The 143,142-nt window shown below is 57.7% G+C and overlaps 1 protein-coding gene across 2 annotated transcripts; it reads right to left on the bottom strand.

The window, feature by feature from the left end:
* Positions 1-42,326: 42,326 nt before the first annotated feature.
* UGT8 (UDP glycosyltransferase 8) lies at positions 42,327-94,885 on the bottom strand. 2 transcript variants are annotated; one of them, XM_079773124.1, is made up of 7 exons: positions 94,842-94,885; positions 70,037-70,065; positions 68,276-69,099; positions 48,194-48,336; positions 47,136-47,212; positions 44,739-44,958; positions 42,327-43,452 (listed from the first exon to the last, which is right to left on the bottom strand). In XM_079773124.1, the coding sequence occupies exons 3-7, from the start codon at positions 69,095-69,097 to the stop codon at positions 43,089-43,091; spliced, it is 1,626 nt and encodes a 541-aa protein (XP_079629250.1). In that variant the 5' UTR covers positions 69,098-69,099; positions 70,037-70,065; positions 94,842-94,885; the 3' UTR covers positions 42,327-43,088. The 2 variants fall into 2 exon arrangements, with proteins under 2 accessions (XP_079629250.1, XP_079629251.1); XM_079773125.1 differs by lacking the exon at positions 94,842-94,885 and adding an exon at positions 94,362-94,471.
* Between the last annotated feature and the right edge of the window lie 48,257 nt (positions 94,886-143,142).

Here is a 143,142-nt window from a genome sequence, read left to right as displayed (position 1 = left end):
TGCTCCCCCTTGCCAGCCTGATCTCCCCAACTGCCCCCCCCACTGGACTGCTCTCCCCCAACTGCCCCTCTGCTGGCCTGACCACCCTCAACTGCCCCCCCATGCTGGCCTTATCACCCACAACTGGCCCCCACTGCCGGCCTGCTCACCCCCAACTGACCCCCCCCTGCCAACCTGCTCACCCCCAACTGCCCCCCTGCTGGCCTGATCACCCCCAACTGCCCTCCCCTCCTGGCCTGATTGCCCCTAACAACCTCTGCCTCGGCCCCACCACCATGGCTTTGTCTGGAAGGATGTCCGGAAGGTCTCCTGATCTAATTAGCATAGTACCCTTTTATTAGTATAGATATATATATTTCTGAGAGAAAGAGAGGGAGAGAGATGGAAGCATCAATGATGAGAGAGAATCATTCATCGGCTGCCTCCTGCACAGCCCACACTGGTTCATAGGTCAGTGCTCAATCACTGAGCCATGCCAGCTGAACTGAATCATTCTAGATTTTTAAAAGTGCCATGTATCTTCTTGTTTGTTTATTCTCCAACACAATTTAATATCATCTTGGCACGTGTATAAACATGCTAATCCTTTTAAGGTTTTAAATGGAATCACACTATACCTAAAATGTAATTTTAAATATCATTAAATTATTCAGGTTTTCCATAAAAATATTGTGTATTTATGTCTTCATTTTTGTATAAAAGTATTGTACATGTAAAGTATGATTTTATGTATGTTTTGATACTGGTCCCTAATTTTCTCCGCACCTTTCATAATTTAGTTCATATTGTGTGTGGGGGGGAATGTGTACTGCAGTGTCATTGTGAAGTGCTAGTTTTCATTGTGGGAAAACTGTTGTTCCCATAGAAAAGCTATGGAAATCTTTGGTTTGGGTACTATAAGATGGTTTTCCCCAAATTTTAATCATTTTGTAGTTGAATTCTTGAGTCACTTGAATGGAAATTTTCAAAATAGAAAAATTATGCCTGGCCAATGTGGCTCAGTGATTGAGCATCAACCTATGAATCAGGGGATCACAGTTTGATTCCCAGTCCAGGCATGTGCCCAGGTTGGGGGCTCGATTCCCAGTAGGGGGCAGCCCATCAGTGATGTTTATCTCTCATGGAAGTTTCTCTCTCTCTCTCTCTCTCTCTCTCTCTCTCTCTCTCTCTCTCTCTCCCCCTCCCTCCTCTCTGAAATCAATAAATATATATATATATATATATATATATATATATATATATATATATATATATATTTTTTTTTTTTAAATAAGAAAAAATTTTTTAAAGTAGAAAAATTATGATAATTTTATCTCTCCCCCTTAGGGTCATATATCATTTTTTTTAATTATATAGTTAAGAACTTCAAAAAGGTTGAGCATAGTATTTTAAATTCCTAAAACACAGTCGATGTAGGTAACTTAAGGTTCTCCTGGGCTCCTCCCTCGGTATCCGCCGGGGGCCTCTGAGCCCATCCCGCACTCTGGGAGGCTCGCTGAGTTCCTTACATGTGCTCAGTTTACAGTAGCTCAGCCTTGTTCAAGGTCTCATCCTATCGAATAAAGAGGTAATATGCAAATTGACCATCACTCCAACACACGAGATGGCCGCCCCCATGTGGACACAAGATGGCCAGCAGGGGAGGGCAGTTGTGGGTGATCAGGCCAGCAGGGGAGGGCAGTTGGGGGGGACGAGGCCTGCAGGGAAGGGCAGTTGGGGGGGACCAGGCCTGCAGGGGAGGGCAGTTGGGGGGGACCCAGGCCTGCAGGGGAGGGCAGTTGGGGGGGACCCAGTCCTGCAGGGGAGGGCAGTTGGGGGGGACCCAGGCCTGCAGGGGAGGGCAGTTAGGGGCAATCAGGCCGGCAGGGAAGCAGTTAGGCATCGATCAGGCTGGCAGGGAAGTGGTTAGGGGGTGATCAGGCTGGCAGGCAGAAATGGTTAGTGGCAATCAGGCAGGCAGGCAGGTGAGCAGTTGGGAGCCAGCAGTCCTGGATTGTGAAAGGGAGGTCTGACTGCCCGTTTAGGACCTAAACTTTTGGGCCCGTTTAGATCCAACTGCCCATTTAGGCCCGATCAGGCCTAAACGGGCAGTCGGACATCCCTCGAGGGGTCCCAGATTGGAGAGAGTGCAGGCTGGGCTAAGGGACACCACCCCCCCCCCCCGTGCATGAATTTCGTGTACCAGGCTTCTAGTCCTATCTAATAAAGAGGGAATATGCTAATTGACTGCCACACCCTCACAAAGATGGTGGTGCCCACAGCCAATAAGGAGGAAATATGCTAATTGACTGCCACACCCTCAAAGTTGGCAGCACCCACATCCACAAGTCCCCTCAGCCCCACCAGGGCAGCAGGCCTGCCTCTGGAGTCCCTCAGCACTCCAGCCGCCCAGGGTCTGCCCAAGGCACAGGCAAGCCTTAAATGTCAGCTGCCCAGCCGCCCAGGACTGCCAGAGGCTCAGGTAACCAGGGCCGGCCGAGGCTTGTGCTGCTGGCAGTGGCAGTAGCAGAGGTGTGATGGGGGCATTGCCTTCTCCTGATTGCCAGGTTGCCTCCCACCCCTGAGGGCTCCCAGACTGTGAGAGGGGGCAGGCCGGGCTGAGGGACCCCCCTCCAGTGCATGAATTTTCATGCCCCGGGCCTCTAGTTGTGTTATAAGCATCAGACTTTATGGAGGCTCAGTCTCTAGGGAGCAAACCTAGGATTGTCACATCTTGAGCATGAATGGAAAAGAGATGGCCAGGTTTGTAGAGTGAGTGAATTCCTGGGACCCTGAGCACACAGCCCACCAGGTCCTGGGACATGCGTGCACTGTCCCACTGCAAGTGCTAGCGTCCTCTGTCTGCACACAAGCATTTATCTCAACTGCAGAAATTAAAGTTTTGCCAGGGCATTGCCTGCAGATCTCCCAGTGATGGGGAGAGAGTTTAGAAAGGCAGGAGCCTGATGCCCGGGTTGCCGGCTCGATCCCCAGTGGGGGGCGAACAGGAGGCAGCTGATCAATGACTCTCTCATCACTGATGTTTCTATCTCTCTCTCCCTCTCCCTTCCTCTCTGAAATCAATAAAAATATATTTTAAAAAAGAAAGAAAGGCAGGAGCCTAGGAAAGAGCCATTCAACAGGACAGTGACGATGATGTGACAGGCTCCATACACATCGACTGAACTAAGTTGCTTCCCGTCGAACTTGATTAAATCACACTCAGAGGAACATGCAAATCTTTTTCTCTCAGAAGGAGAGGCTGGTCGGCATTAGATGAAGCACCGTCAGGTGAAGTGTTGCCCTACCTGGGAAGAAGGGGCACGTGTCACTCCACTTTCGTGCACATGGTTTTAAATAATGAGACCGCAGACGATGAACATGTCCATGGCAATGGCGCTTTATTACTGAACTCTCTCCAACTGCTTTATGACCAGTAGCATATTACCCTAATAATCTATCCTGTTCATCTATTTTCGTATGGATTTGCCATCCAGAATATAAAAATGAACAAAATAAAAATTATCTGCTCTTAAAATATGTCATCATGCTTGGCTCTTCAGAAAAATAAATGAAAGTGATAAAAACCCCACCTAGGCACTTCTTTCCCAAAACTTCTTGTATTTTGGCCAAAATCATAGGAATTAAAATTCTTTATAATGAGGACCTACCAATGCCCACACCTGTACGCATAGGTCTGATTGCTCCTGGGTTCTTAAATATGTAAATGATGCCAAGTATTCTAAATCACCCCTTTTTAATCAATTAAAATATTTCTTGCATAGTGACTCTCCCAGAGTCCAGTCGGAGGGCTTGAGATGGACCCACTCTCAGGATGGACACGGGACCCCACCAGGCCAGGCTTTCACTTGGGAGGTATGTCTAGACCCCTCAGCCCTTCAGGGCTGAGAGGTTAATGAAAAGGATGCCGCTCTGTCTTCAAGAAGTTTAGAATGGCCTGGCCAGCTCAGTGGTTGAGCTTTGACCTATGAACCAGGAGATCACAGTTCGATTCCAGGTCAGGGCACATACCTAGGTTGCAGGCTCAATCCCCAGTAGGGAGCATGCAGGAGGCAGCCTATCAATGATTCTCTCTTGTCATTGATGTTTCTATCTCTCTCTGCCTCTCCCTTCCTCTCTGGGATCAATAACAATCTACACCAGTGGTCGGCAAACTGCGGCTCACATGCAGCTCTTTGGCCCCTTGAGTATGGCTCTTCCACAAAATACCATGTGCGGGCGCACATGTACAGTGCGATTGAAACTTCATGGCCCATGCGCAGAATTAGATTTTCAGCTCTCAAAAGAAATTTCAATCGTTGTACTGTTGATATTTGGCTCTGTTGACTAATGAGTTTGTTGACCACTGATCTACACTAATAAAAGAGAAAGATTCAAATTGATCGTACCTTCACGATGCCCGCCAATCAGGAGTGAGTATGCAAATTAACCCAACAAAGATGGTGGGTTGACTTGCATACACACGTGCCGAGTGGCTGGCAATGGGGCGGGACACTTGCGACGTAGGCGTTCCACACCGCCCCAGCCGCTCCAGGCCTCTGGGCAGCGCGTGGGAAAGCGGAAAGGCGGCTCTGGGCCAGAGTGAAGGTGGTGCCGGCAGCCAGGGGAAGGAAGGCCCATTCTTGCATGAATCTTTGTGCATCGGGCCTCTAGTCTATAATAATAAAAGGGTAATATGCTAATTAGACTGGACATCCTTCCAGATGTCCTAGGCTATGAAGCTGGAGGGAAGCCTGGGTCCCAGGTGCCAGAGGAAATCCAGTGCCGACAGCTGGGGGATTCTTGCATGAATTTCATGCATCGGGCCTCTAGTGTATTATAAAAGAAAAGGAAGTTTCGAGTTAGGCAGGGCTGGAGGCAGAGGACAGTCAATTCTGAGCTGGAGCATCTGACAAAACAATGTGTTGGTTCCGTAGTAGAAGAAAGGAGAGACGAACAGAGAGTCCATTCAGAGCACTTCCCAGAGGAAGGTCCGTGGGGATGGACTTCTGAGCTGAGGACATGGAGGAGGGGGAAGAACCCGTGAATTAGAGGAGGGTGAGGGAGGGCCCCACAGGAAACTCACTGTAATGAAATAGTGGTTATGGAAGTTCAGGGCTTTCTTTCCACAGGAGTGTGCGCCCCACACCTCACGCTGGGAGGAGACTGACTGTTGGGACCCTTCAGGTCCCCAAATGTCTCTGACCTCACGGAGCAGCTGGTCAGTTCAAAGACATGGATTTTCAGGCCAGAGTGATGCAGAGGACAGTGTCAGCGTCACTGCGCCTGGGGCCCACCTTGCTCACGTCTCACCTCCCGGACCACCAGCCCACCAGCCAGCTGCCAGGGGCCGCTGTGCAGGGTCCGAGTCCCTCTGGAATTGGGAAAGGCTGTGAGCAGCGTAGGGCAATGGCTCATGCTTTATTGCCAACGAAGCGGCCATTGCACACATGACAGTCATTGCACACACAGCAGCCAGTCACTGGCCGGTCAGCAGCGCATTTTACACCAACTCAGACCCAAGAGGCTTCTTGCCGAGCAGCGCCCTCAGTGTCACGTGAGATGAAGGCACCGCGCAGCGCGTGCAGTAAGGCAGCTGTGCCATTGTCCTTGCACATGCATGTGGCACAGGGGCCTTTATCCCTGGCGTGCTCTGGACAGGGTCCCCATACACTGCCACAGGAAACCACCTGGGTGCACAGTTTAATTTCAGAAGCCAGACATTCTGTAAGTCTTACCCACGTAAACATCCTAGGTTTTCGACGCGGAAACCACAATGGTTAATATCTTAAGCAATCAAACTTAAGCAGATATATCATTAATTTAATAATATCCTAGCAACAGACCCCAAACACCAGTGAGCCTGAAAAACAAACGTTCTTAAAGAACAATGGTAATAATGCAACGGTAGAGAAGAAGGGTCGCCTGGAAGTTGGTTACGCGATGGAAAACGCGGGGCCTTGATTCTGTGCTTTTAAGGGATAATAAATTATTAAGATGTACACATCACTCCAATCTCACCAAAAGTGCAGAGTTTTAAAAATGTGTATGAAGTCCTGGCCAGTTTGGCTCAGTGGATAGAGCGTCGGCCTGCAGACCAAAGGGTCCCAGGTTCGATTCTGGTCTAAGGCACGTACCTCGGTTGCAGGCTCCTCCCCGGCCCGGGCCCTGGTCGGGGCTCCTGCAGGAGGCAACCAATCGCTGTGTCTCTCTCACATCGATGTTTCTCTCTGTCTTTCCCTCTCTCTAAAAATCAGTGGAAAAATATACTCGGGGAGGATTAACGACAAAAAAAGAAGGAGCCGCTCCTCCAGGGGGCGGTCAGGAGCGCGATGTGCGGTGCGCACTGAGCCCCAGGCAAACGCTGTGCCGGACGACAGAAACCTGGGCTTCCGCATGACAAACACTAAAAAATGAAAGTTGGTGGCAGACTACTCATAAGCGGAGAAGGCACCGGGTGAAGGCCTCGCTCCTGCGCAGGCGGCGTGGGCGCTGGCGCACGGACTGGGGTTTCGGTTCCTGCATCTAAATGCTGGGCAGGCGGGATGAGGCAGTGAGAGCAATGTGCTCCCTAGGTAGCTGATTTGATGAAAAAAGGAATGAAACTGGGGCTGAGAATACTCAATGTTGTTTAGAAAATTCAAAATGTTACTACCGTACCTTTAAACATTTTCCTAACTATGAATAAAAGACTCTTTTGTAGTACAAAACTAGCTTTAAATAAGTATCCCAAACATATATGATATTTGCCAAGGGCTTAAGATTTCAATTTTCAACCCTTTCCTTACTACCAAAAATTATGTATTTTTATAGAACTCGCATATTATTTTTTATGCTTATTTTGAAGTAACTGACACGTCTGACCCTCAGTCTTTGCATCAGTGAAATGGGAATAATAATATCAACCCAAAGATTTTTCTGGGGGTGAAACAGTAACCTACGTGAAAGGTCAGCACATGTCAATAAAAGAATAAGTGCTCCAGCCCTGGCCAGCGGCTCAGTGGTTAGAGCATTGGCCCAAACAGTGAAGGGTCCGGGGCTTGAATCCTGATCACGGGCATGTACCTGGATTGCAGGTTTGACCTCCTGGCCCCGGGCAGGGCACGTTTGAGATGCAACCAATCGATATGTTTCTCTCTCATCAATGTTTCTCTCTCTCTTTCTCCCTTTCTCTCTCTCTCTCTCATCAATGTTTCTCTCTCTCTCTCTCTCTCTCTCTCTCTCTCTCTCTCTCTCTCTCTCTCCCTCTCCCTCCCTTCCATTCTCTCTTAAAAGAAAAATCAATGGACAATATATCCCCTCAGGTGAGGACTCCACAGGTGTTCACTCTCTTACCGCCCTCCTGGTCTGGGTCTCCCACCAGGTCTCTGTGTTTCCGCGAAGCTCTGCCTTCTGGTGTGCAAACGCCCCAGCCAGCCGGGCCCCAGGCCCCCTGGCCGCAGCATCCCTGCTGTTCCGGTGACCTATCCGTGGCCGTGATGGTCTCCACTAGGGCTCAGCAGCACCGCTTCCTGGTTCCCCCGAGAGGAGGCCGGGCCAGGCCATCAGCCACCCAGCTGGGGCGGGACGAGGAAGGAGGAGTGCTGCTGTGGCTCAGTCTCTGGGGCAGATGACAGCCTCTTCCGCGCATCAGGTCCTAGTGCCTCCGAGTCAGTGATCAAACGTGAGGGCGCGAATAGCTCCTGGGATTCGGTCTCCTGGAGGGAAATCCGCAGAAACGGCGGGCAAACCGCCTTCTCCAGCAAACACCCACCCACCTCCAACATCGTGGAGGACTAAAGCAGTACTAGCCCAGGTGACCCTTTAAAACGAAAGCCTTGCCCAACATTATCAGAAGTCTGCTACGTATTTCATTTGTTCCATTCATAATTCGTATCTGTTTACTTGTAAGGAAAGTGTCTTATTTGGATGGAGGTGATCTCAAGAATCTACTTTATTGAAAGGCTCAAAATGTCACCATGGTGCCTGGCTGGCGTGGCTCAGTGGGTGAGCGTCGACCTGTGAACCAGGAGGTCAGGGTTCGATTCCCGGTCAGGACACATGCCCATGTTGCGGGCTCCATCCGCAGTGTGGGCGTGCAGGAGGCAGCCGATCTAAGTCACCGGGCTGGGTGCTGCCCTGGCCTCGCCCACCAGGCAGGGTCCGCTCCTTCCACTCCACAGGGCAGGAGGGGAGCCCCCAGGGATCCAGCAGCCGCTGGTCCGTTACTGCAGACTCCTAGGTCATCCTGCTCTCTGCACAGCGTTTCAGTGGCCCGAGCCTCGCGCCTGTGCACACACTAGCAAACACACCTCCAAGGCAGGCGCCTCTGAGGACACGTCCTGAGCGGGATCAGCAATCACTTCGGTGCCTGAGAGCCTTCCTTGGTGGCCACCCTGTTGCCGTGGCATCTGTGAGTGAGGGAGGGAGACCTGGAGCCTGGAAGGCAGAAGTCCAGATACTGAGGGAAGTGGGAGTATCAATCTGCTGATATGAGATTCTGTCACGAAGGGGCTTAGGGTTCTCAGGTAAGTTTTATTTCTTCAATCATAAAGGGCCCACCTGGGAGAGTGGGGAAGGTACCTGGAGAATGCCAGACAACAGGCGTGCCATGTGCTCAGGGCACTCACACATGCACTTAAAGATCATGAGAAGGTGACGCACCGCCCGGGCCGGGGCACAGGGGTTAGAGCATCATCCCTTGCACAAAAGGTTGCAGGTTTGAGCCCCGGTCGGGGACACATGGGAGACAACCAATCAATGTTTCTCTCTCAAATCAATCTTTTCTCTCTCGCTCTCCCTTCCTCTCTCTAAAATCAATACATATATCCTTGAGTGAGAATTTTAAAAAAAATCAGTAAGAAGGCAATGCACCAATAAGATCAATGTCCTGCCCAGCCAGTGTGGCTCAGTGCCTGAGCATCAACCTAGGAACCGGGAGGTCATGGTTCAATTCCGGGTCAGGGCACATGCCCGGGTTACGGGCTTCATTCCCAGTGTGGGGTGTGCAGGAGGCAGCTGATCCATGATTCTTTCGCATTGATGTTTCTATCTCTCTCTCTCTTTGTCCCTTCCTCTCTAAAATCAATAAAAATATATTGTTTTTTAAAAAGATCAATGTCCTTGCATCTGAAGCTCCTAATGGATGTAGCCTTAAAAAATATTGCTTCGAGCAACAGTGCCCTCCCTTCAGGTTAAACCCGGATCAAGGAAGATGATGAAATGTGCAGGCTTGTCTGCAGGAGCCTGATCTTCTCCCTGCTCCCTGTCTCTCTCCTCCCGGTCAGGTCAGGGGGATGTCAGCGTGGTGAGGGGGAAACAAACCCATACAAAGTGGGACCCGGAGAACTCCCCGGCTGCCGTAAGGGTCACACTCTCACGGTGGGCGGATAATGGCATCTCGGGATGTGGAGGGGCGTGTAATGAGATCAGACTCCTGTTGGGAACTTCAAAGAGTTTGAAGAATACGAATGATGCCAACGGCCTGTGGAGAAGTGAATGCCGCTGCTAATTTACAAAGGGTGGGAATAGGACCCTTCATCTACTTACCACTCACACACTGACCAGAGCTGATGCACGGACTGTGTGCAAGGCTGGGCCCTCGCAGCCCTGGCCACCTTGGCTGCGGCCCTGCCTCCCCGCCCACTGGTCTTCCAGAAGGTCGTTCTGTCATCAGGTCTAATTAGCATATTAGCTCTTTATTATACAGGATGTTTTGGGTCCTACTGATTTCATATAGGCTTTGGGGACTTGGACAGAAGCTCTGTAGGAATAAGAACAGGGATAATTGAAATAGAGGGGAAAACATCGAATGAGGTAGGGGTGGGGCCCTGCCTGCCAAGCCTCCCTGTGTCTTCTGCATGCTGGACGCCTGCCCCTGCCCACAGCTAAGTGGGTCATTGTAGGAAGTGGCTCTGGGCTCCCTCTCCAGCACCCTCGGCTTCTGATGGGATTTGCTGAGTGTCCCCGGGGCAAGCGGACGTGGGGAGCGGGGAGAGGCTGTGAGAACAAAGAGCCGTGCTCGGGCCAGCGTCATGGTGCAAACCCCCAGGCGCCCGCCTCAGCCAGACGGGAGGTGGAGGCAGCTGCAAGGCCTCAGCCATTTTTTAAATGGCCCCTGGGAGACAGCAAGACCTTGGCACACCTGTGCGTGGACACAGGGGACCCCATGCGCTCAGTCAATGAGGCGCCGGAGGAGGGGCTGATCAATGGGCTGTGCTCGCCGCCCCAGGTGCGCCTGCAGCAACAGACACCCGCTCCCCAGAGCTATTCTCAAAAGTCTCCTTGTTGCCGCCCTTCTGTCTCCGAGTCCGTCATTGGGATTCGGACAGGTGAGCATTTCTCTCAGTCATTCAGGTCAGAATTTGCAGGAAACAAATGTTCAGAGGAAGGCCACACGGAGCCACACGGAGCCACGCGGAGCCACGGGAGCTCAGCTAAAGCAGCGGAGCCCGAGTGCAGCTGAGGGACGTGCCTGCTGGGACTGCCACCTCTGGCCTGGATCCTGCTCTTCCCAGACAGGTTATGGAGCACTCTTCCAGAACTTTCCTCTGCAGGCTGCTGTAACCAGGACTCCCAGGCCGCCGTGGCTCCGCGGTGCACAGGTGTATCCCTGCCCACACAGCAGCCTCACCGGGAGGTTTGGTAAGCCGGCTGCCGGGAGGGGTCTTGCATCTGACAGTTTACGGACATAAGCGTCTCCCATCTTGCGACTCAACCTCCTCTAGGTGCTCAGAGCAAGTGCGTAAAGGTGTTTTGTGGTTCCGCCTGGAAGTGTCCGGATCGCTCTCCGCCTCCCACGCTGTCTGCATGCGGCCCAGCGGGTGCAGGAGAGAGAGGGAGCCGCTGGCCCCTGACCCAGTGCCAGCCCTCCAGTCACCACCTGCCGCTCACGTCTCCCCACGGGCAGCACATGCCCCACGGAAACCTGCCCGGAGCCCACCTGGCGGGACCAAGGGGCGTGGCCGCAGCTCCCAGGGCCGTGGGCGTGGACTTCACACGAAGCTGGGGGCGCAGACTACTGCCACCGCCCCAGCTCCTCCCGCCCGTGGCCGTGGAGGCACCCGGAACCCACAGTCACAGGGACCTGCGCTGGCAGCAGACCCGCGGAGGCTGCTCATCAAGACTCTCCGAAAGGGAAGCACGGAGGCGCACACGCAGGAGACAGTCTGGGAGGCAGTGACGGGGGCGGGAGGGGTTGGAGGAAAGGAAAGTTCATCCCCGCCAGACGCCACCGGAGGGCCTTTCCCGGCTGAGGGTAGAGCGAGTCTGTGGGTAGCGGGGCACTCAGAACCTCATCTGCAGACATGTAAAGATCGGAGACACACGCCAGTAACATATTTCTCTGAGCCCTGGACGGTGAGCGACCACGCAGACTTAGTTCCCATGTGGAGACAAAGGGCTTACAGCCAAGACGGTGACCTGGTTCACGGAGCTAAACCACCTGAAGGAAACCCTCGTGTGTGTGGTTAGAACCGGGAGGACTGGGAGAAACCAGACTCTCCTATGTGAGTAGCCTCTTGGCGGTGAGTTGAAGATGTTTGAAGAGAGCATTTAAATGTATAGTTATGACCGGCCGGTGTGGCTCAGTGGTTGAGCATTGACCTATGAACCAGGAGGTCACGGTTCAATTCCCGGTCAGGGCACATGCCTGGGTTGCAGGCTCCATCTCCGATGATGACCTATGATTCTCTCTCATCATTGATGTTTCTATCTCTCTCTCCCTCTCCCTTTTTCTCTGAAATCAATAAAAAAGTATTTTTATTAAAATAAATAAATATGTAGTTATTTATCAAATTACTTCTCTCTGAACAGAAAGGCAGCGCTGTAACAAGGACGTTTCCCATCAGCCTGCCCTGGGCTTCCCTGCGCCCTTGTATCTGCAGCCGGAAACCGGGGGTAACAGGGAAGAGGACGGGCCTGAGTCCGGCATCGATCAGCTGTAAACCAGGTCTCCGGGCGCCTGTGCTCCAGGTACCGCCTCTCTGTGCTTCCACATCAGAGGCCTGTGGACGGATTGACATCGAACCACTGCTGACATGTGCTTGGATTTGACATTGATGAGTCTGGGTTTCCGGCTTGTTTCGAACTAATTGGCCAAATGTGACCAGATGGTTTCTGAAGTGACTTTAAACGTTTCCACTTTACAATCATTTTGTGTGTAACTTTCTGCCTGTCCCTCCCTTTCAAACATCACCGATCCTTTAAAAGCAAACTGATGGCCACCCTTTGGGAAAGCAGTTTCCACTGCAAACAGTGGGCAGCCCTCCTGTCAGGTGTCTCCGGCGGGACTGCAGAGAAAGCTGGTCCGGGGACAGACACCCGATGCAGAAATCAGACACAACACAGGAGGGGCGCCGACAGGTGGGCAGTGCCGCCCGTCCCAGATTCTTTGCTCGGCTTTTAATCATGGTATGCGCTGTGGAGGCTGTACGCGCTTCACGTGTCTGTGCGTGGAAAACCCTTGCAGGTGTTGGGTCAATGGCGATGCGTATCTGCACTAGGTCTCCATGATCAACAGCTGCAGCGCGTCCGCAGAAGCCCAAGGATTTTCCAGGGTGTGTGGGGACATCATGTCCGGGTGTATCTTGTTGATAAAAAATAGTCATTTTACTCAGAAATGAACACTTGCTCGAGTAAAGGTCAACTTGATTTTATTGCCGAATTCAAATGCCTTGTCAACATTGCAGATCAATGATAAAGCAACAGCTTGATTTCAGACGGAATGAATCTAGGGTGAAGACTAGAAAGACCAGTTGGTATGCCCAGCCGGCGTGGCTCAATGGTTGAGCTTAGACCTATGAACCAGGAGGTAAAAGTTAGATTCCCGGTCAGGGCACAGGCCCAGATTACAGGCTCCATCCCCAGTGTGGGGCATGCAGGAGGCAGCCGACCAGTGATTCTCTCTCATCATTGATGTTTCTATCTATCTATCTATCTATCTATCTATCTGTCTGTCTGTCTGTCTGTCTATCTATCTATCTATCTTCCTTCCTCTTTGAAATCAATAAAATATATATTTTAAAAAAAGCCCAGTCGGTATGACAGGGTTTCTGTTCCACCCGCGGAGGTGGATTGGGAGGTTAAAAGAAGGCGGTTCATGCTCTGTGTTCCGAGGGAGGAAGTATATTTCTCACATGATATAAAGTGTCACTTCCTCCTGGAACAGATTAAGTGGGGCCCACGGCACGCAGTGAATCTAAATCACACAGATCTCTAACCACTGAGGCTGTCAGGCAGTAATCCCCTCCTCCCGGCGAGACGCCCAAATCCCTTCTTACGGGGCACAGACACCAAGAAGTCACAGGCGTGGGACTGGTTTAAGCCCACGAAGTGCTCTGTTTTATTTGTCTGAAGGTGGCATTAAAGAGAACACAGTGCGAAGAGCAGAGAACAACTGAAATCAGGTAGTCTGCCTCCTGAAAAGAAATGGCCGCTTTTAAAGAAAAGAACGGCATTTTTAAAGAGAATTGCTTACAGTGCAGACCTGTTAAGCGCATTTTGCTTAAAGTTAACATATCTGTCCCTTAAACAAACACATTGACCTGTTTTCAATGGAACCAAGAGAGAAAGATCCCATCCTATCTAATAAAGAGGGAATATGCTAATTGACCATCACACCCTCACAAAGATGGCGGCACCCACAGCCAATAAGGAGGGAATATGCTAATTAACTGCCACACCCTGAAAGAAGGTGGCGCCCACAGCCACAAGGGCAGCACCCAGTCCCCTCAGCCTGGCTGGGCCTGCCCCCAGGCGAGTCCGGCCACTCCGCCCGCCTGCCTCCAGAGTCCCCCAGTCCCCTTAGCCCCCCAGCTGCCCAGGGCCAGCCCAAGGTGCAGGCAAGCCTCAGATGGCAGCTGCCCAGCCGCTCAGGGCCGCCCGAGGCACAGGTAACCAGGGCCGGCCGAGGTTTGCGCTGCCGGCAGTGGCAGCAGCAGAGGTGTGATGGGGGTGTCACCTTCCCCTGATTGCCAGGTCGCTTCCCACCCCTGAGGACTCCTGGACTGTGAGAGGGGACAGGCTGGGCTGAGGGAACCCCCTCCAGTGCATGAATTTTCATGCACCGGGCCTCTAGTTTGGAAATAACTGTATAGATTTAGGTTGGAAGTGTTGCCTGCTCAGCGTGGCGGGTACTGTGTGCATGTGAGCAAGGGCACCAGGAGACCCACGCCCACCCAGCGAGGTTCCTCCAGCTTCCATTTGTCTGTTGGGTTTGTTCTCTGCTCAGTCACTGGCACCCCAAATGCCCAGCTACTAGGAGGGAGGCTATTTGGGCAACTCAGAGCTAAAATTCCTCAGATTCCAGAGCAGACAGGCACCAACCAGGCTTGCTTTGAACCTGAAAGCCCCAAAGAAAGGAAGCAAAGATGAGAAGGCTGGCAGGAGGCCACAGTGACCCTCTCCAGACGGTCCCCGAGCTTGCTAGGCATCACTATTACAGGTTTCTCCAACTCCATTTCTAAACTCAGAAGCTGTCCTGAGCTGAATGTGTGTAGGAAAGAGCTAGACTGAAGTCGGCTTGGGAAATGCTACATTTTCCCTTCCATCTGCCCTCCTTGTCAAGTTCATGGAGGGTCTCACTCACATTAGCACACACACACCGCCCCCCAGCCTCAGGTACAGCACCCTGCACGAAGCATTTAATTAATTGGTTTTCACAACAACATGATCGGGTAGGTTTCCTTAGTTTGCAGTTGGGAAAGCTGAGGCTAACGATGCCGGCGACCGAGTATTAACACTAAGGAGCCTTGGATGCGACTTTGCCCCCTGCAGGGTGGATACCATGGGTGCCTCCTGGCGATGGCAGGTAGTGGGTTGGGAGTCTCAGGGTTCATCCGGCTCCGAAGACGCTGAGGCAATCTTGGACCCTCGGGTCACTCCTCGGCCTCCATTCAGTGTCTCTGACAGACTCGCCTCGCGCATGTTATTGGATGCTCTTGCAAGGTTCATGCTTTGTGTCCAGCGCAGTCCTCCACAGACTGAAACAGGACAGGCCCCGTGGGTGGGGCCCGTGGGCAGGGCTCAGGTTGTTTGTGGATATCATTGGCTAGAAATCACCCCCACTTGCTGTGACTCCAGGGTCCTTGGGGAGATAAACCTGTGCCCATGGTGACCTCGGACCTCAGCAGGTGAAGTGACACTCAGACACTGTCTCTGGTCGGCTTCAGCCTCTGTGGGCGGGGCCTGCGGGGCAGTGACCCCGTGGAGGAAGGCGCCCCACGGCCACGCGAGGCCCTCTCTACCCGTTACAGGCAGAACAGCTTCCCCTGGCTTCCTGGGCCCACGCGCAGGGCCCAGAGACGCGGTTTCACCAACGTGGCAGGAAGGCTGACTGCTATTTAACCCGGGAGGGGATGCCCGGCCGGCCTGGCTCAGTGATTGAGCATCGACCTAGGAACCAGGAGGTCAGGGTTGATTCCCCGTCAGGGCACAAGCCTGGGTTACAGGATCGATCCCCAGTGTGGGGCGTTAAGCGCATTTTGCAGGAGGCAGCTGATCGCATCATTGATGTTTCTCTCTCTCCCTCTCCCTTCCTCTCTGAAATCAATAAAAACACTTTTTAAAGTAATAGATTACCCATCAAGCTACCCAGGATCACAGAACAATTGGTTGTGATGGAAATTTTAAATGTGAAAAGCAATGAAATTAAACATAATTGGACATTCTCGGAACAGCAAGATGATCCTCAAGGCCATCAGGAATAAATTCAGAATCAGGAAGAAAACACGCAAAAAAGCACCGTGCATAGCCGTATCTTCATGGATGCAGGCAGGCCGTGCGCATACGGCTTTGCGGGAAATTGCTTTCAAGTTCCATGTGGCCCACGCGCGGCCCCTGGCTCACCTGGTCCTGTCTCATGTCACCTGTGCTGCTTACATCTAAGGGGCTTACCCTCGGTTTCACCTGCTCGCTCTGTGTCTTGACACACCTGTGCCCCATTTACCCGCCAGCTCACCACCAGTGCGTTCCCACTGTGTGTGTGCCAGGGGATGGAGATCCATCCTTGCCTCGAACCCACTCTTTAGCTATTTGTGCTGAGTCACTGTGAGAAACACGCTCGCCTGTCCAAACTCAAATAGTGGACACGAAGTACATGAAAGCGAAACTTTTAATGGCGGTCTTGCAAGATCAGATGTCTGCTGGCCAGGCACAGCCAGGGCAGTTACAAGGAGCGATTTATCCCTCCCCCGCTCCTCATTGGCTGAGCACTATGGGGTGTACACGCCCCCCCTCCCCTCCCCCTGTCACCTCAATTTCCTATTGGGCTATTTAAAAGTGGGCTGTGGCTTTTAGTTGTCTCCACGCCCCCCTCCCCCCTTGTCTCTTTGTGGCGGGAAGGCCTCCCTGGGGTATGTGCTTTCTGACACGTGTGCAGTCTTTACTCGCTTCCTCATTTTATTGTAATCTGTCCTATCTACCCCCCCTCCCCCATATCCTGTCTGTTACAGGGACTTGCCAGCTGCTTTAACTAGTTAAGCAAAATGGGCTCTTAGTGTTTTTCCATTTCGGGTGAGATATGTTGAAAATGAACCACTGAGGCTTACTCCTCATTCATCAAACAAGAGTCCCTGCACTTCATAAATGAATGATCTCAGGGGAAATACAGCGTCGTTACACGCACAGATGGCGGTGTTCATGCCTCCACAGCATCCGCCCTGGGGCCCAGCACACGCCCATGGGGAAGGAGGGGCCACTCGCGCTCCCAGGGAACTCTGACTGTCTCCCATGCTGACTACAGAAGTCTATTCCCAGGTCTTCCGGTCTCCGCAGGTGTGAGCATGCTGGAGATCAGCCACTGTCCCAGACTTTTAGAGAAGCAACGCCTTTGTTCAAAGCCAGCCGCCCTGCCCAACCGGCGCTGGGGGTGAGCGGCTCTCTCCCGCTCTGAGCCTGGGGCGTGGGAGTAAGCGTGGAGTCAGGTGTGACGTGATGTTAGACTTCGGGGGGCCGGCCCCGCGTGAGCACGGAGCAGTTCAGTGGCTGTAACAACTCCGATGGCAGCGTGATAGCGTCACACACACAGGTTCACGCAGAAGAGAATCTGATTTTATTTGGGGAGAAAACAAACAAACAAACCCGGTCGGTAAGACACACCAGGTCTCCCCTTCTCACAGCGAGCGTTTGCGTTTGCCTTCGCGTCACCGGCCTCTATCACATCTCATGAGCTCCCACGGAGATGATTACAGAGCGGCCCAGGGCAGTGCCCGCGCCCGCCCGGCGGCGGCCTCCCCTCCCACCGCTCAGCCGCCCTGTGGTGAAGGGCTCAGAGGAATGACAGGTGGCGTCCCCTGAGTGTGACAGACCCACTGCCCGGCATGTCTTTTCTCCGTGTGTTTTCTTTTTTTCTCTCAAATCACATCCACGGCCACCACCTCCTCTTTATAATGTCGCCCTGTTTCTTTTCTATTTGATGTGTTCCCATCACTTATTCCCCATCACGGCCCTGAGTCCTTAGCTACAACCATAGCCTCGCTCCTCAGGACAGCCATCAGCAGGGCCCTGTGGCTCTGTGCTGGGCAGTTAGCCAGACGAGCAGAGCAAGGACGATGGGCAGGCACAGGAGTCGCCAGGGCGGAAGGCCCGGTGCCCAACAAGGGGCAAAGCTGGGAGCACCAGGACTCGCCCCAGGGTGGCCTTTCCCCCCAGCGCATCGCTGGTCGTGCGGTTTGGACCCCTGACCTTGCCTCCCGAAAGATAACATCGGCCTCAGTTGGGTCTCAGCTCCGGCCCAGACAATGGCCATGGCTGCCTCGGGACCAGCTGCCTTGACCAGTGAGCCCGGCGCTGGCGCCGGCGCGTCAGGGGAGACCGGGACCCTGAAAAGACACCTGCCGGAAGTGGAATAAAACTGCAGCCGGCCGCCTCCGGTGGAAATGTCCTTAAGGAATGAAAACCTAATTTTTCTGATCATAAAACCACTCGGGCCAGCCTACTTCTTCCACTGGGAACCTCCCACTGGCCTGCCTATTGTGATTTTTCTGGAAAAATGTCTTCACACCTCTCGAAGCTGTGTTTGCTCTTTCAGATGAAATCGTGTAATAGCTCCCCTGGCGGAGTGTTGTTATAGCAACACGAGAGCCCGCCCACGGAGCGGAGCAAGCACAGCGTCCCGCCACCCGGTTCCCAGAGATTTGGCAAAAGAGACAGGAGATTTGCTGTCTGTGAATTGGTGAAAAAATGTGGCCAAATAAACCCCAGCAGGAGCCCTGCTTTTTATGTATTCTGATTTCTAAGGTGATGATGAATGTTTTTAAAACCACACACAACACAAACAAGTGTGGGCCAGGAGCGTGGCGTCAGGACCTGGCGGCCACCTGGGCGGCGATGCTCAGCCCATCGTCAGCCACAGCCCCGCCGCGTACATGTTGGGTGTGTGCCCTCGACGGTTTTCCCATCCGAAGGGCCATGGTGGTGACGGCCACACTGTCCCAGCGACACCGCTGAGTGCTGACGACCTGTGAGATGCTAGGCGGATTCACGCCCATGGCCTGTGCTCCCGCCAGGGCGATGGGTCAGCATTTACAGGTGGGAACCCCGGGTGACCCACGGCCTCGCAGCTTTGGGGATGAAAGGGCAGATTTTCCCTGAGCGTCTGGCGACAGGGCCTGGGCGTTACCCACCACCCTGTCAGCCACGGCCCCCCCCACCCTGCGCAGCTGCCCACTAATAATGATGACAGTGACCGAATCTGCCTGGTTCAGCCCCTCCAGTCACGTAGGGAACACTCACTGGGCCATCGGAAGGCTGGGACGGGACCTGTCAAAACCAGGATACAGAGCCCAGAGCCGGGCAGGAGGGGCGTGGCCAGCAGGGCGCTTTTTCTTTTTTTTAAGTCCTCACTTGATGATATGTTTCCACTGATTTTTAGGGAGAGTGAAAGAGAGAAGGAAAGACAAAGAGAAACACATCGGTTGTTTGCCTCCTGCACACGCCCAACCAGGGCCCGGGCCAGGGAAGAGCCTGCAACCGAGGTATGTGCCCTTGACAGGAATCGAACCTGGGACCCACAGGCTGACGCTCTATCCACTGAGCCAAACCAGCCAGGGCAGCAGGGTGCTTTTTGTGGGAGTTTGAGTTTAATCCTGTGCCTGAGACTGACCTGTGCAGACATTCAGCACACCTGTCCCGAGGGCTGCTTAGCCCCATGGCCCTGTGCGTGGCCCTGTGGGTGGCCCTGTGCGTGGCCCTGTGCATGGCCCTGTGGGTGGCCCTGTGCGTGGCCCTGTGCATGGCCCTGTGGGGAGCCCTGTGGGTGGCCCTGTGCGTGGCCCTGTGGGTGGCCCTGTGCATGGCCCTGTGGGTGGCCCTGTGCATGGCCCTGTGCGTGGCCCTGTGCATGGCCCTGTGGGTGGCCCTGTGCATGGCCCTGTGGGGGGCCCTGTGCATAGCCCTGTGGGGGGCCCTGTGCGTGGCCCTGTGGGTGGCCCTATGTATGGCATGTGGGTGGCAGTGCGCCTGGCCTTGTGGGTGGCCCTGTGCGTAGCCCTGTGCATAGCCTTGGGCGTGGCCTTGTGGGTGGCCCTATGTATGGCATGTGGGTGGCAGTGCGCGTGGCCTTGTGGGTGGCCCTGTGCATAGCCCTGTGGGTAGCCCTGCATGTGGGCCTGTGCATGGCCCTATGGGTGGCCCTGTGCATGGCCTGTGGGTGGCCCTGTGCATGGCCTGTGGGTGGCCCTGCACGTGGGCCTGTGAATGACCTTGTGGGGGGCCCTGTGCATGGCCTGTGTGTGGGCCTGTGTGTGGCCTGTGGGTGGCCCTGTGCATGGCCCTGTGGGTGGCCCTGTGCATGGCCCTGTGGGGGGCCCTGTGCATGAATGGTGACCGTGGCCCCTGCCAAGTGCCCCAGAAAGCTGGGGTGACAGGGGCATGGGGTGCCAGGGAGGTGCCTGCCACCCTGGGACCCAGTGTCGCCCGCCCCAGGGCAGCAGGAATGGGACCGTCATCGTGGTCCTGGGGCTGCTTGTGACTCGGCAGAGATGGAAGCCAGGCTGGAGCCAGGCTGCGGTGGCACTGGTCAGTGAAGCCATGTGGCGTGGACAGAGGACACTGGTGGAAGAGGACCCTGGGGGCCGGTGATGGTGTAAGCTAGCGCCTGGCGGAGGAGTGGCCCCAGCAAGGAACGTGATTTTCCTCTCCTGGTTCCCTGGCCTGTTACTGTGACATCCTCCCCAGCCCCCCATTGGCTCCACCAGCTGAGACAACACCCACAACCCCAAACCAGGCCGAGCAGCACCGGGCCTCAGAGAGGGGTGCCGACCCCCCAGGTTCCCCGAGCTCTCAGACAATCTCCCATCTCGTTTCCAAGACAGAATATCTTATTAGGTCGTGAAAGATTCACTCACAAGGAGAATTTTCATCTTAAAAACACTCAGGTATTTCCTTTCTCAGGCCGCTGCCTGTTGTGTGTTGTGTGTGTGGCTGTTGTATGAACCCCGGCCCCGCCTGGGGCCCTGTGCTGTCATGTTTCCTCCCTGCACTGGAGGCTCCCAGTGACTTCAACGAGACCATTGTGGGCAGTGCTGGCCGGGAGATGCTAAGCCTCGTCACAGACAAGGCCCGCACGGATGGACGGGGCCACACGGATGGACGGGGCCACAGGGATGGATGGGCCCACACGGATGGACAAGCCCACACGGATGGACGGGCCCACACGGATAGATAGGTCCATAGGGATGGACGGGCCCACACGGATGGACGGGCCCACAGGGATGGACAGGCCCACACGGATGGACGGGGCCACACGGATGGACGGGTCCACAGGGATGGACGGGTCCACAGGGATGGACGGGCCCACACGGATGGACGGGCCCACAGGGATGGACGGGTCCACACGGATGGACGGGCCACAGGGATGGACGGGTCCACAGGGATGGACGGACCCACACGGATGGACGGGCCCACAGGGATGGACGGGCCCACACGGATGGACGGGGCCACACGGATGGACGGGGCCACAGGGATGGACGGGGCCACAGGGATGGATGGGCCCACACGGATGGACGGGCCCACAGGGATGGACGGGCCCACACGGATGGACGGGCCACAGGGATGGACGGGTCCACACGGATGGACGGGCCACAGGGATGGACGGGTCCACAGGGATGGACGGACCCACAGGGATGGACGGGCCCACATCGATGGACGGGGCCACACGGATGGATGGGCCCACAGGGATGGACGGGCCCACACGGATGGACGGGTCCACAGGGATGGACGGGTCCACAGGGATGGACGGGTCCACAGGGATGGACAGGCCCACACGGATGGACGGGCCCACAGGGATGGACGGGTCCACAGGGATGGACAGGCCCACACGGATGGACGGGCCCACAGGGATAGACGGGTCCACAGGGATGGACAGGCCCACACGGATGGACGGGCCCACACGGATGGACGGGTCCACACAGATGGTCGGGCCCACACGGATGGACGGGGCCACACGTATGGACGGGCCCACACGGATGCACGGGGCCCAGAACTGTTAGCCTCACAGCTCCCTGGAAGGCAGAGGGAGGAGCTGAAACACTGTGAGTCCGTGAGGAGCAGAGTCTGAGCTCGATGGCGGCTTCTCTCATGCTGACGAAGCATCGCAGTCCCAACCTTTGCTCAGTTTTCCCCGACGACCCGCCACCCGCCCCTCCCTTCGAGGGAGTCACCACAGTGGCCCTCAGTGCCCTGCAGGAGCCAGGCCACAGTCCTAGACACACGGGCCTCGGGGTCAGGGGCTGCGGCCGCCGTCAGTCCTGCTGCAGGGGAGGCAGCCGCCCCCAGGAGCTGGGCCAAGGGTCGCCGCCCTGAGCAGCTGACCCAAGCGTGCGGCCGGCCGGTGCAGCCGGTCACTCAAATGCCTCCTGGGTGACTCTGAGGCCGCGGGGACACTAAACCCCCCACAAGGCCTGCGGGTGCGAAGTTGGGGAGTCATGCCCCCAAAGAGAAAGGCATGCATGGCTCGATCATGATATTCCAATAACATAACTGTAATTCTTCCTGAACAACTTAGAGGCCAGCCCTCAGCACCTAAAGCATGTTCCTATCCTCTGGGCCTCATGCCCAGCAAGGGAGGGCAAGCGTCGGCCTTTAGCTACAACTGGCAGGTCAGCACGCGGTCCTGGAGACACACGGCATCCGGGCGCGATGTCGGGGCCCTGCGTGCCCAGCCCGGCATGAGGAAGGGCGTGCGAATCACAGGGTTCCATGTTCATCAGGTCCACCACAGAGCCCTGGCCGTGTGGCTCAGTGGACAGAGCGCCCGCCTGCGGGCTGAAGGGTCCTGGGTTCCATTCCAGTCAAGGGCACATGTCCGGGTTGTTGGCTCGATCCCCAGTGTGGGCCGTGCAGGAGGCAGCAGATCAATGATTCTCTCTCATCATTGATGTTTCTCTCTCTCTCTCTCTCTCTCTCTCTCTCTCTCTCCCTCTCTCTACCTCTCTGAAATCAATAAAAATATTATTTTTTAAATGAAAAAGAAAATCAGAAGGAGAGAAATGCCTCTTTTGCCAAATGAGAAACGCCAACAGAAGCCAGCAGATGGAAAGGGCTGGATTCTCAGGCTTCTAAAGGGGGAAATGAGAGCGAAACGTCCAGCAGGTCCCCCTACACAGGGGGAAGCTGTGTGCCCATTGCCAGCTCAGTCACCCCAGCTGCGTGACCCCGACTTTGAAACAAAACCCCTACTCCCGAACCCCCTTTCTCTCCTGCTGCTCCCAACGCGGGTGGGGCTGGGAACAGGGGTCTGCCCTCACCTGGGGGGTCTGTCCCCACCTGTGGGGTCTGCCCTCACCTGGGGGGCCTGTCCTCACCTGCGGGGTCTGCCCTCACCTGGGGGGTCTGCCCTCACCTGGGGGGTCTGCCCCCACCTGCGGAGTCTGCCCTCACCTGCGGGGTCTGCCCTCACCTGGGGGGTCTGCCCCCACCTGCGGGGTCTGTCCCCACCTGCGGGGTCTGTCCCCACCTGCTGGGTCTGTCCTCACCTGCGGGGTCTGTCCTCACCTGTGGGGTCTGTCCTCACCTGGGGGTCTGCCCTCACCTGCGGGGTCTGTCCTCACCTGCGGGGTCTGCCCTCACCTGGGGGGTCTGTCCTCACCTGGGGGTCTGCCCTCACCTGCGGGGTCTGTCCTCACCTGGGGGGTCTGTCCTCACCTGGGGGGGTCTGTCCCCACCTGCAGGGTCTTTCCCCACCTGCGGGGTCTGCCCTCACCTGCGGGGTCTGCCCTCACCTGCGGGGTCTGTCCCCACCTGCAGGGTCTTTCCCCACCTGCGGGGTCTGCCCTCACCTGGGGGGTCTGCCCTCACCTGGGGGGTCTGCCCTCACCTGCGGGGTCTGTCCCCACCTGCAGGGTCTTTCCCCACCTGCGGGGTCTGCCCTCACCTGCGGGGTCTGTCCCCACCTGCGGGGTCTGCCCCCACCTGCGGGGTCTGCCCTCACCTGGGGGGTCCGCCCCCACCTGCGGGGTCTGTCCCCACCTGCGGGGTCTGTCCTCACCTGGGGGTCTGCCCTCACCTGCGGGGTCTGTCCTCACCTGGGGGTCTGTCCTCACCTGCGGGGTCTGTCCTCACCTGGGGGTCTGCCCTCACCTGCGGGGTCTGTCCTCACCTGGGGGTCTGTCCTCACCTGGGGGTCTGCCCTCACCTGCGGGGTCTGTCCTCACCTGGGGGTCTGCCCTCACCTGGGGGGTCTGTCCTCACCTGCGGGGTCTGCCCTCACCTGGGGGGTCTGCCCTCACCTGGGGGATCTGTCCTCACCTGCGGGGTCTGCCCTCACCTGCGGGGTCTGCCCTCACCTGGGGGGTCTGCCCTCACCTGCGGGGTCTGTCCTCACCTGGGGGTCTGTCCTCACCTGGGGGTCTGCCCTCACCTGGGGGGTCTGCCCTCACCTGCGGGGTCTGTCCTCACCTGCGGGGTCTGCCCTCGCCTGGGGGGTCTGTCCTCACCTGCGGGGTCTGCCCTCACCTGGGGGGTCTGTCCTCACCTGGGGGGTCTGTCCTCACCTGCGGGGTCTGCCCTCACCTGCGGGGTCTGCCCTCACCTGCGGGGTCTGCCCTCACCTGGGGGTCTGCCCTCACCTGGGGGGTCTGCCCTCACCTGCGGGGTCTGCCCTCACCTGGGGGTCTGCCCTCACCTGGGGGGTCTGCCCTCACCTGGGGGTCTGCCCTCACCTGGGGGGTCTGCCCTCACCTGGGGGTCTGCCCTCACCTGGGGGGTCTGCCCTCACCTGGGGGTCTGCCCTCACCTGGGGGTCTGCCCTCACCTGCGGGGTCTGTCCTCACCTGGGGGTCTGCCCTCACCTGCGGGGTCTGTCCTCACCTGGGGGGTCTGTCCTCACCTGCGGGGTCTGCCCTCACCTGCGGGGTCTGCCCTCACCTGCGGGGTCTGCCCTCACCTGGGGGTCTGCCCTCACCTGGGGGGTCTGCCCTCACCTGCGGGGTCTGCCCTCACCTGGGGGGTCTGCCCTCACCTGCGGGGTCTGCCCTCACCTGGGGGTCTGCCCTCACCTGGGGGGTCTGCCCTCACCTGGGGGTCTGCCCTCACCTGCAGGGTCTGCCCTCACCTGGGGGTCTGCCCTCACCTGCAGGGTCTGCCCTCACCTGGGGGTCTGCCCTCACCTGCGGGGTCTGCCCTCACCTGGGGGTCTGCCCTCACCTGGGGGTCTGTCCTCACCTGTGGGGTCTGCCCTCACCTGGGGGTCTGTCCCCACCTGCGGGGTCTGTCCCCACCTGCGGGGTCTGTCCCCCCACCTGCGGGGTCTGTCCACACCTGCAGGGTCTTTCCCCACCTGCGGGGTCTGCCCTCACCTGCAGGGTCTTTCCCCACCTGCGGGGTCTGCCCTCACCTGGGGGGTCTGCCCTCACCTGGGGGGTCTGCCCTCACCTGCGGGGTCTGCCCCCACCTGCGGGGTCTGTCCCCACCTGCGGGGTCTGCCCTCACCTGGGGGGTCTGTCCTCACCTGCGGGGTCTGTCCTCACCTGGGGGGTCTGTCCTCACCTGCGGGGTCTGTCCTCACCTGGGGGGTCTGTCCTCACCTGCGGGGTCTGTCCTCACCTGGGGGGTCTGTCCTCACCTGCGGGGTCTGTCCTCACCTGCGGGGTCTGTCCTCACCTGCAGGGTCTGCCCTCACCTGGGGGGTCTGTCCTCACCTGCGGGGTCTGCCCCCACCTGGGGGGTCTGCCCTCACCTGCGGGGTCTGCCCTCACCTGGGGGGTCTGTCCCCACCTGTGGGGTCTGTCCCCACCTGGGGGGTCTGCCCTCACCTGCGGGGTCTTCCCTCACCTGGGGGGTCTGTCCCCACCTGGGGGGTCTGCCCTCACCTGCGGGGTCTGCCCTCACCTGCGGGGTCTGCCCTCACCTGCGGGGTCTGCCCTCACCTGGGGGGTCTGTACCCACCTGGGGGGTCTGACCTCACCTGCAGGGTCTGCCCTCACCTGCGGGGTCTGCCCTCACGTGCGGGGTCTGCCCCCATCTGGGGGGCCTGTCCCCACCTGCGGGGTCTGCCCTCACCTGCGGGGTCTGTCCCCACCTGGGGGGTCTGTCCCCACCTGCGGGGTCTGTCCCCCCACCTGCGGGGTCTGTCCTCACCTACTGGGTCGAGTCTCTGAGTTCAGGCTCCATCTGTTCTTCTTGGTGGTAACTGTTGCACCCATCCGCTCACTGACAACATCAGAAGATGCCATTAGAAGGAAAATACGGACAGTGAGATTACTGTAAAACTGTGTTTCAGAGCGCGAGGACAGGAAAGATGTGCTTTAATAACATGCCTTCTCCTGTAGGTGACTCGAACCTCCAGGATGAGAGGGTCTGAGGCTGGGTCACTCAGCATTAGGTGGGTCCACAGCTATGAAGATGAACACACCTCAGCAAATGCAATCGTCGGCATGGACGTTGGCGATGGAGAACTGCTGCCAAAGGAACCGTTGTTTGTTATGGTCTTTGGGGAAAACCCGTGAGGGGGTTATCCAGACCCAGCCTGTGGCTGTCAGCCACGCACGCAGGGACGCGGGCATCCTGGGAGCTGTCGTGGAGGGCGGTTACCTGGCCTGTGGCTGCGATGCCGAGGGCACCACGGAGGTGCCTCCCACACGCCTGAGCTGAGAGACAGCCCTCCCCGCGGACTTCCCAGGGTGTGTTTTTTCCAACTGATGGTCTACAGAGACGCGGGAGGAACTGCTGCGTGATCACAGTGTGGTTTCCGGGGGCGATAACGCCGGGATCCGCACACTTTATGGTTAGAAAGAACAAAACATCCTGTAACATCCGAAAGTCACACTGCACAGTGAGCACGCTCACACTTATGAGACACGGAAGAAAGCAGGCAGCATTCGCAGTGGCGACCGCATAACATCTGGGTGTTGCCCGGGGTCTGCAAGGCCCGCTCCTCTGCACGCGGAGCTGCACCTGGGCTGGACCAGCACGCTGCCTGCCAGTGTGATGGACACTCACGAACGCCCTGAGCCGTGAAGAGCGCCCAGCTGTGTATGTATGATGCACTGGGGGGGGGGGGGGGGGGGACGGTGGAAAATATTAGAAACGTGGGCTATTCAACTGCATGAGGTTTCTAATGGTCACAGCCTTAACACAATTTTAAATTATAATTTTACATTTATCAGTTCTTAAGACGGTAAGAGAGAGATTTACCCCCATTCTCTGGGGGGGAAACTGAAATAGAGCAGGCGACTTATTCAAAATTACTCCACTTGCCAGCAATGTGTGTGTGTGTGTGAGTGTTTCTGGTTGTATGATTGTGTTTGAGTGTGTGTGTGTCTGTGTGTGAGTGTGTGGTTGTGTGCATGGGTGGGAGTGTGTGTGTGATTGTACATGAGTGTGTCTGTGTGAGTGTTTTTGGAACTGCCCACTGCTGACCTTCGGGGCCTTAATTTTCTTTTGTTTGGATGTACTTTGGATTAAAACAACTGCAAAGCCTTGAGAAAGAAGAACAAAGTTGGAGGAATCACACCACCTGACACCAAACTACACTACACGGTCATAGTAATCAAAGCACACGGTACTGGCATAAAAACAGGGTACAGGCCAATGGAACAGAATAGAGCCCCTGTAACGCATGCTTATATGGTCAATGACTATTTGACAAAGGAGGCAAGTACATACAATGGGGTAAAGACAGTCTATTCAATAAATGGTCTGGGAAAATTGGGCAGAAACATGCGAAAATTGAAACTAGACCACCTTCTTACACCATCTATACAAATAAAGAGGTAATATGCTAATTGCCGTTACGATGTCCCAGTAACAACCAATTTGCATATTGACAGACCAGCAGGAGGATGCACACGCAGAGGGGATGGGCACCTGGAGCCAAGTTCCTGGGGTTCTGAGGAGAGCACCTGACAGGAGCCCGGACTGCAAAGAAGGAAGAGGAAGTGGCCATGGGGAGCTCTTCCAATCCCCCTGCATGGACACCCTACCCCAGCCCCCGCACCCCCGGGGGGACGGACGGACACCCTACCCCAGCCCCCGTACCCCTGGGGGGATGGACGGACACCTTACCCCAGCCCCCGTACCCCCAGGGGGATGGACGGACACCCTACCCCAGCCCCCGCACCCCCGGGGGGACAGGGAGGCTGACCGGATGGGGAGAAGACCCAGCCTCGGGGGTAGCTACAGCCCGCACCTCTGACTCTCGATCTCTTCCCCTGCCACCCCTGCCAGGGGCACCCACAACAATAGCATGCCGGTGACCACCCATCAGCGCCCCCGAGGCACCTGGGGCCCGCCACTGCTGGGCCCCCTCCTTTGGGGCCGGGCACCCCTCTCCTCCCTATAACTCCAGACCCGGTGGAGGCAGCCTGAGCGGCCCCCAGGGTCAGACCCTTCCCCCCAGAGAGCAGCAGCTCCATCTCCGCAGCTGAAGCTCGCTGAACCTCACTGGGGACCAGGCTAAACTGTCCTCCTAGCCTGCCTGGCTCCGCCTTGGCCCAGCCCTCACCCAGTAAGGAGATTGGAGCCCCGCCCCGAGCAAGTACTGCTGCCAAAAAGCCACGTACAATTTAAAGAATGGCGCCAAGCAGAAGTTTTGACAGTTATTCCCCTTCATATTCCCCGCCCCCCCATAGCAAACCTCGAATGCCCTGACCTCCGCCAGCGCCTCCAGGGACGACCATCTTCATTCCCACCCACACCCCCACCAACATCCCTACCTCCATCTCCACCTCCACCTGCACCTCCACCTCCACCTGCACCTCCACCTCCACGTCCAGATCCACCTGCCACCTCCATCTCCACCTCCACCTGCACCTCCACCTCTACCTCCACCTCCACCTGCACCTGTACCTCCACCTCCACCTCCACCACCACCTCCACCTCCACCTGCACCTCCACCTCCACCTCCACCTCCACCTCCACCTCCACCTCCACCTGCACCTGCACCTCCACCTCCACCTCCACCTCCACCTCCACCTCCACCTCCACCTCCCATCTCCACCTCCACCTCCACCTCCACCTCCACCTCCACCTGCACCTGTACCTCCACCTCCACCTCCACCTCCACCTGCACCTGCACCTCCACCTCCACCTCCACCTCCACCTGCACCTCCACCTCCACCTCCACCTCCACCTCCACCTCCACCTCCACCTGCACCTCCACCTGCACCTGCACCTCCACCTCCACCTGCACCTCCACCTCCACCTCCATCTGCACCTGCACCTGCACCTGCACCTCCACCTCCACCTCCATCTCCACCTCCACCTCCACCTCCACCTCCACCTGCCATCTAAACCTCCACCTGCCATCTCAACCTCCACCTCCACCTCCACCTCCACCTCCACCTCCACCTCCACCTCCATCTCCACCTCCACCTCCACCTCCACCTGCCGTCTCCACCTCCACCTGCCATCTCAACCTCCACCTCCACCTCCACCTCCACCTCCACTCCACCTGCACCTCCACCTCCACCTCCACCTCCACCTGCCATCTAAACCTCCACCTGCCATCTCAACCTCCACCTCCACCTCCACCTCCACCTCCACCTGCCATCTCAACCTCCACCTCCACATCCACCTCCACTCCACCTGCACCTCCACCTGCATCTCCACCTCCACCTCCACCTCCACCTGCATCTCCACCTCTACCTCCACCTCCACTTGCACCTGCACCTCCACCTGCACCTCCACCTCCACCTCCACCTGCACCTGCACCTCCACCTCCACCTGCCATCTCCACCTCCACCTCCACCTCCACCTCCACCTGCACCTCCACCTCCACCTCCACCTGCACCTCCACCTCCACCTCCACCTGCCATCTCAACCTCCACCTCCACCTCCACCTCCACCTGCACCTCCACCTCCACCTGCACCTCCACCTGCACCTCCACCTGCACCTCCACCTCCACCTCCACCTCCACCTGCACCTGCACCTCCACCTCCACCTCCACCTCCACCTCCACCTGCACCTGCACCTCCACCTGCACCTGCACCTCCACCTCCACCTGCCATCTCCACCTCCACCTCCACCTCCACCTCCACCTCCACCTCCACTTCCACCTCCACCTCCACTTCCACCTCCACCTCCACCTGCACCTCCCCCTCCACCTGCACCTCCACCTCCACCTCCACCTGCACCTGCACCTCCACCTCCACCTGCCATCTCCACCTCCACCTCCACCTCCACCTCCACCTGCACCTCCACCTCCACCTCCACCTGCACCTCCACCTGCACCTCCACCTCCACCTCCACCTGCACCTGCACCTCCACCTCCACCTCCACCTGCCATCTCCACCTCCACCTCCACCTCCACCTCCACCTGCACCTGCACTTCCACCTCCACCTCCACCTGCCATCTCCACCTCCACCTCTACCTCCACCTCCACCTCCACCTCCACGTCCAGATCCATCTGCCACCTCCACCTCCACCTCCACCACCTCCACCTCCACCTCCACCTCCACCTCCACCTGCCATCTCCACCTCCACCTCCACCTGCCATCTCCACCTGCCAAAAACCACCCAGCGCGCTTGCCTGGAAGGAACCTGGCCCCTGCCCGGGGCTCAGTGTCTGCGGGTATGGTGACCTGCTCCCGGGGTCAGATTATTCCCTGTGGCCTGGCCGGCATCTCTCCTCAAAGGCACACATCTGTTTTCACACTGTGACCACGGTCCCCTTGAGTTTATAGGTCACTGAACAACCATAGTGAAACCTGATGTCTGGAACCCGGATCCTCACATCGACTTCCTGCCCTGACGCATACACACGGCTCACAGGGCAAAGGAAATACGGCATCCATGGCTCCCACACCCTCGAGGCTCCGGACACACGCCCAGGCAGCAGCCTCCAGTCTTCACAGTCCACAGCTTCCAAGGGGCCACAGACTGGTCTCCACATCCCCCTCCCCACTCCCCCTCCCCCCGCGCTGAGAACCGGGACCCATGGAGACTCCAAGCGCTCAGGACACGGGACAGGGCTCGGCTCGGCGACCATCAGGGCTGAATGACCACAGAGGACAGCACAGCGCCCATCAGCTGATTCACTCTGCACAGCCCAAGGCGGTCTGGCTCAGTGGATAGAGCGTCGGCCTGCAGACTAAAGGGTCCCTGGTTAGATTCCAGTCAAGGTCACGGGTAGGAGGCAGCCAATCGAAGATTCTCTCTCACCATTTATATTCCTATTTCTCTCTCCCTCTCCCTTCCTCTCTGAAACCAATAAAAGTATATTTTTTAAAAAAGAAAAAAAACAAAAAATTTTGCACCCCACATGCTCTGGGCACACGTGAGTGGGGTTAGGGAGAGTGAGCACTGTCCTGGGTGGGGCTGGGGAGAGTCTTCAGTTTGCAACTTGCTGTGGGCACCCTGTCGGGTGGCAGAGCCCAGTGCCACCTGAGCCCAGTGCCGGGCTGAGCGGCGTTTCGGGCACAGGGTGACGTGTGGATTGAAGTGGTTGGAGCTCACATGAATTCGCCTTTTGTGAGCCAAGGCGTTTCCCACGGGCCTTCTGGGGTCCAGCCTAAAGGGAAAGAGAGAAGCACCAGCAGTCTCCGTCTCCAGCCACCGCCCGCCCACCGGCCCCCTCTCCCCGGCCCACTTCCCGACACCAAGAGAGGAAGAGAATGAGAAAAGGAAAGGATGAAGAGAGGATAAAAGAGAAGGAAAACGCAAGGGCAGGAAAGCAGGCAGAATCCTGCGTTGAAAGACCGCCTGAGGAAGGAGACCGCCTCGTAGCCCGGGCGCACCTGCCCCGGGACGGGCACCCCAAAGCGAGCCGGCGCTTCTGGGCGGAAGGCAGCCAAGCAGGGCTGTGTCCCCTTCCCTCCCCATTAGCTCCCAGGGGAGGCCAGTGTAGAGAGCTGAGCCCCTCCTCCCCAAGGGAGCAGGGGAGCCCCATCTGCGTCCCTGCCCCCCACCAGGGTCCCCGAACTCTCCGGATCCCACAGCCCCCCCCCCAACCCACCCACCCGGCACTGGGCACCGTGAGCACCCTACCCACTCGCCTTCCCCCCCCCCCTCCTCCTTCTGGACCTTCTGCCTCAGAGTCTTAGACTCGGACACGCACTCACCTGGCCTTTGGGCTCGGACCCCAGACGAGAACTGGTTGCTGAGCTGCTGGCACAGCTGCGGGCTCCAGGCACCACAGGGGCCTCCGCCTGGTCACGGGAGCCTCGTGCGCGGGCTCCGCTCCCATCCATGTGATTCACCGGCTGCGTGCAGGTCCCGCTTGATCACGGTATTCTGCTCTAAAAACCCTCGGGTAACAGGCCTGGATGGAGGGACCTCCGGCCGTCCTTCCTGTGTGCCTGCGTGTGTCCCAGCCATGCGTCCACCCTCCGGAGGGATGGGAGGGGCGGGAGGCGGGCCACACCCTGGGAAGCCTGGCGCACAGAGCTGTCCCCTGGAGGTCAGAGCCCCGCGTGGTCCTGTGGGAAGCGGGTGCCAGCGCCTTGTGAAGGTGAGCCTCCTGGAAGGGGGACCCCGAGCCCGGGGCTGCTCACCTGAGCGCCTGGTGAGCCAGGCAGTGCGGGGGCCGGGCGGCCAGGGTTCTCAGCAGACACACGCCGGGTGCAGCTCCTCCCAGCAGCCACCGGGGTCACGCTGCTGACTGTCTCACTGCCTTTAAGGGAGGGCAGAGCGGGACTAGAGCGAGTTAACTCGAGTGACTCTTCCGCGGGAGAGACTGCTCCTTAGGGAGCGCAGTACAGGTCTCCCTCCCTCAGGGCACAGGGTTTAGAGGTCTCTCGGTGACTTCAGCATCAAGCCAGGAAAGCATCCCAGCACCTTGACCGGCTGCAAAAGAACTCAGATCCAACTCCGGCTGCTGAGGGGAAACCCCCCCCCCCCCCAGCACCTCGCAGGCCTTGCCTCGGGGCCCTCTCTCCCTGGCCCGAATCCCGGGCTGCAGACACGCAGGCACTGGAAAAGGCTCGCAAATGTCCTCATGCCTTGGAATGACCTTCAGAGCCGGGAGGGGGTGCAGCGTGAGGCCGCTCATTTTAAAGCAGTGATTCCGTTTTAAAGGCAGAGCGCCGTGCCCTGAGTGCGAAGGCCTCCGCCCTGTGGGGCCGCAGGAAGCTGCACAGCGGCTTCTGAGAGTGCGGAGCCCAGAGCTCACATCATATATGCACTGAGGACCCGCCCACAGCTCTCATTATATATGCACTGAGGACCCGCCGACAGCTCTCATTATATATGCACTGAGGACCCGCCCAGAGCTCTCATCATATATGAACTGAGGACCCGCCCACAGCTCTCATCATATATGCACTGAGGACCCGCCCACAGCTCTCATCATATATGCACTGAGGACCCGCCCACAGCTCTCATTATATATGCACTGAGGACCCGCCCACAGCTCTCATCATATATGAACTGAGGACCCGCCCACAGCTCTCATCATATATGCACTGAGGACCCGCCCACAGCTCTCATCATATATGCACTGAGGACCCGCCCACAGCTCTCATCATATATGCACTGAGGTCCTGCCCACAGCTCTCATCATATATGCACTGAGGACCCGCCCAGAGCTCTCATCATATATGCACTGAGGACCCGCCCAGAGCTCCGGGCTCCAGGAGGAGGCACGCTCCCAGCCTCGGGCTTATGCGCGTGAAGAGCTGTTTGGTGAGGAGGAGGCGGAATCCCATCCCACCCCAACATTACCCCTGCTGCTGCCCGCGGTGTTCTCAGACTTCAACCTTGAGAGAGGCTGGACAGCCGCGGCTCTATCCCCCTCTCCTCCCCTTTATTTAGTTTGATTCCTTTGTTAATCCTCACCTGAGGATATGTTTTGCATTGATTTTTTTGGGTGTTTTTGAGAGGATGGAAGGGAGGAAGGCAGGGAGTGTGGGGAGAGAGAGAGAGAAACATGGATGTGAGAGACACATCGATTGGTTGCCTCCTGTCCAGGCTCCCACCAGGGCCGCAATGGAACCTGCTGCCCAGGTACATGCCCTTGACAGGAATCGAACCCTTGACCTTCAGTGCGCTGGCTGCTGCTCTAACCACTGAGCACCAGCCAGGGCTTTCCCTTCCCTTTTCAGGTGTTTGGTCATGTTCGGGGCAGAATGGAATATGGGCCCAGTCGCAGTGACCAGCACTGTGGGCCCCCCTCTGTCCCCGGGACGGCTCTGCTCTGAGTAGAAAGCACCTCCTCACCCGCTGGGAGTCGTCCGCCGGGGACAGGGCGCTCACCTGGGAACGCGGCCCATCCTCCTTCCGAGAACTGCCCATCAGATGGAGAGACCGCCCACCTCGGGGCTGAGACCTTCTAGTCCCGGAGGCGCCTGCTCTTTACACCCCCAGCCCCTATGCCTGCGATCTGGTCCCGGGTGCCCTGAGATGCCCCCCCTCTGTGACCCCCCACCCCACCTCCCCCAGCCCCTATTGCTTGTGATCTGGTCCCGGGCGCTCCGAGGTGCCCGCCCTCTGCGACCCCCCCCAGCCCCAAGGCGCCCACCCTCCTCCTGACTGACCAGCCACGGCCACAGCCCTCCTCCTGACTGACCAGCGTGGCCACAGCCCTCCTCCTGACTGACCAGCCACAGCCACAGCCCTCCTCCTGACTGACCAGCCACGGCCACAGCCCTCCTCCTGACTGACCAGCCACGGCCACAGCCCTCCTCCTGACTGACCAGCGTGGCCACAGCCCTCCTCCTGACTGACCAGCCACAGCCACAGCCCTCCTCCTGACTGACCAGCCACGGCCACAGCCCTCCTCTTGACTGACCAGCCACAGCCACAGCCCTCCTCCTGCCTGACCAGCCACGGCCACAGCCCTCCTCCTGACTGACCAGCCACAGCCACAGCCCTCCTCCTGACTGACCAGCCACGGCCACAGCCCTCCTCCTGACTGACCAGCCACAGCCCTCCTCCTGACTGACCAGCGTGGCCACAGCCCTCCTCCTGACTGACCAGCCACGGCCACAGCCCTCCTCCTGACTGACCAGCCACAGCCACAGCCCTCCTCCTGACTGACCAGCCACAGCCACAGCCCTCCTCCTGACTGACCAGCCACAGCCACAGCCCTCCTCCTGACTGACCAGCCACGGCCACAGCCCTCCTCCTGCCTGACCAGCCACGGCCACAGCCCTCCTCCTGACTGACCAGCGTGGCCACAGCCCTCCTCTTGACTGACCAGCCACAGCCACAGCCCTCCTCCTGACTGACCAGCCACAGCCACAGCCCTCCTCCTGACTGACCAGCCACAGCCACAGCCCTCCTCCTGACTGACCAGCCACAGCCCTCCTCCTGACTGACCAGCCACAGCCACAGCCCTCCTCCTGACTGACCAGCCACAGCCCTCCTCCTGACTGACCAGCCACAGCCCTCCGGATAGATCACGCCGCCTCCCTACACACAGTGTGCGACAATCAACACTAGGGAAATGCCTTTGCACGAATTAATAAAAACGATAGCTGATCCTAAAATTCCGACCATGTATTTCAAAGCACTTCCGTAACAGTGAGCGGGAAAGAGACACACGGTGCACACACCATGTCAGCAGACACGCAGTGGCTCAGGCAGCCCTGACAGGGACTCGGAGGGCCAGCGCTGGTGCCGCAGCCGCAGCTGTGTGGAGAGCGTGTGCACTACGTGCCGGTGGGAAAGCGAGACAGACAGGAAACTACATGCGCGCAGTACTGTGAGCTCCATGGATGAAAAAGGGGCCGGCGCTTCAACACGGAGAGAACACGTGCTCTCACCCTAAAGCGTTGTTTTAGTAGCTCTGCGGGACTTGGTTTCCTTTGGTCTTTGTTCTGTTAGCTGTGCGTCCCCAGCTTCCACTCCGGCACCTGCAAGCTTGCGCCGTGGGCACCTGCCTCGCAAGCGCTGTGGGGGCGCACCCACCGCGCGGGCGCCGGGCAGCTTCAAGAAGACAAACAGCCCTGCTGGGGTGGCCCAGTGGATAGAGCGCCGGCCTGCGGACTGAAGGGCCCCGGGTTTGATTCTGGGTCAGGGCACATGACCGGGTTGCGGGCTCGATCCCAGTGCGGGGCGTGCAGGAGGCCCGAGCAATGATTCCCTCTCATCACTGATGTTTCCTTCTCTCTCCCCTCTCCCTCTCCCTTCCTCGCTGACATCAATACAAACATATTTTAAAAAAAAGAGACATGAACTCACCATCTCCTGGCCAAGGGAGAGGCCCAAGAACCACAGAGGACGAGAAGCAGAGAGAAGGGAAGCAGGCGAGAGGAGCCGGAGAGCCGAGGGGGGCGTGGGCGTACATGGCCTCCCGGCCCGACCCTCCCCTGCAGGCCCGCCCCCCCTCAGCCCTCCCCGCAGGGCCGCTGAGGGCCCCAGGGTCTCCGCTCTGCTTCAGGGGAGCTCTCCCCGTCGCTTCCCACAGGGACAGATGGCAAAGCCTTGAAAATTTTGGGAGGCGCCAGGCACAGTGGGTAAAACCACCGTTACACACATTGTAAGCTCCGTGTTGTCACCCTCCCGGGGTCCCCGCACCCCACAGCCTCGCACTGGGCAGGTGCCTGGCTGTGAGCCGCCGCCTCCCTACACACAGTGTGCGACCATCAACACTAGGGAAATGCCTTTGAACGAATTAATAAAAACGATAGCTGATCCAAAAATCCCGACCATGTATTTCAAATAGGTTATTGCTCATTCATGCTAATCTGACATAAACAGACAGCCCTGGCTGGTGTGGCTCTGTGGATAGAGTGCTGCCCTCGGATTAAAGGGTCCTGGGTTCGATTCCAGTCCAGGGCACATGCCTCGGTGGCAGGCTCCATCCCCGGCCCAGGGCCACGTGCGGGAGGCAACCAATCGATGTGTCTCTCTCACATGGATGTTTCTCTGTCTGTCTCTCCTACTCTGTCTCTAAATAAATAAATAAATACATAAGTAAATACATACATTTTTAAATTATGATTATAAAAAAAAGAAAACACATTTCCCTCCCGAGAAACCGAAGTCACCTATCACACCCTCTTTCCCACCCGCGTCAGGCACAGGGAATCCTCAGCCAAGAGCAGGCCTCACCTGGCTCAATCAACACAGACACTCCCATGCTGCAGATGCAGCTGGGAGAGTGGAGTTTGGATTTAAATGCCTGAAGCAATTAAGCTAACTGGACAATTAGCAAAACTCCACTCCCTCTGGTCATACGTGAGCACGCCCTTCAGGAGCATGGCTGCAATGTTCTCCTACTCTTGTAGGATTTTGTTCCAAAGAATCAATAAGGCCTATACATGGTCCTAAAACTCAAAGAAGGCTGGGATTCGGAGGGAGCTTTGAGTTTATCTGAGCCAATATTTTTTAATTTAAATTCTTTATTCTTTAAAGTATTACCTATGTCTCCTTTTTCCCCCATTGACCTCTCCCCAGCCACTCCCACCCCACAGCACAGGCCCTCACCCCCTACTGTCTGTGTCCATGGGTTATGCTCATATGCATGCATCCAAGTCCTTTGGTTGATCTCTTACATCTCCCCCCACACACACACCCTCTCCCCTGCCTTCCATCTGAGGTTTGACAGTCTGTTCGATGCTTCTGTGACTCTGGATCTATTTTTGTTCATTAGATTCCACAAATGAGTGAGATCACCTGGTATTTATCTTTCTCTGACTGGTTTATTTTGCTTAGCATAATGCTCTCCAGGTCCATCCATGCTGTTGGCAGGGCCAATATTTTGTTAAAATATATTTTTGTCGATTTCAGAGAGGAAGGGAGAGGGAGAGATAGAAACGTCCATGATGAGAGAGAGTGACTCTTTGATCGACTGCCTCCTGCACACCCCACACTGGGGATCGAGCCCGCAACTCAGGCATGTGTCCTGGCCAGGAATCGAACCGTGCCCTCCTGGTTCATAGGCTGATGCTCAACCACTGAGCCCCACAGGTCGGGCCAAGTGAATATTTTTATTCTAGGTTGAGGTTCAATGTACTAAACAGCGTACCCCGATTTCTGTTAGACTTACATCTGAGCACAGGCTCTGACGTCTCCAGCATCTGTTTCTGCTACGGACTCGGCCCGCAGCGGGCTCGTGCATTAAAAATGTAGATAATCTTGTCCCTCACAGCTTAGCAGAAACCAAGACTCTGTTAGTTGACAAGATATTTTGCTCAAATAACATAAAATGGAAACCCAGCCGGAGAACATCTGCTGCCCCAATCATGTCTTTAGCCCATCACCCCCGACGGATTGTAATGGCACTAAAATACAATGACTGAGGGAGACTGGAAAACAGGAGACCCTGAGCCCATGTCCGGACCACCTCGGTGCAGAGGGCTGCCCAGACCTGGAGCAGACCCACGCCCCCTGACATCACGGCAGAAAGCACACACTTAGCTGATGAACAAACCACTTTCCCTTTCATTCTCCACACACATTTCTCACAATCTATAATAATAAAAGTGTAATATGCTAATTAGACCAGACGACCTGACCTTCCAGATTAAGCTGGGGCTGTGAGGGAAGCCCAGGTTCCAGGTGCCTGCTGGCAGCCAAAGGGAAGCCTGGGTCCCGGGTGCCAGAGGGAAGCCGGTGCCAGCAGCTGGGAAAGGAAGGCCTACTCTTGCACGAGTTTCGTGCATCGGGCCTCTAGTCCGATATAAAAGGCTAATATGAAAATTGTCCCTCGACTGGGAGTTCGGCCATGGGCGGGATTGGCTGGCCAACAGCCTGAAGCCCCTCCCCCTGGCTGGCCTGGCCTGATTGGCCCCGATCGGGGTGGGCCAGCCAGACCCCACCTGTACACAAATTCATGCACCAGGCCTCTAGTAAAATACAAAAATCTGCAGTAAGAGTTGCTTTTTCCCTTTTCTGCCTTCCCCTTTGTTCTTAGCCAGTTTTAAAGTATTTTATGTTCTGAAGAAAAGCAGTTTACTAAGTTTCTCCATTTTGTCCTAATCTCTAATTTATCTCAGCCTCTGACTTGATTGCCTCCAGTAGTGGCTTCCTAACACTTTGAAAAAAGGAGACAAGCAAATCTCTATGTCACCACCAGATGGCACCAAAGACTCACGCATAACTTCAGCTGCCCAGCCTCAGCCTCAGCCATCCAGCTCCTGGGGGAAAAGTGCTTGTTCTGATTCTCAGCGCAGCCAGGAAGCCATCACTTGAGTGGCGTGTTCCTCACAGAATCAAACCCTCAGTGCTTAAGGGATGTGTTACCATAGGCAACGACACCTTTAAAATATGTACAAATCACTCAAGGTCATACTCATGCCTGTGCCACCTGCACGCCCCCTACTGGGGATTGAGCACACAACCCGGGCATGTGCCCTGGCCGGGAATCGAACTGTGACCTCCTGGTGCACGGGGCAATGCTCAACCACTGAGCCACACAGGCCAGGCAGGATGGAATAAACACATCCTATATAATAAAAGCTTAATATGCTAACTGTTTAGTTGTCCATTCAACCAATCAAAGCGTAATATGCTAATGCTATGCTAAGGCTGCTCAACCACTCGCTATGATGTACACTGACCACCAGGGGGCAGATGCTCCGACTGGTAGGTTAGCTTGCTGCTGGGGTCCGGCTGATTGGGACTGAGCAAGATGGGCTGGACACACCCTGGAGCCCTCCTGCAGTCCCTCCCCGCTGGCCCACCTCCCATGTCCCTCCCTGACCCCAATCGTGCACTGGTGGGGTCCCTCGGCCTGGCTTGCACCCTCTTGCAATCCAGGCTGAGGGACCCCCCCACTCAAGTGCACAAATTTCGTGCACTGGGGCTTCTAGTCAACAAAACCAGATTTTTGTTTTAATCCTCACCCAAGGATATTTCCCATTGATCTTAGAGAAAGTGACATCAATCGGTGGCCTCCCATGTCAGTTATGTACCCAGCAGTGTTGTTCCTGGCACCGTGAGGCCCATGGAAGCCAAAGCTTTGCCTATTCCAGCTCCGATGTGCACGTTGGCTCAGTACCTGGGACAGGGTTGTTCCCCCACCTGGCTTGGCTGCGTGTCCTCAGTGGGTCCACCCCAACCCATCGCTGAATGACTTGGTCGCTCGCTCCTAGGCCTACCCTGCTATCGCGTCTGTGGTGTTCCTACAGCTAAACCCACACCCGAGCTCTGTTGTTTTCCGCCTGCCTCAGCACAGCCAGCCCGGGACGGGTGCTCTCTGCCATGGGGACCAGGGTTTGGGGTGTCCATGGGGCTCCTTTCTCCCTAGCGGGGTTGCGAAAACATCCGTCGACCAGTGTGTGAGGTCTTTTCTGCCCGACCCCGCAGGCACCTTTCTGACTCACCTCCTGCCCCCTGCTGTGCTCACAGTCCTGAGTCTCACCTCTGCGCTAACCTGGATGTCCTCGGTACAGCTGCCTTATTTACACGTGATCAAATGTGTCTTCACTCACAGCATCATCCCTTTGTCCTCTCGTCATGCCCTGGGCCCCTGCCCTAAGCACCACCTGCCTGAAAGCACCACAACACAACCCGAGGTCGTTTCTGTGCTGCAGGGCCGGGTGCTGTGTGTGGGGCCGGGGGAGGGGGAGGCAGGGGAGGGAGGCGGGGGGGGGGCAGGTGGAGAGCCACGCCTACTTCACCCAGGGAGCAGCCAGGGGCGAAGGGTATGAGGCAGGGTGGACAGCGTGCCCTCTGAGCACAGGGCATGAGGGGACCTGTCTCCTGCAGTTGTTTCGCTGAATTACAAGGAGTGGAGGCAGGTGGGTGCAGGGGGTTCTGGGAGGCAAGGTTCGGACACAGACACCCACTGACCAGCGGCTGTGAGCACAGGCCCCAAGGCACAGCCAGGCTCCCAGCACCTGCCGGTGACCACATACATCAAGCATGTCAAACTCAAAGGCTAACACAGGCCAAATAAACGAGGCATGCGGCCCACGGGCCGCGAGTTTGACGTGCTTAACGTACATCGTGGCTCCTCCATGGAGAGACCCCAGCTTCTGGCAAGTTTCTGGCAGGTCACAGGCCACCCTGCTGTCCAGTGGACACCGCCCAGCAGCCCCCGTGGTCCAGGGGATAAATTCCTCTTCAGTTCGCTTCAGATGTGGATGTCAAACAAGGCACCCACCGTTCATAAACGTGAGGCCCACACAAAGGTCTCACAACCCACTTCCTCCCTGTGACCCCGGGCTGTTCTCTGCCCCAGGAGTCTGTCTGACGAGCGGCCGGATGGGCCTGTGGCCACTCAGAGCGGCAGGCGGGCACGGGCAGCCAGACTGTGGGGTCTGCGCACAGCACGGTCTCAGCAGGAGCAGACGAAGGGCCGAGGTGCCCACCTGCCCCCGCCGCCCACCCTGTCTGGGCAGAGGGGCAGGCAGGCGTCTCACCCACACGTGGTCTGAGGCCCAGCACCGAGGGCCGGCCTGCTGGACAGGGCGTCGTGTATCCCCACCTGGCGGAGGTGCCCACACGGGGGATGTGCAGAGCAGATTCCTGGGGTTACACCCAGGCTGAGCTAATGAACACTAGAGACGGTCCCCGAACACGGGCCCCGAGGCCCGGGCATCTGAGGACAGCCCAATCGTAAGGCAGTCCCTCTCCTCCAGAGAGCCTCCAACTTCCCTCACTTCAGGCAGAACCCACTGCGGCCCGGCCGGCCAGCGTGCTCAGGGACTGAGCCTCGACCTAGGAGCCAGGAGGTCCGGGTTCCATTCCAGTCAGGGCACGTGCCCAGATTGCGGGCTCCATCCCCAGTGTGGGGCGTGCAGGAGGCAGCCGATCCATGATTCTCTCTCACCCTTGATGTTTCTCTCTCCCTCTCCCCTCCTCTCTGAAATCAAGAAAAATATATTTAAAAAAACTCCACTGTGGTCCCCGGCCTGGCCCCCCCAGGCCGGACTCCCCGCCCGCCCCGCCCGCCCTCCCCGAGCAGGGAGCCGAGTCTCGCTCTGGACGGCAGGCGTGTTGGCATCTTGGTCTCGTGTGGCGTGACCATGACCAGCCGTGGGATATCCGCACAGGCTCCTTTTAAAAATAAATGAGTAAAAACCTTCTTGAAAACGTTGTTTATTAGAGAATCTAGTGCACGTGTGGGAAATTGAATCCCATCTATTTATCAATACCGGCTCACAACCAGCTGACCAGGCAAACAGCCACCCTTAACAGTTTCGATTCTGGGACAAGGTTAGGATCCTGGCGGGATCTCGGAGGGAAACCGGTCCCCGTGGCAGTAAACATTCCCACGCGTGACAAACACACCGCTTCCACGCACACTCACATAAACCTTGGGACCCGTCTCAGAAACACGCTGGTCACGCACATACTGTGGCGAAATAAAACCTGAATAGAAATTATTGTAAAACGAAACCTGAATAAAATTGTATCCCAACGACATTTCTCCTTGGTAAGTCGCGTTTATTGTTAAGCTCTGTCACAGCCGAGGTTTTGCTTCATCACCGGTGGGCGCTCACTGACAGCTCATCCGATTCCCGAACCGCAGCGTCGGCTCCTCACACACTCGAAGCCCGCCACGCCCGCCGCTCACGGCCTGCACGTCCTCCCGCTCACGGCAGCGCCCCGGGCGACGTGCCGAGGGGCCGTGGGCCTGCGGGCACCACACTGCCGCAAGCACTCAGCGCGGCGCGGGGGTGAGGAAGCCGCGTGCTTCTGCGCGCAGCTCGGCGGCTCCCGGCGGGGCGTGAGGTCCCGTCATGGTGCATGGGGAGGTGACCGCGGTCAGGGTGTCACCGTCTTCCCACGTTCGTGAGCGTCATCAGGTAGCTGGTATGTCTCAACGCTCAGCCGTCAGACCCGGGTGCCAAAGCACCATAAATGAAGCCACACGCCAAGTGCAAATGCGAAGTAAACAGAACGACCTGAAATAACGGGAGTTGCCAAGGGGGTGTCGGGCCTGAGGTCCTGCCGTCACCCCGTTCCGGGTGAGGATGTCACCGTCGCTGTCACTGTCCCGCCGGCCGCAGTGGCCAGAACCCGGTGCTGGGGGCGGGTTCAAGTTAACATTCTGAGAGTCACACCTGAAGAAGGCATCAGGCAGCAGTGCGAGGCGCCAGGGCCGCCGCCCGCCCCCTGACGGCTCCCGGCCTGACCGCTCCAGGCTCGGCCGCTCCATCTACCACCGGCAGCACGCCGCCAGCGGGAAACAGCTGCCAATCCCGCCAGCCAATCCCCGGCCGGGGGAACGGACCTGACGGCCATCTACACGCTGCCCGAACTGTGCGCTTTCCCCAGAAGCGTCCACAGTGCGTGGGAAAAGGAAGACAGAAAAACAAAAAACCTAAAACAAGCAAAAACCACAAAGGAGTACAAAACCCGGCGCTCTCATCTTTCCATTTCTTCCTCGGTGGTCGGCGTGGAGGGAAGTCGTTTGCGCGTGTCCTGAGTTTGCGTATTAAGTTCCGGGAGAGAAACGGCCGAATGCGCTGCGCCCTGAACAAAGTGAGAGCAGCCAGACCACACTCCCCTCGGGGAACACATGCTCACACGCACGCACACGGGTCAGGGGAAGCACACACGTGTCAGGGCTCGGAACTACATCTGACACGGGCACTGGGCGACTTCAATCATTCAGGCTCCTAACAGGTCCGGCGGGCGGCATGGGTGTGGGAACAAAACAGGTTTTGCATGAGAGGTCGGTGCTCCCACAGCCGCCCGATGCGCAGGGTCGCGTTAGTGGATCAGAGAAGGGGTTAGAACTGCTCGCTGACGGCTCTCGGGTTAGACTACGGGCAGCAGCGACACGGGCCCCGGGGGACACAGGCCCCGGGGTACACGGGCCCCAGGGGCCACAGGCTGCGGGCCACGGGCCGCGGCTCAGTTGGACTTCTTGTCATGCAGGACGTGGCCATTCCTCTTGCACCTGCCGTTCACAACCCCGTTGGCGTGATGTCCGTTCACGGCGCCGGGCCTGCGCCGGGCCCAGCAGCGGCGGGCCTGCCTACAGGCGAGCGGCGCGGCCCAGGCCAGCAGGGCGCCCAGCAGGGCGGCGGCGAGCAGCAGCACGGCGGCCACGTCCAGCAGGAAGTACTGCCAGAAGGACAGCTGGTAGACGGCGGCCTGCAGGTGGCGGGCGCCGCGGTGGCGCAGGATGTACTCTATCCAGTACACGGTCCGCTCCACGGGGTGGCCGGGCTGGTCCCGGTGGATCTCAGACAGCTGCCGGGCCCGCCTGCGGAAGCTGCGGGAGGAACACGGAGTCACCAGGTTCGCCCGGGCCACCGTGACCCGAGCGGGAGGGCGACAGCACGCACCCCCGGTCTGCGCCCAGCGCTCCGCCCGTGCTCTGAGCACTCACTCAGGTCAGCACGGCGTGCCCTGGGGCAGCGGAGGAGCGTGGACACCAGGCGCCCGGCTGTGGCCACAGGCTGGTGCGGACGCAGCAGTTCTGACACACCCCGCGTCCCCACGCCCGCCACGCCCCTCCGCAAGCCCTTTTCTTGGTGAGAGGCCCCCGTGACCCACATGGGGTGTCCCGGACAGAAAGTGCCTCCGGGGGGAGTCCGTGCCACAGGCTGGGCCGTGAGGACTCACTCCCCACCTCCGCCCCCCCACTTGCTTCACATAATGAAACCTCCAGATGCAAAAGAACCCCCAGCACAGAGCGCGGCCCTCAGGAACCCCGTCCGGACGGCCGCGAGGAGGAGGTGCCACGACCTCCGTCACGGGGTGAGAAATGGGGGGAACCTCCTTGGCACCGTCGCGGCCCCTTTAACTGGAGCCCCCTGCTCACGGTGTTGCTGACGCCAACCAGGCTCTTCAGCCACAGCCGCGTGTCAGTCCCTCACGGCCACGGACAGGGACCATCAGCAGAAACGGGACGCCCTGGCCAGCGCCTCCTGCGCAGGAGCCTTTAGGTCACTCTGCTCCCCTCCCCTCACACTGTGGGGGCAGGAACTCGCTCACTGCACAAATGCTCTGCCGTCCGGCACCTGGCATGCTGGGAGCCGCCTGGTTTTAACAGTGCAACCTGCCTGGCTAGCGTGGCTCAGTGGTTGAGCACTGACCTATGACCCAGGAGGTCACAGTTCCATGCCCGGGTTTCGGGCTTGATCCCCAGTGCGGGGCATGCAGGAAGCAGCCGATCCATGATTCTCTCTCATCGTTGATGTTTCTCCCTCTCCGTCCTCTCTGAGATCAGTAACCATAGATGTGATGTTGTTTTTTAAAAGGGGGGCTGCTCCGTTATCACCTCTGAGGCCCCTGTGCTTAGGCTCAGTGGGGAGAGCGGCCAGCTCAGCACACATTGGCGGTTCAGCAACACAAAGCGGACTCTGACGACGCCTGGCCTGAGCGGCGTCACTGCGGCCCGCACCGCTCCCCTGCGCGTCCTCCCCGGGAACGTGGGCCCAGGGGCTGTTTTCACTCCCAACTCACGGAGCACCTGCAGGAGGCGACATGCCGGTGCCCACAGCGAGGGCTGCGCCCAGTGGCTGCGTGCGTCTCCCGCGCCAGCGGGCAGCTCACCTGGGGTCGTTGATCACCTGCACCAGGGCCGCGTGCAGCTCGGCCTCCGTCACGGTCTTCCACTCCAGCAGGATGCCCATGCCCTTGGCCTGCACGCGGGTCATCGTGTCGTAGTGGTCGCCGAAGAGCGGGATGCCCACCACCGGGACGCCGTGGTACATGGTCTCGAAGATGCTGTTCAGGCCGCCGTGGCTGAGGAAGGCCTTGGCGTGGGGGTGCCCTGGGGAGCGGCGGCAGAGAGAGCGCCAACGCTGCGTCACGCACGCCAGGCAGACTCAGAAACCTCTGCAGCGCCACCACCACGACCAACAGCGGCCGTCCGTGCCCCGGTGCGCGCCATCACACGCCACCTGGTCCCGCGACTTCCGTTACTTACAACCCTGGGAAGGCCTTCATGCCTACACGGTGGCCACGGGTCTTCTTCTTTACCTTTAGCAACTTCACCGCCAACACACGCTGACGTGGTGGGTACGTTAAAGCCCCTCAGCTATAAAAGCCTTTAAGCAGCCAAGGTCGGCAGCTCTGAGGCTTACCCCAGCGCTCTCCCAAACGCAAACATCCCCGACCGCCGCCACCCACGGAGATGAACTGCGACTCACAGGAAGTCCGTGGGAGCTAGAAACGGCAGCTCGTGCTCCTGAGGGCAGACGCGCGTCCTGGCTGCGCCAGTGCTGCCCACGCTGGAGCCAGCCGTCTGTGAGAACTGCTGTGGGGACTCGGGCTGGGGCCCGGTGCTCGAGCCCATGCTCCCAGGACGCCGACCCACCTGCACACCCCCGCACAGGCCATGTGGGCAACCCCCTCTCCCGCACAGGCCACGTGGGCAACCCCCTCCCCCGCACAGGCCACGTGGGCAACCTCCTCCCCTGCACCGAGCCATGTTGGCACCCCCTCTCCCACACCGGACCATTTGGGCAACCCCCTCCCGCTCCCCTGGCCACATTGGCACCACCTCCCCTGCACCAGCCACGTGGGCTCCCCTCCCCTGCACCAGGCCATATGGGAACCCTCCCCTGCACCAGCCACGTGGGCACCCCTCCCCTGCACCAGCCACGTGGGCACCCCTCCCCTGCACCAGGCCACATGGGAACCCTCCCCTGCACCAGCCACGTGGGCACCCCTCCCCTGCACCAGGCCACATGGGAACCCTCCCCTGCACCAGCCACGTGGGAACCCTCCCCTGCACCAGCCACGTGGGCACCCCTCCCCTGCACCAGGCCACGTGTGCATCTGCATTCACCATTCAGGGTCACTCAGTCAGACACTGATGAAAACCAGTCCCAGCAGATGGGACACTGGGTGACACGGCTGCCATGGGGATCAAAGCGGGAACTGATCAAAGTTAACGAGGTGTTGCAAACCCACAGGTCCCTGAGCACTAGGCTCCCTGAGGAAATGGACAGGCCGGCAGAAGGATAGCAGGCCGAGGCGCAAAGTAGACGTACCCTTGTCTTCTGAAGACAGGAGGCACACGGGCCCGTGGCCTTGGACTCGAGGGGCCCATCCCCGCGCAGCCCCCAGCACCCAGCGGGTGGTCCCACGGGGTCTGTCCCTCGACCACAGGACTTGCCGTCCCAGGGGACCCACACTCTCTCCCTGAAGGGAGCGTCGCCCCAGGCCCAGCCTGGAGAGCAGGTGGCGCTGGGTGCACGGGGGGGGGGGGGGCGTCTCGGGGTCCCCCTGCTTACCCTGAGCACCCTCTGACCACAGCCAGGAACAGTGTTTTGAAGGTGCCTGGTGCTTTAGGAGAAATTTCCGCAGATGATCCAAATAAAGTCAAAATAAATGGACTGTTTCCTTGGCCTCTGCTTGTCTTTGGTTTTCAACTAATGAATAACCTTGAGTGTCTCTGTAATAAAACTATGACACAAATCTACATTTTCACTGTGTCAATTTATGACTCAGGCAATTAGTCTAATTAGGTGTAACTTCACTCCCTGCTGATGTTTTAGTCATATAGGGTATGTGATTGTTTAAGCGTCTTTTCCAGAAAATCAACATCAGTGACTGATCCAGAACTTCACCTACAGGCCCAGTGATCAGCCTCCGCACAGCCTTTTCCAGCAAACAGAAGGTCTGGCTCGCTGTGGCATCTGGGAACTGAGGTACCAGATGACGTCACTGCTGTCTCCTGGAGCAGCCCCAGGCGCACATTAGTGCCCGAAAGCCTGGGTCAAGGTCATGTGCCCACATTAGTGTCTGAGCCTGGGTCAAGGTCACATGTGCACAGCAGCATCTGAGCCTGGGTCAAGGTCATGTGAGCACAGAGTGTCTAAGCCTGGGACAAGGTCGTGTGCGCACAGCAGTGTCTGAGCCTGGCCAAGGTTATGTGTGCACAGCAGCATCCGAGCCCGGTCAAGGTCACTCGAGCACAGAGCATCTGAGCCGGCTACTCACCCAGCAGGTCGTTCTGTGGCAGCCACTCCAGGAGCTTCGTGTTGTTGCCCAGGTTCCTGGGTCTGGTTCCAGAAAACCTGCGGGCGCAGCAGACAGGCTCCTCTCAGACACCACCTCTCTCGCCGACTCCGGCCACAGCGTCGGGTTAACACGGAGCTGCCACATCCGCTGTGGACTCTTGGCAAGGAGCCATCTTTCACAACATTTCACGTTTTCACTGACAAGCAGGAGACGCCGGCTCACACGGCGGCCCGGTCCCCCCCTCCTCGCCTGTGCGCCGAGGGGAAGAGCACCCACAGGAACCTGTGCTGGGAGCCCGACCCCCCAGGACCCAGAGGAAAACCGGGGGCCCAGGGCCAGCAGGGTGACCGCCAGCTCCGCCCTGGCCATGGGCTGGGAGGCCACCAGGGTGTGCGGTCCCCCATCCGCCGGGACAGGGCTGGGGGACGGCCATGTTGGGCTGGCCCTGCCTTGGTCTCTGAAAGGAGAACCTTAAAGGCTTACCGGACGTGAAGTGTCCTACACCAAGCAGAGGGCACTGTCCGCGGAGCCTAACAGGAACCCCACAGGACGGGTCTGAGGGGTCGGCCAGGAGCTGTTAGAGGGCACGCTGCACCCTCCAAGCCAGCTATCGTGGCGCCAGTTCACCATTGGGCCCCCAGGGCCCACGGGGGCGGGGGCGCGGGGCACAGCCCAGAATCACAGCGCAGCACCTGCAGGGCGGGGCCGCCTCTGGGCCTCATCACCAGCATCACGGTCACGGCAGCTGTGCTTTAAGGGCCTGGCCCAGGTGGGAGCCAAAGCCCGTGGAATGTTCTACCCACGTACCACCCACCCACGGTCCCCCTTCCAGCCCTGATCTGAGGCACAGAGAAATGACAATGAAGGAGAATGGGTGAGGGGGCCACCCCCGCACCCCCACATCTCCATGCATTCCCACCTGGACCTCCCACACCAGAAACACACGCGGAGCCCCGCTGGGCCGCTGGGGCCCTGCGCCTGTCTCCGGCCTGCGGCAGGGCGGAGCGGGGAGAAGGGCGGGTCGGGCCGGGCCGTACCTCCAAATCACCTTCTGGGGCAGCCGCCCCAGCGCCCCGGCCAGCTTGTGGGCGATGTCCTCCGACAGGTACTTCACGCCAGCGCCGAAGGACACGAGGACGAAGCCGTGCTCGCTGGCGCCGTCCACCCAGCTCTGCAGGTCCTGGGAAGCAACCGTGGCGGCGAATGTGACACATGACAAGCTCCCCGTCAGTGTCCCGCCCGCCCGCCCGCCCGCCCGGTGAAGTGCCTCCGGGGAGTTTTCAAACCATCGGAGTGAGGACTCCAGGACCAGCATTTCCCTCTGAACACTGTATCTCACGGAGGAGGAGGGAGATGGCAGCAGCTTTGGTAAAATAACAGGCAGTGACACCCGGGCAGGACGGTGGTGGCCAGGCGGCCAGGCCCCGCTCTGTGCATGATGCAGCCGCCCCCCCTCCCCCCCGCACCCCGCCAGGGCAGGTCCGCTCACGGCTCCTTGGTCACGCTCTCAGCATCTGCAGCACATCTCTCCCCTCCCTCCCCCTGGGCGGTCACGGTGCCTGCGCCTTTATGGCAGGGCAGGCTCCCTCCGTGTGCCCAGACGAGCGTGCACACTGCAGAGCACATGCCTCCTGCACATGCATGACGGGAAACCACCCTCTGCCCTGCAGAGCGCTCACGGGCCGGAGCAGGACCTCCGGGCTCCGCAGGCCCCAGCCTCGCCCGCCGACCCCCCACCAACCTGCAGCTCCCCTCAGGCTGTGCCTGTCACCGGCCGGGGAGCCAGTGTCACCATAATGGGTGACATGGGGAGCAGGAGCCAACAGTCACCCCACTCCACTCCGTTGGCCCGGTAGCTGCTCACCTACACTCGGCTCTAAAGTGCTTTCCACACGTGGCTCCTGAGCAGACACGCTCCCCAAGCAGAGGGCCCTCACCTCCCGCAGGGTGAGGCAGGCCAGCTGTCTGAGGTCCGCCGTGGGACACGTGGCTCACACGCGTGGCCCAGCCAAGTGCTGGGGGTGCACAGACCGGCCTGTTTCCACGACGGGGCCCTCACACAGCAACACGCTTCCCGTCCCCCATGATTACACGGATGCCATGGGTCAGTCATGGGGCAGGAGGCGAGAGGGGCCGGAAGGGGGTGCCTTCAGGAGGAGCGGGCAGCCTGGCCCAGGAGACGGAGCCAGAGCGAGCCCGGAGCAGCCACGCCCAATGGCATACCCTCCTCAACACCAGGCAGCATCAGCCAGGAGGGTCCTGAGAGGGGGACCAGGAAGTACTGAGAAGGCATGGCAGCGGAGCGTGAGCTGTGCACGGGAGAGTCCGGGCGTGAGTCTTGCTGATACACTCAGGTCCCCTCCAAAGACAATGGAAACCCCTATAGACTGTGCCGGGAAGCAGCCGGCCCCAGGGCTGCGGGGGCGGAGGGGACAGGGCTCTGAGGTCAGAGGGGACTGGACTGTGGGGAGGAGGGGACTGTGGGGAGGAGGGGAGGGGACTGGGGGGGAGGAGGGGACTGGACTGTGGGGGAGGAGGGGAGGGGACTGCGGGGAGAAGGGGACTGGACTGTGGGGGAGGAGGGGAGGGGACTGTGGGGAGGAGGGGACGGGACTGTGGGGAGGAGGGGAGGGGACTGTGGGGGAGGAGGGGAGGGGACTGTGGGGAGGCAGGAGGGGACTGTGGGGGAGGAGGGGACTGGACTGTGGGGGAGGAGAGAGGGGACTGTGGGGGAGGAGAGAGGGGACTGCGGGGAGGAGGGGAGGGGACTGTGGGGAGGAGGGGAGGGGACTGTGGGGAGGAGGGGAGGGGACTGGGGAGGAGGGGAGGGGACTGCTGGGAGGAGGGGAGGGGACTGCGGGGAGGAAGGGAGGGGACTGTGGGGAGGAGGGGAGGGGACTGGGGAGGAGGGGAGGGGACTGCTGGGAGGAGGGGAGGGGACTGTGGGGAGGAGGGGAGGGGACTGTGAGGAGGAGGGGAGGGGACTGGGGAGGAGGGGAGGGGACTGGGGGAGATGAGCTGCAGGCCCAGTGGAAGAACTAAGAACTTCGGGGCTGAGCCCTAGACACCAGAGCCTGGGGCCCGCGCAGGCCTGGGGACAGCCAGCTGCCGCAACCATCTGTCCGATGGCGCCAGCAACCCCAACCTACACCCCAGGAGCGTGAGGGAGCGTGTCGGGAAGTGGTCCTTGGGCCTGTCGTCCTGGGGAAGGTCCTGCCCGGACCAGAGCGTGTCCTGCCCGAGGGGACTCGGCCTCGTTCCCATTCCGTGTCCCATGTGCAAACTGTCCCACTGAGGCCAGGCGGGCGGCAGCCACTCGCAGTCAGTGGGCGAGGGGGTCATGAAGGCTGTGGTGGAGGAGGCCCTCACCCCCCGCGGGACAGAGGGATCTGTGATGCTGCTGAGCCAACCGGCACTCAGCACACGACAACGCGCCCTGACAAAGCGCCTTCGGGAGCACAGAGCCACCGGTCAGCACGGGACGGCCACCGCTGTCTTGTGGGCGTGACTGGCACAGGCCCTGGTGGAACCCAGCTCAGAGCCGCTGGGTGACACCCCCAGCCCGCCGGGGCCTCCGAACCCCGCTTTCTCCCCTCAGAAGTGCTGACTGCACCTCAGAGGGGCCGCGGGGGTCTGAAACGGCTTTGCCACATGAGGTCACCCATGAGGTCACCCGTTCCCAGGATGACATCTCACTCGCAGCAGGACCGTGGCCAGAGCCGGTGGCCACACAGAGAAAGGAGGAAGCGGTTGTGGGTGCTCTGCACGGGCACTTTAGGTTTCTCAGGGCGGACTGATCACACACACACACACACACACACACACACACGGCGGACTGATCACACACACACACACACACACACACACACGGCGGACTGATCACACACACACACACACACACACACACATGGCGGACTGATCACACACACACACACACACACGGCGGACTGATCACACACACACACACACACACACACACGGCGGACTGATCACACACACACACACACACACACACACACACACACGGCTGACTGATCACACACACACACACACACATGGCGGACTGATCACACACACACACACACACACACATGGCGGACTGATCACGCACACACGGCAAAGGGCGTGCACACAGTGTCAGCGCACCCAGCTGCCGTGTCTCAGGATGCTCCGCAGTTTCTAAGAGCATCCCAGTGGGTTGGCCAAGCGGCCTGCGGAGGCGGCCCAGCCACGGTGAGGGTGGCGGCTGGATCCAGCTCTCGGGGGAGCCGGCCCCCAGCGAGCCTCCGGGAGAAAGGATGCGTCTTCCTTTCCACCGGGTCCTGGCATCTTGGCTCTCTCCCAGTCGGCTCTTTCTCTTTTCGCTGCGACAGTGACTACGGAAGCAAAATTCGAAACCCCGGCCTGAAGGGAGTTCCGTGTCCAAGGCTCCCAAGACCTTCAGGAAACCGCAGGGCCGACATCACCCGGCCGTGACCACAGGCGGAGAGGCACCCAGAGGGCAGTGTGGGGAGGACGCCCGGGTGGGAGGAGCTGAAAATCCCACCCGAAAAGAAAAACCCGCCCAGAGGTGGGGTCAGATCCGACTTCTGCTGCAGGAGAGCCTGGTGCCTGGGGAACGAGAGATCCGAGCTCTGGGCAACATGAGGCTGAGGGCGGGTGGGGTGCGGTGGGGAGGTGGCCACGCTTGCTGCTCGTCGGCGGTCCGTCGGCCGACCGTTCCCGGTTCTGCTGAAAACAGGCCAGCGGACGGGTATCCAGGGGCCCAGCGCTCGGGCGTGTCGGGTCCACTCGCCGACTCGGCAAACACCACCCAGCGCCCACCTGTCTCCCAGGCAGCGGGCGAGTGGAAGAGCAAACGAACGAGAACTCGGCCCTCAGAGAGCGCACCTCTCCAGTGTGGCCGCAGCGCCCCGGGACTGACCTCCCGTCGGGTCTGACCCGTTACCGCTCACTCCCCACAGCCCGCTGCCCCGCGTCCTCCTACAGCCCTCACTTACCATGCCCGCCCGGGACCCTCCCCTGCCCACGCCCGCGGCCCTCCCGCCGGACACGCCTCACGTGAGGTCGCCGTCGCGTGAGACTGGGGGCACTCACTGCCCAGGTCTCTCAATGGCCATCCGTACAAAGACCACACGCACATTTCCTTACTTTCCTTCCGTTCACTAGGTAAACGAGACTGTCTTTTCCCAGAAGCTGAGCTAACAGAGAATCCTGGGCATTTTAACGAAATGCCTCCTTTTTAGACTCCAGTCCAGCTGCGAAACCTCGGGGCCTGCCTGGAGGAAACGCCTCCGTCCCGGGAAACAGCGGACGTTCTCTGTGACCACATGGAGGTCACGGCCGACGGCGAGCAGGCTGTCGAGGTCAGAGAAAGAGGCTCCGGGTCAGTGCGCCCACGGGACACATGAGCTGGGTGTCTGTCCACAGCACTAACGAGAACACGGCCCGCGAGTCAGGATGCTGGGCCGTGGACAGTCGGGGCCCTGCCTGCAGTCCCGGCCCAGGGACCCCATCAAAGGCCCTGGTGGCCTTCGCTCAATCCGCTCCACCGGGGGGACACAGAACCACGCATACAAGTCTCCGAACAACACCACTCTGATGCCGGGCCGCCCCACCTCCTCCGACGGCCTCGGCCCACGGAGCCCCTGCCAGGCCCGGGCCACCCCACGTTCCAGGCGGGAAGGGCTTCACGTCTGAGTCCGACCGTCCAAACTCCGCACAGGCCAGCAGGGCCCACAGCGACCTCCTGACCCCAGGACACGCCCAGCCCGGAAGACCAGCCTGAGGAGGGCCGGCCGGGAGGCCTGGGAGCCTCGGTGCCACGGTTCCTCACCGCGCGGCCGGCTCGCTGCAGGTGTCTGGCCGCCCGTGGAAGACAGGAGGCCAGAGCGAGTTCCGTAGGAGAACGGAAACCGGGACAGGTGGCCGAGAAGCGAGTCTCCCCTCCGCCCGTGCACATGTGGTCATTTCATCCCAGTACCATCTCAGTTTACTGTAAACCCTCGTCATGTGTCCTCCAGAATAGTGTCAACTCAGCCATCTCCTCACCGGGGATACTGACCAAACATTCTAGGAACTCTCTCATTGTCATCCTCAGGGTCAAACCCTCATCAGTTTCAGCACCTGGTAGCACGGTGCCTGCAAGTTGTGTGTGTGTTCTCCACTTGGCAGAGTGGGAGGCCGGGAGCCAGCCGGAGAGGGGTCCGCTGGGGTGCGTGGCCCAGACAATGAGGACCCGGCCCCATCTGCCCCCCATGTCACCCCTGCAGACGGGGATTCCTACAGCCTCTCAGGAAGCCGGGACCCAGAGGGGCCAGGCAGAGGCTCGTCCAGGGGCGAGCGTTTCTGGGTGGAGCCTCGGCCAGTGCCAGCCTTCCAGAACCTTCCGGGCCGAGCCGACAGAAAGATGACACTACAGGGCACCCCCGGCGGGAAGGGAACCTCAGCCCACCGAGGGGACATGGGCTGTCCCACCTCCGTCACCTCTGTGAGCCGACGTGGGTCCCCTCTAGCTCACGTCACAGCAGCCCCAGTGCGTATCCGCACCGCGGCCCCCTAGCTCCTGTCTCGCCAGTGGCTTCTCTCTGGCTCCTGGGCCCTCACACAGTCACCGCCCGATCTGGAGCAGCGAGCACAGCCCTGCTGGACTCGGTCCACTCAAGCCCAGTCCACTCAGGCCCGGTCCACGCAGGTCGCGTCCACTCAGGTACCGTCCACTCAGGCCCCGTCCACTCAGGCCCCGTCCACGCAGGCCCGGTCCACGCAGGTCCCGTCCACTCAGGCCCGGTCCACTCAGGCTCCGTCCACTCAGGCCCGGTCCACGCAGGTCGCGTCCACTCAGGTACCGTCCACTCAGGCTCCGCCCACTCAGGCCCGGTCCACGCAGGCCCGGTCCACGCAGGTCCCGTCCACTCAGGCCCGGTCCACTCAGGTACCGTCCACTCAGGCCCCGTCCACGCAGGCCCCATCCACTCAGGCCCGGTCCACTCAGGCCCCGTCCACTCAGGCCCGGTCCACTCAGGCCCCGTCCACTCAGGCCCGGTCCACTCAGGCCCCGTCCACGCAGGCCCCGTCCACTCAGGCCCGGTCCACTCAGGCCCGGTCCACTCAGGCCCCGTCCACTCAGGCCCGGTCCACGCAGGCCCCGTCCACGCAGGCCCCGTCCACTCAGGCCCCGTCCACACAGGCCCGGTCCACGCAGGCCCCGTCCACGCAGGCCCCGTCCACGCAGGCCCCGTCCACACAGGCCTGGTCCACGCAGGCCCCGTCCACGCAGGCCCCGTCCACACAGGCCCGGTCCACGCAGGCCCCGTCCACGCAGGCCCCGTCCACACAGGCCCCGTCCATGCAGGCCCCGTCCATTCAGTGCTCCAGTTCTCAACACAACTTCCTGACTTTACCCACGAGAATAACTAAACTTCTCACCAGTCCAACCACCTGGCCTATCTGCCCCCCACATGCCCGAGCCACACTCTATCCACTGCCAGCCAGCACCTGCCCACACAGGTGACCTTTCACACTGACCCCCGTGTCCGGGCTCGTCCCTCCCTCTGTCCACACGCAGGGCCCTCAGCAGGGCAGACGCCACCTTCTACCTCAGCCTCTGACCTGGGCCAATTGAAGAATTTACTCTGTAACTTCTCTTCTTGGACAGGACTGTGTAGCGCTCATCAGACTGTTCACGTTAAACTTGTTATAAAGCTCTATGTACCCCGACGTCCTCCCCTCAGCAAACCATCAACGCCTACAGGCCACAGCCCCCAAGCTGCCCACGACTTGTGCCCACTCAGCACCATCACCGGCCTCCTCTCCGTCTGGGCTGACAATGACGTTCACTAGACGAGCGCCATCGAGTTACCATGGGTCTGTCCCAAAGGCGCACGTGTGACTCCTCCTCCTGTGACCTGCATGTGTGTTTCCACCGTGACGTGCATCTGTGGAACCTGCAACAGCTGCAGGTGCGCTGAGCACTGCAGGGACATTATGCCTCCCGCGTAAGTTTACAAGGCAGGTGGGAGCCCGGCCGGCGTGGCTCAGTGGTTGAGCGTCAACCTAGGAACCAGGAGGTCACGGTTCGATTCCCGGTCAGGGCACATGCCTGGGTTGTGGGCTCGATCCATGTGTGGCGTGCAGGAGGCAGCCGATCCATGATTCTCTCTCATCGTTGATGTTTCTGTGTCTCTCGCCCTCTCCCCTCCTCTCTGAAATTAATAATAAAAATATATTTTAAAATAACGGGAAAATAATAAATAAAAAAATGAAAGGCACGTGGCCGATGCCTTGAGGATTTGGCATTTCCCAAATGGCCCGGGTCCACGGAGCCCCACCAGGCCCACCCCTCCCACATTCCAGTGACGTCTGTGGGCATCACTTTGTTCCAGTGGACACGTGGGGATGACAAAGGCACGTCCTCGATCCCGCCCAGGCGCTGCTGACGACAGACCTGGAGGCGTGCTGCCTCTGAGCGGGTCTGGGCGAGGGGACAGGAAGGAACCTGCATCCACAGGAAACCAGCCTTCGAGCTGGACAGTCTGAGCGTCCCACCCAAGAGCTGAGGCGTGCTATGGAGAGAAACGTGGCCGGAGAAAGAGGCTGCAGTAGCATCTCCAAGAAGAGGCGTCAGGGGCGGAGGGGACAGGGCTGTGGTGGCAGAGGGGACGAGAAGAGGCTTCCGGCACTCTCAGTGGCTCACGCTGCCTGGCCCTGGTGACTTAGTGCCTTTGTGGCCCAAGGAAACTGGGGTGCCCACCCCCACGAGAGCGCGAGGTACAGGGGGTCATTCCCTCGGGAACAGCGGCGAGGAGGCTTGCTGGCGAGGGCCTCGGGTCCTGCAGCTCCGAGAGCCTCACCCACAGGGCCCACAGGGAGCTGGCGCTGGCAGTCCGTGAACTTGGCGAGGCCAACCTGGGACCCGTCCTGGGGGACCTGGGTCGAGGGGCAGGTGGGGAAGGTCCTGGCATCAGAGACAGCAGAGGTGGCAGCGTGAGGAGCCCTCGGGGCAGAGAGGCGGGTGCCCAGCAGGACAGCAGAGAACCTGCTGTCCACAAAGAAAACCCACCATGAAGCGAGCGAGGAACACGGTCAGGGAAGGGCAGGGGCCAGGGCCAGCAGGAAAAGTAGAAAAAGACCTTAATTTATGGCAAGTTCATCCTGGGCTCCTGTCACCTGACAGGTGGTTCTCACAGGCTAAGTCCTCAAAGCCAACGGAGACCACGCACCCAGGTCAAGTGCAACAGCAAGGACCAGAGCCTGGACGCCGCCCTGCCTCCCGAGGGCGCAGAGTTCAGAGGGAGAGGGACGGTCCGCAGTGACGCCCACAGTCATGGCGCCTCGCAGAGCCGCTCACACCAGGGGGAGCCTTCACCTGGGACAGTCGTGGGCCCCGGGCGGCCAGTGCCCAGTCAACATGCAACGGCAGCCCCCCGGGAGCAGCCTGAGTCACCCGCAGTCTCGGCAGGAGCCCCGTCCCTGCGCAGAGGGCCCTGCGGCCCTGACAGCCGGTCACCCGGGCTCAGCCGGTCACCCGGGGCCAGTCCGGAGCGGTGACACCCAAGTGACTGTCCCCGCCGTCTGAATCAGTGGCTCTGACTCTCCCTCCGTGACGCCCGTGGCCCTCAGAGCAGAGCCCGAGGCAGAACACACCCCCTGGGGCCGCAGGGAGTCACGCAGCTGTTTTTGTTTTTTGTTCATCCTCACCTTAGGATATTTTTTCCACTGATTCCAGGAGAGAGTTTAAGGGAGGTGGGAGGGGGAGAGAGAGAGGGAGAAAGAGAGAAACAGACGTGAGAGAGACACATCAATTGGTTGCCTCCCACACGTGCCCCAACCGGGGCGGGGAACCTGCAGCCCAGGTATGTGCAGGGAATCAAACCCCAGACACCAATGCTCTAACCACTGAGCCACCGGCCAAGGCACGGCATGGCTTTTTAAATAAACATGTGTTTCTCATGTACCAACAGAAACCGAACAGCAAACTTACATTGGTTTGCTTACAACCTCAAAAAGCCACGAGAGAGGTGACATCAGAGGGAACGTGACGTCTCATTGGTTGAGCTGCACGGCCAGGTCACCGCACCTGCCGCCCTGAAGGCGATGAGCTAGTCACACCGCGGCTCAGCAGGTGGAACTCATGAGAGGAATTCAGGAAGCAACGTACCCTCAGCCTCACCGATCGGTTAAAAAAAGCAAAAAACAAGCTTAGCCAAAGAATCTCGTATTGAAAAAATTGAAAAGACACAATGATCAAGTCCTAACTAAATAAACGATGACAGAACGTCCCCCCCGTGGCCCCGGGTGCCGAGGGCCTGGCCCGTGCGGGCAGCGCGCTCTGCTCGCCCTGTCCGGTGTACCTGCCGACACCGCGCGGGCGGAGACCCCGGCACACGTGAGGCACCGCAGCTCCAGGCCCCGGAAGCTCAGGCACAAATGCAGAACACGTTCCACGGGGTTAATGACGTTGAAGAGGCCGGTCTCCCACCAGCCGCACGTGCACCGGACGTTAGCGTGTCTTCGGCCACGGCGGCGACTCTAACAGGGGACAGGACAGAGCGTGTGGGTAGCTCTGGGCCCGTCTGCTCCCTCCTCTCCCTCAGTGAGGCCTGTCTCTTCCCCTCCAGGGGAATGCCTGGTGCCTCAGAACGACTGACCTTCACCTCGCGACGGCACAAGGACACGCTTACGTGACCTCCTGTGGTAATTGATGCCGTGCACACAGGTGGATGGAGAAATAGACGACTGCTCACTTTTGTTTTTCTGTCCATTTGCAAAGGAAGAGAAGACTAATAATTCAGTAAAGGGAGAAATTTCGACTCTATAATTCCTTCAGGTTTAACTGCATGTGTTTTACAGTCTCAAAAACGAATAAACCCACGCAGGCAAGGTGTTTCATTGCTGATTGAAAAATAAATTAATAAAGTTAATCACAGGCTAAACCCCAACCATCTCACCATCCCATCAATACGCTCAGCAGAAGCGTCTGATGACATCTAACCCCCAATCATGGTGAGAGCTCAGCCAACCAGGAAGAGCCCAGCTCCTGGACGCGGTGAGTTCCACGGACAACACCGGATCGCTGACCTGTGCCGAGTGAGAGGAGCAGGCTCCCCATTCCGATCAGGGACGGGCAGGACGCCCCGTCCCCACTGCGCTCAGCACCACACAGGTCTCACCAACGCAGCAGCACAAGAGAAGGAGATAAAAATGTACCGACTGCGAAGAGAGAGCCGAGAAATGATCCTCTCTGTAGAAAGTGGAAAAGAATCGACCAAAACCTCCCAGTACGAAGAAGCGATGGTGACAAGGTTGCAGGCTGCGAGGGTCAAAGACAAGGCAACCCCTGTCCTGGTGCCAGCTATGGACAGCGGGACCTGGAATTAAACAGTGCCGGCTGAACTGGCACCTCCAAGCGTGAGATGCTCAGGTAGCACCTAACAAAACATGCAGGACCCTGACGCCCGAAGCCGAGGGCGTCACATTTGGGGACAGGCGGGGGCAACACTGTCAGATGTCAGTGCCTCCATCTCCACCTTCAGGTTCAACACCCTGGAATCAACCCCCAGCGAGTCACGCTGTGATCCGACAAACTGAGCCTAACGGTGCTGTGGAGGCAAAGCCCCCGGTCATCTCCACCTACTGACGGGGACCGAGCGGAGGGCTGAGGCTGACCAGCGCCATGGCCAGCTGTGAGGCTACAGGAATCGGGACGGGGTACTGACGGGGACCGAGCGGAGGGCTGAGGCTGACCAGCGCCATGGCCAGCTGTGAGGCTACAGGAATCGGGACGGGGTACTGACGGGGACCGAGCGGAGGGCTGAGGCTGACCAGCTCCATGGCCAGCTGTGAGGCTACAGGAATCGGGACGGGGTACTGACGGGGACAGAGCGGAGGGCTGGCCAGCCTCACTGTGACTGACGCTACAGGAACTGGACAGGGGTACTGATGTGAGAACAGACCGCAGATCAACGGGATGAACAGAGCCCAGAAATAGACCCATAACCACAGCCAACCCACCTCCCACACAGGAGCGAAGACCAGGTGCTCAGCCAACGGTGCTGGAGCCACTGGACAGCCACGTGCAAAACATGAAGCTAGACACAGACCTCACACCTTCAACATTACGTCAAAATGGATCACAGGCTGAAATGTGAAATGCAAAACCATGAAACTGCCAGAAGGTAACCTAAGAGCACGGACCACACCTACGCACGGCACCTGCACCTGGACGGCACCTGCACACAGCATCTGCACGTGGACGGCACCTGCACACGGCACCTGCACCTGGACGGCACCTGCACACAGCATCTGCACGTGGACGGCACCTGCACACAGCATCTGCACGTGGACGGCATCGGCGCACGGCATCGTCCCAGTGTAGGCGGGACCTGCACGTGGCACCTGTCCCAGCATGGGTGGCACCTGTGCGTGGGAGGCACACAGCAAACACTGGTCACTAAGTGAAGGAACCAGCACATGGTACGAGGCCATGGCCAAAGTGATGAAGGAGCTTCGGAGCCCAAACCCAAGTTCAGACCACGTCACGGATGGGTCACGTGATGAGTGGATCACGTGACGGGTGGATCGTGTGACAGGTGGACCCAGGGCAGGAAGTCCTTGTGAAAGACCCATCGGCCGCCTTCCTGGTCACAGCGCGGAGCACAGACGGCCTCAGGCCGCGGCACTAAGTGGCTCTTTCACATAAAGTTGTTCTCCTTTTCCTGTTCTGTGCTCACACGGTCACTCCTCGCGGAGCCAGGACACCAGCCTCGGACACGTGCTTGCTGTTTCCCGTCCGCCTGGCGTGGAGATGCAGTCGGAGGGAGTCAGCGCCGGGAGGCGGCCTCACGGGGTCCACAGTGAGTCAAGGGCACGAGCTAGTCCGACACCTGGGCATGTGCTTTGGCTTCTCAAGTGCCTTTCAACTTGCTCTTTCGCTTCTGGCCGTGGTCCAGAGGAGGGAGAGGCCAGAAAGAGCCCGTCTGGCCTGGCGTTCCGGGAGAAATGGCACCAAAACCCGATCTCCACTCAACATTACCTGACAGCGCAGCGCATCTCAGCCAGGGAGGCACTGCTCACAGTCACTGTTTCACGTGGCGTGTGACTGACCTGCAGCTCTCCACATGCATCCCGTCCTCCATGACTTTACAACATGCTCTAGAGCACAGGTTTCTACATGCTTTACAACATGCTCCAGACGCACAGGTGTCTACATGCCTTACAACATGCTCCAGACGCACAGGTGTCTACATGCTTTACAACATGCTCCAGATACACAGGTGTCTACATGCTTTACAACATGCTCTAGACCAGTGGTCGGCAAACTCATTAGTCAACAAAGCGGCAAACCGCAGCTCACGAACCGCATGTGGCTTGCGAGCCGCAGTTTGCCGACCACTGCTCTAGACACACAGGTGTGATTGCAATCCGCCTTCCAGGAGCCTCTGATGCCAAACACCCTTCTCCCCTCACGTGCACACAGTGCGGCCTGAGACGGGCACCGTGCCGGCAGGAGGGGCACAGGTCTCGGCGTGGGGCTGGCGTGCCTCCACCCACTGTGGTGGGATGTGGGCTTGGTACCCGGGGAGGTGGAGCGAGCAGGTCCCCGAGGCTGGAGCAACACCGATGAGGAGTGTGGCTCACCCAGAGTCGACCAGCACCTCCGAACTCCCCAGTGCTTCCTTCTGAGGGAGGACGCGTTTCCGACAGAACTGCGATGTGAACGTTTCATGTGCACCGCGGTGTCTCCTGCTCCCCCCGCGTCTCAGGCAGCGGGTGCCGCCTACTCCCCCTTGAAGCACAGGGAGGCGCACCCGGCGCAGCAGCCCGCGTGGGGCCACAGTCCCGATCCCTTGCACTCGGCCACTGTCCCTCGGGTGCTGGCTGTGAGCAGTTAAAAGGCCATGTGTCACCGCCTTCCCGGAGAAGGGCGGGCCTTCAGGCACGGTCACTCGTGTGCGTGGGCGGTGAGGCCCGGGGCTGGGGACACACGCGGTGTGCCCGCGCGCCTGGCACTGCACCTCTGCCCTTCACTGAGCAGACCGGCCGCTGGTATTGATTCTTCTGACCCGTGTCTTCCTGCCTCCTGGCCTCCAGTTTCAGTATAAAATATTCAGGACCCGGAAAGTAACCAGGCAGCGGGCGCTGTCAGCACCGAGCACTGAGGCCTCGGGCGCTCTCTGCTCGGTGCCGAGGCTCAGAGAGAGAAAGGACGGGTCCCCAAGGCGAGGCGGCGGGTCCAGGGCAGGGCGTGGGGGGCTCTGGGTTTGGGGGTCGGGTTGGGAGATGAAGGGGAGCAGAATGAGGGAAAGGAGAGATCGTAGAAGGCCATGCGTGCGCCTGGCAGTTGGCTGGGGCGGGTCTCCTTAAAGGGCGGCATTGATAGTCACTCTCTGCAGGTTAAAGGAAAGCACTTCGTTAAAGCACTTCGTTAACGTGCCCCTGACCAGGACCTGCGCCACACTCGGCACAACCGCTATCCCTGGAGCCTCTGCCGTGTGCGGGTCACTGTCTGTCTTCTCACACAAAGCGCACTGTGTCCAGGGCCCTGGGGCTGTGTCCAGCCGGGACACTCATTGCTGAGTCCGGGCACGAGGAGACGCGGGCACAGCTGTGGCCCCAGCTGGCAGCAACCACAAACCTCGGCTCTGAGAACCGGGGCTCGGGCCCTGCCAGCTGAGAGGGCAGAGTTCTCCACGTGAGAGCAACGACACGCGTGTCCCATCCATGTCTCTGTGGGGGAGCAACTGCACCAGAAGGGAAGCAGCCTTGGGAACCAAGTCAGGTGACCTCACACGGCAACTGCTCCAAACCGTTTCCATCCAACATCATAACTAACACCAGTTTTGGCTGTGTCACCACGCACGTCCAGGCAGATACACTACACTCTCTGCATCAGACGTGACTACAGGCAGCCCGTGTCCGTTCTGGGAAATGGACTTGGCCCCGTCGATGGCACAGGTGTGCGTAATCAGCACGCGAATCACTTCCCGAGAACAGCTAGACAGCCTAGTGGCCCAAACCACACCTGTCTGCACAAACGTCTGCCCTTTCCATCGTAAAGCCAGTGAGTGCGTCTTACGTGAGGTTTTACTTACGGGACAAGTTACTTAAGACTTAAATAGCCGTAGGTTGCAAAAAAGAAGTGAAGAGAGCAAGCGCATTGCTGGAGGAATGTGAACGGAGAACAGGTGAGCCGCAGGCGCCTCCAATCATTGCCCCCCCCCCCCCCCCCGAGGAATGTGTGTTTGGAACTGCGCCAAGTTCTGGGCACCTAAGCTTCGTGGCAGAGTGGAAAATTCCTTACTTCCTACTGCTCTCTATACTTTCCAACTAAGCATGAACTTCCCCAAAATGAAACCGAATCTGCAAAGGCTTTAAGCATTTTCCTATTTTAATGTTTGCCTTTAGCGATAACATACTTTACAAAATCTTTTTAAAAATTCCATATAACCAAAAGGGGAAAGACACAACTTTTAAGGTGATGAGAAACCAAATTGTGTATCTGGCTTGGTGTGTTTTGTGTGATTCTCTGTAAGATTCCAATCCAAGGGAAAAACATCCCCCCCATAAAAGTGGCAATTCAATTATCTTCTCTGAAAAACTGCATTTTCTGTATCGTGCAAAATAAAACCAAATGATGGTTTCAATTTTAATCATGCTTTTTAGAAATCAAATACAGCATTTCTGATGACTGTGAACAGCATTTCTGATGACTGTGCAGGGTCTGCTGGAAGTCCAAGCTCGCTGTGTGAGCTGGAACCCCTTCCACCTGCCGATCTGCCCTGCCACCTGCACCCGTGAACATGACTGAGAGGCACCTGCACAGACCGGCTCAGCTGGACTCGCCGACCTGCCTGCCCAGACCCAGTGCTCTAAGTGAAAAAAGGACGTATTTAATGTGTGCCCGGTGCTCACTAGAGGCGGGCAATGGCTTCTCCCCACAGAAGGAAGACAAAATACGCACTCAACCCACAACACCTGTGCGGAACCCCGCGAGCACATTTCGCACGAGCCCGCAGGTGCCGAGCTCAGCCTGCAGGGACCTGGAGGGACTGCGCAGAGGGAGGACCTGGAGGGACCGGCCCAGAATGAGGGCCTGAGGGACCAGCTCAGAGCGTGGGCCGGAGCCCGGGGGCCCGAGCGGAGCCCAGACGAGAGTGAAGGACACAAGAGCACACTCCACAGCAGGGTGTGTGCGGGACGCGACCAGCGAGGAACCAAACAACCACCTGAGGAAGTAACAGCGAGAAAGGAGGAGCTGACCACAGGGACGCAGCCTAGGATTAAATGACGCGCTGAGAAGCCGACACTCCAACCAATGAGCTCCGAGGCAGGTGCTGAGCCGCTGCACACCTGGTGGGGTAGCACAGCCTCTCCACAGCGTGTCCGGAGAAGGCCCACAGGGGCTGCGTTGGGACGAGCGTCTCCGTGGACACACGCCCTGCATCACGGGGAAGCCACAGGCCATGCCACAGCGAGGGACAGAACATACCCTGTGCCCCTGGTTTCACACTTCTCACACCTGATCTGCTCACAGGCGGCAAGTCCAAGAAACCAGCCACTCAGTGTCCCCCCAGCCATCCTGGGGAAGGACAGAATGACAGACGGGCTCCTGACCCCGCCTCGGTCTCTTACCTCTGCCTCTCTCATCTGTGTCTGTCCCTACGACCAAATTCCCCATCTCTAGAGCTGGAGAAGGCGCCCCGGAGCCTGCTGACCTCAGGGTGCAGGGAGGAGGAGGGCGCCCCTGAGCCTGCTGACCTCAGGGTGCAGGGAGGAGGAGGACACCCCTGAGCCGGCTGACCTTGGGGTGCAGGGAGGAGGAGGACACCCCTGAGCCGGCTGACCTTGGGGTGCAGGGAGGAGAAGGACACCCATGAGCCTGCTGACCTCAGGGTGCAGGGAGGAGGAGGGCGCCCCTGAGCCTGCTGACCTTGGGCACAGCATACCAGGGCCAGGGCACCCAGGTCACCTCTGCAGCCACGGCAGCCACAGTCCCCGCTCTGACACATGAGAGACCAGGTCAGTTCACGCAGAGGGAAGTAGACGGGACCTTGTCTCATTGTCAGTGGCATGGCGGCTGCTCTGATTCACTGCGGGACGGACCTGGACGGCTGCTGGGGCTGCAGGTGGGATGCATCCGACACTCGGGGCAGACAGGTGACGCTGTGACACTGACAGGGCTGTGCCGAGGACCTCGCATTTGGCAACAATTCCGTTTGACGCCGGTCATTTAATACGAACCACGTACTGAGAGCTGCCGTGGCCCCGGGAGTGGGCTAGACGGGGACACCACCTGGGCACAGGAGCGAGGCTCCCACGGACTGGTTCAGCAGCACCTCCAGACACCCCACAATTCAGGGGTGATGTGGCCGAGATTGCGACCCACAGGGCCTAAGCCTCTCAGCCAGTGGGAACCCACCTAGGAATCAGCAGTGGAAATGCGTTCATTTTGGGTAAACGCACGATGCCTTCACGCTGCCTTCATCCCCCTGCGAAGCCACCGACAGCTGCGAGGACACCTACTAGGACTACATGTCCTCACTTCCGACTGCTGCGAGAACACCTACTAGGACTACATGTCCTCACTTCCAACTGCTGCCTCCCGGGCCAGGGCGGGGATGGAGCCTGCAACCCAGGTACGTGCCCCTGACCAGAAATCGAACCCATGACCGTTCAGTGCAGGGCCAGCACTCTAACCACTGAGCAACACCGGCTGGGACCTACATTCACATTTAATACCTAAGGGCCCCGGACAGACAGGGACCTGCTCACAGAGGGGACTGGGTTTCATTAAAGCAAAACCACACCCACTCGGCATCCGTTTCCCCGCATCTCCACTCACTAGTCATCTCCCCACTCACTAGCCATCTGCCCAAATCTCCCCACTCACTAGCCGTCTCCCCACATCTCCACTCACTAGCCGTCTCCCCACATCTCCCCACTCACTAGTCATCTCCCCATATCTCCACTCACTAGCCGTCTCCCCACATCTCCACTCACTAGTCGTCTCCCCACATCTCCACTCACTAGTCTCTCCCCACATCTCCACTCACTAGTCTCTCCCCACATCTCCCCACTCACTAGCCGTCTCCCCACATCTCCACTCACTAGCCATCTCCCCACATCTCCACTCACTAGTTATCTCCCCACATCTCCCCACTCACTAGCCGTCTCCCCACATCTCCACTCACTAGTTGTCTCCCCACATCTCCACGCACTGGTCATCTCCCCACATCTCCACTCACTAGTCGTCTCCCCACATCTCCACTCACTAGTCATCTCCCCACATCTCCACTCACTAGCCGTCTCCCCACATCTCCACTCACTAGTTATCTCCCCACATCTCCCCACTCACTAGCCATCTCCCCACATCTCCACTCACTAGTTGTCTCCCCACATCTCCACGCACTAGTCATCTCCCCACATCTCCACTCACTAGTCGTCTCCCCACATCTCCACTCACTAGCCGTCTCCCCACATCTCCACTCACTAGCCGTCTCGCCACATCTCCACTCACTAGTCATCTCCCCACATCTCCACTCACTAGTCGTCTCCCCACATCTCCACTCACTAGCCGTCTCCCCACATCTCCACTCACTAGCCATCTCCCCACTCACTATCCATCTCCCCACATCTCCACTCACTAGTCACCTCCCTACTCACTAGTCATCTCCCCACTCACTAGCCGTCTCCCCACATCTCCACTCACTAGTCGTCTCCCCACATCTCCACTCACTAGCCATCTCCCCACTCACTATCCATCTCCCCACATCTCCACTCACTAGTCACCTCCCTACTCACTAGTTATCTCCCCACTCACTAGCCGTCTCCCCACATCTCCACTCACTAGTCGTCTCCCCACATCTCCACTCACTAGTCGTCTCCCCACATCTCCACTCACTAGCCGTCTCCCCACATCTCCACTCACTAGTCTCTCCCCACATCTCCACTCACTAGTCTCTCCCCACATCTCCACTCACTAGTCATCTCCCCACATCTCCACCCACTAGTCATCTCCCCACATCTCCACTCACTAGTCATCTCCCCACATCTCCACTCACTAGCCATCTCTACTCACTAGCCATCTCCCCACATCTCCCCACTCACTAGCCGTCTCCCCACATCTCCACTCACTAGTCTTCTCCCCACATCTCCACTCACTAGTCATCTCCCCACATCTCCACTCACTAGTCATCTCCCCACTCACTAGCCGTCTCCCCACATCTCCACTCACTAGTCATCTCCCCACTCACTATCCATCTCCCCACATCTCCCCACTCACTAGTCATCTCCCCACTCACTAGCCATCTCCCCACATCTACACTCACTAGTCATCTCCCCACTCACTATCCGTCTCCCCACATCTCCCCACTCAGTCGTCATCTCCCGACTCACTAGCCATCTCCCCACATCTCCACTCACTAGCCGTCTCCCCACATCTCCACTCACTAGTCGTCTCCCCACATCTCCACTCACTAGTCGTCTCCCCACATCTCCACTCACTAGTCGTCTCCCCACATCTCCACTCACAAGCCGTCTCCCCACATCTCCACTCACTAGCCATCTCCCCACTCACTATCCATCTCCCCATATCTCCACTCACTAGTCACCTCCCTACTCACTAGTCATCTCCCCACTCACTAGTCGTCTCCCCACATCTCCACTCACTAGCCGTCTCCCCACATCTCCACTCACTAGCCATCTCCCCACATCTCCACTCACTAGTCTCTCCCCACATCTCCACTCACTAGTCTCTCCCCACATCTCCACTCACTAGTCATCTCCCCACATCTCCACCCACTAGTCATCTCCCCACATCTCCACTCACTAGTCATCTCCTCACATCTCCACTCACTAGCCATCTCTACTCACTAGCCATGTCCCCACATCTCCCCACTCACTAGCCGTCTCCCCACATCTCCACTCACTAGTCTTCTCCCCACATCTCCACTCACTAGTCATCTCCCCACATCTCCACTCACTAGTCATCTCCCCACTCACTAGTCATCTCCCCACATCTCCACTCACTAGTCATCTCCCCACTCACTAGCCGTCTCCCCACATCTCCACTCACTAGTCATCTCCCCACTCACTATCCATCTCCCCACATCTCCCCACTCACTAGTCATCTCCCCACTCACTAGCCGTCTCCCCACATCTCCACTCACTAGTCATCTCCCCACTCACTATCCATCTCCCCACATCTCCCCACTCACTAGTCATCTCCCCACTCACTAGCCATCTCCCCACATCTCCACTCACTAGTCATCTCCCCACTCACTAGCCGTCTCCCCACATCTCCACTCACTAGTCATCTCCCCACTCACTATCTATCTCCCCACATCTCCCCACTCACTAGTCATCTCCCCACTCTCTAACCATCTCCCCACATCTACACTCACTAGTCATCTCCCCACTCACTATCCGTCTCCCCACATCTCCCCACTCAGTCGTCATCTCCCCACTCACTAGCCATCTCCCCACATCTCCACTCACTAGCCATCTCCCCACATCTCCACTCACTAGCCGTCTCCCCACATCTCCACTCACTAGCCGTCTCCCCACATCTCCACTCACTAGCCGTCTCCCCACATCTCGACTCACTAGCCGTCTCCCCACATCTCCACTCACTAGCCGTCTCCCCACATCTCCACTCACTAGTCATCTCCCCACATCTCCCCACTCACTAGCCGTCTCCCCACATCTCCACTCACTAGCCGTCTCCCCACATCTCCCCACTCACTAGCCATCTCCCCACATCTCCCCACTCACTAGTCATCTCCCCACATCTCCCCACTCACTAGCCATCTCCCCACATCTCCCCACTCACTAGCCATCTCCCCACATCTCCCACTCGGCAGCTTCTCCCCTCATTCTGCTCACACTCCACAGCGATGGCTGGGTCAGGAACCCCTCCAGCTCGTGTCCTGTCCACGTTGCCAAGTGACCCCAGGCATCACAGACGGGCTCCCGGGCCCCGACCCTCCCATCAGGGGACAGGTGAGCTCTGTCCTCCCACCTTCAGCAGGGTTTCTGCTCAAATAGCCACCCCTATGCTTCTGAAAACCCAGACTGACGGGGGACCCTTGGACACGGGTCCAGGGACGTGCGGGCCTTACCTGGGGCAGCGGGCCAGCCGGCTTGGTGAGGATGCCGCCCACGTAGACGACGTTGGGCAGCGTGGGCCGAGGGAACTCCAGCGCCACGTCGGTGCACAGCATCCACAGGCTGGAGCCTTGCACCAGGTCATACAGGGAGCGGCCGGACAGCAGCCCGTGTTTCCGCATGACCCGCTCGTACTTGGGGAGCACCAGCAGGTGCACCCCCAGCCGCGACACCAGGTACACACCCACGTTCTTCATCCTCTGCACCAGGCTCATGCGGTCCGTGAGCAGCGAGTTGAACTCGGGCACATAGGCGAGGGGCGCGGGGGCGCCCACCTCGGCCGGGTACCAGAGGCCGGTGGAGAAGACGGCGTACTGCACGCCCAGCAGGTGCGCGATCACGAAGCCGCACATGTCGTTGGGGTCGACGAGCAGCAGGTCGAAGCGCTCCCGCCGCAGCGCCCGCAGCAGTGCGCTGTTGCCCAGCATCATGTCGCAGTTCTGCGTGTAGTGGTCCAGGATGTCAAACAGCTCCACGGCCGTCAGCCGCCCTGCGAAGATGTTGCGCATCTTGGCCTGCAGGAAGGCGTCTGAGGCTGAGCTATTGAAGATGCCCGGGTAGCGCCACAGCCCGTAGTGGGGCGAGGGCGCCATGTCGCGGCCCTCTGACAGCAGGAACACGGTGCGGTGGCCCCGTGTGTGCAGGGCAGCGGCCAGCGTCTTGAAGATGTACATGTGGCTCTCAAACATGATGGGCGGCACTACGATGATCTTGGCGGTGTCGGCGACCCCGAGGGCGCCCCACAGGAGCACCAGGTATGGCAGGCAGGACGTCATCGCTGCAAAGACAGAGCCCGCTGAGCACAGCCTCACCACGGCCACCTGCCCAGCTCCTGCCCCAGGACCCCTCCTCTCTAACCACCTGTGCCCTGCAGGTTCACCTGAGCGAAGAGGACAAGGTTCACCTGAGCGAAGAGGACAGCTCACAGGCACACCGTGCACGGCTGCACGGGTGAGGGAGGCCTGTTCTGCTCACCTCCAGTGTGACCCTGAGACTTCCTGAGTGACATGGGCCCCGGGGACCATCAGTCCGTCGTTTCACTGAGCACCACGTCAGCCGGGGAAGCTGGCGAGAGGCGTGTCTCTCATTTAAATCCTTCCACCTCGGCAGCTACGAGCTTCCCCAGCTACGACCAGGCAAACACTGTTTCACCAACGGCTTCAGGTCGAGTTCTCCAGAACACTGTCCCCAGGAAAGCGACGAACAGTGCTGTCTGCCTTTGGTCCGGACAACCCCGTGTCCCCTGAGACGCACTCGGGACTTATCTGGGCAGGACACGGGACAGGAGGTCGGAGGGTTGCCTGGTCTGTCCGGGCCCTGGAGGGCGGCAGTGAGGACGCCTGTCCCGCACAAGCTGTGGGTGCCCCAGCTCAGGGCTGGCCAACCTCCTGCCCTCCATGGGGACAGACAAGGTGCAACAGTGAATCGTCCGCTGGCACCGTGACAAGCGACGACCCAGCCTGGGGGACAGTTCGGTGCGAACTACCATCCCCCATGCTACCTACCATCACGGGAGCTAACGTAACACAAGCCATCAGCGCCCAAACAGAGAAAAGGTCCCGGCAAGAACTTGGCAAGAAACTGGGCACTTTTACTTCAAGGATCACCTACAACAGACACCTGCCGTCACCCACCAGAACCTGTTCTTCCTCTTATCGCCCATGAACCCGTCTGTACAAAACCCACCACCCACAATGCAGTTTTAACAACGGTACCTTCTCAACATTCAAACACTGCCAGCAACCTAAAAAAAAGAAAGAAGAAGAAAGATGTCAATAGCAGGCAGGGGAGAGGTTAAACATTACATTTCCAGGGCGTTCTCCTCTCCCTCCAAGGACGGCGAGGCACGACGGCACCCTGCCATTCAGCGTGAGCAGAAGTAGCGCGTTATACACGTGAGGAACACCCACGTCAGATGCTGCCCAACTGGCCATGAGGGCTTTAAGCAAATGGAGGTGGAGAGGACGCTGCTCCCGCAGCAATGAAGTGCGTTACGCTGGTCCCAAGGGCTGTGGTGGGAGGGAGGGTGTAGCCAGTGTCAGGGACACGGCCCGAGCCGTGGTCCACGGCGCAGCCTCGCAGGGCGTCGGCTCTTGCCTGGCCACTTCCAGGGAAGAAAACGTTAGGGACCCGAAGTCCACATGTTCTGAATTCCCAAAACGAGATTTACGCAAAAATTTATTTCAGCAGCGTGTCCATGGCCTGTATCCGCGGCCTGTTACCGCCCCAAGTCCACGCGGACACGGGTGGCGGGCCAGTGGTCTGCAGCGCCCACGGGTGTGTGTCAAGGGGGCTGGGGCACCCAGTCCAAGCACCTAGTTTTCAAACTGTCACTCCCTCTGTGTCCCAAACAGCTGGGAAACAAACCCATTTCTCATCACAGAAGGCCGTGGACGGGCCGTCCAGAAGAGAAGCTCTGTGAACCTCATTTTATTCTTTCTTTTCTATTTCACATTGTCTTTCGGTCATGGATACGACGTAAAAACAAGCCACACAACATGGTCTTTTGTTGGAAAGTGATTTCTGAGAGGGAGGAGGACAGACGGATGGGAGTGGTCATGACCTCGCTGTCCCAGGAGGAGGCCGCCATGGCTGCTGAGAAGCCGCCTACACCTGTGGTGCCTGAGGAACTGAAATTTAAATCTTATGTAACGTAGACACCTGCGGCTGGTGGCTGCTGCACTAGAATAAAGTTTAAAAAGGGCATAGAGCCCAGCTGGCATGGCTCAGTGGCTGAGCGTCAACCTATGAACCAGGAGGTCATAGCTCGATTCCTGGTCAGGGTACAAGCCCAGGGTTGTGGGCTCGATCTCCAGTGAAGGGCGTGCAGGAGGCAGCCGATCCATGATTCCCTCTCATGTTGGATGTTTCCGTCTTTCTCTCCCTCTCCCTTCCTCTCTGAAATCAATAAAGATATTTTTTAAAAGAAACTGTGGCCCATCCAGACAGTGGAGTATTACTCAGAGCTAAAAAGAAATGAGCTCCGAAGCCGTGAAAAGACGTGGAGGAACTTCAACGCACATTCCTAATGACAGATGCCAGCGGCCAAGGCCACGCACTGTGTGAATCCAACTACGTGCCACTCGGGAAAGGGAAGGCCACCAGACAGTGCCCAGGAGGCGCACGGGGAGGTTCCGAGCAAGGAAGTGACCTGGCCGTGTGACCGGTGGCGATGGACAGGTGTGTCATGCTCGTCCAACCACAGCACATGCAGCACCAGTGGCCCTGATGCAAGCTGTGGACGCTGGGTGATGAGGACGTGTCCCTGGGGTTCATCAACTGTGGCAAAGGTGGGAGGAGCCCATGTGTGGCAGGAGGTGTATAGGACGTTTCCGTACTTCCGTGAACCTAAAACTGCTCCAAAAAAATAAAAGCAATAAAGCGCATAAAATACCTTTAAATTTAACTAAAAGTATATTTGTTCTCTACTGGGTATGACAAGCCTTTTCCTGAAGACACAGAAGTAATACAAACTGTGCAGAGACACTATATTATGTTGTTGTTAATCCTCACCTGAGGATATTTCCCATTGGTTTTTAGGGAGAGTGGGAGAGAGAGGGAAAGACAGAGAAACATCGACGTAAGAGAAGCACACCAATAGGTTGCCTCCTGCACGTGCCCGAATTAGGGGCCGAGCCAAGGAGTAGCCTGTAGCCAAGGTACGTGCCCTCAACCGGAATTGAACCTGGACCCTTAGGTCCGCTGATCCAAACCAGCGGGGGGGCGAAACACTGCGTTGTGTAATGGAAGACTATATCCCATAAGATGTCTTCCTTCCCAAACCACCCTGAGCAATGTGGGCAGCACATCAGAGCCATCCTGAACCTGAATTGGTTTTGCAAGTACAAAGCTCGTGTCACCCGTCTTACTGAAAGCACCATGAGGGCTTCCCACAGGGGCTGCGTGGTCTGGGCCCCCCGAGTGGCAGCCTCCCTGCACACCCTGCCTGCCCTCTCAGTGGCTCCTAACACAGAAGCTCCGTGCATGCTGTTCCCGCTGCCAGCCATGCTTGTCCTCGCCCTGCAGCTCCACTCAGACCCTGCCTCCAGGACCGCGCTCACAGCCTCCCTCGCGGCCCTTCTGTGCCCTCCACAGGGCTGGGGTCTATGGGTCTTTCTGTGACTCACTGACGAGATCTATTTTCCTCCAAGTTCCCAGCGGGCGGTTCATTTCCACCTGCCAGCGGCTGACCCCGAGGGCATGGCCCTTTCCCACCAGGAGTGCCGTGAGGAGGGTGGAGCTTAGAACGCACCCAAGGACTGCACGCACAGGCGGCCACACGGGGTTTCCTTCATGGAGTTGGCCGGGAGGGGCTTTCATGACAATGCGCGTCCTTGCGAGGGCACAGCGTGGTACGTGAGCCCCTGGGAAACGGTGAATTGGCAGAAATGTTCTGAAACACAAGCGGCAGGTCACCGTATGCTAACGAGAGGACTCAGCCAGAACCACCGCCTGGTGTGCGTGGAGATGTCCTGCCTCCATGCCCAGCAGCAGAGAGCCCGCCCCCCGCAGGAGAGGACCACGCAGGCCCCAGGGAATTTCACGTTCGCCCCAACCGACAGAGCGTCGCCTGTGGTCCAAGGCTCCGAGTTCAGTTCCGGTCAAGGGCACGTACCTCAGTTGCAGGCTCCTCCCTGGCCCGGGCCCTGGTCAGGGCACATGCAGGAGGCAACCCATCAATGTGTTTCTCTCACATCGATCTCTCTCTCTCTTTTTCCCTCTCTCTTCCACTCTCCCTAAAAATCAGTGGAAACTATCCTCAGGTGAGGATTAAAAAAAAAGAAAAAAATTTCCACAATGGAATCTTAATGACGAAATACTCAACACACTAAGAAAGCAGAAATCAAAAATGTGTCTATAAAACCCGTGTTTGCAGAAAATGATGATAAACCTACGTACACACAGGATGATCAGAATGACAACAAAGACATGACGCCCATGTGAGGTGACAAAGCCGCCCGACCGTGACCGGCAGTGGGTCTGGATTGCCAAAGAAGTGACCCGGTTTCCTTCTCCTACCTACGTCCTCCACAGCCCTGAGGTTTTCCACCAAAAACAATTCCTACACACTCGGCTTCCACATAAACATCACCTTCCCCAGCGTGGGCATCCCCCGGCAGGCCCCTGGAGGCAGAGGTCTCGGGAGGGCGGGGACCGCCCCCTCCCACCTCCCGGCGCGGGGCAGCCTGGAGAAGGGCTGCCTGTGGCGTGACCAGGACCCGCAGCCAGGCCACAGCACCTCCACTGGCAGCCTCGTCGTCTTTCATTTTAACCAACGAGCTCGGAATCCCGCCAGCCCCTCACCGGAGGCGTGAGGTCAGTGACGCCCCTGGATTCGGGGGCATCCCCCGGTGGCAGGAAGGAGGGCTGGTCAGGGGGCATCTCGCCTTCCCTGCCCCCACGTCGGGCAGCGAGGTGCACGCCCAGGTCGCAGGGAGGAAGCCGGCCTCTGCTGAGCCACACGCGAAGGCACAAAGGCGTGGGGCATGCACTCTCCGCCCCCTCCCCGGCCCGGGCGCCTGCACGTTCCTGGGCAAACAGCCAAAGTCCCCGAAACCACGTGCCAGCCTCTGGCACCGGGCTTGGCCACACCCGTGAGTGCTGGTCAGTGGCAGGGACGGAAGCCCAGGTGGGGCGTGGGATTCTACCTGTGCCCTGGGAGGTCCCCCACTCCCGCTGGCAAGAATGAGGACGAGGTAATGATTAACACCCACAGGCAGCGGGCACCTCAGGGACAGGCTCTGGACAAAGACAGCGGCCGGCTGGAGCCAGAGTCCCGCCCCCCAGCCCCCACCAGCAGGGTGACTCAGCCACCCACACGGAGACTGCTGCTCTGTCCGCCCTTCAACCCTCCTGGTGCCCAGACGGAGGGCCGGCCGGCCAGCTCGACCAGGCCCTGGGTCCCAGCTCACGAGCCCTGCTCCAGACTGAAGCAGACATCCCCTTACCCGCAGCTGCTGAACGCAGGGACCTCCAGAACCCCACTGGGGAAGGGACACCCGTGCCGGGGAGGGGGCGTGGGGGAGATCATTTGGAGTCAGCAGATGAAGAAGGTGCTCAGACCCCCGCTCCCACCGTCGGCCCCTCACCACACGGTGCCTCTGAACATCCAGAACCCATGGCCTCACACAGACACGTACCCGGGACACGCTCCCGGGACACGTTGGACAAGGCAGACACCGGGTCGCTTCCCAGGCTTCACCAATAAACCACCCAAAGCCACCGCCAGGAGTTCCAGGCACAACTGCTGCCACTTGCCTCTTTAAACACGGGGTTTTTATCCAGTCACTTGAAAGAGACAATGGGAGATGTTCCATGACACTCCAGTCCTGACACTAACCTGTCCCCACGGGCACAGGACTCACACAAGGACCGTCAGCAACACACGCAGCGCAGTTCAACCCAGACGCTGAGGGCGCCTGGGCTCCCTGCCCCTCCGGGCGTAGGTTGTGACCGAGGACCCGAGGCTCCGGATCGTCTGTCCCGCTGCCCTGGATGCTGCCCTGGGGCCGCTGAGCGAGCGCACGGACTATGTCCCGCCTGGACGACCTGCAGAGACACGGGCGCAGGTGCCGAGGCCCAGAGAGAAACACAAGGCTTGTTGTTGGTGCGCTGGCCCAGGCCTCCGACGTCCTCGGGGAGAGGAGATAAAAGCGAGAAGAGAGAGGCGAGCAGGGCCCCCGGGAGCCCAGCGGACAGGCACTCAGTCCGTCACACACAAGGCCCCACGGTGGGATTCACGTCCACGCTTGAACACAGATCACCACTGAACCGGACAGCACTCCAGCGCTCATGCCCTAAAGCCGTGGTCGTCGGCAAACTGCAGCTCTTTGGCCCCTTGAGTGTGGCTCTTCCACAAATACCACGGCCTGGGCGAGTCTATTTTGAATTAGTGGCGTTAGAAGAAGTTTAAGTTTAAAAAATTTGGCTCTCAAAAGAAATTTCAATCATTGTACTGTTGATATTTGCCTCTGCTGACTAATGAGTTTGCCGACCACTGGCTTAACCTGATCGGAACAGCGAGGTGTTTGTAATCTATTATCAACAGCACCTTAGAGCAAGCATGTCAAACTTGGGCGGCATGCGGCCCACAAAAAGTATTTTTACGGCCCAGCCAATGTAACGGTATTTAAGAAACATTTTAATAAAAATTTCGTAACTTAATTTTTACAATATCCTGTTATACATAATTATTAATAATGAACTACAGTGTTCGCTAATGACTGATGACTATCATCATGTTGCAGTCATCTCCCTTACGCGCCCCTTACACGCAGGCGCACCATTTCTCTCCACTAACACCAGCAGCGAATATTTTAGCAGCCGATGGCCACGTCATTAGTCTTGGACTGACTTGTTTGGTGTGCACAACAGGAAATATTTCGCTTTTGGGGAACAAAAAAAATAGGTTTATTTGCATTACGCTTATTAATTTGTGCAGTTATTCAGAGTCCGGTAACTTAATGTTTAAGAAAAAGTATTAATTTTCATTAAAATGTTCTATTTCTTTATGTTAACGATGACTCACTTATTTCAGCCCTTTGTATTCAGCATGTCTCTAGTGAAATAAACCTCTGTTTCTGTAAAAATGGAAGCTTTTTTGCAGCCACACACATTCACACCTTGTTTATTTGGCCCGTGTTAGCCTTTGGGTTTGACTTGCTTGCTTTAGAGATGATGAAAATAAATGTCAAGGTTTTTAAACTGTGGATTTGGGGGTGTGTGTCACATCTGAGTAACTCGAGACTGTCTTTTCAGACAGCTCACACTTCAAGTATTTTCAACTGTGGAGATGGAGTCATTTGCAATGGCCCGGACTAAAGTGCCTACAGTGAGCAGAACAAGGAAAATGTGTACGGCATGCACCTGTGGGACCCCAAATCATTAGCCTCTGCGACTTCCAGTCAACTACCAATACCTGAACACTCCTGAACACCCCGTTAGTAAATAAAACTCAATATCTCAAGTTTATGGTAAAAAACTAGGCAGCCCGGTCAGCATGGCACAGTGTTGAGCATCGACCTATGAACCAGGAGGTCATAGTTCGATTCCCAGTCAGGGCACATGCCTGGGTTGCAGGCTCGATCCCTAGTGGGGGGGCGTACAGGAGGCAGCAGATCCTTGATTCTCTCTCATCACTGATGTTCCTATTTCTCTCTCCCTCTCTGAAATCAATAAAAATTTTCCAAAAAATAAAAAATGAAATCTAGCCAGGAAAGTGCTGACGAGGAAGCACTTTGAAATCTAAACTCCAGCAGGTGCCAGAACGGGGAGAGCTTCTTAAAGCAAAGGTGACTGGGCCTGGCCTCGGAGTTTCATCCTACAGACCTGGGAGGGGGCTGGGGAACCTGATTGCTAATGCGTTCCCACGTGAGGCTGATCTGCTGGTCTGGGGACCGTTTTGAGAATTGCCAACAGCAATAAAGGCATCTAATTCAAACAGTGCAATTTTGCTTTTTGATAAAGAAAATGGTAGTGATCAAACACTCTCCATCTTTATGACGTACCTAGTTTTACATGCATTTAGGATACAGACGGCTAACCAGATGTAGAGAGAGACTTAGAGACACACAGATCCACGGCTAGAACAAGGTGTGGGCTTGTTTCTGCCAGTGGCCCAGACCAGCTGGTACCACGTCTCTCCAGGCATCTGCCTCACGTGACCGGCTGACCTTTGCAAACAATAGGAAAGTCTTTGCCTGGACTCTGATCTCATCCTGACAGAAATGAGAAGTTTCATGAACCACACAACCGGGTGTGTGCGAGTCTCTAAGTTCTGATAGGTATGTGCGCCGGCGTGGCTCAGTGGATAGAGCATTGGCCTACGGTCTGAAGGGTCCCGGGTTCGATTCTGGTCAAGGGCATGTACCTCGGTTGTAGATTCCCTGGCCCTGGTCGGGGTGCATGCAGGAGGCAACCAATCGATGTGTCTCTCTCATATCAATGTTTCTCTCTGTCTCTTCCTCTCCCTTCTGCTGCTCGCCCTAAAAGTTAATGGAAAAATATCCTCAGGTGAGGATTAACCGAAAAAAAAAAAAAAAATGGTGCTTGAACCCGGCCGGCGTGGCTCAGTGATTGAGCGTCAACTTATGAACCAGGAGGTTCAGGTTCAATTCCGGTCAGGGCACAGGCCCGGGTTGCAGGCTCCATCCCCAGTAGGGGGCGTGTAGGAGGCAGCGATCCATGATTCTCTCTCATCATTGATGTTTCTCTCTCTCTCCCTCTTCCTTCCTCTCTGAAATCAATAAAAACACATTTAGAAAAAAAAATGATGTTTTAGAGTTTTGTTAGGGCTCGTCCTATCCTTTGCTGGGACTCCCCTGGCGGGTGTGGGGGACACAGGGAATCCTCCCCTTCCCACGAGGCAAATCCGCACAGAGGAGGAACGGGCCTTTCTGGGCACCATCGCCGAGGAAGGTGCCAGGACCACGCGGCCACCCACTCCTCCTGCTAATGGACAGCAGCTCCCTCACTCCCTGACACGGGCTTTACTTCACCTGCAGCACCGTTAGTGAGAGTCACAGAGCCACTGCCTGTGACCAAAAGGCCTGGCCGAAGAAACCAACAGCAAATTGTACCTATTTCCCTACCCGACGCCTCGAAAGTCCTGGAAGGAGAAAGAGTGACAACCGTCCCGCTGTCGTCTCAGACAGGCCACCCAACTGCCAGCAGAAGGTTCCAACGGGGCATTAGGCAAAACTGCAAGTACACCATTCCCCGGGGAGGGGCCCCGCCGAGGCCCGCTGGCCGGCACCAGCACAGCCCGGCGTCTCCAGGCACCAGGGCTGTACCTGCCGCTGCGGGCGGAGCGGCCCGAGGCCTGCGGGCATCGCAGCCACTGTCCTGAGTCTCACAAACGTAAGGTAAATAAAAACAATGAAACTCGGGCACTTGATGCATTTGTTACAGAAGGATAACGAGATGTTTGCATGTGTATTTTCATTTAGAAAGTAAATCGAGTCCCAGTTTCAAAACTCACCATAACTGAGTTTACGCCCTCTCATCTGGGGAGCAGGGCCGGCGTTTTGAGGGTGAGGGGAGCGCTGTCCGAACCATGCGGTCCCCCTCCCCCAGGGCAGAGTGGGGACCAGCACGCGGGCTCCCGGTGGGATCTGCACCAGCGCCTCCCAGCTGCTCCGTGTAAAGCCCACACCTGAGAACATGTGGACTTTTCAACGTCTGGGACACGCAAGTCCAAGCAGCAGTCTGTGAAAGCCCTTAGTAATGACCTTCCTAACCCTTTGTACGAATGTTGCACTAGATTAGGAAAAAGGGCCTGTATTTAGGCTCCAAGGCCGAGTTCTACCCCGTAACAGCTGCTCGTGAAACCAACGGCTGCGTTCATTCTTTGAGGCCATTAATGAAGGTTCCAGGTGCACACAACACGGGCCAGGCAACCACATATGTGGTTCAAAACCTCCCCCCTCCCTCCACGCCCTTCACCTCTGGGCAGAGCCGTGCGAGACACAAAGCCTGGTGGGAATGGAGCTAAGAAACAGGGAGGATGCAGGGCCCAGGTACAGGCAGGCCAGCCTGAACGCCATGACCAGACCCCATGCTCGTAATGGGCAGCCCCCCAATTTGTAATCACTGGGGCGTCCTCTGAGTCTCCCCCAAAGGCAGTGACGCCCCCTCCAGAGGGCAGGCGGGTGCAGGAGAAAAGGGCGGGCAGAGGCTCGCCGGACGGCTGGGTCCTTGATCCTGTATATTCCACGTGGTTTCAAAATCTGAACAGTAAGCACTGTTGGCCCCACCTGGCGTGGCTCAGAGGATAGAGCACTGGCCTGCGGACTGAAGGGTCCCAGGTTCGATTCCAGTCAAGGGCACATGCCTGGGTTGCAGGCTTGATTCCCATTGTGGGGCGTGCAGGAGGCAGCTGATCAATGATTCTCTCTCATCACTGATGGTTTTTTTTTTTTCTCTCTCTCCCTTCCTCTCTGCAATCAATAAAAATATATCTTTTAAAAAAGAGCACATTTGAAGCGGATGCTGGGTAAGAGAGGCTAAATGATCAGAACAACACGCCACCTCTCATGCCTCGGGAATTACTTAAAACTGGCCCACAGCCTGTCATCACGTCTCAGTAACAGTCTAATGGAGCCTGTTTGTTTCCTTATTTTTCCCCAAGAAGCAATTTGGGAAGTGCATTCTCATTCCTAGTCCTTCTGCCCTGCCAGAAGGAGATGGAAGCGACACAGGAGCCAGAACCGAAGCCGGACAGGGCCGGAACGGGGGAGGGCTCTCCGCCGCTGGGGGACAGGGCTGTGGGGCCCTCAGAAGGTCCCGAGTCCGGCCGCCTCCCCTCTCTCCCAGCAGCAGGCAGACTTACATGCGGGGAAAGTCAAAGAGAAACCCACCGACCAATACCGCTTATAATAACGAGCTTGGGGCCTGCCATGTGGCTGCCTGCAGGCTGCCGGGCGTAGGTTGTGACCCAGGACCCGAGGCCTCACCCACAGAACATTCCATTTAAAACCAAAGGAAACCTCTCAGGTTTAACGATGCAGTTTTAGGACAAAAGCACAATACACAGAGAAAGCGTGGCCGGGCTGCTTCGCTGCCTTGCGGGCACAGACACTCAGCCTGAGCTCACCCCACCCCCAGGAGCTCACACTCTCCTCTGAGGGAGGCTGGCCCAACGTCATGGTATCACCCACAGATACAGAAATGAGAGGCCCAGAGGCAGCCCCGGGGTGACCGCGTGGGGGACGAGCGCTGAGCAGGCACTCCGCTGGGCCACCTGGCAGAGGCCTCCAGGGCTGGACGGGACCTGCGGGGGAGGAATGAGCGAGGGAGGCCAGCCCAGGCAGACGGAAGGAGCCCTGGAGGCCAGGGTTTCCCGTGTGGACTGTGGCACAGCCAGGCGTCACTCAAGGTGGGGGGGGGGGCAAATGGCTGGGCAGTGAGGATGACAGAGGGACAGAGAGCGGAGGGTCCAAGGCCAAGGACAGGAGACGGAGGCACTGCGTGGCCAGGAAGTGCCAGGGACACAGACGGACAGCAGGTGGATGGAAAGTTCCAGCGTGTGGGCGGTCTTCATGACGGGGACGTGGTGCCCTGGGGCCAGGCAGAGGGCCTGGCCTGCTCCAAACACCAGTCAGTCCCCTGAAGGTGATGCCACGGGGGGGCAGGGGGGACAAGGCCCGTTTGGCTGGGAACCAGAGGTCCGGAGAGAGTGTGGAGAAGGCAGAGCTACGTCCCCTTACAACAGCCTGCGTCACCTCGCCGCCGGGCGAGAATGAGGAGAGAAGAGCAGGTTTGGGGACAAAGACACCGGGAAAAGCCGCAAGGCCCAGCCAGAGGGGCCAGTGAGGAGGGGCCCAGAGGGTGAAGGGGAAGAAGGTGAACGGCTGGGAGGGAGACCACTTGGTAATACCACAGGGGTCCGTACAACAGGAGGATATGACCCTGGCAAACACACATGCACCCAATGCAGGAGCGCCCACATGCATGAAAAACTCCTGGAGGACCTCAGGGAGAGGTGGACAGCAATGCAGTCACGGCAGGGACCTCAGCACCCCACTGACACCCCTGCGTGGATCTCCCAGACAAAAACCAGCAAGGAAACAGCCGTCCTAAACGACTCACCAGATCAGATGGAACCGACATCTTCAGAACATTTCACCCCAAAGTTACGGGATACACATTCTTCTCCAGTGCACACGGGACATTTTCAAAGACAGACCGCATGTTGGGGCACAAACCAAGTCTCTACACGCTCAAGACAGTTGAAATCATATCAAGCATCTTCTCAGATCACAATGGCATGAAATGAGAAGTCAGCTACAATAAAAATGCTCAAAACAACTAAAACACCAGAGGGTCGAGGTTTCAGCAGGTGACAGGTGCTGGCCCAGACAGGTGTGAGCACGAGTTCAGTTCTGACACTGGATCCGAACTGTCCTCTGTCCCCGTCACGTGTGTGTGCACTGTGACACCCCCCCGCCGGATAACACTCGGCCAGATGGAGAAGGTGCCAGAGAGAGACCTGCTTGAGGGTGACTTTCCTGCTGCTCAGGGGAACGGGGATTTCCATGGCAACGTGAGAGAGCCCTGGCCGCAGCCCAGTGTCCCAGCAAACCTCCCAGGCCAGCAGCTGGGGTGGCCCCCAAAATGGGTGCTGACGGCCACAGGCCTATGTTTGAATCCAATGCGTTTTGGGGTGAGCTCCAGCCCCCCGAAGCCCACACTGTCCCCCCATTCTCAGGTGAGCCCCGTGAAGGGGGATGTGCAGAACCAGGAGTCAATGGAGCCCTGATTAGCATTAGTCTCCCTTACAGCTTCCCACCCGCCCTGCTCATCCATGAGTCCCAGGCTCCCCTGGGAATGAACAGGCAAACCTGTCTGACCAGCTCTGGCCCCAGCCCGGTCCCCGAGGCTGCAGGGCACCTGAGCTCGGCCCAAAGCAAACCAGGAAACCAGGGAAAGACCCGGGGGCCTGGGCACTGCCAAGTCCGGGGCAGGAGGGCACGGGTCCCTGAAGTGAGAAAACACCCTCCCGTCCAGCTTCCCTTCTGAAGGCCGGACAGCACCACAGGGCGGGGACATCTTTGAGCCTTTGTCTTAGGTGCTGCACGAGTTTCAGAGACTCAGGTAGAGCAGAGGTGACCACGTTCCCCATGGGCGCGGCTGCCCACGTGTGCTGGTGGCTGAGTGTGTGTCTGCTTCCCTAGATGAGGAAAACCTGAATTTGCAAATCCGATTAATCAAAACAGGATGTCCTGGTCACAGAAAGATTCTGTGCTTTAAGCAGCCACGTCTGGTCCATGTGAAATACGGTGTCTATACAATCGCTGTGCACACTTTCTGTCAAATGCTTCAAATCCACAGAAAGCTAAAGATTAGCGTAACAGACTCCGTGTCCTCATACCCTGTGCTATCTTACATTTTTCCCTTTCTTCTTCAGGTTGTTTTGCAAATTTAAAATTTTTAAATAGGATTTCATTGATATACCTTACTTTTTATGCAGTTTTCTAGGGATGAATAACAAAGAATAAACAGCATATTTGAACACTTGATTCTACTTTATTTTCTTTTTTAACTGATGGGAACGTGTTATTTAAAAGAAAACATCACACTTGGAGGAAGATCAGCCCCATGGCTATTATTTATAAAAGGAAATTATTGCCATGTGATGGCTGAACAGTTATGGCTCGGTGTCTTGAAAATATTTCAACTATTAAGTTTCTTCAGAACAGAATGGAAAGTGAAAAGTGATTTTACACACACTTCGTAATAACATCTTCCTGAGTCAGACAGGTGTTCCCTAGGTCAGTTACAATGCAGATCTCGTCAGAAAGTGCCTGTTACCTAAGCCGCGGGGCGGACCGGGTTACACATCCCAAATACACCCAATGCAGTGACTCCTGCAGACACATGGCACAGAGCCAGGAGGAGCCAGCTCGGGACCGCCCTGACTGACAGGCTTCCCAGCCAATCCAAGTGCTAAACACTTGCCCACATTTGCAGCCAGGCCAAGGGGACGAGGCAGCAGAGAAGGGGGGCTAGGTGTCCCACCACCCAATGCCCAGAGGCTGGGGCTGGTCTGCGCTCAGGGTGCTGACCGAGGCGTGGCCCTCGGGGTGGCCCTCATGGCCACATGGGTGCACCTGGGCCTCTGGTCCCTGGAAGGGAGTGCGGCGTAGGCGGCGCGCAGTCTGCACCTGAGCTGGAGGTCCAGCCTGCACCTGTCAGCGCCCACATCAGAGCCTCCCGCACGGACTGCGGGCTCTGCCGAGCGGGACCACCCTCCTCACACAAGAGCCACGGCAGGCACACTGAGCAGAGCGTCCCGCACAGAACGCGGCCAGAGAATTCCAGGGAAGCAGCACCAAAGAGGCAACACTGCACACATGGAGGACCTCAGCTCACCTTAGAAATAGGAACATCCGCCCTGGCCGGTTTGGCTCCGTGGATAGAGCATCGGCCCTCAGACTCGATTTCTGTCAAGGGCACATACTTTGGTTGCAGGCTCCATCCCAGTCCGGGTCGGGGCTGGTACGGGAGGCAACCAATCGATGTGTCTCTGACATCGATGTTTCTCTCTGTCTCTGCCCCTCCTTCCACTCTCTAAAAATCAATGGGAAAATATCCTCAGGTGAGGATTAACAAAAAATCCTATCTAATAAAGAGGGAATATGCTAATTGACTGCCATGCCCTCACAAAGATGGCGGTGCCCACAGCCACAGATGGCAGCGCCCAGTCCCCTCAGCCCTGCCGGAGCGGCAGGCATGCAGCACGGCCGGGCCCACCCCCAGGCAGATCCAGCCACTCCGCATGCCTGCCTCTGGAGTCCCCCAGTCCCCTCAGCCCCCCAGCCACTCAGGGCTGGCCCGAGGTGCAGGCAAGCCTCAGATGGTGGCTGCCCAGCTGCCGAGGGCCGCCAGAGGCTCAGGTAACCAGGGCTGGCTGAGGCTTGTGCTGCCGGCAGTGGCAGCAGCAGAGGTGTGATGGGGGCATCACCTTCCCCTGATCGCCAGGTTGCCTCCTGCCCCTGAGGGCTCCCAGACTGTGAGAGGGGGCAGGTCGGGCTGAGGGGCCCCCCTCAAGTGCATGAATTTTCATGCACCAGACCTCTAGTAATAATAATAAAAATATGGAACATTTAACCTCATTTTACTAAAAAAAACATTTACTGGGTTTCCTAAAGTCTATGTCCTAAGAGCTATGGGAACAAATGATGGTAGGTAACAAAGCAGGCAAACTTATCTCAACTAAAAGGAATAATACATATTATTATAACCAATTAATCACCAATATTCCTAGCTGCCAACTCGTAAACAATATGCACTGTGCTCTCAAACCAGTTCATGTATGTAAACGTTTTCTCAAAAGACCCACTAACCAAAGAGTAAAAAGTTATCCGCAGATTAACACATAACTGACTTATGGCTACTTATCCCTAATGTAAAGCATCGCTCCCACCACAGAGAGAGAACCTTAGGAAGGACGGAGTCCGCTCTGCTGGGCATCACCAGGGTGGCTCGGGCACGAAGCGCGCTGCCTCAGCCTCCGTCACACGGGGCTGGCTTTTCAGACCCCACAGGACCACGAAGTGCCTAGAATCAGCAAATACTAAGTTACATTTGGTCCAGTTTTAATATCTGTCTTGTTTTTTGTGTTTTCACATTATTTTTAAATGAATAAACTGCCCTCATTAGAGTATCTAAAAAACCTGAACTCACGCTACCAAGAATATTTGAAAGACGTTAAAGATGTCCACGATTTGGCTACCAGATGCTTTTCAAAACAACAATGTCCCCAACCCTCGACCTGGGGAAGGTGGCTCCTCCCACCTGTCCTCAGAGCCCACCCCCATGGCTCTCTCCGCCCCTTCAGAACCTCCAATTGCCCTATTCTCCAGCTTCTTCCTCCAAAGCTATAACTATGATCCCATTTTCATCCTAAATGCACCATTCACTCTCCTCCCTGGACCCTGAGCAAGCATGGCTGGAAGCAGCATCCCATGGACATCCCGGTCACCAAGGGCAGCTGCCACTGCCCAGAAGCAGCCGGCACCTCCCGCCACAGACCACGGACCTCCCGGCACGAAGCTGGCAGCCCATGGCCTTGCCAGAGCCCAGCACGTGGGCACTTTGATCCTCAGGGTGCAGATGAGGAAAGGAACCAAGTCCTGAGTTCAAGGTCACGGAGCTCCTCAGGGGCAGAGGGGCAGCCTGAGACCTCGCTCTGTCCTTGACCCCTGGCTCCCGGAGTCTTCCCCCTTCAGGTGCTACGAGTCACTGGCTCACTCTCCCTGCCTCTGGCTCTGTGCCGCTCAGCCCCATGTGGCCCCAGACACTCCTCTCCAGGTGACCTTCTGATGTTCACATCCCAGGTCCAGACCCAAGCCCTGTCCTGAGCTCCTGGGCCAGCCCCTGCCCTCGGCCACTTGACCCAGAGTCCACCACTCTACCCCTGCCCACGCCCTCTCTGCCTCCTCGCTTTGTAAGGGCCTCGCCCCACCCCTTCTGAGCCCCGGGCCTGTCACATCCTGGGGCCCAGCCTCCGGGACTGCGGGAGGCGTCCACCCACACAGAAACGCTCCGTGCTTCTCAGGCCACCTCCTCCTCGGGAGCCTCCCGCCCCGCGTGGGAGCTGCTGAGGGCGCTCTGCGTGTCTGCGTGGCACTCACATCGGCCCCGCTGTCCTGGGCTCACTCAGGCCAGCCTGCGGTCCCCAGCTCCCCCAGAGCCTGGGGGTCTGTGGCCTGCGAACCCCGCAGTAGAGCCCGTGCCCACGCAGGCTGCTTCCAGGGCGCCTGTGCGGAGGAAGGAGGTCTGGGTGAGCTGCTTGGAGGCTGAGCTGAAGCACTCGGTTCACATGGTGGACTGTGCAGCCCTCCCACAGCAGACACTAACCGTGAGGGCCTGCCCCCACCCCCAGCAGGGCCCACAGCAGACACTAACCATGAGGGCCTGCCCACCCCAGGCAGGGCCCACAGCAGACACTAACCGTGAGGGCCTGCCCCCCCCCCCCCCGGCAGGGCCCACAGCAGACACTAACAGTGAGTGCCTGCCCTCCCCCCCGGCAGGGCCCACAGCAGACACTAACAGTGAGTGCCCCCGCCCCCAAGCAGGCCCACAGCAGACACTAACAGTGAGCGCCTCCCCCCCCCACCCGGCAGGGCCCACAGCAGACACTAACAGTGAGCGCCTCCCCCCTCACCCGGCAGGGCCCACAGCAGACACTAACAGTGAGTGCCCCCCCCAGGGAGGGCCCACAGCAGACACTAACCGTGAGTGCCTGCCCCCCCGGCAGGGCCCACAGCAGACACTAACAGTGAGTGCCTGCCCCCCCCAGCAGGCCCACAGCAGACACTAACAGTGAGTGCCTGCCCCCCCACCCGGCAGGGCCCACAGCAGACACTAACAGTGAGTGCCCCCCCCCCCAGGCAGGGCCCACAGCAGACACTAACAGTGAGTGCCCCCCCACCCGGCAGGGCCCACAGCAGACACTAACAGTGAGTGCCCCCCCAGGCAGGGCCCACAGCAGACACTAACAGTGAGTGCCCCCCCACCCGGCAGGGCCCACAGCAGACACTAACAGTGAGTGCCCCCCCCAGGCAGGGCCCACAGCAGACACTAACAGTGAGTGCCCCCCCCCCAGGCAGGGCCCACAGCAGACACTAACAGTGAGTGCCCCCCCACCCGGCAGGGCCCACAGCAGACACTAACAGTGAGTACCCCCCACCCGGCAGGGCCCACAGCAGACTCTAACAGTGAGTGCCCCCCCCCCAGGCAGGGCCCACAGCAGACACTAACAGTGAGTGCCCCCCCAGGCAGGGCCCACAGCAGACACTAACAGTGAGTGCCCCCCCACCCGGCAGGGCCCACAGCAGACACTAACAGTGAGTGCCCCCCCCACCCGGCAGGGCCCACAGCAGACACTAACAGTGAGTGCCCCCCCAGGCAGGGCCCACAGCAGACACTAACAGTGAGTGCCCCCCCAGGCAGGGCCCACAGCAGACACTAACAGTGAGTGCCCCCCCCCCCAGGCAGGGCCCACAGCAGACACTAACAGTGAGTGCCCCCCCCACCCGGCAGGGCCCACAGCAGACACTAACAGTGAGTGCCCCCCCAGGCAGGGCCCACAGCAGACACTAACAGTGAGTGCCCCCCCAGGCAGGGCCCACAGCAGACACTAACAGTGAGTGCCCCCCCCCCCAGGCAGGGCCCACAGCAGACACTAACAGTGAGTGCCCCCCCCACCCGGCAGGGCCCACAGCAGACACTAACAGTGAGTGCCCCCCCAGGCAGGGCCCACAGCAGACACTAACAGTGAGTGCCCCCCCAGGCAGGGCCCACAGCAGACACTAACAGTGAGTGCCCCCCCCCCCAGGCAGGGCCCACAGCAGACACTAACAGTGAGTGCCCCCCCCACCCGGCAGGGCCCACAGCAGACACTAACAGTGAGTGCCCCCCCCACCCGGCAGGGCCCACAGCAGACACTAACAGTGAGTGCCCCCCCAGGCAGGGCCCACAGCAGACACTAACAGTGAGTGCCCCCCCCAGGCAGGGCCCACAGCAGACACTAACAGTGAGTGCCCCCCCACCCGGCAGGGCCCACAGCAGACACTAACAGTGAGTGCCCCCCCACCCGGCAGGGCCCACAGCAGACACTAACAGTGAGTGCCCCCCCACCCGGCAGGGCCCACAGCAGACACTAACAGTGAGTGCCCCCCCCCGGCAGGACCCACAGCAGACACTAACAGTGAGTGCCGCCCCCGGCAGGACCCACAGCAGACACTAACAGTGAGTGCCCCCCCCCCAGGCAGGACCCACAGCAGACACTAACAGTGAGTGCCCCCCCCCGGCAGGACCCACAGCAGACACTAACAGTGAGTGCCCCCCCCCCCCAGGCAGGGCCCACAGCAGACACTAACAGTGAGTGCCCCCCCCCCAGGCAGGGCTCACAGCAGACACTAACAGTGAGTGCCCCCCCACCCGGCAGGGCCCACAGCAGACACTAACAGTGAGTGCCCCCCCAGGCAGGACCCACAGCAGACACTAACAGTGAGTGCTCCCCCCCCCGGCAGGGCCCACAGCAGACACTAACAGTGAGTGCCCCCCCACCCGGCAGGGCCCACAGCAGACACTAACAGTGAGTGCCCCCCCCGGCAGGACCCACAGCAGACACTAACAGTGAGTGCCCCCCCAGGCAGGGCCCACAGCAGACACTAACAGTGAGTGCCCCCCCAGGCAGGGCCCACAGCAGACACTAACAGTGAGTGCCCCCCCACCCGGCAGGGGCCTGCACAGGGACTCACTGCTTCCAGTTCCCCAGCCCGGGGCAAGTGAGCACAGGGGGAGCACGGTGTGAGCACCCAGCGCCAGGCCCAATCCCACACAGCCCCCCACAGTCCACACAGCCCCCCACAGTCCACACAGCCCCACACAGTCCACACAGCCCCCCACAGTCCACACAGCCCCCCACAGTCCACACAGCCCCACACAGTCCACACAGCCCCACACAGTCCACACAGCCCCACGCAGCCCCCCACAGTCCACACAGCCCCACACAGTCCACACAGCCCCACACAGTCCACACAGCCCCCCACAGTCCACACAGCCCCACACAGCCCCACACAGTCCACACAGCCCCACACAGTCCACACAGCCCCACACAGCCCCACACAGCCCCACTCAGCCCCACACAGTCCACACAGCCCCACACAGTCCACACAGCCCCACACAGCCCCACACAGTCCACACAGCCCCACACAGTCCACACAGCCCCACACAGCCCCACACAGCCCCACTCAGCCCCACACAGTCCACACAGCCCCACACAGCCCCACACAGTCCACACAGCCCCCCACAGTCCACACAGCCCCACACAGCCCCACTCAGTCCACACAGCCCCACACAGCCCCACACAGTCCACACAGCCCCCCACAGTCCACACAGCCCCACACAGCCCCACTCAGTCCACACAGCCCCACACAGCCCCACACAGTCCACACAGCCCCCCACAGTCCACACAGCCCCACACAGCCCCACACAGTCCACACAGCCCCACTCAGTCCACACAGCCCCACACAGCCCCACTCAGTCCACACAGCCCCACACAGCCCCACACAGCCCCACACAGTCCACACAGCCCCACACAGTCCACACAGCCCCACACAGTCCACACAGCCCCACACAGCCCCACTCAGTCCACACAGCCCCACACAGCCCCACACAGCCCCACACAGTCCACACAGCCCCACACAGTCCACACAGCCCCACACAGCCCCACTCAGTCCACACAGCCCCACACAGCCCCACACAGCCCCACACAGTCCACACAGCCCCACACAGCCCCACACAGCCCCACACAGCCCCACTCAGTCCACACAGCCCCACACAGCCCCACACAGTCCACACAGCCCCCCACAGTCCACACAGCCCCACACAGACCCACACAGTCCACACAGCCCCACACAGTCCACACAGCCCCACACAGCCCCACACAGCCCCACACAGCCCCACTCAGTCCACACAGCCCCACACAGCCCCACACAGTCCACACACAGTCCACACAGCCCCACACAGTCCACACAGCCCCACACAGCCCCACACAGCCCCACACAGCCCCACTCAGTCCACACAGCCCCACACAGCCCCACACAGCCCCACACAGCCCCACACAGCCCCACTCAGTCCACACAGCCCCACACAGCCCCACACAGTCCACACAGCCCCACACAGCCCCACACAGCCCCTCACAGCCCCACACAGTCCACACAGCCCCACACAGCCCCACACAGCCCCACACAGCCCCACTCAGTCCACACAGCCCCACACAGCCCCACACAGTCCACAGAGCCCCACACAGTCCACACAGCCCCACACAGCCCCACTCAGTCCACACAGCCCCACACAGCCCCTCACAGCCCCACACAGTCCACACAGCCCCACACAGCCCCTCACAGCCCCACACAGTCCACACAGCCCCACACAGTCCACACAGCCCCACACAGCCCCACACAGCCCCACACAGCCCCACTCAGTCCACACAGCCCCACACAGCCCCACACAGTCCACACAGCCCCACACAGTCCACACAGCCCCACACAGTCCACACAGCCCCACACAGCCCCACACAGCCCACACAGCCCCACTCAGCCCCACACAGTCCACACAGCCCCACACAGCCCCACTCAGCCCCACTCAGTCCACACAGCCCCACTCAGCCCCACACAGCCCCACACAGCCCCACTCAGCCCCACTCAGCCCCACACAGTCCACACAGCCCCACACAGCCCCACTCAGCCCCACTCAGTCCACACAGCCCCACACAGCCCCACACAGTCCACACAGCCCCACACAGCCCCACACAGCCCCACTCAGTCCACACAGCCCCACTCAGCCCCACTCAGCCCCACACAGCCCCACACAGCCCCACTCAGCCCCACTCAGTCCACACAGCCCCACTCAGCCCCACACAGCCCCACACAGCCCCACACAGCCCCACACAGTCCACACAGCCCCACTCAGCCCCACTCAGTCCACACAGCCCCACACAGTCCACACAGCCCCACACAGTCCACACAGCCCCACACAGCCCCACACAGCCCCTCACAGCCCCACTCAGCCCCACACAGCCCACACAGCCCCACACAGCCCCACACAGCCCCTCACAGCCCCACTCAGCCCCACACAGTCCACACAGCCCCTCACAGCCCCACACAGCCCCACACAGCCCCACTCAGTCCACACAGTCCACACAGCCCCACTCAGCCCCACTCAGCCCCACACAGCCCCACACAGGCCCACACAGCCCCACTCAGCCCCACTCAGTCCACACAGCCCCACTCAGCCCCACACAGTCCACACAGCCCCACACAGCCCCACTCAGCCCCACTCAGTCCACACAGCCCCACACAGTCCACACAGCCCCACACAGTCCACACAGCCCCACACAGCCCCACACAGCCCCACACAGCCCCTCACAGCCCCACACAGCCCACACAGCCCCACACAGCCCCACACAGCCCCACACAGTCCACACAGCCCCACACAGCCCCACACAGCCCCACACAGCCCCACTCAGCCCCACTCAGTCCACACAGCCCCACACAGTCCACACAGCCCCACACAGCCCACACAGCCCCACACAGCCCCACACAGCCCCACTCAGCCCCACACAGCCCCACACAGCCCCACTCAGTCCACACAGTCCACACAGCCCCACTCAGCCCCACTCAGCCCCACACAGCCCCACACAGCCCCACACAGCCCCACTCAGCCCCACTCAGTCCACACAGCCCCACACAGTCCACACAGCCCCACACAGCCCCACTCAGCCCCACTCAGTCCACACAGCCCCACACAGTCCACACAGCCCCACACAGCCCCACACAGCCCCACACAGCCCCACACAGCCCACACAGCCCCACACAGCCCCACACAGCCCCACACAGTCCACACAGCCCCACACAGCCCCACACAGCCCCACACAGCCCCACTCAGCCCCACTCAGTCCACACAGCCCCACACAGTCCACACAGCCCCACACAGCCCACACAGCCCCACACAGCCCCACACAGCCCCACTCAGCCCCAGTCAGTCCACACAGCCCCACACAGTCCACACAGCCCCACACAGTCCACACAGCCCCACACAGCCCCACACAGCCCCTCACAGCCCCACTCAGCCCCACACAGCCCACACAGCCCCACACAGCCCCTCACAGCCCCACTCAGCCCCACACAGTCCACACAGCCCCACACAGCCCCACACAGCCCCACTCAGTCCACACAGCCCCACACAGCCCCACACAGCCCCACTCAGCCCCTCACCGCCCCACACAGCCCCACTCAGTCCACACAGCCCCACACAGCCCCACACAGCCCCACTCAGCCCCACTCAGCCCCACACAGCCCCACACAGCCCCACACAGCCCCACTCAGCCCCACTCAGTCCACACAGCCCCACACAGTCCACACAGCCCCACACAGCCCCACACAGCCCCACTCAGTCCACTCAGTCCACACAGCCCCACTCAGCCCCATTCAGCCCCACACAGTCCACACAGCCCCTCATAGCCCCACTCAGCCCCACACAGTCCACACACAGCCCCACACAGCCCCACACAGCCCCACTCAGTCCACACAGCCCCACTCAGTCCACACAGCCCCACTCAGCCCCACACAGTCCACACAGCCCCACACAGTCCACACAGCCCCTCACAGCCCCACTCAGCCCCACACAGTCCACACACAGCCCCACACAGCCCCACTCAGTCCACCCAGTCCACACAGCCCCACTCAGCCCCATTCAGCCCCACACAGCCCCACACAGTCCACACAGCCCCACACAGTCCACACAGCCCCACACAGTCCACACAGTCCACACAGCCCCACACAGTCCACACAGCCCCACACAGCCCCACACAGTCCACACAGCCCCACACAGCCCCACACAGCCCCACACAGTCCACTCAGTCCACACAGCCCCACTCAGCCCACACAGCCCCACACAGCCCCACACAGCCCCACACAGCCCCACACAGCCCCACTCAGTCCACACACAGCCCCCCACACAGCCCCATTCAGTCGGGCCACCAGGCTAAGGAAACACTTTGGGCTGCTGAGTCTCAGAAAAGCAGCGATTTTTGAGAATCTGCACTGCCTGAAAGTCAGACCCCCGTCTAGAGATCTCAGACACAACATTTTCTACAAAAAAACAGGGTCACACCACTTATAGACAAAGACCATGCTCTGGACCCCGGCCACCCAGCTCGCGCCCAGCCCAGAGAGGAAGCCTGAGAAGAGCCCGCTGTCCCAGCTGCCCAGGCGGCACAGCCCAGGGTTCCCAGGGGAGACAGGACGCCCAGAGCAGGCCCGTGCGCAACCTGGCAGCCGGGGAAAGTGATAGCCGTGACAGAGGGAGGACCCAGGAGGACGTACAGGGAAGAGCTGCCTCCATTCTAGTGTTTCAGCTGCGGACAAAGCCTTCTCCGGGGAGCCCGGCCACAGGACAGCCCAGGGGCCAGCAGCAGCCGGAGCACCAGGAGCCGCGCAGAAGCGGCTCGCTTGCTTTTTCTTCTTTTTAAGTTTCAGTAATTATTGGGGTGAGCGGTCAGCTATTTAGAAAATGTGCTCATTAAATGACAACAACCCAGACGTGTGGAATGGGTGAGGTATTTTATGAATTGCAAAACAATCCCACATTCGTTCTCCCCCTCCTGGTGGGAATCAAGCAGCGTGGAGCCGCTGGGAGTGAAGAGTGAGCACCTAAGGACCCACAGGGGAGAGAGAATGGAGGGGACAGTCCTTCCCGGCCTCAGTATTCACCCGCCCGGCCGCGGGCTATGGAAGGGGAACCCCGAGACGCTTTAAGTAACTTAAAATCAATGTGAGCCATCAAACTCTACACACACACAAAAAAGATTTTTAAAAATATTTTTGTTGTAAATATCTTGACCCTCGTTGGTTCACCTATTCTAATATGTGCTTTAACGCAGTTCAGATTTAAGAGTTTGACTCTACAGTCTTATCACCCCGGGGAAAGCCCGGGGTGTTTCACCCAGCTGTGCCCAAGCTCCTGGCGCCCTGGGGCCCCTCCCTGACGCCTGGACCCGCTTCCAGGGCAGCACGGAGGTCACCACACGTCCCCTGCCTGCCCGATGGCCTGCAGCTCCCAAGGGAGTATTCCCCCCGGAATTCTCCAGACACGCTCCAAAGATGGAGCTAAGCCCAACCTCAAGCTGCAGGGAGAGGCTCCCAGGAGAAACCCTGGCCCGGCCTCCCGCCCCAGACAGAACCGGGCCGATGCAGGATGGGCTGCCGTTCCCCAGCCTGGGCTCCGTCCTGGTGCGCGGCTCCCAACACTGTGAACTCTCCAGGGAGCAGGGCGACCGCCCCACGCAGGGAAGTTCCCAGGAAGCAGCGCCCTGCACCCCAGCTCCCTGGGCAGGACAGGCAGGCCCCGCGCAGGCGGCTCTGAGGTGGGACTAGGGAATTCAGAGCCGGGCGGCTCTCCTGGGTCCTCATCTAGGAAAGCTCACCTGAGGGTGGCGGCCGCGTTTCCTACCTGCTCTGGGCGGCACCCCTAGAACAAGGCTGCTGTTACTCACACTGCGCACACCGAGGGCCTTCCTGGCCCCGGGGGAGCCGCCCTCGCCTCTCAGAAACCGGAACCCACCCGCTCCCCTCCCTTCACCGCCGGGGGTCCGGAGGTGCGGACCCAGCTGTGCAGGTGCGGGCGCAGGTGCGGAGACGGGACCCGCAGCCCTTCCCGGGATGCGCCGCGGCAAAACGGACACCGCACCGACTCCACAGAGCTCTGCGCACCGCAGCTTCCCGAGCCGTCCACCCGGCGCCCCTGACCTGGCGCCCCAGCCAGACCCGGCCCAGCGGTACACCCCTCCCCGGGCGCGGTCCCCGCCTCCGCGCTCACTCGGGACGCGGGCGCGGTGGGGTTGGGGGAGCCACGGGGTTGGGTGTCTCAGCACACCTGGCCCCGCACGGCCACGCGGTGGGAGGGGGCATGGCCGGAAAGGCCCTGGTCTCCCCTGCCGCCCCCGCCTTCCGTTCTGCACCTGCTCACCTCGGCCTCGCTCCGCGGCTCTGGGATCCCCAGCAGGTGTCGCCGCCTGCAGCCGGCCAGGGCGGGGAGCCCCGCGGCTGGCTCGTCCCGTTGGCGCTGGGCGAATCCGGGCTCACTGTCGACGGCGCGGCCCCTCCGCCTACCCCCACCCCCGCCCCGGCCGCGCGCCCCGCAGGCCCCAGCCACTCTGCTCCGGCCGGGATCTCGGCTCCAGGCGCCCGCGGCTCCGCAGCCCGCCGGGTGGACGCGGCTGGAGCCTGGGCCCTCAGCGCACGTGCCCCGCGCCCCGGCCTCCTCGCCCCCGCACGCGGCGCCGAGTGCGCAGGGCGCCCCCACAGGGAAGTTGAACTTGGGCCTGCGGTGGGGGAGGGGCGCGGGGAGGGGCGGAGGCGCCGCGCGGAGAGTTCGGGGTCCGGGAAAGTGAGTGGGGAGCCCGCCCCGCGGCCGCGCGGAGAGGGCGGTCGCGCGGCGCGGACCCACCTGCGTGCGCGGCAGAGTCTCCCAGGCGCCCCGTCCGCCCCGCCTCGGGCACCGCACTCGGAACTGGGGACGGGCCGGCCGCGCGCTCCTTGGCGACGGGCCCGCTGCGCACGCGCCGCCGCCAGCCGCAGTCACCGCCGCCGTCCGCGGGGACGGGGCAGGTGGGAACTTTCTGCGCGGAGGGGCAAACGGAAACGTCTTACTGTCGCATCGCCACGTGACGACCAGACGGGGGAGACACTCACCTCCCGCGGCTCCCACGTGCTGTCGCTGCCTCATCATAAGGGCAGCGCCCAAGAGCAGGCGTCCTTGGAGACAGCAGGTGAGGAATTGGAAATACTGAGAGAAACAGGGACTACTTGCCAGCCTGGCACCTGACCTAAGGGGTCCCGGTCCTTTGCATTTGGTATGGAAGTGCATTTTAAAAGCCTAAAAGTAATAAACATTAAACGCGCAGATAATCCACAGACGGAACATAAGCATTTACTTTAAATGCTCTGTCCTCTCAAGTGCCAAGCATCAAGCTATTGTTTTGATGATGCGAATGTAAACTCTTGGTAAAATGAGGAGAAGGAGAGGGGGAGGGGGAGGGGGAGGAAACTAAGCAAGAACTTTAAGCAAGAAAGTCTAAAATTTGTGTCACATTCCTTTGCATAATAAAATAACTTTAATTATGCTTTTAACAAATATGATTACATGATGGTAGCATCAGTAATGTGAACGAAAAGAGGGGGGTTCTGTGGGCAGTAGCCTCCCGGGTGATCTGATCATGAATCCCTAACTGGTGGGTCCTGGTGGGCAGCGCCGCCCCAGGCCCACAGCTTCCTCCGGAAAGGTTCTGAGCCAGCCCTGCCCCTTGCCCTTGGCATGCAGGTAGCACCCCTCTGGCACCCCAGAAATAATACCCCGGAAGCAGGAATTACCCTCAGGAGGGCACATGCTCTTGTTAACCAGCCCTTAACCCGATCCCCGCCTTCTTCCTCCCGCCTTCCTGCCCCCTTCCCGCCCTCCTGAGCTTCAAATGCATTAAACAAACTTCGGAATCCGTTTTTCTGTCTTTCCCTCTCTCTCCCACTCCCTCTGAAAATCAATGGAAAATACCCTCAGGTGAGGATCAAAAAGAAAAATAATTTCCAAAGCTTGATGACGAACCCTGTTCAGAGGTGGTTGCAAAACATGTGGAACTAGCCCGTCTGTGCCAGGGCCCTGGGCCTTCCCGCTGGGACGTGTGGGCTCTTTTCCACGCAGTCTGGTGGAGCCTCCGTCAGACACGACGGTAAAGGGCGTGCGGTGCAGGCCGGACATGAGGTCAGAGCCAAGGCCGTGTCCACAGCCCCCTTCCCTCCGTTTCCCAGGTGTTACTCCCACAGATGTTTACGTGCATGTCCGTGAGTGTAGAGATGTGCGGTCAGAGCAAGAGGGAAAGTATAGTGACGCCTCCTGGGGCCAAAGAACCTCATCACCGGCGGCAATGACAGCACCCTTGTTTATCTGACCTAAACCCTCAAACTAGGTCGGAGGGGCCAGCCCAGCGAGGTCACGTGCACGTCAACCTTTATGCTTTTATAGACGGCAACCTTCGCCCCATCTGCGCACTCATCGCTACTACAGAGCTCTGCAGGCGTGCGGTGTCCACTGCCCCGGGCTGGACCAGACTCCGCAGCGGCTGCGGGAGGTGAGGAGACTCGCTTAGAGCAGCCTCCGGGGTCAGCGGGACGAAGCTCGGGGAGGAAAGGGGGCTGACCACTCAGTTCAGCATGCTCTTCAGATCCAGCCCGACCGGCACGCCCCTTGCAGAACCTTCTCTCCACCAGACCAGCCTGGCTGCAGGGCCGGCCGGGGCGGGGGATCACACTGCAATTATAACGCAGAGTTCCTGAGCTCACCCAACCCCGCCCCAGCCCTCCCTTCCTGCCCGGAGGCTCTGGCCAGGTACCTCTCTTGACAGCGTGGCGTGTGCCCAGGTGTTCACATAGGCTCCCCCGAGGGCCTGCGTCACTGTCACACTCGCTGTGCGCTTCACCCTCGTCTCCGTCCCCGGAGCCGGCACACTCACGGACACGCACGTAACATTTGTGGAGAGAACGCTGAAGCTGTGCCCTGAGGTACTTGGGGGCACGGCCTGAAATGTTATAAAAGTGAAGAGGATTCATGAGGCAGCAGGATGGGGTTTAGGGTGATGGTGGGGTGGGCCCAGCACCTGCAGAAATGAACGCCCCACGTCTGCCCTCTCCAGTTATTCAGTCCACACGAGCCCATGGCCGTGTAGACGTGTCTGTTCCACATCCTTTCCCTCTGCAGACAGAGCATTATAAACATCCTCTGTGCTTTCGTAGGAAGTTCCCGTGCACCTGTGAAGGGCTGTTGGCATCATTCTGACCTCCCCCAGAGAACAGCCTTCGAAACCCTTCTCTCGCTCCTCACCTGTGGTGCCTGAGGACAGCTATCGAGGCATTTTATTTTTTCTTTTAAATATTTTCTTGATTTCAGAGAGGAAGGGAGAGGGAGAGATAGAAACATCAGTGATGAGAGAGAATCATGGATCGGCTGCCTCCTGCACGCCCCACACTGGGGATCGAGCCCTCAACCTGCGCCTGTGCCCTGACCGGGAATCGAACCGTGACCACCTGGTTCCTAGGTCGATGCTCAACCACGGAGCCACGCCATCCAGGATCACATGCATTTTATAAAGAAATGATGGTCTAGGACCAAGTGTGACTTCTTAGCTCAGAGGCAGGCCTGGGATTGAGCAAGATCCCGCCTCCTGGCTGGCGATGGCCACACATCAGGTCTGAAAACAAACATCAGGAAGCACATGCCAACCTCAGGAAGACGGCGGCTGCCCAGCCGTCCCTCAGCCAGGAGCTGTGCCAGGAGCTCCCGCAGCTCAGTGCTCTCCGGGCGGCGGACGTGCCGGGGCTGCCAGTCCAGGAGGGAGTCTGCAGGGCTCCACGCACCCCTCGCCCCGTGCCAACTGGCCAGGGCCCAGGGGTCGCACACGGCTTTCTCCCTGCCGCTACCCCAGGGCCCCGCTGCTCTCAGGCCTCACAGGGCCCCGGTGAGTGACACCGTGGACCTGAGCTCCCCAGGGACTGGCACCAGCGGGGGCCATGGCCTTGCCCTCCCAAGCAAGCCTCACCCGGGCGTGCCACCCAAAGATGGCATCTGTACCGTCCTCGGGTGTTCATGTCCCCGTGGTCACTGACAGGCCACACCTGTGCCTGTAAATTCTTCGCTTTTAATTTTACCAAGTAGGGGAGTGCCCTCCTGCCTGCCAGCGGCCTGGGGCTCCTCGCTGTCCAGTGTCCCTTCCTGGGAAAATGGGCTCGGAGCCTGAGGGGGGCTGGACCCTGTTTGCCCTGCCTTCCCCCACCCACCCGCCTCGCACCACCTTCTAGTCACTCTCAGTCCGCTCAGCTCAGTAAGGACAGGGACATGGACACACGGGAGAGAAATGAAGCTAATGAGCGCTGACGCTCTGCCTTCAGAATCTGCTCCTGACCTGTCATCCTACCCCCTCCCCTTCCTAACCCTCCCCGCTCCTAACCCACCCCCTTCTATCCCAGCAGCACCTGCCAATCCTGCCCTGGGACTGCAGACCCCAAGTGGAATGTGACAAGGTCAGAACGCTTTACCTGAAGGAAATGGAGGCCCTCGCTCGCTGTATGATGCAAACGAAAACTGGACCAGCAAATAGCGGTCACGCTCATGTCTGTGTGTGTGCGGCGTCCCCTCGTTTTCTAATTCACTTCTCACAACAGCTTCGCGACATGAACATGTTCCCAGTGCGGGGAGGTGACTCTTCCCCAGCGAAGTAACCAAACACCAGCGTGATCGATGGAGGGGGTTGGGAGCCAAGGCAGACAGCCCACCCGTCCCAGCTGTCCTCCACCAGGCCGTGTGCCCCACAGTGCTTCTCTCTCCCTTCACAATGCCCACACATGTGTGCACATGTATGTGTGCGCACATGTGCACACACGTGCATACACATATTCACATATGCATACATGCACATACATACACATGTGCACATATATGCATATAAATATTTCTCTCTTTTCCTCGTCCAGCGCAGCTAGAGAGCGGTCTGGTTCCTAAGTAGGGGCAGCTGGGGATTGAGAAAATGAAAGAAAGAGACAGACACAGAGATGGAAGGAAAAAGCTGGGGCCGGGTGGGACAGCTGACCTCTGATGGAGAGACAGTGACCCAGAGCCAATGCAGCTCGTTTATTTTATACCCCAAATACCAGGAAGTTTTACTAAAGCCCAAGACAAAGGAGATTATGTGCATTCTTGTGGCTTCTTTGTAATCGTCACTTCTGGGTGGTCCTGGATAATCATGTTTGTTCCTGGTGCTTGGCTGGATTTAGATAATGAAACCCACCCCCTGGCACCTGAGCTGAAGGTCAGGCTGACAACACACCTGCCTCTCGCAAGGTATGTTTCCAGGGCATGGCTCTGCCGGGTACTGCTAGATTCAGATGAAAATCAGCTCAGGGGCCTCTCCCAGGCGCTCTCTACATATGCACATGCACACACACATGCACACATGCACACACACATACAGGCACGAACACGCCCTGTCACTCTGTGTCCCCGTGAGCACATTAGCTCGGCCTCCAGCATGCTCTCTCCTGGCTGCTGCCTGGGCTCCCAGCTCTGGTCCCTGGTCCTCCCCTGTCCTGGGCACTGGCCTCGTGGGTCCTCCCCAAGCTGCAGGAGGGTCCAGCGAGCCCCTGTCTTCAGACCCAGAGCCCCGAGTCCACTGCCCTCCCCCAGGATCTCAGTCTCCGTAACTCACCTCTACTCCCATCACTAGGGATGTGTCAGCAGTTGAAACCTGGCGTTTTGCTTCCTTTACCTGAGCAATGCTGCACTTAGGTATCATTTGGCCACAGGCGCTGTCTCCTACGTGGACCCTGACCTGTGCTGGGCCGTTCAAACACCTGTGGAGGGGCCGGCAGGACCGAGACAGGCCGGCCCTCCAGCAGCCACCATGCAGCCGGCATGAAATGTCACCAACTTGTCAACATTTCCTAAATTACAACAATAGAACAACAGCCAAGAAATAAATGATCAAAACACAAATTAAGGCTCTAGCCAGTTTGGCTCAGTGGACAGAGCATCTATCGGCCTGCAGACTGAAGGTTCCTGGGTTTGATTCCTACTCAGGGCACATGCCTGGGTTGCGGCTTGATCCCCAGTAGCGGGCGTGAAGGAAGCAGCCAATCAACGATTCTCTTTCATCGTTGATGTTTTTCTATCTCTCCCTCTCCCTTCCTCTCTGAAATCAATAAAAATATATTTTTTAAAAACTAAGTTTAAAGCTTAGAAATTGTCAGATGTAAGTCTACGATGGTTCGTGTAGTCGCATGGACCTGAGTGGTCGTGTCACTTCTAAGATGACCGTCAGCCCAACACAGGGCCCTATCCGGAGCCCTCGGTACAGAGTCCGGGGGTTATCCGGCTGCGGACCCTTCTCCCCACCTACAGACACAGACAGACACAGGCTGCCCTATGCAGCTAGCAGCCACTATGCAGCTAACAGGAGGCGGGAACCCCTCCCACTCCTGATTTGGGCTCTGAGATGTGTGGGGAGAGGGCATCAGTCCTCACCCCTAAAGCGCAGGACTGGAACGTCTGTCTCTTCCCACCAGACCCCGGCATGGTGGCCGGCTGAGCTTGTTCACACTTCACAGCTAGAAAGCGTGTGAAGGTGCGAGGTTGGAGCCACTGCTGCCACGGGTGTCCACGCGGCGGCCACGCCCCTGACCGTGACCGGGAGTGAAGTGAAAACGTTAGGAGGATTTTTAACGCGTGGTCCAAGCGGCCTTGGCTGCGCAGCCGGGGTCTCAGTCCCGCCACTGCGGCCAGGGCCCGGGCCGCTGCACAGGCGGGAGCACCTGCTCCCGGACGCCCTCGGACAAGGCAGTTTCAGGCGCAACGTAACCCGCCACTTGTCCGCGCTGAGCCGCGGCCCCACGGAAGGCAGGGCGGCTGCAGGCTTCCCTCGTGACGGGTGCTGTGAGGGTCTGCTCTCTGAGCCGCTTTCACACGCGAGACGGTGCTGTCCCCGGTCACCCTGCTGTGTGGGACCTCCCCGCGGCTTAGCCAGCTTCTACCTGGCTGCACCTCGCCCACCCCATCCTGGTGCCAGCTGACACCCTCCGCCTGCACTCGTGCCTACGGGCCTGTTGCTCGTTTGCTCTGCAGATCCTGCTGTCAGGGACAGCGGCCGCGGTTCTTTCTCTGTATTTCCTGAGGTTTTTGGAGCTCCCCTGTGGTTGGAGGTTTGAGTAAGGGTCCCAGAAGTCAGGGTGCTGACCGGGAACTAGTGTTTTCAGCGAGAGCCTCCGGTGACCCTTATGAACCCCAAGTCTGGACGTTATTAAACGGAGACACAGGGTCTCGTTCACGTTGCTTAAAAGCAGCCACCACGTTTGGCTCGCGTCATGGTGGGCGCGGCGAAGAGGTGGGCAGGTGCCCTTACCTGGGACAGTAGTTCTGACACGTGTGAGCTCACACTGCCCACTTCCTGAGTGCCACTGCCTGGGGTCATCGCAAACCCTCCCAGGGCATCTGGCCCTCCTGTAGCCTCTGCCCTCGCCCACCCCCACCTGCCTCTACCTCCCTAAAAACACACCTGGGTCCCAGGTGACTCTGTGGTCTCTCCCTTCCCCTCCCTCTCCCTCCCCAGCCCTCCCTCTTTCTCCTCCTTCTCCCTCACCCCTCCTTCCCACCCCTCCCTCCCCTGCCCCTCCATTCTTCCTCCATCTGCCCCTCCTTCTGCCTGATCTTCCTGGGTAAAATGGCAAATCCATTTTTTAAAAATATTTTTTTATTGATTTGAGAGAGGGAGGGAGAGGGAGAGAGAGAGAAACATCAATGATGAGAGAGAATCATGGATCAGCTCTCTCCTTCACGCCCCACACGGGGGATTGAGCCCGCAACCCGGGCCTGTGCCCTGACGGGAATCCAACTGTGACCTCCTGGTTCATAGGTCGACATTCAACCACTGAGCCACACCGGCCAGGCAACCCACTTTTATTTTTAAGCTTCTTTAGGAAGGTTTTGTGGGAATGCCCCTCCTCCACTCATAGACTGGCTCCCGTTTCTCCTCTCCTCTACATTATATAGTGCTTGTGCTTTTGTTGTTGGTCCTGACACTGTGGGGTAGGTGGGGGGTCACCCCACATCCCTGCCGGGTGTGCAGTGCTCAGGGGCCTGAGGTCCGTGGATGAGGGAGGCCGGCAGAGGTGCTGGTGCTGGCACCGGGGTGCGGCTACGGCTAACCGCCTGCCCCGCTCTGCTGGTGAAGGGAAGAAGGAGAGGGACCTTGAGATATGGCTTCATGGCCCCTTCCCCTTCCCCTGGCAGAGTCCCCCAGCCCCAGGGTGGTGTGGGGGCCACAGACCGGACAGCCAGCGTGGGAGTCGGTGGGCATTCCGGCGTGTGGGTGGAATGGCTCGGCCAAGTTCGTATCTCAGTGACAACGCGTGGACGGCGTCCCCGCTGGAAGTGGTGACCGGGAGCAGCCTAACTGGTTGCAGGGACCCAGGGCCTGCTGCCATGTGGGTGGTTCCCCTGTCACACCGGCCAACACCGGGCTGAGCAGACCACGTGACTCCCCCAAAGCTGAGGCCTCCCCCCGGCTGTGGCTCAGTGTGGGACTGGGACCGGCTGGAGGCAGCAGCTAGTGTTGGAGAGTGGGAAATGTTGAGCACTCCGGGGAGGCCGTGGACTATGCCCCACATAGAGTTGCCAGTGTTGACACCAGGCCAGGCCTTGAGATATGGCGTCATGGCCCCTTCCCCCTGCACCTCACAAAATAGCCTTGCAAGATAGAACACTGTCAGCTTTCTGAAGAACAGGATGACCCTGTGAGGAACATGGTCGTCATTGGCATAATCTTGATGTTACTTAGGAAAAACTGTTTTGTCTTAGGATTACTTGTTCTGCAAAAACAGGATGTGGTTAATGTGCTTAAAAGTGGTCCTACACAAAGGGTCGCTGCTGCTCTCTGACCTACCTATCTGGAAGGCAGATCAGCCGCCGCCCGGCTAATAAAGGCTCCCTAAATTTTAATTTGGTTTGGACTCCAGAGGTCTTTACTCGCGTTCGCTCCACAACATTTGGAGGCCCCAGCGAGATAACCAGCCTTTGCCTGGTCCTGTGACCAGAGCCCGCCAGGTTCCCCAGACTCTCAGACCCAGGGGGAGATCTCTGAGAGACGTTCCTCAGCCCCGGGACTGGCAGAGGCCGGAGACCCCACCTGCTAAATTTCCTGATTGACTCTGATTGGAGCCACCTGGATCTGGTTCTTACCGGTAAGAAACTTATTTCTGGTTCTGTTCTGTGGGCGCCCATCTGGGGTCTCTGGAAGGCTGGACGCAGCGCTACTTCCAAGACCAGATCCCGGTGCACGACGGTGCCCGGCGATCCTGTTGGCTGTCTTTGTCTTTTGTTGTTCTGTGTTATTGTGATCTAATTGTCTCTTTCGTTAGAATGGGTCAGTTTGCTTCTGTCTGTACTCCCCTGCAATGTTTTTTGAGAAATTTTCAGGAATTCAAGCGGCGAGCGGAGGACTACGGAGTCTCTGTTAATGCTTTTGATTTACAGAAATTTTGTGAGTGGGAATGGCCGACTTTCCCATATTCCAGTGAGTGGCCTCCGGAGGGGTCCACTGATCTAGGGCTGGCATATAACATCCAACGTGCCATTTTTGACAATCCCGGCCACCCAGACCAAATTCCTTATATCCAAATTTGGATAGACATTTTGATTGATAATCCCAAGTGGCTCCGGAACTTCAAAAGACCTCCCCAGAATAAGGAAAAATTGGGACAGAGACAGAGAAGGACTATCCTCCCCACTAAACCTCCTCCCAGAGAGACCCAGGGGAAGCCGGCTGCGCCAGCACTGCGGGGAGAGAGAGAGAAAGCGAGTGAGGGGGCGGAGGCACAGGAAGGGAATAGGGAAGTGCTAACTCAGGAATGCAGCCATGAGCTGTCCTGGAAATCTGAGCCGCTGCCCTGCCCCGAGACTGAGAATCAGCCTCCTGTCCTTCCACCACCCCCGGAGGACCCCCTCTTGACAGAACCTCCCCCGTATCCGTCTGCCCCAATTGTGGGTCCCCCTGAAGGCCCAATGAGTCTGCCCCACACCCGCAGCGGGACTGAGTATAGACCCCATCATTCGGACCCTTCCCCTGATTCCTCAGGGGTCCCGATGCTGCCCCTGCGTCAGGTAACCTCAGTGGCAGAGGGTGGCAGGCCGTTTATGGTTTATGTCCCTTTCACCACTAGCGACCTGTATAACTGGAAGAATCAGAACCCCTCGTTCTCTCAGAATCCCCAGGGACTCATCTCTCTTTTGGAGTCTGTATTTTTTACCCATCAGCCTACTTGGGACGACTGTCAGCAACTCCTCCAGACTCTGTTCACTTCAAAAGAGAGAGAAAGAGTGAAAGCAGAGGGGATAAAACTGGTCCTCAGACCAGATGGCCAGTCAGTGTCGGACCCAGCATGGCTGGAGGCCGTTTTTCTGCTCTCCCGACCCCTGTGGGACCCCAACTCAGACCAAGGTAAGGAGGCTCTCGATTGGTATTGCCAGACTCTGCTGAGGGGAGTCCGAGCAGCTGCGTGGAAGCCCACCAATCTGTCCAAGGTAACTGAAATGGTGCAGGGACCGAATGAATCCCTGGCCGCTTTTCTAGAGCGCTTGTGTGAAGCCTACAGGCTCTACACCCCCATAGATCCAGAGGCTCCAGAAAACAGGCGGGCAGTTAACATTGCTTTCATGTCCCAGTCGGCCTCAGACATAAGAAAAAAGTTACAAAAGTTAGAAGGCTTTGAGGGAAAGATGCTGTCAGAATTGGTAGAGGTAGCACAGAAGACGTTCAACAATAGAGAAGACCCCGGTGAGCTAACCAAAAAGATGGCACAGGTTTTATTAACCATGAACAGGGAAAAGGAGACGGGAGGAAAGGAAACCGGAAAGGAAGAGGAGCACGGCCCGGGGATAAGCGCCCTCGGCGATCGGGGCTGGGGAAGAACCGGTGTGCCTGCTGGAAAGGAGAAGACCCCTGGAAGAATGAAAGCCCCCAGCGCCCTCAGGGGCGCCCGGCCCGCTGTTAGTCGAAGAAGTGGACTGAAGGGGCCGGGGCTCCGTCTTCACTAGCCCCCAGGAGCCCAGGGTCACTTTGCAAGTTGGGGGCAAACCAGTCGATTTCCTTATTGATACCGGAGCTACGTTCTCAGTCCTACAACAAGCAGAAGGTCCGGTGTCTAAGGAGCGAACCCCTATTCAAGGAGCTACTGGGAAGACAAAATCATATCCATGGACTCAGGCCCGAATAACCAATTTAGGGGCTGGGACAGTGACCACTCGTTCCTAGTGATGCCAGAATGTCCTTACCCCTTACTAGGACGGGACCTCCTCACCAAATTACAAGCCACCATCTCATTCCAGGGGCGGGGAGCAAAAATAGTCCTTAATGCCAGACCTGACACTATGCTCCTGACGTGTCCATTAAGCGAGGAATACCTCCTCACTGAGGATCCCGGGGAAACTATGTTGGCCCAAAGCACCTCACTGCTCCAAGAACTGCAGCAAAAGATACCAGGGGTATGGGCTGAAAGCAATCCCCCTGGGTTGGCGACTCACAGGCCCTGATTGTAGTACAGCTCACTAGTACTGCTGTTCCAATACAGGTTAAGCAATACCCAATAAGCCAGAAGGCCAGGAAGGGCGTCGCAGTACATATAAAAAGACTGAAGGAGGCGGGATCTTGGTGCCCTGTCACTCCCCGTGGAATACCCCTTTGCTCCCTGTACGAAAACCTGGGACGGAGGATTTCAGGCCAGTTCAGGATTTAAGAGAAGTCAACAAGAGGGTAGAGACTATACACCCAACAGTACCCAACCCTATACCCGCCTGAGCATGGTACCGCCGACTCATCAAATATATACAGTCCTGGACTTAAAGGATGCCTTTTTCTCCTTGCCACTGGCCCTGTCCAGCCAGCCCATTTTTGCATTTGAGTGGACGGACCTTGAAGAAGGGGAGTCGGGACAGCTGACCTGGACCTGGTTGTCCCAGGGACTTAAAAACTCTCCTACTCTGTTTGATGGGGCTCTCAGCCAGGACTTAGGCACGTTCCGGAAAGAACATCCAGAGGTCACCCTACTCCAATATGTGGATGACCTCCTTGCTGCGGCGACTCAGAGTAAGTGCCGGGAAGCCACTGAGACCCTATTGAGGACTCTAGACAAATTGGGGTACCGGGTGTTCGCTAAGAAAGCCCAACTTTGCACCCCGAAAGCCACTTACCTGGGGTATGAACTCAGCGGGGGAAAGAGAACTTTATCTGCTAGCCGAATACAGGCTATCTTGAAAATCCCGGTCCCCAAAACAAAGAAGCAGGTGCGGGAATTCCTAGGGGCAGTAGGGTATTGCCGCCTTTGGATATTAGGTTTGGCAGAGATGGCAAAACCCCTTTATACCTGCACCGGAGGAAAGATGGAAGAACTAAATTGGACTGAGAATGAGACTAAGGCTTTTCAGGACCTTAAACAAGCCTTAGTCAGCGCCCCAGCACTGGCGCTGCCAGACCGCACTAAGCCATTCCAGCTGCATGTGGCAGAGGCCCGGGGGATCCGAAGGGGGAGTTAACCCAGCTCTTAGGGCCATGGAAAAGGCCTGTGGCATATTTATCTAAGAGACTAGACCCTGTAGCTGCAGGGTGGCCAGGCTGCCTGAGGGCGGTAGCGGCCACAGCCATGCTAGTCAAAGAGCCTCAAAGCTCACCCTTGGGCAGGACTTACAGGTGGTGGCCCCCCATGCCTGGAAACCCTTCTGCGAAGCCCGCCTGAGCGGTGGCTTTCAAATGCCTGTATTACCCGGTACCAAGTGCTCCTGCTCGACCCTCCGCAGGTGAGCTTTCTGAAGACAGCAGCTCTGAACCCTGCAACCTGCTGCCGGATGGTGATCCCGAACAGCCCCTCCACGACTGCGCTGAAACCCTGCCCTCGATGAAAAATCCTCGGGAGGACCTGACTGACCAGCCCCTCCGAGACCCGGATGAGACTTTGTACACGGATGGGAGCAGCTTCGTGGACGGAGGGACCGGGTACGCGGGAGCAGCAGTCATGACAGCTGATAAGGTAATCTGGGCACAGGCATTGGGACACGGGACATCGGCTCAGAAGGCAGAATTAATTGCCCTCACCCAAGAATTGCGGTGGGCAAAAGGAAAAACAGTAAACATATATACTGACAGCCGACACGGGGCCCTATATCAGGAAAGGGGACTCCTGACATGGTGTGTGTGGGGGGGTGGGGGAGGAAATCAAAAACGTCCCGAAGATCCTCGCCCTCCTGGCAGCCCTCTGGCTGCCAAAGGCAGTAGCAGTCATACACTGCAGGGGACACCAATCAGCTGACACTCCGGAGGCGCCAGGAAACGCATTTGCAGATAAAACAGCGAAAGAGGCAGCCCCAAACCAGGCCTCTACATATCCTGCCAGTTCTCCTGACAAAGGTCTTCGAAGAGACCCCCGTCTATTCAGAGATTGGTAACGACCTGGGGAAGAGACTCAGGTTAAGGAGGCATCTGGAGGATGGAGAGAATTGCCGGACACCAGACTGTTCATTCCGGAGGCCCTGGGAAGGGAACTCATTTCTCAGGTCCATCAGAGCACCCATCTAGGGGGAACCAAGCTGGTAGAATTGCTTAAACGAGACTATTATATCCCTAAGCTCTACCAAGTCTGCAGCAGCACAGATAGTGGTTAAGAAATTAGTCTCAGAAATTATCCCCAGGTTTGGCCTACCTGTTGCGATGGGGTCCGACAATGGCCTGGCATTCATTGCCCACATCACTCAACTATTGGCAAAAATGTTAGGCATAAGTTGGAAATTACACTGTATCTATAGACCTCAGAGTTCAGGGCAGGTAGAGAGGATGAATCGGACCCTGAAGGAAACCTTAACAAAACTAAAACTGGAGACTGGCGAGAACTGGGTAAGCCTCCTTCCTTTTGCCCTTCTCCGGGCCCGTTGTACCCCTTATGTAACGGGCCTTACCCCCTTTGAGATTCTGTTTGGCCGACCCCACCTGCTTCCCAAGCTAAGGGAAGAAGTATTGGCATCCCTTTCTAATCACAACCTCCCACAGTCCCTACAGGCCGTACAGTTGAGTTCCAGACTTAACCACCGGCTGGTCCGAGAGGCTCACCGAGACCCATCCCCTGGGACTACACCTGCACCACCTGCATTCCAGTCAGAAGACCTAGTGTGGGTGCGGAAGCACGAGCCATCATCCCTGGAGGCCAGGTGGACTGGACCCTTCACTGTTGTCCTCAGCACCCCATCAGCGGTGAAGGTTGCGGGAAAAAAGCACTGGATACAACGAACCCAAATCAAGAAGGCAGAAGCAGAGGACCAGCCGGAGAGATGGACCATCCTGCGCACCAAGGACCCCCTGAAAATCCGACTCCAAAGGCAGTCCTCCTGATCCTGATGTGCCTGTGGCCCGTCACGGCGAGTAATCCCCACCTGAGGGCTAATTATTCTTGGGAACTGACCCAGACTGTGGATGGGGCTGTTATAGGTCACATCACAACCCAGGGCCCCCCTCCATAGAGACTGACTTATGCCAATTATTTGGGGAAACTTGGAATAAGCCAGAAAGCAATATCCACTACATTTCCCCAGTAGCACATGAGGCATATCATATGGGGACTAGTTATGGGTGTGGCACCCTCATCTTAGAACGAGGACTTTGGCAAACTCAACATTATGTCTGCCCAGCCGAAGGTAGCCCTGAATGTGGAACTGACGGGGACTATTATTGTGCCCAGTGGGGTTGTGAGACTATGGCACTGTGGACTAACAGAGATCCCGCCCTCCGGTTTAAGAGAATAGTCCGCCCGGGGCCCCTTCCAATAACTGTATGGTAGGAGACTGCAATCCCGTTGTTATCACGCCCTAAACTGGTGGGAGAAATACTGGGATGCAGGAAAAACTTGGGGACTGAGACTGTATGTAGCTGGAAGAGATCCCGGGGTCCTCTTCACTCTCCAGAGAACCCAGCGGACCCAAAAGAAAAACCCCATCGGGCCTTTAAGACCCTTGGACCAGGGGCTGCCTCCAGTACAGCCACTGAGGCCGGGTCCCACACCACCACCTCCTGCCCGGAACAATACTGAGTTAACTCCTCTGACCGAGGTGATGGTGGCCCTTGTTCCTAAGACTCACACTACCAAACCAGGCCGGAGACCTATCCTGGACACTCTGGATGCGGTCTTTAACTTTCTAAACCAGACCTCCCCAAATGCCACCAGAGACTATTGGTTGTGTTTAAACCCAGAACCCCCGTACTACGTTGGGATAGGGGCAAATGCCACTGTTGGCTCAAATTCATCAGACATTAGAAATGTTTCAATTACAAACCCCCCACAAGGGTGTGCAGATGGGGGCAAACCCCAAAATTAACCCTTGGGGGTGTCCAGGGACAAGGTACTTGTGTTATGTCCTCAGAGTTTAATTTATCAAAATCCCCCTACGGTGAATCCTGTTCCTCAGTACTGAGGTTTGGTCAGGACAATGAAGAGGAGATAGACCGGTACCCAGTGGCCCCTGAAGGCACCTGGTTCCCGTGCACCACAGGAATCACCCCTTGTGTCTCTCCTCTGACACTGATGCACCCCCGCAAGCCTTCCTTATGCATCTTAGCTCATATCCTACCCCAGGTGTATTACTATTCTGGGGAGGGGGCGGGGGCGAGCACCTGGGTCTAGCCCCTGGGCGAATTCGTAGAGCCCCAGTAATTATCCCCCTGCTTGTCGGTCTGGGAATAGCCAATCAGCTGCAATAGGCACTACAGCACTGGTCACGGGAGACAAAAACTTTAAGGAACTTAGCAGCCAAGTAGATCTAGATCTAAGCACCTTAGAGGAGAATGTAAACCGCCTAGAGGACTCCCTCAGTTCGTTAGCAGAAGTAGTCCTACAAAATAGAAGGGGTTTAGACTTATTATTCATGAAGCAAGGAGGACTCTGTATGGCCTTAGAAGAAACCTGCTGTTTTTATACCAACCATTCCGGGGTCATCAGAGAAAGCCTAAGTCAACTCAGAAGGAGACTCCAAGATAGAGAGGAAAGGCAAAGAACTGAGGGAAACTGGTATGAAAATCTATTATCTTGGTCCCCATGGCTGATAACACTCCTAACATCTCTAGCAGGATCTTTGATCTTATTGCTAATAGCAGCAACATTTGGACCCTGTCTTATAAATAACCTCACCAACTACGTACAAAGGCGAATACAGGCAGTAAAGCTGATGATGGTCCTGCGCACCCACTATCATCATGTCTGCACTGATGATGGAGAAACAATGATTTGATTCTCCCATAAAACCAGTGGGGAATGTTGGAGAGTGGGAAATTTTGAGCACTCCGGAGAGGCCGTGGACTATACCCCACATAGAGTTGCCAGTGCTGACACCAGGCCAGGCCTTGAGATATGGCGTCATGGCCCCTTCCCCTTGCACCTCACAAAATAGCCTTGCTAGATAGAACACTGTCAGCTTTCTGAAGAACAGGATGACCCTGTGAGGAACATGGTCGTCATTGGCATAATCTTGATGTTACTTGGGAAAAACTGTTTTGTCTTAGGATTACTTGTTCTGCAAAAACAGGATGTGGTTAATGTGCTTAAAAGTGGTCCTACACAAAGGGTCGCTGCTGCTCTCTGACCTTTATCTGGAAGGCAGATCAGCCGCCGTCCGGCAATAAAGGTTCCCTAGATTTTAATTTGGTTTGGACTCCAGTGGTCTTTACTCGCGTTCGCTCCACAACACTAGGACGCCTTCCCTTCCCATCTGCCTCCTGGCTCAGCCACCGTCCCAGCGAGGTCTCCCTCTGGCTCGTCAGGACACAGAGCAGACCCTACAGCCCGGAAGGGGTGGAGGGGGCCCCTGTGCTGTAACGGGGAGCCCTCTGCTTCTGAAATTCCCAACAAACATCACAGACTCACATGCCAACCCCATGTCTTACATGACGCCACAGTCTTTCAGGTGACGTGCTCAGAACGGAACCCCTCCTTTCTCCCTCATCACCAGCAATAAAGGCCAACCTGGCGGTCCTCAGCTCACTCACTGCTGGGCTCACTCACTGTCCTTGGCTCACTCACTGCCCCGGGGCGGGAGCTGTTGTTCTTGGATCTCATCGCAGTGAGCTGGCCAGGCCCTGAGTCTCACCGATTCCCCCCAGCCCTCAGTCGCCCAGGGGCACACACCTGCCTGGGCTTTACCCTGCAGTCCAACTGCTTTCCTGAAGCCCTTTCTCTGTGGCCGCCACTCGGACGAAGGTAGGTGCTCCTCTGTGGCCAAGAAGACCTGCCTGACTCTCCTGGCTTCCTCTCCGGCCTCTCCGGCCTCGCCCCTCACCCCTCCGCGGTGCGCTGGCTCCACGAACACGGTGGGCTGCTGTGCGCCCAATAGCGGGATGACCACAGCGGCTGCGGAAGACAGACAATGTCTCCCTGTCCCCGTCTCATCGGCTCAGGATGCAGGGCTCTGCCGTGCCACGTGTGACCCTGGGTCCCCATGCCCTGCACACGGCTCGTACAGAGCAGCCCAGCCATCAGCCCTGGGACCAGCACCTGGGGAGACGGAGAAGGTGCCCCCGCCAGAAGCAGAGAACTTCTGAGGGAACCACTGCTCCTGAAAGCCGCCCTTCGCTGCCCCGAGGCTGCGTCTTCATGTCCTGCTCTCGCCCAGCTTGCCCAGCGCCAATGCTCTCTGTCCTAACCGACGGTGGCTAGGGGACGAAGGTCGCATGGACAGGGCCCTCCTGCTGCCAGCGCGGCGTCTCTGGCTCTGGCTCCTGCCGGGACCAGCACTCACGTCCCAATCGTGTGGTCGCCCCGGAATCCACCTACAATGTTGCGATCAAACCCTGCGAGCATGGCGTGTTCGAGCAGAAACCCGGGTAACTGTGGAATGATGTCTGGGCTCCGTGAGGAGGCTGGTGGAGCCAGGAGCGCTGGGAAGGCGGCTCAGAGCCGCTCCAAGGCTGAGTCAGATTTCCCCCAGGAGGGACTCCATGGCTTATCTCTGGACCCAGCTGTGTCCCAACTGGATCATCTGGCGCCAACCACGTCACCCACTGAGAACAGATTCAACACATACACGCAGATCGGCCAGTTTCCGTCGCCTTCGCACCACTTCTTGGTGAACTACCTGGTGGGCCCTGGGCTACCCGGTGACCTGGCCTTGGCCACGTCCTGGGACCTTGTGGAGTCTGTGTCCTCCTGCAGGTCACTGCTCAGCTGGAGGCCCAGCGGGCAGGGCAGGGTGGGGGGGTGAGGAGGGGTAGGCGCCCCATCGCCCAATCGCCCAGCTCCATGCGCAAGGAAGGCCTGAGAGGCGGCTCGGCACTCCGGCTGACGCACAGTTCCTTGCTAAGGGAAGTGGGAGACAGACATGTGCCAAGGTCAAGTTCAGGATCCACAGGGATCTGCTGAGTGTGAACACGGAAGGTGTTTTGGAATAAGAATCGCAGGCAACGTGCTCTTGTCCCCCAAGCAGCTGGGCTCCGAGCTCCTTCCTGCCCATTCCTGCCCCGCCAGCCTGTGCCCGACCCCCCCACACCTCTCGCCTAAATGCCACCCACTCCCCGGCTCAGGCGCGCAGCCGTGGTGCTTCGCCTCGCCTGCCGGGACCCTGGCCTGGCACGGAGAGTGTGCATCGGCTCACCCGGGCCACTCTGCAAGGCTTTGTGCCCGGACCAGGTCGGCCATGGCTGTGGTTTGCCAGCTGCTGTGTGGACTGTAGAAAGCTGAGACTGGCAAGGACACGAAGAGTTAAGGGGTGCGCAGGGGGAGACCTCCCAGCAGAGCATTCTGGGAAGGAGGAAAGTCACTGCAAGGTTTCTGGGGCAAGCCACACCTGGCATGTGTGAGGAGCAACAGGAGCCCAGTGTGAGGGCGGGGGAGGGGGGAGGGCGGCGGAGGGCGGGGGAGGGGAGGGGAGGGCGGGGGAGGGCGGCGGAGGGCGGGAGAGGGGAGGGCAGGAGAGGGGAGGGCAGGGCAGGGGAGATGAGGGGCAGGGGCGGGCGGGGAGGGCAGAGGCAGGAGCTGGGGAGAGGCGAGAAAGGGGCGTAGTCCTCTGCGTGGAGAGCTGAGACAGGAGCGGGGCGATGACACTGTCCCACAGGGGCCAGCCCGAACCTGTGAAGCCGGTCTCTGGCCACAGCCCTCGGAGCCGCTCTAACTGGGGGCCGCGAGCATTGGCGACGCTGAGACCAGCAGAACGCTTCAAGGACAGGTGTGTGGCTCACAGGGCCTGACTCCCACCACGTGAGGGTCTGGCTGACGGCAGGACGTGGGGTCCGAGGAGCCACCGTCCCTGCAGCTCAGTGTTCACACTCAGGGGTGTCACACTCAGTGGCCAGTTCTTACACCTCTTTCCTGGAGGCGCTGGAGGGACCCCGAAATCAACGCTGGTGGGAATGAGAGTCCGACCAGACTGCACCTCCTCGGCGCCTGCCCTACAGCCTCAAAGCACCCCTGTGTTTGTTTGTTTTTAATATATATTTTTATTGATTTCAGAGAGGAGGGGAGAGGGAGAGAGAGCACCATCGATGAGAGACACATTGATCGGCTGCCTCCTGCACAACCCCCACTGGGGATCGAGCTTGCAACCCGGGCCTGTGCCCTGACCGGGAATCGAACCCTGACCTCCTGGTTCACAGGTCGGTGCTCAACCCTGAGCCGCGCCGGGCGGGGAAGCACCTCTGTCTTGATCCGATTCCAGCCTCAGGAGGCAGAGCCCTCCACGGCCCCACAGAAGTGGGCGTGACCCTCCCTGCGGGGACTTCACTTGAGCTGCGTTTGCCTGTCGTCCCTGCCATGTCTGTCTGCACCACTCCGTGGACAGAGTCGCGCTTAAGATCCCCGTCAAGTCACGCCATGACCGTGGCCAGACCCTGCCTAAAGGGAGGCAGGGCGGGCTCCCAGAAGGTGGGTGGCGAGCGCCATGCCCGCGGGGAGGAGGGGCCGCCCCGCGCTGTGACCACTCGTGACATTCTTATTCTTCCCCCCAGAAGGGCTGCAACAATCAGGCTGTGTTGGGATGAAATGTGCGTTTGTCCGGCTCCGGCCGGCCCTCAATGCCGCTTTGTGAGGCGACGTCCCTGAGCCCGCCTTTGTCCCCACGAACGCGACGCGCACAAGGGCCTTCAGAGCAGCTGGGCGGAAGTGCTGGCCTTTGTTCGGGGCCGCGAGCGTGTCCACACCTGACGGGGGGGGGCCTTCTGAGACACCACGGGCTCCCAGCAGCACAGAGCCACCCCACGGCCCCGCGGAGGGCACCTGACGGGGGGGGGGGGGCCTTCTGAGACACCACGGGCTCCCAGCACAGAGCCACGCCGCGGCCCCGCGGAGGGCACCTGCTCCGGGCCAGGCAGCACACCTGGACCCGTCCGCGCTGTCTGTGGAGAATTCCCGCTGAAAACTACGGGATGGTTCTAAATGCCACCTGTTCTCCTAGAAATAGTTTCTGTTTGTTATTTTTTTTAAAGGAAGCTTTCTTTTTTTAAAAAGAGAGGAAGAGATAGAAACATCAGTGATGAGAGAGAATCATCGATGGGCTGCCTCCTGCACGCCCCACACTGGGGATCGAGCCCACAACCCTGGAAACAAACTGTGACCTCCTGGTTCATAGGTCAATGTTCCAACCACTGAGCCACACTGGCCAGGCTCAACAGTGTTCTTGAAAGTGATGATCTTGGAACGAATGATGTTAAGCATCTGCAGCTCACTTCATCCCTGCACCACCCCTGGGCACCTCTGGTCACCCCACGATCAAGGGGGCAGGGTTTGGTCTGGGGACGGCGCTGTCCCCCACTTCCATCCTGCAGGGCCCAGTGCTCCTGACCCACTTGACCTGTCTAGCCTCCAAGCCCTCCCTGCCCCCTAGGAAGCAGGCATCTCTGCAGAAAAGGACAGAGCAGTACCCCGTTCCTCCACGCCCCCAGGCCCTGACGCAGGACTCGGCCCACACCGAGGGATGTCACCTCCCCCGGCAGAGACTTGGTCCCTGGCAGGCAACCCTGCGCCAGGATGGGCCCAAGACCCAGACGCCTCCAGGATCCCTCACACGGTCTCAGCTTTGAAACAACACATATTTGGTTTTCTTTAGACGAAGAGAATGGAAATATCAGGAGAAACACCTAATTGTTATTAGAAACTTGTTAGGAATAAAACTCACAAGACATGTAAGATTTAGGCGTTTAATATGCTACAGTTTCATGCTGGAGTGTTTGGGTGCTTTCTCGTGTGTCCTGCGCACAGTGGGGGACGGAGGCTGACCTGCCCCACGCACCGCCCTGGGCCTGGCTCAGAGGCACACGGCTGGCCTCCGATGGCCTTCGATGCCTCGCCCGCCAGGCTCCCACGCCCCTCCGTTCCACACAGCGTGCAACACGGCAGCAGGGACAGGAGTCAGCATGATGCCGGGAGGAGCCCGCCCCCGGCTGTCAGAGGCCGTGGGCCCTCAGAAAGCACAGGCTGGGTGTCAGGTCACTGCAGCCCATCAGGTCACGGCTCACCGAGAGTGACTTCTGTGACGTCGGGAACGCCCCGGGCCCCGGTCCCCCAGTCTGCCCTGCAGAGGGTGGTCACATCCACCGCCCGTCCACCTGCCCTGGTGCGGCGCGGCGTCAGGCCTACACACTGCTCCCGAGCCTCCTTCTCAGACAGGCCGTGTCCGGAGCATTCCTCTGTCCCCAAGTTGAATCGGTGAAGCACCCACTGCATCCTTCACAAGCAGCCGGTCCCTCTCCTGGTGTGCCAGGTGCATCCTCCACACAGGCCCCTGCAGGCGCACACCGCGATCATGATGTCACAGTGCCCCGCCCGCCTGGATAATGATGTCACACAGCCAGTTCCCCGCCCACCTGGATTATGATGTCACACAGCCAGTGCTGCACCCACCTGGATTATGATGTCACACAGCCAGTGCCCCGCCCACCTGGATCATGATGTCACACAGCCAGTGCCCCGCCCACCTGGATCATGATGTCACACAGCCAGTGCCCCGCCCACCTGGATAGTGATGTCACACAGCCAGTGCTCCGCCCACCTGGATTATGATGTCACACAGCCGGTGCCCCGCCCACCTGGATAATGATGTCACACAGCCAGTGCCCCGCCCACCTGGATAGTGATGTCACACAGCCAGTGCCCCGCCCACCTGGATAGTGATGTCACACAGCCAGTGCCCCGCCCACCTGGATAGTGATGTCACACAGCCAGTGCCCCGCCCACCTGGATAGTGATGTCACACAGCCAGTGCCCCGCCCACCTGGATAATGATGTCACACAGCCAGTGCCCCGCCCACCTGGATAATGATGTCACACAGCCAGTGCCCCGCCCACCTGGATAGTGATGTCACACAGCCAGTGCCCCGCCCACCTGGATTATGATGTCACACGGCCAGTGGCCCGCCCACCTTGCCTCTGCCTGCCCCACATAGATCTTCCTGCGTGGACTTGCGCTAAAAGCGGTTCCTGGATGATGGCTGAGCTCCCCAGGACACCGAGTCGGCCGCAGCTGCAGAGGGCGGAGCAGGAACGGCGGCGTTAGCACTGGCCGTCCGGCCGGTCACTCCTCTCCGTCTGACTCAAGGAGCCTGGCAGGTGCCGCCGTCCTGATGGGTGAGCTGAGCTGAGAGCCTGGGGCCCGGGGTTTAACTCTGAGCAGGAGAGATGGGGGCCCGTGGGCACGAACACGGCCGCGGGCAGTTCCCACTGGGAGCCGGCTCAGGACTGGGCTTGCTGGGTTCCTGCTCAGCGGGGAGCACACGAGACCAGGGCTTGGTGTGAAGCGGGCAGGTAGCCGTGTCCTTGGGCACCCGGGTGGCCCTCCAGCGGGTCCTCCCCTTCCAGAAGCCATGCCAGGCCAGGCACAACCCCCTGCCCCAGCCCTTCGCCGGCCCCGTCCAAAGCCGTAGCGCATCTGTCTTCTGAGCGCGTCACTTGGAGAAACGCAGCTCCTCGGGCCGGTTAGATCCGGCGGATTCTCTGGCCCTCGTGCCACCTGTGGACGTGGCCATGGGGGACGCGGTGACCAGGGAGCTGAGCCTCGCGCAGGGAGGAGAGCACCGGCCTGAGGAGCTGAGCGCTTACAGCGCCGCAGCCGCACTGCCATCCCGGAAAGAGACGCATCCACATGGGGACACCCACAGGCCCCTCCTCACAGTCACACGGGAATTGTAATGACTTTTCTTCAGAATTTTCCATTCAGGACACGTTCCTTATTATTTTATCCCTTTTCATCCCTTTTCTTTATTTCCTCTTTTCTGTGGAGGAAAAGCACCCGCTTGTTTGCTTTTGAGTCACAAATTCAATCACACGTGTTTCACAGGTGCATAATGTGTACGGCTAAACTCAGTGGTGTGGGAGGAGCAGGGAGCTAGAAGGCAGTGAGTTGGGGAAACAGGGAAACTGAAATGGTTTGGGCACCGAAGGTTTGCCCGGAGGCTGTCCCCGTGGCCGAGCGGCCCACACCCGCCGGCGCTGCTGGGCCCGAGCACGGCACGCAGTCACCCCTTCCGCGGCCCGCCAGGCGGATTCCATCGCCAACTGAAAGGAAAGTTTGAATTGCTTCTTGATAAATACTGTTAGCTTCCTTCCTCAGAACTCACATCCGCCACAGCACAGTAAGAATGATCATACATGAACAGGCAAGGAGCTGACACCGAGTTCATGTTTGTCTCAGACGGATGCAGCTCACGGTGGTCGGATTTCTCACATTGGGATCCGGGACACAGTCAATGCCCGATGTCAACGCTCGCAACAGCTCCCGAGACACGTCCCCCGACGCAGCCGTTCCTCTGTCACGGGAACACAGGATTAGACCGCTGGTCACTCTGCCAACGGCTCTTCCCGCCGCTCCTGCAGCCACCGTGAGCGCGGGGCCGAGGTCCCACTGGGGTCCGAGCACAGGGGACCGTGCCCTCCTGGCCGGCCCTCAGCTGGTGGCTCCTGCTCCTCCCGCTGGGCGTGCTGTGAGCACCTGGCCCGGGCAGAGGACACGCCCCAGCGGCTGGAGCGGCCCACGCCCACCCGGGACTGGCCACGTGAGAGGGCGTGGGCTGTGCTGTTAGAGCCGCTGCAATCGGGCCTCTCTGCCGTGGTTTTCACATAAGCCCACCCAAATGGCATCATATGAACCCGCTGGAGGCATCGTCTCCCAGATGGGACGTTTACGTGGCACTAACAGCCCTTAACCAGCGCTGCCGTCGGGAGCAAGCAAGGCCCAGAGCCCGCAGAGGCTGGGAGGTTCGTTCACCTGCAGGGCTCTGCCTCCTCCAACGTGAAATCGGTTGTGAGTCTTATGCAAGGCCCTGCCGTGGACCTGGACTGGGGCAGTGATGGTTGAACTTTACAGCCACGCTCTAAGATCAATGAAGCGCCTTTGAAGTGGAAATGTCTGCAGGCAAATAACTTCATCTTACTTATTTCTAAGTTCTCTGGACATGGACTCCCATCCTGCCCGTTGAAATAATTGTTTTTAAGTTAATTTCTGAGACTATGAGGGTTCATTGCTCTTGGACTACAGCGTTTTAGCAGAACAGACTGAAGAGATGGAAGTGCCCTTATACAAGTTACCGGAAGATCTGAAACCAGGCCCACTGAGTGGTGGGCCACGAGGTCCGTGTCGCAGCAGAGGGGCGCCGAGCCCGTCTCTCGCGGCCGGGACAGGGTTTGGGGGCCTTGAGCGCTGGGGACAGAGCATCTCTCTGGGTCAAACAACCGGGTCATTTCACGTGTGAGAGTGCCGGGCCTCAGAGGGAACTTGGCTCAGCGAACAGCCGCGGACGGGCCGACAGAACGGGGCACTGGCGGCGCGGCTGGGGGGCAGCGTGAGGCCTGACTGTCCCTGCGGTGACCTGGCAGGAAGCCCAGGGACAGGCAGTCTCAGGACCTGCTGAGCCCTGTGCACCATGACAAGGACCCGCCCTGGGAAGTGCCATCCTCTCCTCACGCCCTGAGATGGGTACTGAGCATCGCCTCTGGGCGTTCCCGCCGCCTGCTGCCTGCTCCTCGCCCTCCTCCTCCACCAGGCAGCCAGGCGGATGAGTCACCTTCTGGGCCTCGCTGCAGGGGCCCGGCCCTCCGACGCTGCCCCGCCTCATCCTCGGCCTGTGGCCCAGAGAGCCGCGGTGATGTGTGCAGAGCTTTTGGAAGTTCCTCCGCCTTGTGCTGGAGGAGACCCTGGAAGCCACTCGTCCTGACGTTCGCTGTGAACCCTGCGCAGGCGTCTTCAGATGCCACTGTTAGCCACCCAGCCAGGGAAGCAGCGACTATCCGAGGGGACAGGGCAGGGGTCACAGCAGAGACGAGAGGGCCCGGGGTCTGGTGACCTCAGATGCCGGGTCAGCGCTCACAGCCGCTCCCTCTGGGTTTTCCGTGACATTAGCCAACGCCTTCCATACCTTTAAACCAGCTTCTCTAATGATCCCCAAACCAGCCTTGGCGATGCATGTGGTCATGACGCGTTTCCTGGCGGCCTGGGAGGCGTGTGGCGTGTCACCAGCCTTCCCAGCCCGGAGACATGCAGCCGCGGTGAGTCAGTGTGCTTGTCCGGAGGGTCTGTCAACATTTTGACCCACTTGTTTATTTTTTTTAATATATGTTTATTGACTTCAGAGAGGAAGGGAGAGGGAGAGAGAGAGAAACATCAAGGATGAGAGAGAATCATGGATCGGCTGCCTCCTGCACGCCCCACACTGGGGATGGAGCCCACAACCCAGGCCTGTGCCCTGACCGGGACTAGAACCGTGACCTCCTGGTTCATGGGTTGATGCTGAACCGTGGGCGGGCCCCACATGTTTATTTTAAATTGTCTGACGCCCAGATAAAGAAGCTGCCTGCCGTTATTATGGCTTGCCCGCCTGTTGCTGTTTTCCATCAGCACACAGGAGACCATCTCTCTCAGACAGCACTTCTTGGTTATACTGGCTCAGATTCATTCAAATCAGCAGGGCATTCCCATGCCATTCGAGCTTAATGTTTATTTGCATTTTGTTTCCCTGACAGTGGCGTGTGCCCGAGCCGGCACACCTGTGACAGGTTCCCTTCTCACAGGGGAGGGCTAGGAGGTCGCTGGGCCTGCCGCTGCCAGGGCGCTGTGCACAGTGTGACTGCAGGCGCGGCCGCAGAGCTGGGCCTCTCGCCCCAGGACCCTGCACAGCGCCCGGTCTCCGCTCCCCGCTCCCCTCTCTGCGCTGCACAGCAACTGCCCGGCTTCCTGTCGGTGGGTAATGTGGCCTCGGACCGTTGGCCCTCCGCTGTTTAATTCCGTCATCTTCGTGGCTGTGAGGGAGTTTGGAAACGAGCATGACCAGTCCTCATTGCAGAGGCTGTGGGCATTCTTTTTCCCCACGTGAAAGCCTTATGCACAGTCACACGTCTGTGTGCTTTTTAAACATATTTTTGTTGATTTCAGAGAGGAAGGGAGAGGGAGAGAGAGATGGAAACATCAGTGATGAGAGAGAATCATTGATGGGCTGCCGCCTGCACGCCCCAGACTGAGGATCAAGCCCACAACCTGGGCATGTGCCCTGACCAGGAATTAAACCATGGCCTCCTGGTTCATAGATTGATGCTCAACCACTGAGCCATGCCAGCCGGGCCACAGTCATATATGTGAACATACAAAAGTTTGTACCCTGTTAATTCCAACCAGCACCATCACGTGACCACCCCACCCCAGGCGGCAGTCACAGACTGTCCACCTCGCAGTGTCACGGGATGTCCGACGGCCGAGAGTCACTCCCTTTACACTTTATGTGATGGTTTTATAAATGTGAGGATTGTGACTCATGTTTTCTTCCTTATTTCGCACTATTCACATTTTCCTAATGCAAGAGTAAGGTAAAGTACATGAAGCTGTTAAAGATGCTGCCAGAACAAACAGATGTAGAAACAAAATATATCCTGCATTTTTATATAAGTACTTTATACATACCTTTAAAATGGCCTACAGTCCTAGCCGGTTTAGTTCAGTGAATGGAGCATCGGCCTGTGGACTGAAAGGTCCCGGGTTTGATTCCGGTCAAGGGCACATGCCCAGGTTCAGGCTCCATCCCCAGTAGAGGGCGCACAGGAGGCAGCTGATCCATGTTTCTCTCTCATCACTGATGTTTCTATCTCTCTCCCTCTCCCTTCCTCTCTGACTGATAAACAATAAAAATATATTAAAAAATAAAAATAAAATGGCCTACAAAACAGTCGATTGGATACACCAAATTCAATCAGTAAGTGCTTAGTTGGTAAACATAAGAGTGGCTTACTTTTTTTCACTGTCACATTTAGCACGGTGTTAAAGATGTTTCCACAGAAAGCCTTTGTCTTATGCAGGATAAAAGTGAACTGTCAATTCTCAGAGGAAGGATCATTGCATTTGAAAAAGTGTCACTTATAACAAGTTTCCAACTTAAGAACAATACCCAGACCCTCCGGGAACCGTGGTACAGCACCAGGCTTACCACCCTACGTGTAGCGGGAGAGCGAGGAGGGGACACAGAGCAAGGGGCAGAAAGAATATTTGAAGAAATAATGGCTGAAAAGTGCCCAAATTTGATAAAAGAACTGTATTTACCCATCAAGATGCTCAGCACACTCCAAGACAGATAAATGCAAAGATTTCTATGCAGAGACAATTAAAATCAAACTGTCAAAAGACAAAGAAAAATCTTGGAGGAAGCGAAGCAGGTGACCACATACAAGGGATCCTTAAGAGGAGCAGATCCACGAAACAGAGAACATAAATGCAGCAGGGAGAGCCCACAAAACCAAAACCAGTTCCTTGGAAAGATCAACAACACCGACAATCGTGTAGGTAGACCGATTAAGAAAGAAGGGAGAGACTGGATTTGTTAAAACCAGAAACCGACTTAGAGGCATTGCTACTTATCTGACAGAAGTAGAAAGGATTATAAGAGAATTTGACGAGCAACTGAATGCCAACAAATTGCACAGCCTTGATGAAATGGACAAATTTTTACAAACACACAAACTACCAGCCAAAAATCCAAACACTCCATAACAAATAACAAGACTGAATCAGTAATCAAAAACTTCGCAACAGAGAAAGCCCGGACCAGATAGCTTCACTAGTAAATCCTGCCAATCGTTTAACGAAGGAACACTTCCACTCAAACTCTCCTAACAAAAAGGAGAGGAGAGAATACGCCTTTACCTGATCCTTCGAGGCCAGTGTTAAGCCTGATACTAAACCCAGACAAAGATGCCACAAGGAAAGAAAATACAGACAAATATTTCTTCCAAACTTAGATGCAAGAATTTTCAACAGAATCCAACCACATCTTTTTTCTCCATTGATTTTTTTAGAGTGGGAGGGGGTAGGGGGGAGAGAGAGAGAGAGAGAGAGAGAGAGAGAGAGAGAGAGAGAGAAACATCGATGTGAGAGAGACACTTCGATGGGTTGTCTCCTGCACAGGTCCTGACCAGAGCCGGGGATCAAGCCTGCAACCCTTCTGTCTGTGGGCTGACTCTCTAACCACTGAGCAAACGGCTCCAATAGCATCTTAAGAGGATTATGCAGTATGACTTGGTGGGGATTATCTCAGGAGTGTGGTCCAACATATTGAAAACCAACCAGTGAAGATACCAACATCAATAGAAGGAAAGAAAAACAGGACATGATCATCTCGAGGCAGAGAAAGCATTTGACAAAAACCAACAATTCTTGCATCATAAAAAACACTTTGCAAACTGGAATAGAAAGGACCTTCTTCAACATGCTACAGAGCATTTGTGAAAAATGCACAGCTAACATCATGCTTCATGGTGAAGGTCTGAAAGTCTTCCCACTAAGCTGGGATAGGACAACTTTCTCCTCTTCTACTTAAAATTGTACTGGGAGTTCTCGCCAGAGCAATGAGGTAAGAAAAGGAAATCAAAACATCCAAATGGGCACAGAAGCAGTGAAAACAACGCCTATTCGCAGCTGGCATGATCTTATTTGTAGGGCATCCTAAAGAATCCACACACACAGCTTATAAATGACCTTAGCACAGTGGCCCCAAAACTTACTTGTATTTCTATAAACTAGCAATGAATAATCCAAAAGGAAATTAAGAACATAATTACATTTACAATAGCATCAAAAAGAATAAATTACCCAGGAGTAAATTGCACCCAGCAAATGTAAGAGCTGTGTATGGAAGAAGATAAAACACTTCTGAAATGGAAGACAACCTCAATACGTGGCTGGGAAGACTTAATACTGTTGAGATGGTCAAATTCCCCAGGAACCTACAGCCTCAGTGGAATCCCTCTTAAATCCTCACTGCCTTTCTCTGCTGTGAAGTCTTTGATTACAGGACAGCTGATCCTCAAGTTCCTTAAAACTGTGAGGGGCTTTGAAGAGCCGAAACCATCTCGGAAAAGAACAAGTTAGAGGGCTCACACTCCTAACTTAAAAACTCACCACAAAGCCACAGTGGTCAGACAGCGTGGTGCTGACGAGGACAGATGTGGGCCGGAGGAATACGACTGAGCGCCCAGGAAGTAAGTCACATGGCTGGTGAAACAGTAGTAACAAGGGTGAGATGGGAACCATCCCCTCAACCAGTGGTGCTGGCACAGCCAGGTCCACATGCAAAGGAATAAAGTTGGGCCCATGTCTCACAACATCGACACAAACTAACCACAAACTGACAAGAACCTGAAGATTAGAGCTAAAACTATAAAATTCTTAAAAGAAAACACAAGGGTAAATGTTTTTTGTTGTTGTTAAATATATTTTTACTAGTGGCCTGGTGCACAAAATTTGTGCACGGGGGGGGGGGGGGTTCCCCCTCAGCCCAGCCTGCACCCTCTCCAATCAGGGACCCCTTGGGGGATGTCCTACCACTTGTTTAGGCCTATGGGATCAGGCCTAAACCAGTGGTCAAATATCCCTCTTGCAATCTGGGACCACTGGCTCCTAACCGCTCACCTGCCTGCCTGACTGATCACCCATAACCCCTCTGCCTGCCTGCCTGATTGCCCCTAACTGCCCTCCCCTGCCAGCCTGATCTTGCCCTCAACTGCCTCTGCCTGATTTCCCTTAACTGCCCTCCCCTGCCAGCCTGATCTCACCCCCAACTGCCCTCCCCTGCAGGCCTGATCTCTCCCCCAACTGCCCTCCCCTGTTGGCCTGATCTCACCCCCAACTGCCCTCCCCTGCCAGCCTGATCACCCCTAACGACCTCTGCCTCGGCCCCCACCACCATGGCTTTGTCCGGAAGGAAGTCAGATGTCCGGAAGATGGCTGGTCGACCCGGTCTAATTAGCATATTACCCTTTTTGGTAGTATAGATAGATTATATAGGATAGGTTTGATTAAATAGGGAGGGGGGAAGCCTTTTTCATCAGGAGGAGATGCTCTTGGCAGACAAAAATACATAATCTCTATATCTGGACTAATAGCCAGTCATATGCACTATACTGCCAAACTAGTAATTAAAAAATTGAACCACTTTCTTATACCTTACACCAAACAGCTGTTGCCCTTAAAACCCCTCCTCAGCCCCCACCTTAGGTTCTGCCTTCGCAGTACACCCAGATTTGGTTCTGATTGGTCAGTTTCTATGCCAGTCAGCATCAAAAACTCCGCCTCCTAGGCAGCCATTGGCTCCTCACACTTCATCCAGATTTGGTTCTGATTGGTCAGTTTCTATGCCAGTCAGCATCTTTGGGCCTATCAATGGGCCTGATCAGAGAGACAGGGCTGATCAGCAGCCCCAGCAGAAGCCTGGAGCAAAAGAGAAAGGCAAGTGCTGATCAACGGAGGCTACAGATCAGACCCTGCTTCTCTCTTCAGGCCTCTCTTTTGGCCTGATCCACAGCCCCCTTAGCAGTCAGTCCTGGGTCATTATGGACCCTGGCTCTTTATATATATAGATTGATTTCAGAGAGGAAGGGATAGGGAGAGAGAGAGAAACATCAATGATGAGAAAGAATCGGTGATTGGCTGCCTCCTGCACACCCCACACTGGGGATCAAGCCTACAACCTAGGCATGTGCCCTGACTGAGAATTGAACTGTGACCTCCAGGTTCATAGGTTGACACTCAAACACTGAGCCATGCCAGCCAGGCAAAAACACAAGGGTAAATCTTTATGACCTCATATTTGGCAATGGCATCTTGAATATGACACCAAAAACAACAAAAGAACAAAATTAAGATAAATTGCATTTCACTAAATTTAGAAACTTTTGTGGACCAAAGAATCTTATCAATAAAGTGAAAAGGCAACCTACCAAGTGTAAGAAAATATTTGCAAATCATATACCTGGTTTATTCTAGAATCCAGAATAAAGAACTCTGGAAACTCAACAACAGAAAGCCTGCCCCATAGAAAATGGACGAAGGATCTGAATAGACATTTCTCCCAATATACCCAAGTGGCCAAGCAGCCAAATCCTTGGTCACCAGGGAAATGCAGAGCTAAACCTCAGTGAGATAGCGCTCCGCACACCCTGCAATGGCCACTCCGAAACCAGAAAGCCAGCGAGTGAGAACGTGGAGAAGCAGGATCCGCATGGCGTCAGCAGGAATGCGAGCGGGCGCCTCTGCAGGAAACAGCCTGGTGGCTCCTCCAAAAGTTAAACATTAAATGACCTATCACCTGGCAATTTCACGCCTGGGATAACACCCCAAAGAACTGAAAAAGGACACTCACACACACCTGTACTTGAATATCCACAGCGGCATTATTCACAGTAGTTCAAAGGGGGAGGCAAGCCCAGGGCCAGCAGCCGGTGAGTGGGTAAATGAAATGTGGTCCATACGCATGATGCAATATTACTCAGCTGTAAAAGGAGTGAGTGCTAACTGCTGAAATGTGGATGTGGAAAATGTTATGCTAAGTGAAAGACGCCAGACACACACAAAAGGACACACAGGTGTATGATTCTCTTTACATGGAACACCCAGACTAGGGAGGTCTATAGGGACAGAGCAGGTAGCTGGTGCCAGGCCTCAGAGTCCGGGAAATGGGGTGATGTCTGGTAGGCATCTCTCAGGTTCCTGTGGGAGAGAAGGGAGTGTGTTTAGCTTGGCGGGTGTGGTGGTCACACATCAGCAAGAATGGGCTAAATGCCACTGAGGTTCACACTTCAAAGTGGTCCTTTTATGTTCTAGAAATTTTACCTCAATAAAAACAGTTAACAACAATGAGATACATTTTTATCTGACGAAGCTAGAGAAATAGAAGGCCACCAAGAGCAGAGTGAATGATTAATGAAGCCAGCAGTCTCCAGGCGGATGGGTCAGGAAGGGGGATGGAAAGGAGGGGCCGATGGGGGCTGGTGACCGCGGTAGCAGATGCCGGGAAGGTCAGGGCGCTGTGAAGAGCTTTGCAGATGGGTGTGAGGATCTCAGTGGAGTGAAGAGGTGTCTGGGCAGCACCAGCTACAAACCTGACAAAAGAGGAAATGGTAAATCCCAAAGGCTCTGCACCTCCTCAAAAACTGGCCCCTTGCCAAAGTCTCCCCACAGAGAGGGTCCTCGCCAAGGACCGTGTCCCTGCTGAAACCCATAAACCGCTTAAGGAAGAAACATCTATACAACCCTCTTCAGAAGATAAAGCTGGAGACCGCATATTCCAAGGGTTTTCTGTAGATGGCATGACCCTATCACGAGAATGTGACAGAGAGATGACAAGCACAACCACAGACCAACTTCACCTGCTCACAGTGAGGAGGCTGCTGCCCACGCTGTGCGCATCCATCTCAGGGCTGCGTCTGGACTGGAGTGTCATCACCTGCCCCCTCTCACGTGACACATTTCCCATCAAACATCATGGGAATTATCCATACCTGGGGCAGGTATTCCTACAGGGCGGAAGAGGAACGCTGAGAATGAGGAATACGAGTCTCTGTCTGTTGGCCAGACTTAACCAATGTTGCTACAGAGAAGTGAGAACTCCAGGGGCAAGGACATTGTAACTACCATTGCTACAGAGAAGTGAGAATTCTAGGGCAGTGGCATCATAACTAATGTTACTATAGAGAAGCAGGAATCTATACTAATAAAAGGGTAATATGCTAATTAGACCAGATAGACCGGATGTCTTCCAGACATCCTTCCGGACAAAGCCACAGTAGCGGGGGCCGAGGCAGAGGCAGTTAGGGGCGATCAGGCTGGCAGGGGAGAGCAGTTAGGGGCATCAGGAAGGCAGGCAGAGGTGGTTAGGAGCAATCAGGCAGGCAGGCAGAGGGGTTAGGGGCAATCAGGCAGGCAGGCAAGTGAGTGGTTAGGAGCCAGTGGTTCCAAATTGCAAGAGGGATGTCCATGCAGGATCAGGCCTAAACCGGCAGTTGGACATCCCCCAAGGGGTCCCGAATTGGAGAGGGTGCAGGCCAGGCTGAGGTATGCCCTCCCACCCCCTTGTGCACAAATTTTGTGCACCGGGCCTCTAGTCTATATATATACTAGTATAAAAGCCTAATATGCAAATTGTCCCTGTGGGAGCTCAACCAGGAGACCGATCACTCACTATAACACGCATTGACAACCAGGGGGTGGCGTGGAACGAAGGAAGGCCCCGATCGGCCCTGATCGCTGGCCAGGCCTAGGGACCCTACCCATGCACAAATTTCGTGCACCGGGCCTCTAGTTCCACATGATAACCAACATTGCTATAGAGAAGCAGGAATTCGAGGGGCACTGGCATTGTCGTAACACAAACCACAGGGGAGGACGGAATGTCAATATAGACTGTACCTTAGCTTAATAATAGGGTTCCAGGAGCAGCGATGTCTCAGCACCTCGAGGGCTCCTGCCCAGGTGGTTAAAACAGGTGTGCCTTGGCCAACTTTCCCATGGAGTCTGAACATCTGAGACCAGATGCAGCTGAGGAGTATGCCATGCCCCTAAATCTCTTCAGCACGGTTCTAAGATGGAAGAGAAATAACTCTGCTGAACACAGGACCTGTTGTTGTCTAGCAGATGATGTTCCTCCGGGTGAATGCTTTTAAGAGACCATCAAAAGAATCCCTACGTAAGACACACCTCTTGACAGCAATTTTTCCCTTGCGAAATTGTAAATATTTATTTTTCTTAATGACTTCTTATTCATCTTATTACACAACTGAGTGCATTTATTGAGTAAAGAGGGAGTGGATTTAATGTTTATGACTCTTCATTGAATCGGCACTTCGTTAAGTCCTACTTATTTATTGCTTCAGACGCCCCCTCTCAGGTCCACACTGGGGGTCTCCCTGTCACTTTGGTTACCGCCATGTCATCATGACTGGAGCTTAGCTGAGCAGGTCAGGGACTGGTGCACCCCTGGGTGATGCAGCTTATCTTCCGAGGTGGCCAAAGCAAGACACATCTCCAGAATGTCCTCGTCACCTGGCTGCAGGATGGGAAAATGAAGCCGCCGCCCACAGGAGTGAGGTGAGCCCCACCCCCAGCCACCCTCGTGCATCTACTAACCAGTCATCCTCCACTGGAGACATCACCCAGCCCCTGCCCAGACCGTGGGAGCAGGAGTCACCTCGCTCACAGCCAGGGATGGGGGCAGTGTCGGCTTTGGTGTTGCCATTTCAATAACATTATTTTTTCTTGCCTGCTCTCGCCATATGCAGAAGTTATTGTTCAATGTGCCAGCTGGTGCTTGCCACACTGCTTCTGGTCATGTAACTTATTTCTTAAGCAAGTTACATCGCAGCACGGGGAGGTCACACGTGTGGAAGCTCACTGACAAGGTATGTTCTTACCTCTCCCATGTGCACGCTCCTGCTCCCACGTCCTCGCCCATCTCGGCCGCCTCAGATCCTCCACACTCACTGTGCAGCTCTGGGTGAAATGACTGCTCTCTCTCTCTCTCTCTCTCTCTCTCTCTCTCACACACACACACACACACACACACACACACACACACACACACACACCTGCATGCCTGTCTGTTGTCATCTCAACTCCTCCCTAAATGTTTTCAGTTTTACTCCTGTTTTAATTCAAGCCAGCGATATTTCGCTTAGCTATTCTGGTCACAGGCCAGGCAAGTCTAGTCTTCTGAGCTCCTGTCTTCTTCTGCGTCATCCTCCCTCCAGCAGCTGCTTTGAAGCAGCCCTCCGACACCAGCTGGGGGACCAAAACCTCCCCTCAGCTCTGACATGGTCACCCGCAGGCAGCGTCAGAGCCGCAGGGTGAGGGCTGTCCTGCAAGACCCACTTCCGACGCCAGGGTGAGGCCTAGGCTGCTGACCAACTGGGTGCAGACAGAGGTTCCAGTGACCTCCAGCTCAGTGCCGGTCCCAGGTCTAGGCTGGTCCCTGGACTTCTGACCGACTGGCCATAAACCAGAGGTTACCACAACTCTCTCCTTGGGTTCAAATACTTTGCTGGACGGGCTCAAAGAACAAAGAGAAACAGGTTACTTACTGATCACCACTCTGTTGTGGAAGGCCATCACTCATGAATAGCCTGATGAGATTGGTGCCCAGGACAAGGTGTGGGGAGCGGCCACACCGACCTGGGACCCAGCTCTTCTTGGCCGAATCCCCTGAAAACACAGATCGGATTCGGGGATTCCAGTGGAGGTATCAGTACTGTCCCAGGAGCTGGAGCAGGAGAATGAGAAGATAAAGCTGAGTAATGGGTGTGACCTGATGACTCCAAACTGCTGTGTTCGGGTCTGAGTCTGTTGTCTCACAAAATCAAAGACTGAGTTCACAAAGAGGCAAGCAAAAGCCAGAGCAAAGTTTATTGAGAGACAGACAGACTCCCGCTAGCAGGGAGGGGACCCAAGTGGATTGCTGCCAAAGCACTCTGTCTAGTGGTATATATATGCCCTGCTGGCTTCTGATTGGTTCTTCCATGGAAGTTCTCTGTCTATAGGGTAGAGGGAGCTCTATGTCTATAGCAGGGAGGGAGCTCTGTGTCTATAGGGTGGAGGGAGCTCTCTGTCTATAGGGTGGAGGGAGCTCTGTGTCTATAGGGTGGAGGGAGCTCTCTGTCTATAGGGTGGAGGGAGCTCTCTGTCTATAGGGTGGAGGGAGCTCTCTGTCTATAGGGTGGAGGGAGCTCTCTGTCTATAGGGTGGAGGGAGCTCTCTGTCTATAGGGTGGAGGGAGCTCTCTGTCTATAGGGTGGAGGGAGCTCTCTGTCTATAGGGTGGAGGGAGCTCTCTGTCTATAGGGTGGAGGGAGCTCTCTGTCTATAGGGTGGAGGGAGCTGTCTGTCTATAGGGTGGAGGGAGCTGTCTGTCTATAGGGTGGAGGGAGCTGTCTGTCTATAGGGTAGAGGGAGCTCTCTGTCTATAGGGTAGAGGGAGCTCTCTGTCTATAGGGTGGAGGGAGCTCTCTGTCTATAGGGTGGAGGGAGCTCTCTGTCTATAAGGTGGAGGGAGCTGTCTGTCTATAGGGTGGCGGGAGCTGTCTGTCTATAGGGTGGCGGGAGCTCTCTGTCTATAGGGTGGAGGGAGCTCTCTGTCTATAGGGTGGAGGGAGCTCTCTGTCTATAGGGTGGAGGGAGCTCTCTGTCTATAGGGTGGAGGGAGCTCTGTGTCTATAGGGTGGAGGGAGCTCTCTGTCTATAGGGTGGAGGGAGCTGTCTGTCTATAGGATGGAGGGAGCCCTCTGTCTATAGGGTAGAGGGAGCTGTCTGTCTATAGGGTAGAAGGAGCTGTCTGTCCATAGGGTGGAGGGAGCTGTCTGTCTATAGGGTGGAGGAGTTCTCTGTCTATAGGGTAGAGGGAGCTGTCTGTCTATAGGGTGGAGGGAGCTCTCTGTCTATAGGGTGGAGGGAGCTGTCTGTCTATAGGGTGGAGGGAGCTCTCTGTCTATAGGGTGGAGGGAGCTCTCTGTCTATAGGGTGGAGGGAGCTGTCTGTCTATAGGGTGGAGGGAGCTCTCTGTCTATAGGGTGGAGGGAGCTGTCTGTCTATAGGGTGGAGGGAGCTGTCTGTCTATAGGGTGGAGGGAGCTGTCTGTCTATAGGGTGGAGGGAGCTCTCTGTCTATAGGGTGGAGGGAGCTCTCTGTCTATAGGGTGGAGGGAGCTCTCTGTCTATAGGGTGGAGGGAGCTGTCTGTCTATAGGGTGGAGGGAGCTGTCTGTCTATAGGGTAGAGGGAGCTCTCTGTCTATAGGGTAGAGGGAGCTCTCTGTCTATAGGGTGGAGGGAGCTCTCTGTCTATAGGGTGGAGGGAGCTCTCTGTCTATAAGGTGGAGGGAGCTCTCTGTCTATAGGGTGGCGGGAGCTCTCTGTCTATAGGGTGGAGGGAGCTGTCTGTCTATAGGGTGGAGGGAGCTCTCTGTCTATAGGGTGGAGGGAGCTCTCTGTCTATAGGGTGGAGGGAGCTCTCTGTCTATAGGGTAGAGGGAGCTGTCTGTCTATAGGGTAGAAGGAGCTGTCTGTCCATAGGGTGGAGGGAGCTGTAAGTCTATAGGGTTTAGGAGTTCTCTGTCTATAGGGTAGAGGGAGCTGTCTGTCTATAGGGTAGAGGGAGCTCTCTGTCTATAGGGTGGAGGGAGCTCTCTGTCTATAGGGTGGAGGGAGCTCTCTGTCTATAGGGTGGAGGGAGCTCTCTGTCTATAGGGTGGAGGGAGCTCTCTGTCTATAGGGTGGAGGGAGCTCTCTGTCTATAGGGTGGAGGGAGCTCTCTGTCTATAGGGTGGAGGGAGCTCTCTGTCTATAGGGTGGAGGGAGCTCTCTGTCTATAGGGTGGAGGGAGCTCTCTGTCTATAGGATGGAGGGAGCTCTCTGTCTATAGGGTGGAGGGAGCTCTCTGTCTATAGGGTGGAGGGAGCTCTCTGTCTATAGGGTGGAGGGAGCTCTCTGTCTATAGGATGGAGGGAGCTGTCTTTCTTTAGGGGGAGCTGTCTGTCTATAGGGTGGAGGGAGCTCTCTGTCTATAGGGTAGAGGGAGCTGTCTGTCTATAGGGTGGAGGGAGCTGTCTGTCTATAGGGTGGAGGGAGCTGTCTGTCTATAGGGTGGAGGGAGCTGTCTGTCTATAGGGTGGAGGGAGCTGTCTTTCTATAGGGTGGAGGGAGCTGTCTGTCTATAGGGTGGAGGGAGCTGTCTGTCTATAGGGTGGAGGGAGCTGTCTGTCTATAGGGTAGAGGGAGCTCTCTGTCTATAGGGTAGAGGGAGCTCTCTGTCTATAGGGTGGAGGGAGCTCTGTGTGTATAGGGTGGAGGGAGCTCTCTGTCTATAGGGTAGATGGAGCTGTCTGTCTATAGGGTGGAGGAAGCTGTCTGTCTATAGGGTGGAGAGAGCTGTCTGTCTATAGGGTGGAGGGAGCTGTCTGTCTATAGGGGGGAGGGAGCTCTCTGTCTATAGGGTGGAGGGAGCTCTGTTTATAGGGTAGAGGAGTTCTCTGTCTAAGGGTGCTGGTTCTCCACTGCCCAGTTTGGTTGCCCGGCAACTCCTGCCTAGCTGTGTTTTCAACCAGACGGATTGCCTTAGCAACTAGCCAGAAAGCTGTATCCTGGTATTCTGGACTTCCCTGTTTTCCTTCCTTCCCGTGTTCCCGTCCCTAACCACCTAGTTCTTTCTGTCTTCTCACAGATGGGGACATTTTAGGGCGGAGAGCAGACACAGAAGCCAAGACCCCGCCAGCTGGCTAGAGGTGCCCACCTGGAGGGCCTTGGGCTTTAGTCATAACAGCCCATAAAAACCAACACAATTAACCATCACCCCGCGCCACTTCCTGTGCTGGCCACTTCCTAGGGAGCATCTCATGGGTCCTCGGGACCAACTGCCCGGGCTATGGAACTCTCCCCGGGGAGTGTCCTGAGGACTCAGGCTCAGAGAGGGTAAGCGATGTGCCCAAGTCACACAGCCGATAAGGAGGAAAGTTCAAGTTCCAGCCCAAGCTTTTCTGGCATGAAAGCCTGACATATTAACTGCTTCCATGGTGAGATTAGAGCAGAAAAGGCAAAGGTGAGAGATACTTCGAAGAGCTTTTGGTAATAAAAGAAGTAAAGAGGACGTGCTTGATAGAAGACAAATCCAGAATCTGCCGGATGGAGGGTGAGGCGCCTGGGAGCTCAGCATGGGCACCAACATGGAATGCGGGCCCTCGGACAGGTGGTCCGTGACCTCACCTCCCACCGCAGCTGGCATGGCGCCTGTCTGCTGTCCCCACACTGCTCTCGGTCACCTGGACTCAGCCCCTGGGTCCACACTTCCTTCCCCCCGAGCGTGTGGGCCCGCTGGGCAGGCAGTGTGGCCGGGTCGGGGGCCAGGTCGTGTGTGGGTCTCCCTGGCGAAGCTGGTGCGCTAGAAGATGAACCATTGGGGGGCAGGGGAAGTGCTGGGGTCTAGGAAACACGATCCCTCCTTCTCATTCACCTGACACTTCTAGCAGGTGGAACAGGCAACAATACCAAGGGAAGAGGGCGGTTTCCAAGGTGATCAGCGTGTGGCCTCCTGTCCCGGGCGTGTGAACATCACTCACAGAAGCGGATGTTTCTCCAGGAAGCTGCCCCTTCTGTAACCTGGAAAACGACTCCAGAACCAACCCAAAACCCCGAAATGGCAGCTCTTTAAGAGCACCGTGTGCTTGTCTTTACTTGTTTAGAAACCTCTGTTCTGATTTAGCTGTATGGATGCAAAGTGGCTGGAACAAACAGCTGCTGTCACAGGCGAGATGGGCGAGCTACTCGAGCTGGTCATCAATTGTTCATTGTCTCCCGACGCTTAAACCAGATATCTCGGCTGTGGCAGGAGATGCGGGTGCTGTAAGCACTCGGGCCCACCCAGCGCGGCGCCGAGTCATTTAGCGCGGGCGTGTCCTGAGGGTTCTGTTTCCCGCATGCTCTGAAAGGCCCGGCGTGGGAACCTGTGTCCTAGTGCAAGCAGCCGGGACTTATCTCCAAGGAGCAGTTTTCCTGGGGGCGCTCACATATTACCCAGAGGGGCCTGGTGTGTGTGCTCTTCCTGGACATGAGCACCGGGAAATACAACGCCACATGTTATACTTCTGCGAATAAAATAGCCACCACCCGCCATTCCAACCTCCTTTTAATGCCTGAAACGGACAGGTTCCGGTCTCTGAGCCTCCGGCACTCTCGCTCCTCGTGTATTCGCCCTCCCAGGGTCCGTGTGGCGGAGAAATCCTGCCCCTCTGGCCAAAGTGCTCCCCTCCCAGGAAGCCTGCCCGGTCCACCAGCGGAAATGACTCTCCCTTTCGGAGTTCTTGTGATGCACTTGGCTCTGCCCCATGTGAGTCTCATTCTGTGTGTAGCTGGCGAGCCTCCCAGCTCAAAGGCACCTTAGTAACCAAAGAGCAATGGACTCCAAACGCAGCCGGTGACGCACAGCTGCTCCGCTGGGGGCGCTGCAGGAAGCTCACTGGTCCTCAGACTGCCTGTCAGCGGAGCGGCCAGCTGGACGGACAGGCCTGAGGGAAGCGCCCCCTGGAGGGCCTCGCAGACACAGAGGCTGAAGGCGCAGCGAAGGCCCCGGAAATTGGGTATTTGGGGTTCAGAGTCACCTTCTTGGAAGACGGAAAGGGAGTGATTTGTGGTGGAGTACGGTGACTATGTAAATTACACTTTCAAGAAATGTGATTATGCAAACACACACGCAGGCAGAACATGAGCACTGTGCTGTGGTGATGGCTGTCCAGGGGGGCTCCCGGCGGAAGGGGGCACAGCCACACCCTACAGGACAGAACCGACACAGGGAGGGGCACTCGTGGAGCCAAATGCCTTTGGGGTGGGACACCCATCGCCCAGACTCCTGGCCACGTTTTCTAGAGGAGAAAGGAGGGAACGGGTCCGGAGCAGACCCCCGATGCCACGCACAGAGCAGAGCTGCCGCCGAGCAAGGTGCGGAGTGGGAGGAGGGAGCAGGCCTACCGGGGGCTGGGCCCTGTGGGGCGGGGACAGGTGGAGCAGCTGGGCAGGCTGCTGCTTCCACTTGTGTCAAACAGCAGTGAGATTAGGGAGGCGACTTCAGTACCACAACCAGGCGCTCTGACTTCCCCTCCAGCACCCCTGAGCCCCTAGGGGAACCTGGGGGAGAGAAACCTGCTGGGGGGGCGGAGGGGGGACTGGCCTGCTGTCTCCCTTCCTCTCCAGGGCTGGCACCCGCACACGGAGCCCCTGGTCAGAGGGACTGGAGCACCCGGGACACAGCGGACAGAGTGGCTCTGAGTGGGTGCCGTCTGGGTTGGTGCGACCCACGTGGACACAGGTGCCTGTGCTGTCTGGGACCCAGTGTGATGCTTGTCTCCTGGGGGACCTGAGGGCGACACAGTGAGGCCGGAAGGGAAGGCCCCAGCTCCTGATCCGGGGAGCCGGCTGCTACCCGCTCTGCTCTGACAATCCCTGTGCAAAGGGCCTTCCCCCTTCAGAGAACCCTGCGTTTCCTCTTGCCTCCTGGAGGAATCTGTGGACTTTTCCTTCAGGGGCGGTAAATCCCGCCAGACCTGGCACTGTTCTCCAAGTCCTGCCCCCAGCTGCCCCCGCCCCGCCCACAGAGGCGCCCACAGGTCCCTCACCAGCCTGGAGCCCACGGGCCTGAACTCCAGGGAGTCTGGCTGCGCCGCGGGCGGCCCTCGGCGCCTCGGAGCGAGTCCTGGCCCCGCCAGGCACGGAGCTCAGGTATGATGTTCAGATGTTCAAATGTGTGCATGCTGCCTGCCGCACACACGCAGGCCCAGCGCTTGCTGGGACGCTGGGAATAAACTGGCTTTTGCTTATAGACTCCCCTTCAGCGATGCGCGTCTTCATTGCCACCAGCAAGGCCGCAGCTCCACGGAGGAGCACCGTTTCTTTGGAGTCTGGCGGTCCTGTTGTTTGGGGTTTCTTCATTCTCTCACTTCACTGAACTGTGCTCCATCGTGCTGCTGTATTCGCCTGCACTTGGCAGGAGGCACCAGGCAGTGAGCGCCTGCCTCTTCCATGTCAGCCCGTGAGAGCCCTGCCACCTGTGCGAGCTGCGGTCCCGGCAACCCGGCGGGGCAGGAGCGCACACGAGCTCTTGCTGCGGACGGACGGGCTGGCTGCTCTCTGCTCTCCTCAGAGCTCCCATTCTACCCGGACACACTGAAGTGTTACAGCTGCCGTGTCAAAGCTGGGAGCTGCGTCTATGTTTGCCAGCACACAGCTTCTTCTTCTTCTTTTTTAAATATATTTTTATTGATTTCAGAGAGGAAGGGAGAGGAAGGGAGAGATAGAAGCATAAATGATGAGAGAGAATCATGGATCGGCTGCCGCCTGCACACCCCACACTGGGGATTGAGCCTGCAACCCGACTGTACCCTGACCGGGAATCAAGCCCTGACCTCCTGGTTCATAGGTCCACGCTCAGCCACGGAGCCACTCCGGCCGGGCAGCACACAGCTTCGTGGAGACCAGCCACGTGGACATCATGCCACTGGTGTACGCCATGAGCGCCCAGGGACGGCCCAGCCACCAAGCAGGAGCCACACAGCTGCAGGCAGGCTGCGGACAGGATGGAGTCCCACGGGCTCCCCAGCTGGGCTCTGGCCCCTCTGAACAATACAAAGAATGTCACCTCGTTTATTGGTTGACGCCGCTTCCTCTCTCCCCTGCGAGTGTTTCAGGTGCTGTTTGCAATCGGCAGAACTCGTCCCGGCGACGACCACGTCCTACCTGGACCTGTGCTCACTTTCGGATGTGCTACATTACAGACGAAGGCGGCCACAGCGCCTGCGAAGGAGGTTACCGTGCGCCCCAGGAAGGGCCCCTGTCCATCGGAGCCCCGAACAGCGGGAGGAGGCGGCCGCAGAGGCAAATCGGGAAGCAGCTGACAATGGCCCTGAGGTGGAGTGTGGGCTGTGAGAAGGAACTGGCCCTCCTGGTCTTGACAGCGCTCCCCTGAGCCTCCAGCGGGGCACAGTCCTGCACGCCCTGGCTGAGCCCGGGGGGTGGGGTCCAAGTTTGTCCGACGGAGCTGCAAGATGACGATTTCGTGTCGCTGCTGGTCAGCATGATTTCCCCGTTTGCTGCAGCCGTGAGAAATGACGGAATGCTGGCGTCTGGGATTCTCTGAAGCTGAGAAAGCAGCACTGTGGGGATGCTTCCGATTCTCTTCATAGACCAAGCTTATGAAGTAGAATGTAGACCGAGCTTGTCAAACTCGCGGCCAGCCTCGTTATGTGGCCCGCCGGCCGCGAGGTTGACATGCTTGATGTAGACTACTCTGCTCTGGTAATCCACCTGCTGGAACTGTTTAGCGCACCTTCACGATGGTTCTCCCACTTCCACTCCGGGCGTCCACAGCAGACTGGTGACTGGTGCAGCTTCATGGAGGTTCTCGGGGGAACCAATGTGACCGCAGGCTGTGCCAATTCTCGCTCCATAAAGGCGGGGAGGGGACACACAGATCCCTGTGCTACACACAGCCCAACGGAGTCAAGGGCACTGTGCTGGCTCCACGGGGCCCGGGAGCACGCGATGGGGCTCGGTTGAGAGCGAGGCTGAGCAGGAGAAGTGGGAGGCAGTGGAGGCGTCAGGGGGGAGGAGGGGCGTCTGGGGGCCCGAAAGTCATGCCAAAGACGTCCGCTTCTACTCCAGCCAAAGCACAGGCTGTTATTGACTTCTCAGCTTTGCAAGGACACGATTGGACTGATTTTCACAGGTTCCCGGCTGCTTTCTGGAGGATAAACGTTTTAAGGTGAGGTGAGGTGAAAGGCGGAAGCCAGGTAGCTAGGAGGCCACTGGAATAAAGCAGGTGAGAAATGGGACTTGAGACGTGGCAGGGGGCGGCGGGGTAAAGCAGGGAAAAGCGGGTGATTTGTGGGTTTATTCTGATGGAAGAAGCAACAGAATTTGCCTCCAATTTGGGGTGAAAAGGACAAAGAAGAGGCCAAGATAATGCCAAGCGTTTTAGCCTTTGCGACTAAAGGTCTGGTTTTCCCATCAGCTGTGATTAGAAAGAGCAGGAGGGGAGTGTGGGGAAAACATTAGGACCAAGTGGACCTGGTGCATCTGAGGTGCGTACGGTGCATTCAGACAGAGACGGAGAGCACGCGGAGACCCGAGGCCCAGGGGGGAGGTGTGGTGGAGACATTAACTTGGGCGTCGTTAGCATACGATGGCATTGTAACCCCTGAGACTGGACGAGACCATAGGGGGACTCAGTGAAGACTGAGGAAAGGTGCCCTCACACTGAGCTGCCAAGAAAAAGGAGAAACCAGCCATGGGACCAGGAGACAGATGCAGGGGGACGTGGTGTCCTGGAGGCCCAGCGAAGCAAGTGTTACAGGAAAGAGCGGATGGTGCCAGTGCTGACAGGCAGGAGAGCCAAGCGCTGAGGATGACCTAGAACTCAGCGACTGAAGGTGGAGGCAACCAGGAGGTGACACCCAGGAGACTTCCCCTTGACATAAGGATTGTTTTTGCACTGAAGGCAAGGGAGAAGAAGCAGACACAAGAGGAGTCCCCTGCCCTCCCCAAATTTACCTAAAAGCAAGCCACATGCTTTCAAAGATGGCCTCCTCCCCTCTCCATCCGGAAGGACAAAGGTTAATACCGTGAAACAACCTCAGACCGCAAGCCTGGGGAGGGTGCAGAGGAGTCTTTGTAACAAGCCTTATGGACAGCCTTTTTCTTGCCACCATCAGCGTCCCATACATTTGTCGTCCCACAGTTTGCTGCCCCCAGAAGCCTAAAACGACTTCCCTTTGTCCTGTCATTTCTCTACAAATCAACTGTCTCTGTTGAAGCAGCGAGTCAGCCTGAGTTCTCAGCCGCCTCTTTGAGTTCCTCATTTCTGAGTACTCCAAGGTGATACATGTATGATACATGCTCATAAACGTGTTTTTCTCCCGTTAATCTGTTTTCTACTACAGAGTCCCAGCTGAGAACCTAAGCTGGGTAGAGGAAAAAATGTCCTCCTCTGCAAGGTCACTGTCAGCTCAGTAAGAAGAGTTCTGGGAAGGAGTAAAGCATTCCGTGAGGTGGTTTAAGAGACCAAGAGGATGATGGAGAGGTGGTGGGCCCGAGTCTTCAGGGAGTCTTGCTCCGGCTGTTGGCAGAGACGCGATGTAGGAGCTGGAGACAGGGGGTCAGGGAGGGCCTGGGCATCTTTCTGCTCTTTGTTTTCAGAGGGAGAAATAGCATGTTTGTTGGCCCATGATGAGATGCCTTAGAGCAGGGAAACCAAGGCAGGAAGTGTTTTTTCCTGGAAACGAGAGATGCTGGCATCCCAGTAGGTGAGACAGTGTAGGGGCCATCACCTCAGCTGTCTCGGTGATGCTGTCACTCATGTAGGATAGCACAGACCTAAGGCACAATTGCTGCACAGCATTCCAGATAGTTCACTTCCCTCGGGTCTCCTCCTACCGGACAGCTATTCCTAGCGGTTCCCATGGGTTTGAGCAGCAGAGGGACCGCCTCTCAGGATTGTCTAAATACCACTTGTGCCTGCATTTGCAGCTGCAGAAAAAGAACCCAGAGCTGCTTATAAAAGGGAAGAGGCTCTGGGGTCCTCACCCTGGGGAGGGAGCAGGCCCAGCAGGGGGAGGGGGCATTGCCCACGCAGATGCCAATTAAGTGCTTGTCGGCAGAATATTTGCCCTTCCTTCCTCGTATCTGTCTTCCCTGCACTTGAAATCTAGTCTTTGGCGCAGAGTTTCAATTCCTGAGAAAGCACAAAAGTCCCTGGCAGTGGAAATGGTGCCTACCTTCCATTTGGCAGAAATCCCTGCCTATGGCAGCATCACCACCCAACACTCACGTTGAAATGGCTGGAAGGAAGCCCGGTGTCCTGAAGGTGGCGTGAGGACTCGGACCTCACAACGCATTGGAGAGAGAGCGCGTAGAGATTCTGGGTGTGAGGGTCTGACCAGTTACTGGCTCCAGAACCTTCTGCTCAGGAAAGCGCATCTGCCTGTTGTACGGTCCTCGGGTGACGGCTGTCCTGTGACCTCAGTACTCGAGAAGACCCAAGGGAAGCTGTTGGTTTCAGCGTGCCCAGCTCTGTACCCTGCTGTAAGGATGATGACTTGCAAGCACTTGACACGCCCACGGGCACACTGGAGGCCTGTGGCCAATGTCACTGTGTGTGGGGGGTGGGGGGCACTGTCACAGGGAAATGTTGGAGATTCGGTCATTGCAACTTACAAGCTTTCCCCAAATCATACTTATGTTACCCGTGAAAGTGCAATGTCCACAGCTCGCATTTCTCAACACAAAAGCTGCCTTTTAGCATGTAATGCCCTTCATAGCTCTCAACCAGCCAGACGCCATTCATAAATAGCTAGCCATTTTATACAGTCTGTTATATAGAAATATATATTTCAAGTTCATAGAAGACTTTTGGACTTGCCCTAGGACTTGCCCGAGAAGCTACGCGGAGCACTCTGCTCCCGTCACCTGGGTCTGACTAAGGACAGAAGCTCAACACCCCAAGTTTCTCAGGAGGAGGCCAAGGGGCGCCTCCGCCGCCCGGCAGACACCCCACTGATGCTACGGCACTGAAGCCTGAGCCTGGTCACCAATGAGAACTGCTGTCCTGGACGTGGAATCCGCAGGTCACGTCTTCTGGACCAAACGATTTCTGGCTCCTCGGACTCCCACCTGGGAAGGAGCACAGCCACGCAGAACTCCATGTCTGTAAGGTGGCCCGCTCCTCTCCGTCCTCCACGCCCCTCGTCACCATCAAGCCCGGACACCCCATCTGGTCAGCGCCACACTGACTCAAGGACACGCCTGGTCTGCTGACGCAGAAGCAGAGTTTCCATGAAGCGAAAGGCATCTTGGCTTCAGGCGTGTCTCAGCCCAGGCCTTGGATGGGGAGGACCCTACAGACCACACGCTCACGAAACCAGACGGAAGGACGCCCGGCTGACGTTAGTCCCGTGAGGAATGAGTTTTCTCCCATGTAGCATCCCCTCGGGAGTCAAGTCCCTGAGCACTAGCCACCTGGGACTCTGGGCTCAGTGCCATGTCCTCAACTAATAAACCTCTACTTTATCGTCTGTTCACATTGGTTGGCCTGTTATGAGCACAGGCCAACGGATCCCTGTAGTCTGGTAGCCAAGCTTTAATGTGGCGGAATGTGTCAGACCCCTGGGCCCGCAGGAGCCGCCTCTGAGGGAGAGCAGGACCGCACACAGGGGCCCACAGGCTCCCGCCCCCGCCCCCGCCCCCTGTGGTCCACAGCGAGACTGCGATGGGTGCACCTGTCACTCTGCAAGTGTCCACTGGGGGGTGTCTGGGAAATGGGGGACACCTAGTGCTGCGAAGGATGCATAATTTCATAAAATGTGCGTTGACATTGAAACGTACTTTTGTCAAGGTTATTGCCAGTGGTGTTTGAAACGGTTAGACATCCAGATGGTTTCACTGCGTTAAAAGGCAAGATGGTTGGTGACAGCTCCCAGGTCTGAAGTGAGTTGTGTCGTGAGTCCTCCAATACCTGGCAGGCATGTCGCAGGGGTCAGCGGGGCTCCCGGGGTAGCCAGGCCCAAGGGGCACGGGCAGTGGAGGAAGCAGGCGGGGCTTCCCGCAGTCTGCAGGAGGGAGTCCAAGTGCTTGCGGGCGAGTGGGAACCCCCGCTGCGTCTTCTCCCCACTCGCGGCCCTGGGTTCCGGCTCTGGTGGGAACGGCTTGCCCTGTTTTCAGAAGACGCTCTAAGCAGCTGCTGCTACAGGTGCCATGTTCCAGAGGCCGTTGCTGCTACAGGTACCATGTACGCTGGGCCCAATAGTAACAGTGTCTTCTCTTTTAAAATATGTTTTTAGTGATGTTAGAGAGACAAAGGGAGAGGGAGAAACATCAGTCGGCTGCCTGCTGCACGCCCCACACTGGGGATCGAGCCCACAACCCAGGCATGAGCCCTGACAGGAATTGAACCGCAACCTCAGTGCACAGGAGGGCGCCCAACCCCTGAGCCACGCCTGCCGGGTTAACGATATCTTTTAAGCCACGCCACGTTTTGGTTGGGAATTGCTATTGTTTGAATCTTTATTTTAAGGATATTCTCATATGTTTAATTGATGTGATTTTAACTCTGATGCTGACTGCTTCATTTTCATGTCATATTTTAATTGATTTCAGAGAAGAAGGGAGAGAGAGAGAAACATCAATGATGGGAGAGAATCATGGATCGGCTGCCTCCTGCATGCACGGCCCCTACTGGGGATCAAGCCCACAACCCAGGCATGTGCCTGACCGGGAATAAAACCGTGACCTGCTGGTTCATAGGTCGATGCTCAACCACTGAGCCACACCAGCGGGTCCAATCACTGTCTTAAATATTTCTAGGATTGTCTTTACAATTCTTTGTTGTCCTGCTTAGGGGTAATCTCGAGAATGGTTTAAATGGGATCAAACTGAGAGTGTCTGGCATGGAGCAGGAGCATTCTTCAGACGCCCACCGCGTGTGCACTCCTAACAAGGCCGGCATCTGTGGCCGAGGCTTATGCTACTGCATATTGTCACAGGATAGACAGCACTCTCCCCAAAACCTGCTATCCAGCACACGCTGATTTTCCCCACACTCTAGGAATGTTTAATTAAAACAAACAAACAAAGAAAAATCCAATGCATTTGCCAGGCCCAGAGTCTAAAGGCAGGAAGCACCCATTACCACACATCTTCCTCCGGAGAGGGAGAGGGCGCTGCCCCCACGTCAAATTCCAGCCAAGAACAGACGCCCCGCCTCACAGGCACCCCATTCTTTTAAAGGAGCCGAGTGCCCAGATCAGGAGAAGTTCTTTTTCGATTAGAATTATTCACAGAGAAACCATTTTCAAAGCTACAGCTTTGTCTGTTTCTACGCGCCGTTCTTAACCCTCTCCTGACCCTGGTGGCAGTGTAAGTGGAATCGTTCACATTGAGCACTTCCTCAGTCTGGTGACAGTGCGGGGAGCTGCGTCAGGCCTGAGCAGCTTAAACTTCAGGCAGTTCTACTGTTCTCTCCCACACTCACTCACAGAACAGCTCATCTATAAATGACAGGAACCTCAGACACATTTAGGCCCCAAAGGAAACTGTGTTTGTAGAAGTACCTATGGTTTTTAAAATCTTCTATTCCAGATGTTTTCATGCACTTTCCTTGTTTGTTGCAACCAAAGCGGCCAACACATTTGCGCCTCCCTCTCCACTTAAGACAGGACTGCAAGTGCAGAGCAGTTAAAGCTCCGAGGACACGCGGAGCTGGTACGAGGCCGTGCAGGGTGCGGCTCCCCAACCAAGACACCTCTCCCTCTGAGGCTAATTCCACAGACACAGCCGTTCCGCTTCACTCACATACGTCCTTTCATTTTGCACTTGTCCACGTG

This window comes from Cnephaeus nilssonii, assembly GCF_951640355.1.
Source record: "Cnephaeus nilssonii genome assembly, chromosome: 5".
In the NCBI taxonomy this organism is placed as follows: Eukaryota; Metazoa; Chordata; class Mammalia; order Chiroptera; family Vespertilionidae; genus Cnephaeus; species Cnephaeus nilssonii.
The sequence above is the reverse complement of the archived record's forward strand: the minus strand, read 5'-3'. Positions and strand labels throughout refer to the sequence as shown.

Coding starts and splice junctions, on each gene's coding strand:
- UGT8 (XM_079773124.1), bottom strand. CDS start 69,097: ATGACGTCCTGCCTGCCATACCTGGTGCTCCTGTGGGGCGCCCTCGGG. Junction 47,213..48,193: donor CCCCAGAAGGTGATTTGGAG/GTACGGCCCGGC, acceptor CTGCGCCCGCAG/GTTTTCTGGAACCAGACCCA. Junction 44,959..47,135: donor GCCACAGAACGACCTGCTGG/GTGAGTAGCCGG, acceptor GCCGCTCCCCAG/GGCACCCCCACGCCAAGGCC.